The 121,896-nt window shown below is 39.7% G+C and overlaps 6 protein-coding genes across 13 annotated transcripts in view; 4 read left to right on the top strand and 2 right to left on the bottom strand.

The window, feature by feature from the left end:
* Positions 1–540: 540 nt before the first annotated feature.
* On the bottom strand, positions 541–35,619 carry LOC109624059 (gamma-aminobutyric acid receptor subunit alpha-2). 2 transcript variants are annotated; one of them, XM_020078561.2, is made up of 10 exons: positions 35,201–35,619; positions 34,704–34,788; positions 31,604–31,719; positions 24,771–24,838; positions 21,465–21,685; positions 19,604–19,686; positions 18,574–18,717; positions 6,713–6,865; positions 5,301–5,503; positions 541–3,728 (listed from the first exon to the last, which is right to left on the bottom strand). In XM_020078561.2, the coding sequence occupies exons 2-10, from the start codon at positions 34,772–34,774 to the stop codon at positions 3,420–3,422; spliced, it is 1,368 nt and encodes a 455-aa protein (XP_019934120.1). In that variant the 5' UTR covers positions 34,775–34,788; positions 35,201–35,619; the 3' UTR covers positions 541–3,419. The 2 variants fall into 2 exon arrangements, with proteins under 2 accessions (XP_019934120.1, XP_069387973.1); XM_069531872.1 differs by having other exon boundaries at positions 35,219–35,619.
* Positions 35,620–40,374: 4,755 nt separating this feature from the next.
* Positions 40,375–69,075, bottom strand: gabra4 (gamma-aminobutyric acid type A receptor subunit alpha4). The gene is made up of 9 exons (XM_020078609.2): positions 68,578–69,075; positions 68,313–68,431; positions 67,034–67,101; positions 66,324–66,544; positions 65,608–65,690; positions 61,666–61,809; positions 60,612–60,764; positions 54,791–55,047; positions 40,375–52,414 (listed from the first exon to the last, which is right to left on the bottom strand). The coding sequence occupies exons 1-9, from the start codon at positions 68,667–68,669 to the stop codon at positions 51,878–51,880; spliced, it is 1,674 nt and encodes a 557-aa protein (XP_019934168.2). The 5' UTR covers positions 68,670–69,075; the 3' UTR covers positions 40,375–51,877.
* A 16,260-nt stretch (positions 69,076–85,335) lies between these two features.
* LOC109624748 (cilia- and flagella-associated protein 100) lies at positions 85,336–90,454 on the top strand. Of its 2 annotated transcripts, XM_020079634.2 has the most exons (16): positions 85,336–85,414; positions 86,223–86,283; positions 86,406–86,474; positions 86,570–86,670; positions 86,806–87,022; positions 87,146–87,210; positions 87,576–87,739; positions 87,842–87,922; positions 88,040–88,218; positions 88,424–88,508; positions 88,797–88,839; positions 88,939–89,093; positions 89,418–89,547; positions 89,717–89,919; positions 90,012–90,105; positions 90,275–90,454. In XM_020079634.2, the coding sequence occupies exons 2-16, from the start codon at positions 86,265–86,267 to the stop codon at positions 90,392–90,394; spliced, it is 1,725 nt and encodes a 574-aa protein (XP_019935193.2). In that variant the 5' UTR covers positions 85,336–85,414; positions 86,223–86,264; the 3' UTR covers positions 90,395–90,454. The 2 variants fall into 2 exon arrangements, with proteins under 2 accessions (XP_019935193.2, XP_069388060.1); XM_069531959.1 differs by lacking the exon at positions 86,223–86,283 and having other exon boundaries at positions 85,364–85,414.
* Positions 90,455–93,563: 3,109 nt separating this feature from the next.
* On the top strand, positions 93,564–102,582 carry ap1ar (adaptor related protein complex 1 associated regulatory protein). 2 transcript variants are annotated; one of them, XM_020085331.2, is made up of 10 exons: positions 93,565–93,767; positions 96,068–96,116; positions 96,205–96,231; positions 96,636–96,667; positions 96,758–96,854; positions 97,038–97,136; positions 97,854–97,912; positions 98,492–98,565; positions 98,676–98,798; positions 99,914–102,582. In XM_020085331.2, exons 1-10 carry the CDS (start codon positions 93,697–93,699, stop codon positions 100,165–100,167), a joined length of 885 nt encoding a protein of 294 aa, XP_019940890.1. In that variant the 5' UTR covers positions 93,565–93,696; the 3' UTR covers positions 100,168–102,582. The 2 variants fall into 2 exon arrangements, with proteins under 2 accessions (XP_019940897.1, XP_019940890.1); XM_020085338.2 differs by lacking the exon at positions 97,038–97,136 and having other exon boundaries at positions 93,564–93,767.
* A 1,864-nt stretch (positions 102,583–104,446) lies between these two features.
* smad5 (SMAD family member 5) lies at positions 104,447–116,900 on the top strand. 5 transcript variants are annotated; one of them, XM_069531985.1, is made up of 8 exons: positions 104,529–105,115; positions 105,284–105,437; positions 108,347–109,268; positions 110,943–111,233; positions 112,336–112,443; positions 114,050–114,271; positions 115,030–115,286; positions 115,826–116,900. In XM_069531985.1, exons 3-8 carry the CDS (start codon positions 108,866–108,868, stop codon positions 115,967–115,969), a joined length of 1,425 nt encoding a protein of 474 aa, XP_069388086.1. In that variant the 5' UTR covers positions 104,529–105,115; positions 105,284–105,437; positions 108,347–108,865; the 3' UTR covers positions 115,970–116,900. The 5 variants fall into 5 exon arrangements, with proteins under 5 accessions (XP_019938203.1, XP_019938210.1, XP_069388086.1 ...); XM_020082644.2 differs by lacking the exon at positions 105,284–105,437 and having other exon boundaries at positions 104,447–105,115; XM_020082651.2 differs by lacking the exon at positions 105,284–105,437 and having other exon boundaries at positions 104,505–104,917.
* Positions 116,901–118,693: 1,793 nt separating this feature from the next.
* Positions 118,694–121,896, top strand: part of syvn1 (synovial apoptosis inhibitor 1, synoviolin) — a 10,083-nt gene continuing 6,880 nt past the window's right edge. The window contains exons 1-6 of the mRNA XM_020080598.2: positions 118,694–118,920; positions 120,114–120,265; positions 120,421–120,513; positions 120,636–120,788; positions 121,272–121,320; positions 121,661–121,764. Of these exons, the coding sequence (XP_019936157.2) occupies positions 120,134–120,265; positions 120,421–120,513; positions 120,636–120,788; positions 121,272–121,320; positions 121,661–121,764 (531 nt within the window). The 5' untranslated portion in view covers positions 118,694–118,920; positions 120,114–120,133. The remainder of the gene's footprint in view (positions 118,921–120,113; positions 120,266–120,420; positions 120,514–120,635; positions 120,789–121,271; positions 121,321–121,660; positions 121,765–121,896) is intronic.

Here is a 121,896-nt window from a genome sequence, read left to right as displayed (position 1 = left end):
AGAGATCAGGCTGCAAATGAAAACTTCAGCAAGCTTTACATTACAGCTCAGTGCCACGGGGCGTTTTGTGGGTCTTACCAACACACTTGTAATGATAGTCTCTGGCAGCATTAGAGCATCGGCTGACAGCCTCCTCTCCTGCTGAGGAAGGGCTGCCTCACTCATGGTCTCATGATCTGACTGGGCTGTACATTATGAAGATGTCTTTTAACATGCAGGTCTTGCAGCCAAAGTGGTTGGTGAAGAAATATTGCCAGTGCAGTAGATCGCATACCTTCACCAAGGCCCTGCAGTCACCTGAAATTTAATAAAGCTGCACCAGCTTGTACACACTTATTATCATACATGACAACTGATAAGCAATAAAAAACTTTACAGAAATGCCAGCAATTCTCTGTTCTCCAGAAAGGTTCATTCATGTAATAGCTGTAAATTGTCCCACTCAGTACATATCCTGGTCACAATTCTTTAAAATCTTTGAGAAAACCATATCATTTGTTTGTGATATACACCCACAGAGACCGACACAGGCTAGATATAAAGAATTGAAATGATGTGTTTTATTAGAAACTGTGCACTGAATCAAGCATCCACCTCGTGAACAATCATTTAATCTGGAATGTTTAATATTCTATCAGGATGTTGGAATAAAAACTGAGCTATAAATAATTCTATCTGACAACAAAATCAGTAAAAAATAAATAAAACTCTGATTTCATCTTCATGCAAAGTTTGACTCAACAATCAAATTAAGCTAAACTGAGTGAAAATATTGAAGCAAAAATCATATCGCTTTATGTAAAAACCTCTTGAATATGGCTACTGATATGGGGCAGAATATGATTTGTCTCATCAACATACAGTGAACATGGCAGAGATTGTGAAGGAGCAACTGTATCTTCTAGAAAACAATAACAAGAACTTTTTTACTTTATCTAACATGATTTAACGGATATCCAACCACAACCAAACCAACCTGTCCCTAACCTCAACTAAGAGCTTCGATGATTTTTGTGTCTCATGCTCAAAAAAGTACAATCATTGAGTGTCCCTGTTATTTTGTTGCTGATGAGGAATGTTTATGGCTTTTGAGTTAGTCCAGTTTAGTGTAAACAGCAATTAATCTGTGATCTATGATCATTTTACTATGAAAAAAAAAGCTCCCAAATTCTGCCTGCATGCTTTCACTTGGGCCAGCTCCTCAAAGTACTTGCAGGCAGAGTAATGTGACTATTAAAAGTATTTCTACACATGATTCACTGAAGTTGACACGGGCACAAAGCAGGTTTATGTTTACAATCCTATGCTTTAGTACCTGCAACTATTTCAAAAATATGTGGTGGGATGCTGAAATGTGCCTGAAATAAACACTGGATATGGATAGTGAGCATAAACATGTAACGGCAGTTGGCCACACCGCTCTACTTAACACCAACAAATCCACACTGTACTCCAGAGTTATTCCCACTGTGGGAAAGCCAATACAAATCTGTGATTCACACATTTTAAATGAGTTTTCACACACTGCTTGTATAAGACTGACTATGTACATATAAACCTAGCATATGCTGTATAAAACTATTTGGACTTGAACTTTGCAAAATTAAATAAGTAAAATAAAGATGTACAAATAAATACAAATATATACACAAGAATAAATCGTGATTTTTAATAATATTTGTTAGTGTGCTTGTGAAGTAGCAAAGCTTTTTATTTGTCATGTTAACAACACTTTTACTATTTTTATTGATAATCTTTAAAGCCAATTGATACATGTGTTAGGGTGAGAGGGGGAACCCATTATGACGGATCTACAGAAAATTATCCCAAAAATCTGCAGCTTTATGTTGCTTTTCAGCCCCTTGTAGCTCATTGTTGTGTTTTGTCATATTTACTGTTCGTATGTGGAGATTCCACCACTCTCCTCAACCTCGTTTCAAGCTGTTCTCATTTAATTCAAGTAAAAACTGGCAAAAAAATTTAAGAAACAAAAAGTTAGCTTCCAAGGTGAAGAGTTAAAGTGCCAGATATCATTGTCAGTAGTTGATGGAGACCAGAACTGAGATAAAAGAGACTGCTGAACCTGACAAAAAATAAAAACTCAATGGAATAATAATGTTATCCTGTGTCTATTAGATGCATAAATAGTCATGTTGTTGCTAACATTAGCTAAAAATATAACACAACACTTCATCAGTGTTGCCCCTAAGTGGTCAAAAAATTTGAAATGCATTTTCAAGTAGTGAAATTTTAGATTTTTAAAAATTGTAGAATTGTTCTTTACTGATAAAATTCTGATACATTACAAATTGAGTTCCTTGACTTCCACTGTAAATATAATTCAAATATTTATAATTATATTCAATTATTAGTGTTATATTATAAATTACAGTTATAACAGTTACAACCTGGAGTTACATTCCTGTAGAAAAACAAACTGACTGTACAACTCCTTCCGACTTGCTTTCTCAATATTAAGTATCGGATGTGTTTTTCTAACAAAACTTAGCAGCACATATGTGTAAACAAACCAATCAAACTTTTGTCTTTTCCATATGTCACAAACAAAGCTTAAATATATCAAGCATTCATAATTGATCTTAAACTTGGCTTTAGTTTCTCTGAACACCCCAACACACAACCGTGCATCTTTTAGAACCTTCTCCTGCCTTTTCTTCTCAGTATGATATTTTCTCTTTGCTATTTCAGATACTTATTCTCCTATGATCCCAAATGACATCACTGTTGTGATGCTGGCAGCACTACACATTATCACAAGCACACTAATCCAATTTTTTTACAGCCAATTGGCTGTGTGTTTCAATAATTCTGGAGGCCAGTGTGTGATTCCAGTCCCATACCTGTAGTCATAGATAATAAAACAACTTTTACACTGTAACAATATTATACATGTGTGTTTTTGCATCGGCTTGGACAGAAAAAAGCCACTCTTAGATGGCACAGACAGAAAGAAACATGATATAAGCAGTCCTTTCACTCAAAAGAAAAAAATATATATAGTGTAATATCAAGAGAGTGGCCATTACCAGGAAACTCAACACATGTAGAAGTAATCTTAAATAAAATGTATGTGTTAATGTTTATGCAATTACTCTTCTTTTTTATCTGTATGTACAGTGGCCACATACTGTAACTGGAAACATACTTTCAAGGAAATATGCACTCTAACCAAAGTAATCACACGATATGTCACCATGAAACCATAAATATAAATTTACGTACACATTTACAAAAGCCAGGCTTCTCAAAAGTGCGGCAGACGGTGTAGAAAACAGGCGGAGATAGAGGATCACACTGTAATCCAGGACTTTACTCTGCAAAGGTATGTGTACACAGTTGCTGGAGGTATTTGGTTCGTCTCTTAATCCCCAGAAACAGAACCTGTCAGAAGTTGGTCTTTAATTAGAGGGGACCATGTCCTTAATAACAGGTTCTCTGTTTAAGTAGGTGGCCCAGTAGACGAGATTGAAGCTGCCAAACAGAACCGGAAACAAAATCCTTGACATCCTGTCAATTTTGCTGACGCTGTTGAACGTCTTCTTCGCGTCTGGCACTTTCCCGTCTGCTTTGATTTTGTTGGCATCCATAGCTCCACCTTTGGCGATGGTTGGAAGTGTGCCTGAGTCCTTAGTAATGTTAGGTGCGTAATTGGCCACCGCTACAGCATAGGCATTATTCTTCTTGGCGACAGACGCTCTCTCTTTTTTCTGTTGAAACAGGACAAGGATTAGTTGAACCGTAAAAATCACTTGTCACCAACTAGCTATTAGAACACATGTAAATGAAAAGGTGCTGTGGCAATGAGCAGGTCCGTAATGGATGAGATACATTTTGCAGAGTCTGAATGAAGGACAGCCAAGTTTAATATGTCAACAGTTTGTTAAGGACGCTCTGTAACTTTCTTATTGATTTTTTAAATACATTTTTCCAGTTACATAACTAGGATTAAAACTAGGCAACAACTGTGCATGAACATTATCAACATTGACATTAATGATGTTCTTCTGTATGAGCCTATATTGGTATCATTATATAATGCAAACTTAAGTCAAACTTGTACATGAACTGGTTTGCAACACATTATAACACCTGGACATTCTTTATTTGTCTCCTAACATCTAAACATGTTTTCATGTTTAAAAATGAAAGGTTATGACTGAATTTTAATTTAAATGAAAATGTAAAATTATGGCCAATTCCTCTGACTTATGGTACTTTCCCCTGATGAGCATAATGCTACATTAATAACTCCGCTGTCTGACTCAATGGATGTTCACTGTGGGTGTAAGCCTGCCATTCAGTACTTATTTCAGGAGAGATTCTCCTCCCCTTCGCTTCCTGCTTGTTCTTCAAGACAGGAAACATGATCAACCTCTGAGCTAAGAATCTACATGCTGAAAATAGCAAGTTTGGGGGAACCTCTGCCAAATATTGTTTTTTGTGGTCTTTTGAGGTATTAAAGATTTTAATGACTGTGTTCACCTACTCTGTGAAAACTATATTTCAAGAGCGCTGTCCTGGTGCAAATTCAAAGGTGGATCCAGGAGCAGGGCTGGGGGGAGGGCACTGGGCCCATTTGAAGTCTGATTGGCCATCGAAGTGCCCCCTGTCCTCTCAGTAGCCTTTTTTCAATAAACTTGTCACTTGCAAACCATACAAACAATAAATATGACAATATGTTAAGAATGATTATTTTCTAAACTTTTGAGGACACAATGTTCTTGAACAAGGAACAGATTTTAAAATACACTCAGTGATGTGTGTCATTGACACTTTCTTCTTGGTTTCTACTTGACAAATGACAAATACATTATCACCGTCGTATACACTAGACTGGGATCCACTCCCCTGAAGCAGTTTGGGCATTAAGTGCTTTGCCGTGGGGCACATCACAGTTAAATGAGAAGAGTTCACTGGTGGCACTTTAAGGCCTGAAACAATTCCTCAGAAATGCTAAAGCTGGAGCACTAATTACTGCTCTTGTTCTTTCATGCTTGCAGTCTAATGTATTGAGTTGACACATCACACATTAACCAATGTTCTTATGTTGTAGACTACAGAAGCAATGTTGGACAGATTGGAGCTGAACACTTCTCTGTGTGTGGTGGTGGTGGTGGTGGGGGGTAGCAACAGCCATCATCACGGTTCTCCTTTGCACCCAGGAAATGTTTTTAAACCTCCGTTCTTAAGTGTGCATGTACTGCCTTCTTCAGTATGATACTAATGAATTATTTTTGAAAATGGAGCCTGTCAGAAAGACATGTTTTTCTCCTCATTACCTTGTCAGTCACAACACTCTTTCCATCCCAGGCCCAGCCGCGCTTTGTGAAGTAATTGACTGTGGCAAACTCAATCAAAGCGGAGAAGACAAAGGCATAGCACACGGCAATGAACCAGTCCATGGCGGTGGCGTAAGCGACCTTGGGGAGGGAGTTCCTTGCACTTATGCTCAGCGTTGTCATCGTGAGGACAGTAGTTACACCTGGAAATACAAAATTAAAACAACATTTCATTTGATCACTTCACGATGAGGAAAACATTATTTTGTACAATACAGATACAGTGTATACAAAACCAATGAAATCATGTCAACGCATTAAAACTTTCACCTACTCTACTTACTGGTTCCACTCTTTTCCTCTCAAAGAATTGGATCTACTAATTTATTCTTTAATGTCCCTCTGTCCTGACAATGTAGGGTTATAGCCTGCCCTCCCCTAATAACCACTGACCTTCAGTGATACTTCAACTGTTTGGTACATTTGATAGTGATGTGTTGTTCACAAACAATATTTTTCATTCGTCCACCCAGTTGTCATATTTCCATCGCTGCCGATCAGAGCTGATAAAAACCTGTGTCTGCTGTAAAGTCATCTGACCTGGAAGTTAACACTGATTGTATCCATATGCATTGCAGACAAAAGACAGGTGTTATGTGACCAGTGGAAAAATGGACTTCATCGTGACTTCTCTCCCCTCATTCTTTGTATTGATATAGCATTACATTGTGTAATTTCTATAATGCAGATAATTGACATTAAGCAAGTAATATGCGGCTGTTATACCTAGTCCACATGTGCAAAGAAAATGGGATTTCTAAGTGTGATTCTGATGCTAATCTTATTCTTTCATGTCATTATCATTATGATAACTTCACACATAAACAAACATAACCCCTGTCCCCTAAAACATTTTTTTAAAAACAATGAGCCATCTCTTGCAAAGGAACAAGGCCATAAAATCCGACTCCCTTCAAAAAGCTGAATTCCCCTCATTAATGTTTGGGTTTGTTTGCCCATTTTTTTAATGTTTGTGCCTTTGAGCTAACTGGTCTGAGGTCATTGTTATTAGTTCCACTTGGCTCACACAGAAGTCCAACAGCAGCTTGTCCAACTGGATTGAAAAACCAGGCCTCCAGAAATGTCTCTTCTTTATTCTTTATCCTCTTTTTTCCTGCCCACAGTTTGTCATCAAATTCCAACCATTTGCCACATTCATCCCCCACGCTGACAAAGGCTGGAATGAATTCCATGTGCAATCGTGCGTGTTGAGATCACACATTCATAACACACTGGGCTTAAATTACATTAGTGCCACTGGGAATCAGGGTCTTTCAATAAGATACAGGTTCATTGCCCCAAAATGAATAAATAAACGAAAAGAAAAGAAGAATATGGTCATTGATACTTACCAAACACAGTCCTGGCTGGCACTGATTCTCTATTCAACCAGAAAGACACTTGGGAAAGAATGACGGTCATGATGCATGGGAGGTAAGTCTGGATGACAAAGTAGCCAATCTTCCTCTTCAGATGGAAATGAGCTGTCATCACTGTGTATTCACCTGTGGACACAAGACACGACGTCTGCTTAAAGCACCACCACTGCTTCTACCAATTATAATGTGGAATTTTAATCAGCTAATGCAGTTAATGATGAACTGATTTATACAGTAATATATGCATCTGACTCTGATAATATACACAATGTGTGTCTCAGATGATTTAAAAGATAGTTCACCGAAAAATGAAAATTCACTCATTATCTCCCTCACCTTTATGCTGATGGAGGGGTGGGGAGTCTCAGGGGAAAATAGTGTGGCAAAGTGACCCCTTCTTCAGATGTAATAAAACAACAGAAAAAAAACAGAAAATACTACTGGTGTGGTGTCATCCAAGTGTCTACAAGCCCCCACATTCATGATCGAACTCTAAACAAGGTCATTTACACAATGTTTTTATTTCCAGTCACTGAAGCAACAAGGCTAGCTGACGTAGCGATGCAAACGTGCACTCCTCACTTGCCCTGGGCGAGAGTGAATGCGGTTTTCCGGTGTGTCCGTGAGAACGTGAATACGCCTCTGAGGAGGATGTCAGAGAACATTTAGGCTAAAAACATGTAAATGACACAGTTTCCAGTTGAATTTGAATGTGGGGGCTTACAGACTCTTGGATGACACCACAGGAGCAGTACGGAGGCATCTTATGTTTTTTCTGTTCTTTTTTTAAGCTCTGAAAGAGTAACCACTTCCTTCAATTGGATTGGATTTGGCTGCAACACTGTTCACCCCTGAATCTCCAAACATGGACTCAAACACCCACCCCTCCATCAGCATAGTGAGTGGATAATGAGTGAAATTCATTTTTCATTGAACTATCCCTTTAAAAGAGTATATAGTCCACTGATTCAACTGTAGAACATTGTCTCACATTGAACAGGTAAAAATGCAGACATAATGCAGATCTGTCTGGAGGCACAAAAGTTTACACATATAAAGTAATATTCTCCCCATGACCCATCAACAGTGATTGTGATTTTTTTCCCCTTAAAAGTTTTGGGAATCCTGGACTTCAATTTTGGAATCTTCTCATTAGCACACATTGTCTATATGACCAACAATTACATTTTTCACTTTGCTATAGTATATCAACATATAGGACCCAAAGCATCACAAGACACATCACAAGACTTGATAACATCAGCGTGATTGCAGGCTCCAGAGGGTTTACCTCACTGCAAAAATACTCAATTATATTATTTTAATTATAATTATTATTAGTAATCTGTTTTGAATTTCATTAATTTTATTCACCCCAGTTTTCCCTGCCAATTTTCTTGTATTATGTATTGATACAAAACCACATTTTCTTAGTGATAGCCCCCATATATATTTATTGCTCCTGAGTTTATTTCAAGAGCACTGAAAATGAGCATCCTTGGTCTAGTTTCATGAAGTCAATGAGATGTTGTAAATCTCTTTTGAATCTTACTGCTTCAACATTGGCCTCAGCCCCACTGTTTGGTTAATCAAAGGAAATATTGTTATTCTAATAAATGAGAATGTAATCCTTCCACTCTTTGCCATACTAAAACATTGCAACCTAATGAAAGCAGTGTTCTTCTGGATTTCTTGTGGCATTATGAACATCCCTTAACCTGTATTTCATCAAGCAAAACTATCAAAGAGGTTTTTTCTCTAAGAGGCAAATTACTGCACACACCACCACCTGACTTAAGCCGTTTTCAGTCATACAGTTTGTCAGGCAGGCAGAGACAGGAATTGACATATTAACCAGAGATCACATGATTTTGTTAACAACACGCTCTTATCATCTTTTCATCACAATCTCTCGAGACATCTTCGTTGGTGTCTTCTGTGTGTGTCTTACTGCCTTTTCACCAGGAGATATTTGTTTGTTTTTTCATTTTTGGGTCTGTCGTGTGTTAGAAGTGTGATCCACCCCCACTCGCTGTGGGGATCCCCTTCTGTGTTCTCACATCGACTTCTCCTGGATTTCTATAGATTTAATACAAGGAGGCCATCTAACTCGGACTTGGATTTGCATTTGCACCTCCTCTGGAGAAGCTACGGAGGGACTGCGGAGTTCAGTGTATGTCTGAAAGCAGCTTTTGTGTCCGTGTTATTCAGTGGAAAATTACATTTTGACGTGATAATCTTAAAGAATGCAGCTTTAATAAACCAGAGCAGTCTTAGACATTGATTAGGCTGCGCACTTCAACATATTTGATAATCCATTCGTACATGAAAAAGTAGGCAGAATGATTTCCTAGCCGTCGACCAAAGCCTAATAGCTGACAAGGCCGTGAAACAGTGCCAATGCTGCAGTAGCAGGCAGGCCAAATGGAAGATATCTCAAAGAGAAGCCAAGATTAGACATGAGAAGAAAAAGATGTGTTACCCATGGCAACAGAACAGAGAAACATAGCTCATTTGCTGCGATTCTGAAATGAAGGCCTTGATACACACTGCCACTTGGCAAGAGGAAAGTCCTTTTCAGCAGTGGGAAGAGGGGGGTTGTCAATTCCAAGGACTAATCCCAAAAGAATTTTTATTTCTTATAGCTGTAGTTGTATTGCCTGCATTTCTAGCAGTTACATGAGGACTAAAACTCTCTGTGCCACCACACACACATGATCTCAGACACTAGAATTTAGAGGAACTGAGTACACCCTCAGCACCCTATGGAGCTCTATATCTTCTGTAATTTAATTTGCATGCCAGCCCTGTTGCCTGTGTTGTGGATAGGGGAGGACAAAGCCAGGAATCCACTGGATGTGGCCGCATTTTCTCCAGATGAGCTTGTGATTGCTTCACTCTGAGGGAAGACAGTAATTACAGCATGAAGATGGTAATCGTGTAGTGTTTTCTACAGATGTAGGAAACAACCCCTATTAGGAAAACCTCTCAGGACACATGGTTTGATTTAAACTGTCCGACAGAGGGACACAAACTCACACCACACAAGCTTTGAAAATGAAGACATAATGGGAATTTATAAGACAGAGATAATGTGTTAATTGCTGTTAATTTTGTTTTGAGAGGCTTTTTATGTCAGTTATCTTCCGTATATAGGTAAACTGAATTAATTGGTGATAGTGGATTTACTTACAAATGCAAGCATTGTTTGAAAGAATACATTAAGGGACACCTACAGCCGTTAAGCACTGCACTTCTATAAAGGTGGGAGGCTTACAAGAGACACACAACAACATTATAATCAGTGCAGCGGGGGATAACATATCCTAACTCAAGGGGTAAATCCAGGGTCCCAGTTAAAATCTTATTGGCCCGTGAAGTGCCCCTGCCCTGACAGTCTTTTTGAATAAAATAATTACTTCCCTCTAACCTTTACAGAGTGCTTGAACAAGGAACAATTAAAAAAATATATATTCACCGTGACTCAAAAACTAAAGAGCAAACTACAAAAGCAAATAAAGAATGATTGAAATGTGCACCTTACTGAATCAGAAATTGTGCATGGATGTTGGTCATATAATTGTGTAAACTTTATGGCCCCTGATTAAGAAAAATATTTGGTTCGCTTAGTCCCAACCCTCTTATGTGACCAAGCATTTTTTGAATAAGCGTCCCTACAGCAGCAGGAGATATGCCACAGAATGATTAAATGACTAACCCTAGGCATTGTGCATAGTTTCCCTTTATCTGCTTACTTGTTGGCTCAGTCAGACATTACACAGACATAAAAGGGAATCCATTTAATGTCCGGTTCAGCTGCTTCAAATATTTGTGTTTACACATACAGATCCTCGGGGTAATGTCTAGAAAAGCTCTTGGTTGCAGTGCATGTCTAAAACAGCTTTTGTCTGTCACACAGTGCACAGTCTCCGTCTGGGTAACAAGCTCCAGCTCTGCATCTGTTTTCTATGTTTGTCCAAAAACTTGTTATATTTGCTGCTAGGTGCTTTCTTGAAAAAAATCTAATACTAAAGAGGTCACATAACAGAAACTATTTGTACATCCTGAAAGGGCAACCACTCACTCACTCACTGAGAAAAACCTATACAGTTCTTTTATAATCTAAACCTTTTAAAGCCAAAAAGCTTAATGTTTGGCCACTAGAAGGCAGACAAAAATCTAAATAATCTGACACATATTTATCCACTCCTCAAAAACTGCCTACTTACACATGTCTATGGTACACAGACAGAGCAATATCAATTCAAACATCAGCAGAGCTGTCATTGTGATATACGAAATGTTTTTATGAATAATTGTCTGAACTTAATGGTAAATCCAAACCTCCTCACAAAACCATTTTTTAAAGCAGCTATAATCAATGCTTTATACTAACAATCGATCACTACTTGTATATTTGTTAATGCTTATACAGTATGTAGAAGGAGTTGCTTATGCCCCTTTCAACTGGTCAAAAAAACCACTAACACCCCTAACATCTGGCTTTTGACTGGAATGGGAATGGATACAATCAGCCATCACTCCTGGGTCAAATGACTTTGCAGTAGACAGGTTTTTATCAGCTCTGGCTTTGGTCGGCAGTGATGGAAACATGACAGCCCGGTGAACGCGGGGATTTCCTCTTCTCCTTCAATCTAGATGCTGACGCTGCATTTTTTCTGGGCAATGATATGAAGAGCAATGAATCATGGCTTGTAAATAGCCATGACCTTTATTGTTTTTTACATTTTTGAAACAATGTGCAACAGCTATTTTTTCTTCAAATCATACAAAATGCAACTCTGGGAAAACAGCACTATGAGAGAGCTTCCCAGTTTTCAGTACATTTGTGACATTACATTACTCACCAGGGAAAAAACCAGAAAGGCTAACTCTTCTACTGGCGACGAGAAAGGAGTTCATTGTCTATTTTTACAGGTTATCTAGCAAAAAATGGCGTACACCTGCTAATTTTGGTGTAAAAGAGGTATTAGTGACAAATCTACATAAAGCATCTAGCATCTCTAAGCAGCTGTTTTGACTTATTCTCACCAGTTGGTACACAAAGATGTTTCAGTTAAGGAAATACTGGACACTATTTTCTCAGCATCAAATGACAAATATGCAAAATTTGCAAAGACCTGGTAGAACAGGAGTTGATGCAGAGCAAAAACAGAGCTGAAAAGAGAATGGATATATTTATATTCACCAGGAGGCCGGAGACATGACTTCAAATGAATGCTAATGTTATTGTCTATCTGCTGGACATGTAAATAGGAAACTGTTTGCTCACATCTTCACCATATTGATTTAAAAGATGTTAATACAGTATGCGCTGTACTTACAGTGTTGTCACAAGGACAAAATAGGACAGATTATTTATCTAAAGTCCTCAGTTCAATCTGTGATAAAAAGCGAATAACAATAATCCTGCTGCTGGGACGTCATCTATTATACATGTGTACGAGGCAAAACATTACTGCATTCGTTTGTGTTCAGTCATGGATTTTTCTGTGCGATGCGTGCAGTTACACAAAAGTACAAAAAAGTAACACGTCGAACATGACTGTGTGACAAATAAATGTATGGCTGAATAGTGGGATTTTATGTAACAGTGTTTTGATGCGTTCGTAGGCTTATGCAAGATGTCCGTCCCTGTGAAGCCTGAGAGCACATTCATTCGTGCCAAATGACCTAGTTTGCAAGTACGCTACACCAAACACTGACACACTAGTAATGAATGATTAATTTAAAGTCAGCCAATCAGATAATGTGGAGTGACTAGTTAAACAAGAGGAGCAGTCACTGGCAGACATGCTGCCTTCCACTGAAGCATCATACAGCACTTAACCTAGATAGGGGCATTTAGTGCATGAAAGGATATTCTTACTCAATGAAATTGAAGCAGGGATTCCCTTGATAGTGAAATGCAGTCACTCGGGAAATAGTGTATACTGGAAATTGATACCTAAAGGGAGTGGTGATGGAGCTCAGGGACTCAGCACTTAAGTCTGTTTTCTGATACATGCACTTTTTTTCTGGATGCAGTTTAAAAATGTAAAAACTAAAATTGTTAGAGTTTTATTTATGATTTCTAACTTTGTATTACATGCATTCATTATTTTTCAAATTGAAAAAAATTCAATTAGGACAAAAATCTCTTATAAAATATAGAGAACAGGTCTAGATTTTGTGCTTTTTTGATGCTTTTGCCCAACATATACTGAAATATCAATTTTCAGCATAAAAATAAAAGTTCCAGGAATGAAAACTGGGGCAGCTTTTAAAAAAGAAGGACTCACTGTGCGTACTGGTGAACATAAAGAAAAACTCCAACTCAACAGAAGTGCTTTGCAAAGAGCAAACCACCTACTAGACAATTATTGTCTGGAGGTGATGATCCTTTATGGTAAATATCTTCCACCAGGAATTTTGATGATCATCAAATGTGATTTCTTTAAACCATCACACTCAAAATTCACGTACCCACTTTGATCTGACTTTACCCTCTTTAACAAAAGCTTGCTAAGTTGTGTCTGAAACAAGTTTAATCTTACTCTTCATGTCCTATAGCCATCAACAAATCAAGTTGTTTGAAAAAGAAGAAAAGGTCTGCCCTCCCAAGACTCGAATAAACACTAATGGTGGGAGACATACACCGCTTAGGCAGAGATGATAGTCAATAGTCAGAAGTTAGCGAGCGGGTCACAGAAAAGTTTGCCTGTTGTATAGTTTATCTGCCAGAATGTGAGAGCTGATTGGAGGGGGTGTATGGGTTGCATATTTTCAAAGTGTAGCTTGCTCTTGCTAGGTTTTCCAGGATTACCAACCCTATCTTTAAAGGTCCATACCTGTAGCTTAGCATTTTTTAATAAAAACATTTATCAAACTAAAAGCATGATATAGATATAAAAGGTATTTATCTCTGCCAAGAAAGTTATGTTTTTTATCAGTTTTTGTTTGATCGTTAGCAGAATTACACAAAACCACTGGACAGATTACCAAAAAACTTGACAGGAGGCATTACATTTTGATGTGGATCCACATTCATTGTCTTGAATATTGCTAGATTTACAGTTTTCAACATTTTTCTTGTATTCTCAGACAATCATTTATGTTTAGGCGAGTGATATTTTTGAGTGTGTATTTGGTGCAGATTGCAATAAAAACCTGGATCTAGTGAATTCAAATATCGTAAGAGGAATTTTGAGTGAGGTATGTGCTCCACTGAGTGCCATTCTAATTCAGTAATGTTATGAATACTTTTTGGACAAAATGGACAAAATGTTTTAAAATAACGATGCTCTCCCTATAATTATAGCATGCTTACACATTGATCACTGCTATCATCATCATTATCCTGTAAGAACTGTTTTCTAAAACCCTTCTTCCATCAGATTTTCACCAACTAAGTAGTATAACTAAAATTAGATCAGTGCTGTTTCTCAGTGACACAGAGGATCGTAAATGCTTTCAGATCTACTGCCACATCTTTTTTTTACCTGACTTCAACAGCAAACCATGGTATTTTGGCTGTGTGGCTGTGTGAAATACTGTCAAATATTTTTACCATAATATTCATTACTTATTACTTGTTAACCAGACATTCTCAACCTGGCTGTTATTCCATTTAAAACATTCCTTTTTATTATCTTATTATTATTCCTACTGACTGTCTTGCCTCTTCCTAGAACCAAATGACTGCTATATTAATAGGACTCACTTTATGTTTCCCTATGAAATAGCCTGAATTTTGCAACCATCATCTCTATTAGTACCAGAGCAGATAAACCTAAGACACGATAGCATGAGGCACTACTAGAAGAAAAGTCTTCTCTTTCTTACAGTACTTCGATAACTTGAAAAATATAATGGTTGTGTAACTATCATAGCATAATGTGTACTACATGATTTATTAATTATTTGTTTGATTGTCTTAAGATTGACATTATTTATTTATGAGTCCATTTGCTTTCTTTCTCTTGTTTCTATGTAACTAATGATGGTAGGGGTGATATGTTGTGCTGGTAAATACCAATTAAAATAATGCAAAAAAAGAAGAAGCATTTTTAAATAGATATTAGTCCATGAAAATGAGGCAGGTTGTAATCTTTATGTGTATGAGTTTAGAGGCGATGGCCGCTGGGACTTTCTTCTCCAAACCTCTCAGACTGTTTCATATGAATAACTGTTGGAAGAATTTAACTAATAGAGGTCGAGATTTGAGCAACACAGCACTATTTTTACTTTCCTGTACCTTTAACCATCGTGTGACCCCTCAGATTTAGCCTGTGACCCCTTGAGGGCTCTTTGAAGCACTTCTGAAGCCCCTTGCTAAGCCCTTTGTGACTTCTGTTTGGAAAAATGCAATATAAGTACTTTATGATTAGTTTATGCCTATGTTACTATGGCGACATGCACTGTTACCATGGCAACGTGCACTGTGTATTTTTAGGTTCTTTAGGGCTTCAGTCAGTCGTTATTATCGTCATATGTAATAAAAATCTTTGTCTTTAGTCTTGTATCCACCACGTATAACAGCATCTTCACTCTCTGCTGCATTTGTTATCCAACCTTCTCAGCCATCAAATCTCACTGCACTGATCTGGCGGCCTATTCAAAGACCATCTTGTTGGTTCACTCAGTGCTGACGTGTGCCTGCTGCTGTAACTGCTGCTCCACTCCACCCATCCTCCACCTGCCTCAGTTCTGCTCCGTTTGTATGCACCCTGGAGGGCATTTATTTCTTAGTTAATAACCACTGGGGGGGTTATTTTCAATGGTACCTGCATGTTATTTATCACTCCGCTACATATTTCATTCTGCTGCACTGTGTTGCCACAGCAGGGAGCCTTTTCTGAGAGGAGAACCACATTTGCTATGTGACACGGCAGCTGCCGATAGGATTACACTAAACATGAACAGAAAACAACACCAGGTAAATAACAAAAATGCTTCTCCTGAGCAGATCTCACATGTTAGACATCTGTCGTACTTCAAGTGTTGTAGCTGAAAGGACCCTTTCAACTGTTCTTTGGGCCACACTTGTTTTCCAATTGCTTCAGCCATTAACTTCAAGTTTTCCTCTTCTACTCAGAAAACCAGACGGTAACAGCACATCATTCCGCTGTCTGCTCTCATTCTCTCTCCACTGGCTGTCTGTTGATTTATGCACTGATTACAAAGTCTTATTTCTGACTTAGAACATATTACATGGCCGTCACCATTGATTTGATTACTGCCATCATATAATCTCCTGTCACTGTGTGTCAGATTCTTTGTCACTCCCAGCGTGTGGAAGAAAACAGCTGCCAAGTGTCTCTCATCTCTGTGTAAAAAAGCTTGCTGGTCTCAAAGTGTCTCCGTTTGATCTACTTCCTGGAGAATAATGGTGTCGTTCTCATTATCACACACAGAAACACTTAGTCTCATATATACACACTCGAAATCTGGCCCCATTTCTTGGCATCTATAGTGTTTGCATAAAATGTGTTGCTTCTATTTTTAGGCCTCATTATCTCTTTCTATTATATTACAGCCTATTTTCCTTTGTATTTGTTTTCTGTATTCACTTTGTGGCCAATATGCTTGTTAAAAAGTGATTTATAAATGAGTGTAACTTGACAGCTGATTGCCTTGGATAGAGCATGAGGAACAGATAGTGTGCTAAGCTCCAGTCCCCTTGGTTACTGTTGCTATACGCCTGTCGAGCTTTCTGTCAGAATGGCACACGTGCGGTTTGTCACAAAAGTGACAGATTTAGCCTTTCTTAGCATTGTCTTCTTCAAACGAAGACCCTCAATTCCAAAAGCAGGCCTTTTGTTTTAAGTGGGTGACCACGTCACCTCTCCCATCATTCCACCAAGTTTTATGGAAATCCATCCAGTTGTCTTAGTTTAATCCTGCTAACAAACATACAAACCAGTCAAAATACAAACGACAGGGGTGAAAACACAAACTCTTTGGCGGAGGTAACAAAGAGTAGTACAGAGCTGCTAAAGTCACTCTTAACTCTGACACATTATCTTTGAATGACTAGGAATGCAATTTATAAAGTTTTAACTTGCTTGAAAATTTGCCAGATGTCACAAAAACACCTGGAATAATACCTCACTCTTATGAACAGTTTATCTCCATAAGCTGCAGCTTCCATTTGAGTTGAAAAAATTGCTTTAGTTTTTATGGAAAGGCTTAAATGTATCGCTCTTACTAGACCCTGCAAACGTGGAGAATGGTGGAGAAATCCAATGCCTGAAACACCTGAGGCCTTGTTACTGCTGCTAAGCTATGATTGGATAATCGCTAATCAATCCCTCAAAAAGGTAAAATAATTTCTAAAAAGAAGCACTTTCCAAACAGTTTTTGATGTTCATTTACCATATATGTTTGAGAACATTTTCTCTCCCACCTTCCAGTCCATGTTTAGACATAACCAAAGTTAATTATCCTGTCCACTAATGAGCTTGTCACTGTTGGATTCACTTGCTAATGTGAAATGCCCCATTTTCCCTGCACACACAGTCATTCCCTCTCTGGGCTCAGCACATAGATTTTCTTTGTCATTTCTTGCATCGCTGCACTTTTGTGAGACATTCCTGTGTCTTTGGGCACCAGCAGAAGACTCTTAAATCACAGAGGAACACAGACACCTTTCTTTTCTCCTGGAGATCCTCTGTTTGTGTCTCTGCCACAACACACAGATGTGTTCCCTTATGTTTAGTTATGCATCAGCATCTGTCGCCTGTCTTTATTGACATCCATTTAAAACCCATCCGGAGAAACAGCCCTGCATTTGAACACAGCAGCAGCTCACCTGCCATGTTGCTTTTGGGTCTGCAGGCCATGCTAAATGCAGATTAACAACATACAGAACAAAGTAGAGAATTTATGATGGGTGAATCTAGAATCCCTGTTTTGTTGAATCTCTGTCAAGCAGTGGAGGCAAGAACAATCGTTTCTCTGCATTGTTTCCAGCCAAATGAGTAACATAAAGACAAAACTTAACAAGCGTGTCACGGCTGCTCCTGTAACATGTGGGAGGTGGACAAGTCCGACATCCACCCAAACAGGCACAAAATACTTAGTGTTTGGAAGTGAGACAACAGAAATATTTCAGATCCTTATTCAACAAAACAAAGCAAGTCATTTTCTCATTACTGGTGTGTTTGCACAGGTTATGTTGCAACAGGGTGTATGAAGTCATTTTTCAGACATGAACTAATATGATCAACACAGTGGCATATTCTCCAGTTAGAGGCGTTCACAAACACACAGAAATCACCAGAACATTCAATTGAGGAGTGGTACCTGGGTAGAGCCTGCAGAAGGCAGGACATGACAAATAAGTCAAATGTTTTTATTTTGTTAAAAGCGAAAAGCTGTCAAATCACTTTTTTTTCCAAGTTGACATTTCTTCAGCATCTTCTACATGTATACCACCTCTTTTTCATCCTGAGATATTTATATTACCATAGTTTTTTTCATTTTTCTTAGAAACATCGCTAGTGCGCCCGCTCGCTCACTGTGAATCCTCTGGAGGATCTCCTGCTGTATTTTAACATGAGCTCACTCAGACATTATCCAGACATTTTAGAAGGGGGCTGGCAGGAGAAACTCTTGAGAATGTCAGAGCATCTGCCTCTGACATTTGCATTCTCACAAAATGCCCCTTTGGATGATTTCGAGCGATTATCTGGAGTTCAATGAAGAACTAAAACCAGTTTAAAAACACACAAATACGCACTTGTGCTCTTTGTTCCAGCTAGCAAATACTATATCTATAAACTCAGACTATTTTGGTCATAGTTTTGAAATTAATTTAACATAAATCTTACCTGTACTCGACTTGATAGTTTCTTGTCCGACTGTTTGCCCAAGCAGGTCGTATTGGTTTAGACGGGAGCTCTCTCCTTCCACCACCACAGAGTCAGAGGCATTACGAGTCCAAGCGTATGTCACCTCTGAGATTGTGTAGGCATCTTGAAAAAAAAGAGGGAAGAGGATAAACCCATAGGGGATAAATCTGGGGCAGCCGCGGCTGTTGATGATTTTTCGAGAAATTATTTCACTGAGCCAAATGAAAAGCCCCTGCTACATTGTGTTTGATATTGGGTTTCTAGAGAAAAGAAGATACTGTAGAAAGAGAGAAAGAAAAAAACACTCAGTGGCTGAAGATGTATAATGTCAACAGGCGATCGATGCATTGTGACATTTGCCCTTTTCAATCAGTCAGAGCAAGCACTGAACGTGAAATTCGAAAGCTTGTAACGGAAACAATTGATCATTTCTTTTAATACAATATATTCAGTTATTGACATATGCTGCCAATCATGTCGTGTTTTATGTTTGCAACATGGTTTTAAGAGATCAATGTAGATACTGTAGGTCACCACCAAAATATATTAATGAATGTGATAAGTCAAGGCATTTCAGACATGACCCACCATATACTGATGCTCTAATTATAATTTACTTGTTTTAAAATCAATATCTTAAAAGCAGCTTAAAGCAAACAATTCTTCATCCAAATGTAAAGAAGCCATAGCAATGAAAGTGTGATTAAAGTCGATTTCAATTCACAAAATAAAAATATTTGGATGAGTTTTTCATATTTCCTGGTGACATTTCTGCTCAGTCTATAATCTCTCAGTCATTCTGAATCTGTATCTGTTTAATTGCTAATGTGTGTTTTGTTAAAACTTGTCAGGCCACTGCCAGAAAACTGAGCCATGCATTCCAGGTTCACTCGGTTTTTAGGCTGCTGCTCTCATGCCAACCCGGTGAGGAGAAAAAGGAAAGAAAAAATAGAAAATAACATTTTACTTAAAAGTTCCCTCAGGCACTACCATCATCAGAGTTACTCACAGCTGCCAAATTTTAGTGGACAGGAATGAAAGTCCATGGGGAAATCCTCCAGATGCATTGGGCACTCTGCATGCACAGTTAACCTGCATCCAATTCACAGAAAATTAAGGAGACTTTGCAAATGCATGAAAAGTAAACAGCACAGATTAGGCACGGTCTCAAAAAAAAGAAGAAAAAAAAACCTCACAAGCCCCATGCACTATTCAAGACGCTTCCCATCTGTAATGCCTTGAGAAAAAAATAATTCATCTTAACTGTAATCAGCAGAGCAAAGTAAATAAGGTACTGAAGAGTCCAGCATGAATCTGTATGACTGTGGTGTGAGACTGCAGGTTTGCTACGTGATAAGAAACTACATTGTGTGTATTGTTCAGACCACAAGCACAAAATAGCTTTCAATATTTTATCTTGAAATGAATGTTGACAAAATGATGCAAAAAAAAAACACAAGTTAGATTACATTAGAATACATCAGAATAAACAGGATTTTCTGTCTTCACTGGAAGTATTTCTCTAAGGCTCTCATAAACGATAGAACGTTTTTAAATAACCATAACCCAATGACCCTGTTGGGAAATAGGGTTATTAGGTTTATTGTCAGCTGAGAAGACTGATACGACTCTCATGTCTATGCACAAAATAGCTGTATCCCAATTCAATTCAGGGGCTGCTTCCTTTGGAGGACGTGGTCTACATGGCCCTCAAAGGAAGCGACCTTCATGGGCTGTGTAAACCGCAAAGGCCGAATCAAAATGAGACAGTGTTGTCTATGGAGAATTTCCGTGATTTGCATCACCAGCTTCTCCCACCTCCTCTCTGTTGTCTCCTAGCAACAGAGCTGCAGTTAGAAAAGACAAGAAAGTTTTATTGCCCCTTGGTTTTTTAACGTGTATACCATTAGCTGTTAAGTTGAGTTAAAGTGTGATATTTATATTTAAATGTGTAGGCATCGGAGGTTTTGGTCCCATCGCTTGTTGCCGCCATCATCTCTTTAAGATAAAAGAGAAGTGCTATAAATCCTGAGATAGGGCCTGAAAAGGATCAGCCTGTTGGAGCCTATACTGCTCAGAGAAAAGAGGTCACATTCGTCGCTCTCAAATTCACTCATTCAAAATGGGACATCCTAGTCGCGCTGCTGGGACGCAATCGGTCTTCAAATGCAAACGCCAAAGGAGGTCGTCCCTGAATTGGGACACAGCTAATGTGTAGCTACAGCCAGTAGCTGGCTAGCTTAGCTTAGCACAAAGGCAGGAAACTGCAGGAAACAGTTCCCCAGCACCAGCTAATTTGTGTAGTCCATGGAAAACATTTTATATGAAAAAGCAATGTTGCAAATTCTCCCTCAAAATGTACTTTCACAGAATGGCTTTTTACTGTTTTCGCCATTACTTAAGTTTCTTTTATCCTTTTCTTGTGCCATTACTTTTAAATGATGCTGTATTGTTTTAGATTTTAGATTTTGTATTGTATCATTTGCTGTCTTTGATTTAAAATGACAATGTACTAGTTTGTAGTTTTCTGGTTTATATTTGTCCTCTTCGCGAAGCACTTTGAGATAGCTGCTTTGAAAGATGCTATATAAATACAGTTAATATGATAAATACAGGTTTTATAATGTGGTTTGTGTATTGGATTTTAGGTGTGCTCATCTTCTCTTTTTAAACTTAAACTGATATTTTGTTCATCCCAAAAAATTTCACTAGGTGTGCATGCTTTTCCCTACTTCAGTTGGCTATTCAGCCACAGTCTGTCGGTGGTAGAATCATATTTAGCATACAGACATGAGGGTGGTGTCAATCAATTAAAATGCATGTTTTTCCCACACAAAAATCAACTCAGGACATGTCTCTGCGTGAATTACCTCATGGTGTACAGCAGCGTTCCATCATCTTTGATCCTCAACAGTTTATTAGGCATGGTCATGTTATGAGCCACAGACTTCTTCCCATTATGGAAGAAGGTGTCTGGAGTCCAGATCTTACTCGCCATCAGGTTGTTGAGAGGCAAAATATTCATCGGTCCATTGAATTTCAACCTCTCATCCTTCCAGCTTTGCCGGAAAAAAACATCTATGGTGTACTCCTATGGGCAGAGAAGACAAATGTGTTAAACTCTACATCTTAAAGGTTTTTGCTTTTATTTCTTATAAATCAGCATTCACATGTATTAAAATGATTCTCTTCCTTCTTAACAATGGGAAGGAAAACATCTCTCTCCAGCGCTGTGCTTCATGGGAGTCTACAAGCAGCAGCTCTTCACGACTGACTTCACCTGCCACTTTAAAACCGGGGCTCTGCACGACTTTCTCTATTTGTTAAAGCTCCATCAAGGTGAGCCCTGTGCTCTCTGTGTACCATGCTGCTCTTTGAGCCGCTGTTTTCCGTAGCTGGCTCTGAGGCCAAGACAGCCCCTTGACCTACAATTCTGTGTTGTTAAAAAGAAACCACCCGAGAAAGGATTTAGGGCAGAAAGCACTGCAGTGTGACGTGTGTGTACGTGAGCAAGTGTGTGTGTGTGTTTGTGTTATTCACACACAAATATGAGTGAGAGGGAGAGATGCATTCTCCAGAGTTTTTTTTGGAAAACCTTCGACATTTTGATCTTGGGATGTTGAAACAACTGAAACCAAGACTATAGCAGCTCTTACACTAACAAACTAACTCACACTAGCTGCTTTATTACTATTTGGGTCTTGTTTCCTAGTTTTCTCCATCTTTACTTCTGGTTATAAGATATTGTTAAATCCACTATAGTAATATGTGAGATATGGTTGAACATGTGACATATGACAAATATGAGCAATCAGATGATCATACAAAATGTTGGTCAGTGGTGGAATGTGACAAAGTACAATTTTCATTTATCTTTACTTTACTTAAGTACATTTATTTACTTTTCACTTTTACCCCACTACATATTTAAGCAAATATCTATAATTTCTACTTCACTATGAAGCACTGCATTACATGTTCACTATTTTGTTCACTATTAAGTAAAAACGTTAATATGGTACTTTTACCTGAGGACATTTTGTCTGATTATTCATACTTTAACTTCAGTAAAATGCTTGAGTTATTTCTCCACCACTGCTGTAGGCAAATAGACAAACCAACTTTATAATGAATATAAACCAGTTTATTTGAAGTTCAAATGAATGGTCAGTAATAATCCCTTATTGTTCAATTAGGCAGAAGCTTAAATGAAGCTTAAAAAGTTAAAGCTGGAAGTGGGTCTGTAAACTATGATTGAAACAGATGGTCACATGGTAACTGTAGTTTATTTTGATTTATCCCACACACACCGTCCTGCTGCCAGAAATACTCAAACTACAGTGCCCAGTTGTTTCAGGAAATCCCATTCAGAGAAAGAAAAAAAGAAAGATACTTGTACAAGGTATAAATTGGCAAATGAGTCTTGTGTATTAACTCTGAGATATATTATGAAATGGACTAATACATTTCAATTTAACAATACATTTTTGTATTTTAATATTCAAAACTAGGAACTTTTTAATCACTTGTGTGATTTATGCAATTTTTTTTAATTTGTATTTTCTTATTTGCTACATGTGATACCCTTAACCCTAACCCTAACCCATTTTTGATCATTTTTATAATTACGTTATTAATAGTACTACCATATTATAATAAATTGATGATGATTAAAATGATTGTATATTAATTTTGGTTTATATGGTTGTTATTCATATGTGTTCACCCAGGGCACAATACAAGCTAGAGCTGGCACTGCTGATCGTTTCATCAACATCTGATTCTTACAACATCTGAATTATTTTTACTGAGATCTTCAGTTGGTGATTTTTGTTTATCCAAAATCATTGCATGGTCACTACACACACCGCACCTTGTGTGTGCTTATTTCTAAAACTACAGCCGATAGGTAAAAGCTTTTGGGGCAATTTGTTTAAATATACCTCCAGCCTCTTTGCTTGGCTAATGCTTGTGAAGCTAAATTCAATATGTTTTCTTCCTTTTCTTCCTCTTCTCTAATTATTTTTTCCTTAATTTTCCAGCTCTGGCTGTCAGTGGTCCGACTATAAATCTCATAAATCCTATTACGCATCCACCTCAGCAATCAGTTGAATTGCTCTATAGTGTCTGAATAAATCAATCCGGTCACAGGAGAATATTTCATGCTGTTGCTCATTTTTATGAGACATCTATCTGGGCAAGAGCAGACTCTCAAATAAATCATATATATTTTGCCTTGTGCAGTATTCTGCTAAACAATATGTTCATTTTAGTGATGAATAGATAGTAATATTAGAAATTTGAAACCTGACTGAGATTATACCCCACTGATCTCACGATATGAGCTTCAATGACTGTGGCTAACTCGGTAATGACCTCTTTATGAGACGATGTTTTCCTCTCAGCTGTTTGCCGTCCATCCATCTGTTTATTTTTTAAGATATTTTAAGACATCAGAGATGATTTCAGAGAAATGTAGTGGACAGGTCAATCTTAGGAAAATGTGTCAATCAAATGTAGGCGGTGACCTAAATGTGCTATTTAAATAAGATCCTTTTTATTTTCTGGTTTAAAGGATTCACTAGTCCATCTCCAGATGTGTTCCGCATTTATGTCCAATCGTGTGTCTTCTAGTTTACATATCTGTCAGAGACCACTGCATCATAACTGTTAAATCAATAGATCAATCACTTGGAAAATGGGTCTTCAGGAGAGGACGTTGATAATATGATGTGAAGGTGGGGGCTCGTTGCAGAATGATAAACAGGAAGGCACAGGATAAACAAAGGAGGGACTTGAATAACAAGAGGACTTTCAATAATTTATAAGATGAAAATTGTCAGATGAATAGACATCGTGCTGTAGTGGGGAATACTGGTCCCACTTCAGCATTGTGTGTGTGTGTGTGTGTGTGTGTGTGTGTGTGTGTGTGTGTGTGTGTGTGTGTGTGTGTGTGTGTGTGTGTGTGTGTGGCCTGATAGAAAGAAAGAGAGATAAATACATTATGAAAGGAGGGGGGGAAAGCTGTGATGAAACTGAAAATAAATCTAAACAAGTGTCTTTTCTTCCATTGAGTATGAACAGGCCGAGGTGTTGTCCTCTGAATGTTTACACAACCACACAGATATGGGTGAATAATTAAACACAATGAATGAATGTCCGGTATCTGCTCTCACCATGTCTGTGTCTGAAACTGGTCCAAAGCTGGTGACATAGATGTTTGTCTTCACCTCAGTCACCCTGTCTAGATAAGAGACAACATTTAGAAAAATATTAGTCAAAATGCTGCTAAAAGAAGAAAAAAGAGAGTACTCTGTGCTATGAGCTTGGTTTTCTTATCATCTTAAAAACAGTAACTTAATACATGGTATTGTCATTATATACTCTTGTTTTTTTACACTAACCTGCAGACAGTACATTACACAAAAATTACTGGACAGATTACAATGGAACTTAGTGTAAAGATGTGTCAGGGTCAGGGAAGAACTCAACTCAAGTTTAGCGCAGATCCTGATCAGAACGCAGATCCAGGAATTTGTTTTTCTTTAACATTGCAAAGGGTGCTTTTTAAAAATATCTTCATTGATTCCTCAGAGAATTATGTGTGAATCTTGATAAAAAATTCAGTGTGCCAGATTTAGTTGAAAGGGATTTATTGGCAGAAACTGAATATAAAATAATCCTATTGATGTTTTCATTAGTGTGTTTCATCTAAATTGTATGAATTCTTTACCCTACAATGGGCCCTTTTTATTGAAATACTTAATTTTTATCAGGAGCAGCTCATCTTTAAGTTGGCCACCATGTTTTTTACAGTCGTCCAAACTAAACAAACTAAACACATTTTGAGTTTTAATGACAACTGAAGCTGCCACAGGTTCTCTTTCATGTTTGGAAGGGGAGGGTGAGGTGAGGGGTGTTCAGCTGCAACATGCAACTTCACCACTAGATATCACTAAATTCTACACACTGAAGCTTTAACTATTTAATTTATTTTCAAAGTAAATGTACCAATCAGATGGACACTATGCTGTGTACAAACTCACTTTACCTATACATCACTGTGTAAACCAGTTCATGGGCAGCCCTTGTACGACTAAAGTAAGTGAGCCACAGTGACATGTGAGCTGGGATTTTAAGCGTATAAAATTGTCCTAAATGTTCAAACCGATCTGACAGATAGGAAGAGCAAAACCTCATATGCTTCCTATTCAAGTGATAATGTTAGACTCCATCAGGCCTGCTGCTGCATCAGGTCCATTTGCTTTTGCTACACTCTGTCTCTTTCAATAATTACTGAAGCTGGATCTCTCATGCTCGGCCAATTCAAAAAGCTTTCACGTTTTACTCTACACTCTGTACTACAGTGTCAAACAGTGTCTTACATATGATCTGAAGAGATCATTACTCCTAAATAAAGTGCTCTCATGCATGGCGAGGCGTTGAGCCATCCACGTCCCTGTAACAAGACATATTACGGAAATGCTTTCTTATTCATAAGGTAATGTAAATCAAGAAGAAGTGACAGCTTGTTGGGGGATTGGTGCAATTCATTTAGCATGATATATGGTGGGGAGCTTTTATTTATGCTAACCAGGCCTTTGTATGGGATTCAATGATCAGGCTTTTACATTAGTTTCACTTATTAAAAGAGAGAGCTTCTTCATGTAGCCACACATGAAGCAGCAACCCAGTAAACCCTTGGTTAACATCTTCTTCTGAAAAGACATGGTGCATTTTACCATGGTAGGCTTAATGTAACTTTCAACACTGAATTTATCCAAATCAAATGATTCCACAATGTAGTGTACAATCGGTGGTCAGTAGCCTAGAGCTAAATACCATCATGCATCATGAAGAGAGAGAATTATATGTGTAGACAGGAAAAGCAAATTATTTTGGTATCTTACATACCAAACATTTCCTCCTCCAAACAAGTCCATGTGGTTCTTTCTTTGGAGTAGAGTTTTTTGCACACTCTTTTTAAAATCCTGATACTCATGATAATGTGGTGTTTATGAGCTGAAAGAATTGTGCTGTTTTTGTGAGACCTAAACTAAAGCATTACTTAACAAGATGCTCCAAATTCCTAATTTTAACACAGGTCAGAGAATGATTTCACAATTTATTTTGTTCAACAAGTACTAAGTTTTATGCTATATTATATCACCACAAAAAGACAACATTCATTAAAATGAATATTCATCTTGTGGGTAATATGCCAATATTTTGTGTCATGTTGGTATATATTGTGTGGAATTCTTTTGAACGGCCTTAAAAAGAAATCTCCTCCCCTGCCTCTGTCTTGGTTCTACAAAATGGTTAGCATGCTTGTTTTCATTTGTAATATGAAATGCCCAACAAAGGTGAACTGACCAACACATATCTATTCAATCAATTTGACAGAATATAATTTTTGTTATTGCACACACACAATAAATCACATATCTGTATCAGACCCTTCACTTGAAAAAAAAAACTATTAATAAAAGTAATCCACCACCACATGACAGCTACAGTCCAGTTTGCTTTGCATGAGTGGAGCAAATTTACAAGCAAAACTAACCACATTTGTGCTAATGATGCATCCTAGCAATAGCAAACCTGGGAAAGCACATGCCTCTGGGAAAATATAAGTTTACTATTAACAAACCTCCGGAGTGCATTTGGCGCCAGGGCATGTTAGGGCACTTATTTATAGGATCAAGGACAATACTTAAAGTTCATTTGTTCAGCAAGAACAGTCATACACATGTGCTTTTCATGTTATCTCAGTCATTTGGTACAGATGGGACTGCTGAAGCACATGTGCATCCCACTGTGCAACCATCCAAATATCAGCTTCTCTGCTGCCAGTTTGGACAAAGACAAAGAGCATCAGCAGAAACACATTGGTGGAGAAGTGGATAAGTCAGGGAGGGTGAGTGACATCAGCTCAGAGACATGAAATCTTTATAAGCCGAGCCTGATCTGACTGTGTTGATCAAACTATCGTATGTTTAATGACAGCCTCTGTAGAATGTATAGTACCTACTGCTGATTACACCAACACAGCAGTGATTAAAGAAAGTTTATTACTGTCTTTTTGATTATCTTTATAACCTGCTGTCTGGTACTGTCAGTGAAGAGGCTAGCTAAGTTAAAATGTTTGTTCCTCTAGTTACCATGGTATGCTGAATAGAGATTGTGGTTATCATCGAAAATATTTAACAATGTTCTCAACGTAGGGGGTTCGGTTATGCTGTAGTCACATGGGTACTGAGATCATCACTTACAGAATCAAACCAGAGGACCTTACAGCGTCACCCACACAGCAAGCAGCACGCATTTCAAACAATATCTATTTATATAAAATAGTCTCTTTAACCAGGAAAAATATGTCAGACCACCACAGCCAACAACACTAACTTCACACAATTCCAAAAAGCAGTGTCGTAAAACAACAGTGTTGTGATTTTGCTTTTAACTCTCCCAGGAAAACAGTGTCTATGGCTGAATTCATCTGTTGTCAGTGTTAGCTCTGTAAGCAGTGTTAGTGATATTAGCAATCTATTGCCACTTTTACACATTTAGGCAACATGAGGCAATATTAGCATTAATTTGGTCTTGTGTTTCTGGTCACTTCACAAATGTAAAACTCCAACATCCATTCTACTTACAGCTTTTTTTACAGTAAAATATATAATATATCAATATAAAAACATTGATTATTGTACCATTAAAGATATCTTGTTACATGTATGCATGCAAGAAACTTTCTTGTGTTTGTTTTTTGCTGTTGTCACTTTCAGTTGGAGCTGTGACCATGATGAACAACAACAACAATTCTCGATGCCAAAGACAAATTCAAAGAAGTGATTTCCAATAAAAAGCAGATGGTTTGGGCTCTGTGCAGCTTTAAAGCTGGCCTGAAGTCATAGATACAGTACATGACAATTGTTTTGGGTGGAAAACAAATTAATAGAAGCAAGTGTGAATATGAACAGAAAGGAGCTGCCTCACAGTCACACTAATGACGATGTGGGAGCAACTGTTCTTTCTGCATTCACTCTGCAGCCTGGCTGGATTTCAGGGATAGCGACAGACACCAATTGGTTAATTCTAAGAGAGCTTGGTATGGCCTCAGACACCCAAACACATGACAAGTACTGAAAATAAATGCAGGATTAAAGCAGTTAGCATTACAATTAAATCCATGGTAGTTACGTTACAGGCTCCACAAAATGCTGTCTCTGCTTCTGAAAGAAATAGACATATTTAGCCATCAAATAGCTGCTTGGTTATATTGTATTATGCTATAAATAAATTCAAGAGAAATCTGCAGCCTAAACCCAAACAGTAATTCATTCATTGTTGAAATGATTACAGTTGTTTTTTCTCTCCCCTGAAACCCTCTAGCAGCCCCAAGGGGACATGTGGGTTCATCTTGAAAACCTCTGCCCTACTTTCATCTCTTCCATCTCCCTCATTTGATTTTCAGTGGCTGTAAAACTCACATCTCTTGTTTAAGGCAATAAAATGTTCAAAAAATAACTTAATGTTCAGCAGGGATATCAGATGTGTCCATTCAACTGTATGTGGTGTCTAATAAGGTAATGACAGACATGCTATTGATTGTGCCATCTTTAAGCATTTACTGGTCCATGTTAACTGAGTTTGTGTCTGATATTTTGGGGTTATTATTTAGGCTGCAGTTTGCTGTTATGATGTATTAATTGCATTCTATTGCACACAAGTCCATGTTATTTTGTCCACACCCTGATTTAAGGAATTAATATTCAAACTTTTTTAAGTGTAAAGATAAGCGACTGCAAAAAGACCACATTATGTAATCTGAAGGTAATTGTAATTATGCCATAAATAAATAGTTGTGTTATTATTCACACACAGAGTGCACATACAGTACATATCCTGCTTTACTTCATTGAGACTCAGCCTCCTTTTTTGTGCCATTTTACTTGAACAATGAAAACTATCCCTGAATATCTATATAGTATGTATGAGTGAACACACTCGTGCAGCTGTGATGATGCTCTTTTCTCAGCCATTATAAATGTGTTCGAACCGAAGTCCGCGGAAGCGTTAACATGTTTTTCCACAGATGAGACATACAGATCTAATGTGTCTACAATGTGGAAAATTCCATCTGATGTCATTTCATTATCCCCTCTCTGACTGAATTCTGCTCTGTGTGCAGCAGCCCCATGTACATTAATGGGTACAGTGTGTTACTACCACTATGCAGAGAGTGATGGTCTGGCTCCCACTGGGGCCCAGTCTGATAAAAATGTATGTGCTCTCTGTACTTTAAGACACTTTGGAGAAAAGCGTCTAATTTATGTTTGAATGTTTTATTTAAATGTTTTATTTCAGAAGCCAGATCTCCATTATGTCTTCATATCTGTCTATTGCTGAACAATGGTTAGGTCATTATGTCATTTCACTTTAAAAAATCAAGTTTGTTGATCCAACCTTATACAACAAGTCAGGACCTAATTCAAAATACCAAGAATCATACAAAGTGTTTGTATTTTCTGAAGATTCAATGAGTAAAAATGTAGGTGTATTTAAGAATGCTTGATGGAAAAAGGACTTGAAATGTGATTATTAATGTTCTGAAGATATATACTGATACTAGACTCTAGTAATGGGCTATAGATTTCAGCTTTTCCTCCACAGAAAATGAGCTAGCAGCACCATTACTGTTGGTCCAGTTGTACAGGCTGAGCATTGCCAAGCTAAAGGAGGTCTGTTCCCCATATGGCAGCTCCTGGGCTGGGCTGATGGCCCCAGGAATTTGAATTTCAAATGGCACCACATCCTGAGGGAGGAGCTCAGCTTTGGGATGAGGGGCCAGCTGGAAATGAGATGCCAAACATGGCTGATGATGGCAGAGGTGAGGATGGAGCGAGCGGCACACAAGAGGCCACATGAGAAGACACGATTCTCCACAACTAACGAAGGGCTGTCCGCTGATGAGAGTTGGGATCGAGATCTTTCAAAACCTATTATGCTTATGCAGCATATAATGTATGAAAGTGCTCAGAGGCTCAGAATTTCACCTTTTACTGGCTATAAATAAAACTTCTAAATATAAGAATCTACATTATGTAACCAGAGTAGAATATATGTATGTACTGCAGTAGGACATAAATCACAACATACAACATCAAGGTTCAAGTTATTATACCCTTTGAATTGATACTCATTATATATAATTTATATAAAAATAAAAATATGTGTAACACAGAAAAGGGGTGTTTTGATAAATTTTGTTCAAACTAGGTGGTGAAATACTCTCTGACATAAAGCTGCAATTACATTGGAATATCTTTCAACCAAACAGACTGTAGAAGTGACTTGGAGAATTTCCACTGAATCTAACACTTACAATCGTGCCAGTGATGACAAAAAGGCAAAAAATTTTAATTCCACTTCTCCAAGAGCTACTCGAAATATTGTAATTTCAGAGTCTGGTTCTATCTCCTAATTACAGCTATTATAAAATATGAGAGAAATATCTGGCAGACCAGAATATTATCTATAATATTATGAATCTTTCTTACAGCTAAACTAGCTTTACAACCATCGAGCACTACTAGAGATCACAAAACATTATACAAATTTGCTGCCGTTGCACATAAACATAGTTTTTTCGTTAGATATACAAATTCAGTGGGCAGTTTCTGCAAAAAGTCTAGTAAGAATAAAACCCATGTGCAGGGTTAAATGTGACCACTTTGGTTGCTGTTACTTTCCAGGAAGTGGAGTCAGGGTTATATAACCTAAATGTTTTTTTGCACAGAGTGTGTTTGTCAGTTTATTCTCGAGGGGATTGCTGCCAAAGGTTATCGAGACAACAAAAGCTGATGTTAAATGAAATGTTCTCACTCCAAATCAGCCTTTCAGAGACTGGATGTTTCATAACCAAAAATTAGACTGTATGAACTGAACAGATTTTGAATAATAATAATTCTGCACATCCAGTTATAGCAGATCAGTTCCTTACCCCCAAGACCAGGCCGTAGACGGTTGTCGTATCCATCCAGCAGGCTGTCCAGGATGCGTGTGAACAGGGTGATGTTGGTTTTGAAGGCATCAGATGCGGCGTCGGCATTCACTGATCTAGTCGGCACAAAGACACACAACAACATGACCAGCTGAGGGACACTTCAACAAACAGACCTATGATTACATTGAAAATGTATTTAGATGCATAGCTGTTTTCCTCAGAGGCTTGATTTACAGAGAGAAAAAGAGGTTATCTTCTGACAGAGACTCCATACATGCCCACACAGACACACACATACATGCACATTGTTTTCATACACACGGATGACCCAGTTCAAGGCAGAACATTTGTGTGCCATCTGATCTCAGAGCCAAAACACAACTGAATATGCAAATTTAATCAGAGTTAGAGATTCATGGTAAATAAATTCAGATAAGGTACTACATTAAAGATAAACATTATCAAAGAGAAAATCACCTCCGTCGACAGGCCTGCTGTAACAGCCTCAGGTTATGGGCATATTTTACTTTAAGCAGGAAAAGAGAATATTATATATTAATCATTTTACAAATCAGAGTATTTTCTGTTTGGACCACATTTCTCTAATTACCATTACTGAATGTGTTGGATCAATCTACTGTTGCTCGGCTAAGAATATTTGATCTCATATTTTTAAATGTGTACACACACATATATATGTTTAGGCTGTTTTATTATCATCCATAAACCTATTCATTGACGCTTCTGGTTGTTTTTATGTTGACTTTAGCCTGCTAACAGCTATATATATTATATAACATATATTATATATTTTATTTTAGTGTAGCAAACGTTACAGAAGCTCCCACTTGAAAAGACTGAACTGACAACAAACAGTGGCAAAACAGCTGCAAAGCCTGAATTGCTGACTTTTAAAGACTTAGAAAATCTAAGTCATAACATATGCAGTAACATGTGGTGTTTGTATGTTTGTATCTTCAATGGTGTTAGCCTGCTTGTTAGCAGGACCCAGACTCCATGGTGAGTCCAGACTTAAATTACTGCAGGAGAAATCCCAGAGGGAGGCTTTGCTGTTTTTTCCCCCCATTCTTTAGATGCAGTGCAAAACTTCAAAAAGGTCCATCTCCACAGCAAATATTAAAATTTTTAGAAGCTCATACTTTGTTCCAGATGAAAAAGATGTAATAATAAATATCCTACAGCTCTGTGGCTCTGTGGCGTCGTTTTGATAAACAAGGTTTGGTTTGGTGGGGCTGAGCATTAGCTGGCCAGTGAGCCCAGTCCACGTGCAACAAGGATTCATGCACACCCTGAACGACGGCCACACACAGAGAGGCTCGATGAAGAAAATGACAGGAGCGGTAAAAACTTAAGGGAATTTTTGACCATCAACTGATCCACTAATGTGTTAGGATTTGGTTGGCCTGTCTGAGTATGACAGGCGAGTGTGCTGTCTGTGTGTATGAGAAAGAGAGAGAGAGAGCAAGAGCGGAAGCAAGAGAAGAAAGAGAGAGAGAGGCTGAGTGTGCTGCACATGGCTCTATATGAGATAAACTTTTACTTATTGGAAGTTAAATAATAGAAAATCAATATGTGGTAATGTTTATACTGAAGTGGACCACCATAAATAAATCAAGTCAAAGCACAGGTTTTAAGAAATGAAATGGATGGTGTCTGTGTTCATCTTAGGTTTTTCAGTTTGTGACAGTGAGCCAGCATTTGGACTTATAATATCAGCACTAGACCCTGTAACCGAATGGACTGAACACAAATCAGCCAAAACCTATTTTGTAATTTACACTTGGACTTGATTTCTGCTGTGAAAAGATCTATAGAGCTACAGACAGTAGACATTTGGCAGTCCCACAGAAATTCTGTAGGCATTGTGTACCTCACTTGATCTTTAGGCCTCAACAGTGATTAAATTACATCTTTAAAATTATCCCAAATGATTATTACATCGGTCATCTTTGTTTATAGCTCCACCGAGGAGGTTACTGGACGGATTACAATGAAAGGATGGCAAATAAATCAAGGAAGAAAAGAACAAGAAAAACTAGTTAAAAGAAGAAACTCATAAAAATCTTTTTGCAGATCTGGATCATGGGGTGGATCCAGTCACTTTCTTGAACATCGTGAGATAAGTTTTAAGGGAATAATTCATGGATCTTGATGAAAGAATCTGGCATGTTTAGGAGACTGATATGTGTGTGTATGTAAAGTGGTGTAGATCCAAATAAAAATCCAGATCTCGTGAATTTAAATGTGGTTTCATAAGGGGACTGTTGGAGGGGTGCACTCTCCTGAGTGGCATTCACAAAAGCATCCAGACTTCTCACTTAACATATTGGCTTCACATAAATTTTAGTATTGATTTTAAGATTTTATTGCTGACTTTTAAAGCTGTTCTGGACTGAGACCCAAGTAAATATCAAATCTTTTGACACCATATGTGCCTGGTGGTAACCTGAGGTCCTCAGTGAAGGGCCCTACTCACCATTCCACATTCTAGGCTGAGGACAAGCGGGCTACCTCTGTCAGGGCTCCTGAACAATCTCCCTGAAGAGATCTGCCTGCAAACCCCTAATCCATTTTTAAAACTCTCTTGAAGGAACATTTTTACATCATTTTACAGTGTTTTATTGCAATTTTTTCTGGCTACTCCTTTCTCATCGGTTACATTTTTGTATTTTTTTTGTATTTGTGCTCTTAATTTAATTGTTTGCCTTAAATTTTTCATTCTTAACTTGTAAAGCACCTTGTAACTTGTAAATAGAGTCTATTTTTATAAGGTTATCATTATTATTATTATTATTATTAGGCCTATTGTAATTATTTTACTGTATTCCAGTGTGAGGCGTTAACTCTGATGAATTCAAAAGACGCATTAAAAAAAACATTAATGAATACCTTGCCCTAGTCCAAAAAATATTTTACAAAACAGGTAAGACCAAATTCTAATAATGCTTTAGACATTTTCACAAAATGATTGGTTGTTGGAAAAGGCCACATTTCTTATCAGTATTAGGTGTATGACCTGGGGTCTCCCCCCAGGAGACAGAGTGTGATGCTCGGCCTGTGAAGCCCCCAGACTCACCTGGTCGTCCACAGAGCAGTGAGCACCAGCAGGCTGAAGACAAGTAGAGACGCGCTCCCTCTGCTCCACATGGCTGCTCACACACCTACACACAACAGGACAGCCGAGCATCAGTGAAACCGGCTTCAGATGTGACCTGTGCGATCCTTACACCCATCACTTATTTCTGGGGGATTCCCTTTAGCGCACATGATGAGGGGGTGAGAAGAACCAGCAGCAGCAGCAGCAGCAGCAGCGGTGACAGCCACTGACAGTAATTAGTATTCACTGACACGTCCCACGCCTCCACTCGCTCAACATTAATATTGGATCAAGTCAGTGCATCCGTTTCAAGCCGCGATTTACACGATAAAATGCAGAAAACAGCCGAAAATATCAGAAATAAGAATGTGCCAGGATCTCCTCTCCCACGCTCCCCCCTGCATCTCCTCACCTAATAAACCAGAATACAGGGTTTCATCCTTTGTGTCTGTGGCAGTGGGGGAGAGCAGACTCACCTCAGGTGCACAAAGTACCTGCTGCAGCCGGGGTCGTCGAAGATGCAGGAAAGTTAAGGAGAATTCAGCGCTCGCTCCCGGTGTGATAGTGAGAGTGAACGAGCGCAGGTCTGTCATGAGAACAAAGCTGCTGATAAATCATAGTCCCAGCCAGCAGCAGGAATGCACCCGGAATGCATTGGCTTTCATTGTGTCCTCAAATTTCATATGAAGAGTATATAACAAAAAATGGAATGAAATATCAACTAAAATAAAAATAAAAAAACAAAAAATAAAAAAAAACAAGCAGTATATTGGGAGAAGATCCTGGCTTCAGATTGCCCTGCTCAGCATCCTCCTCAGCTTAGTGTAGAAGCTCGATGTGAATCGTGATAAGCAAGGAGCACATCTCAGTCTCCCTCATCTCCACACAAAAACTACAAAGGCTGAGGAGGAGGAGAAAAACTGGGTCCTAGAGGTAGTTTGGTTTCCAGTGAGCCTCCTCCTCCTCCTCCTCCTCCTCCTCCTCCAGCTCAGATCTTGGAATGCGAGGATGCTCATGGGTGCTGTGTCCAGTCTTAGTCAATAACACAGTGGCACATTGATTATGCAAAAACAGACAAAATGTCATTGAATTGTCCGGATGGAAAAGGCATGTTTGGAAATATTGAGTTAAATCCGTTTGGGTGTCTTTTACACATGGGGACATGTCAAACCTACCGCCAAATTTTAAATGCTGAGGAAAAGCTTGCACCAAGAAATGCACACTGTCCAAAACAACTGAAAACAACTTTGCGCTTCACCCTTTCTCTGCACGGACATAGACCACAGACCCGCATTTGACAAGAGTTTTGGTTTTAGAGGTTTTATTTCAGGAAGTGTATGGAATTCAGGATGTCTCAGTGTGTTACTTGAATTACATTTCATTTCATTTAGCTGACACTTTGGTGCATCAACCACGAGGGAACAAACCCAAAACAACAAGAATCAAGTAATTTATGAAATGAAACTAAAAAGGGGCCCCTTCAAGGACCCCTGAGAACATGTCCCTGCACATGTGAAACTGGCATTGCTCTATAGTGACATGATGTTGCAGCAGTGGATGGAATGCATATGGATGAGTGCTTCTTTTCTTTACATTTTATGCTCCTTCCTTTTTGTGGCTAGTAGCCTGGAAACCAAATCAGCCGGTTCATTCACTCTCGCAAGTGTGAATTTGTGTTGCGATGCATGCAAGCTAATAGGCTACACCCTTTAATGCAGTGTTACAGAGCATCCCACCAAAAGTTATTTACTTTGATACCAATCCAATCTTTACCTTAACAGACTAAAAACTGTTTCATGAATGCACCACTTTTCAACACAGTGAGATGTTGTGAGTGATGTACTTCGGTATATGTACTGATACTCACATGAACCAAGATATTTTTTCCCTTTATATTGACTGAGATTGAAAATCCTTAAACACTCCAATAACAATAGTAGGAGCTCCACAAAATAAATGTAAAACTGACTGATTTGTATTTTATTGAATGTTTACTGTTCAGCTGCTGTAAAGCAAATTTGAGGAAAAGTCTTAATATCAACTTGATGGACAGAATCCCAAAATCAACACGCAGGTCCAACCATCAACTGGATTAAAGAATAGGCGTCTGTCTTTGTTGCATGTGTGTGTTTGTGTGAGAGTGGGGGGGAGACAGAGAAAACGAATGGCCCTCTTGATACTTTGTTGTTGCTAGGACTACAGTATGAACTGTGGCAGAAATAGTCAGCCTATTGTAGATTTAGTATCGACACCGTGCAGGATCATCTTGTCAAATCACCTCAAACCAGAAACTCACTGATGAAATAAACTAAATAAACTAAATAAACTAAATAACTGTTTCCATACTGTTCTTGAATTGCGCCACATGTTCTGCATGGACTTCTTCAGGAGCTGTTCTTTCAGCACCACATCTTCACTGGATAAATGAATGTAGCTTCATCCATAACTACAGTTCCCCTGTCACTCTCTCCTCTCAACTATTGTTTCACATGTAATATTACTGACAGCACATACATGTGCTTTAAATAGTGTAAGTATTTTTGTTTAGTCTTTACATTAAAGGCTCAGTGTGTAGGATATAGGTGAAATTGATCTACTGACATAATTTGAATTTAGTGGTTTTCACTAGTGTGTAATCAGATATTATATTAAAATACTTTATATTTAGGAGGCCCTCTCTACAGAGGCTGCCATGTTTTTTTATGACAACTGAAGGCTACCACAGGTTCAATTTCATGTTTGGAAGGGGAGGGTGAGGTGAGGGGTGTTCAGCTGAGGTGTCACTAAATCCTACACTCCTTTAATGCCTAAATTCCACAATACATTAATTTAATGACATAGGTCAGTCTCTGGTGTTTTATTTCCATTAATTCCTGTCTTGAATATTAATTTTTTTGGATTAAGGATTAAAGAAAAATACAAGAGGGAAGAGGAACAAATCTATTCTATAAATACAGTACCAATAACAGAAGTCTCATATTATAATAAGCAACATAGAGAAATTTAAAGTCAATGTATCTGTTAACATGTGGCAGATACAGTGAGGTTGAAAAGAGGATAAAAGAGCACACCACACACAAAGAGAGAGAAAGAGAGAGAGGGAGAGGGAGAGAGAGCATTCTGTCTCTATGAGGCTTTTATTCATTTCCTGGAGACTTCCTCTAACCTTAACCCAAACCACTGACCCAGCCATCTCCAATTAACTATACTCTTTAGTGTGAACCACCAACCCCCCCCACACGCCCTCCAACACACACACAGATCAAAACAGGCCTTACTGGACCCCAGGGGTCAGACCATTATTAAGCAGTCACTGCCTTCCTCTGCTATGCTTCTGATTAGAGGGTTGTCCCATTAATCTCGTCTCTAATCCATAGCTGTGACAGGTGATCGATGACACAGGTCATCTCAATATGGTGACCCTCGGGCCCATCATCAGGTCAAGCAAAGCAGGCAGGCAGGAAATACACAACCAAGGAAAGGCAAGAGCATCAAGATAAAAGGGGGAAAAAAAACAATCTCTCATTTTGTTAAAGTGTGTTGTCATGTGTTTGCATGTGTTTCTTTTTTCCTCTGAGCTTAGATTGTACTCGTGCTGCTAGCCTCTGGATAACATAGTCTTCAAGCACATTGTTTATTGCACGATGTTGCATCATACTCAGCCTACTTCCAGGCCTGCGTGTGTCCCGGTTGGACACTTTCAGTGACAATGCAAATTGATCAAGTTCATGCAAAGGACGGTGAGCAAATAACTTCAGGGTGAAAGGTGGCTGTGAATATTTTATTAAAAAAGATAATTATTTCACCTCTACATGGTCAGCATGGCTTTAAGGAAATACCTAAAATATGATGTGACGAAGGGAGATATCACAGATTAATATAATAGATAGTTTTAAAACACACATTTGTCTTGATGACACACAATACAAATAGTGCCGTCCAAATATGCAGTGTAATTTGTTGTAAGTATGATTAATGGAGGGCTGATAACTCCAATCTGTCCTTTTGCTGGTAACCCAGACGTGTCCATTAACCCCTTTTTTTTACAGCCGCTAGTTTTCAACAGACAAATTACCTATAAACAGTGAAACTACCAAGGGAGCAATACAAATGCAGATTCAGAGAGGCAGCAGCTGACTGATGTGCTCTCAGTAAGTGGGGGAGCAGCTAAATCAAAAAAACAGGTAAAGGAAAAGCGAGCTGCTGCATCTAAACGTAAAAGGTGCATCTAAATAGAGTCAATACGTCATGAGGGCTGTCTGTGTATTTGTTGTAGAATGGAATAAACTGCTTAATAGCTATGTGGGGTAGTATGACTCACATGCACGCACACGCTCACACAAATTTACACATGCACTCACATTCCGTCCTCTGCTGGAGAGACACGGTAATGTTCCAGACATCACTCATCCCCACAGACCTGGAAAGTGACTGTAGCAGCTACACAAACGTTTCCATCGCCAGGTGTGACGCTCTGTAGTGAAGTTAAATCTCCACACACACACACACACACACACACACACACACACACACACACACACACACACACACAGACACACACACACAGAGACACAGAGACACACACACAGACACAGACACACACAGAGACACACAGACACACACAAAGACACACACACAATATCCTTGAGTGTTTGATTTGATTCTTATATTATATTTTATAGGCACCAGGTGGTCTGCAACTGTGCTGACATTTTGGGGAGGCTATACCTGAGCCAGTCGTACAACGTGCTGTTGTCAGTTGTGTGTCAGCATGAGTTGATTCCCCAGGCAGAGCTGGAAATACTAAAACCATTCTCGGGCCTGTTACCTCGGCAACAAGTCATGCATGGCAGAAGAAAGATGTTGTGAGAGAAAAAAGATGAGGAGCCCATTGAGGGGCTCTAACACTCTTAAAGAGATAGGTCACCCTCAGAAACTGTTTGTCAAACTGCAGCCGCTCACACACACTCTTGACAGCTGACACATCATTACGCCGGAACGACTAAATGGGATGCAGCCATCGCTAATGTTATTAGTTACACCTGCAGCTGACAAAATGCCAAGATGTCCGCTCTGAGAAAGGCATGTAAATCAATATGTAAGAGGTGACAAATGGACATGTTTCTGTTCATGTGTGACAGGAGGGAAATGCAGTGGACGAAAATATCATACTTAACCAGGGACAAAAATAGAACGTGGTATTTACTTTGCAAAATCTATTATACATTGAGGAATCTTTAAGAACAATGTTGATGTGTATGGTGTAGCTACAGAGAATCCTCTGTGTAAGCACCAAGTGTGTTTTCCTTTCCTCATTTCAAATCCACAACAATATTGCTGAAATGAAATACTGTCCCCTCAGGAAGAGAGCATGAATCCTGACATATGAAAAGACTTATCACAGATTTTCTTAACTGTAAATGACCCAATTAATAGTTAATTGTCGACTGACAAAACTGCTAAGCAGTTCAGTACAAAGACACATATTGAAGCACTGAGTACACTTTGTTAAAGAAAATGAAATACAAATAAATATAATATAATATAATAAGAAAAAAAGACATAAATAAAATATGATATATATGTATAAATGTATATAAATTAATAAAAAATAGATAATTATGCCTTTAATTGAAAATACATTTGTCTGCAGGACTTATTCTGATGTCAGTTGTGAAACTGGCAGAATTTAAACACATGTTAGAATTAAATATAATGATTATATATATTTCTGCTGATGCTTACAGATGGTTTCAAGGACCAGGGTGTGTTTCAGTGCAGAACACCTCAGCCCTGAGCCCAGAGCACCACAGATGGAGACAAATAAAAGTTCACACAGAGTTCATGTTATCGGCTGCCAGATGATCTCACTGTTACAAAACACTACAGCCAAATCTCTGCATCCTACTTTCTGGAGTTTATATAATGCAGTAGATGAATCACAGGCACACATAGGTTATACAAATTAAAAGGTCACTCTCGTGACCTTGCCAATGCTTTTTATGTTGCAGGGGTTTTCTGCAGTCACCGTGGCTAATTTTCCCTCAGGTTACCAAGGAAACTAAAGCCAGCGTTTTGCCGGTCATATTGCATCTGCCATCTTCAGCTGCAGAGTGTCTACAATAATTCCCTTTTTATCCACGGCTAAATTTAACTGCTGAGCCTGTGTGTACAAACAGCAGCGAGCTAAACCGTGGGCTCTCACACCTGGTTTCCATAGCACGCTGTCACATGCTGAAAACATCTCTGTCTCACGGAGCAGCAGAGAAACTCAGCAGAGATGTTAAGATTTGTATGTGGGGTTTTTATTTTGATGCCCTTCAATGCTACAAAGCTGATAAAGAAATATTGTTTGGCATAAATACCTTTTTACAAGTATATGTGGGTATTCAGTATACCTCCTATAGGGTCCTATCCTATATTGTATGAAAACATGAGTGGCCATTATATCTCTCATTGGTCAATCATGGTTATGCACATAAACCTTTTGACATCCTGTAGGTAGAAAAACTGCAGTTCAATGTATTGTTCATTTTAGAAACAAAAATAGTTGTATGGTACAAACTACAATTTACACAGGCCTGAAATTGTAAGATGACATTTCCAGTGATTCCTCTAATCTCACTTCTTCTTCTGATTTCAAATAGAAGTGTTTAAAAGTGGTGACAAATTTCTATTTAATCCAACAGTATGAACAGGACCATAGTTAAACTGAAGTTAAATGTATCTTATTTAGCTTATTCCAGTATATTGAGACATGCTCTAAAGATGTTAATTGGACTACAGGCAGATCAATATAAGGAAATTAGAATCTTTGTCTTTGAAATGTTACTTTAAAACATACCTTTTGTACAAATGAACATTTTCTAGCCCTTTCTCTTTTAATTTAACAAAAAAATAAAACTGTTCAATGAATTGAATGAAGATAATTTGCCCAAATAAATATAATCTAAGTTGTATTTTGTTTCCTGATTGTGAGAAATGACATCTATTGGCAGTTTAATGTGTCTAAGGTTGGATACGCAGCCCAGGAAACGTCTCCACCAGGATTAGTAAAGTCAGTGTGGGGAAAGGTTTGAAACAACAGTCTCAGACATTCGTGTTGACAAATGTAAATATGTAAAGCTACAGACGTATAACCTTCAGTGTCTGTATAGCATTTTGATATAGACATATAGGCTGCTTTAAAGATTATTGGTACATTACAGTAGAGTATCTGTTGCTGCTTTAGTTCAAACAGCCACTAGATGGTGCAGACTTAGACACTTTATTTGTTCACTGCTCAAGTATCAGTGAGTTCAACTTCTTGGTGTAAATGTTCTGCATTTTTTGAAAAAGTGAAATGTGTTCAAATGTGTCTTTTACCCTGTGGTCTCATCATCCATCACTGATTTAAATCAGGTCATTGTTGAAAAAGAATATCACCAATGTAAAACATGACTTTAATGATTTCCCTGTAAAAGAACAGTGATGAAACCTCTGACATGACGTGATGTTGAAGTCCTGTAAATGTTCGTGTTTCTCACTTTACTTGATCTTTACACTGATATTGACACTGTGCGAACTAATTATCTACTTCTATCGTACAGTTATTTCTCAATTTTTGAAATAAACAACCTAATCCCTCTCAACTGTGACACACATTTGTATCTGCATAAATATTTTCTGTTGTTATATATTTAACAGTATAAAAGTAAATCGGTGAGACAGTTTAGTTTCCTGTGCTTTAGTTTTCACCTGTGCAGGAAGAGACACCAGCTGCATGTACATGTCATTATGTCAGCTCCTATAAACTCATTTAACTTTGTTCTCTATATTAATACAAATTCAAAAAGCTGAAAATACAGGTTTAAATGTTCAGTTTGATATTGTCATATCCAGAAAGTCTAAAGCTGTAACAAACTAAAACTGGACTATAAACAGGTCACTTCAACGTCCAGTATCTAAGATTTAGTGGGGATCTGTTGGCATATATGGAATATAATATCCATAATTATGTTGTCATTGTTTTATAATCAGCTGAAACTACAAACAGAAGTAACTGCCTTCACATTAAATGAAGTCCCTTGTTGATATAAAACATTGATCAGTTATCCTGTAATGACCTGTGTCAAAGAGTGGAGGGAATGATGGGCCTGGTCTTTTGAGTCCATTAAAAGTGTTATACTGAGCGCTCCTTGGCGTTTGATACTACCACTCGTCAAAAGAAACATAAAAGTTATTTTTATTTTTTATTTCTTATTGGCAGGACACCAACAGTGGTCACCAGCTTTGCATGTGATGAGCTGTGACAGAAACCTGGCAGGCTGTGGGACCAGCTGCTGTTTTCTGAGCATGAACAGAGGGAAGGAAAGGGGTGAGGGAGAGGAGGGAGGAGGGACGTTTATAGCGTTGTCTTTGTCTACTCTCTGGTTTTACACTATTCCAGTGACATTTTTGTCACTGTAAGAGGCAGAAGACTTCTAATGCAGCCATGTTGACCATGTCTACATACAGTGAAGAAGTATTCCAGATATGTTGCCCCTTGAATTTAACCTCCAGATTATATGTCTTGCTCTTGAGGTGGTGTCTTTCATGCTAACAATACATTTACAGTATGTCCGGTCAACATCCGCACTTGTTCTCATATGCAAGCTCATCACATTAGCCCTCTATCATGGCTGCAAGCTTTTAGCTGAGAGCAGCAAGCAGCTTATCTGCCACTTGTAAATGTAGTCATATCACATCAGTGGCACATTTACAGTTGTGGATAGTCTTCCTGTGAGAGATGGAGATTTATGTAGTGGAAGTCTTTAATGATGATTTGATATTACGCTTTCTCTCGTGTCAACTGTACAGATGCACCAAAAAGGATTTGTTTGAACAAGAACAGGAGAGCAGATATCTCCAAATACTCATAGATATCACTTCAATAAATGTACCAGATTTTCTCATCAAGCTCCGTGAGAATGTTGAAAATCTCACAATGCTAAATGAAGTGAAAAAACATTCCTGGATCCTCCCCCTGATCTGGATCAAAAATGTAATTTTTTCTTTGACCCATATCACATCCTTCCACCAAGTTTCGTTGAAATCTGTTTCGTAGATTTTGTGGAATCCTGATTACAACCAAACAGACAAACAAACGGACAAATGCAGGGGTGAAAACATGACCTCCTTGGTGGAGGTAACAATACGTCTAATTACTATGTGTCATGTGAAATGGGTTGTTTGATGTAACAATAAACAGCACTTCTCTCAACAATGTTAGACAGTGCTTTAAAAGGATAATTATCATCCACCACCCGCCTCAGTCTTTCCTACACTGTTGTGCTTGTTATTGTCAACAGCTTACATTTACTTAAAGGGATAGTTCAGCGAAAAATTAAAATACACTTATTATCTACTCATGGAGGGGTGGGTGGAATGTTGGAGTCCACAAAACACTTTGAGTTTCAGGGGTGCACAAAGCTGCAGCCAAATCCAATATTCTTCAAATGGAAAAAAAATGGAAAATGTGTTCATACTGCTGCTTTGGTGTCATCCAAGTGTCCGGAAGCCCTGACGTTCAAATTCAACTTGAAATGGCGTCATTTCAACCGTGTTTATACTTGAAAACAAACACACCCCTCCCTTCACTGCTCCTTCAGAAGCTCCACCCCCCATATTCATGCACAATCTCTAAAAGTTGGAATTGACCTCAAACATCGGCCTGTAACTCTGTATTCCTACAAACTACATGTTCAATGACCAGAATCAGCCACGACAGTGAGTGTTAGTCTGCCCTTGAAGAATCAAACAGTCAGACACTCATATACTGTTAACTCAGCCTCCCCATGTCCACATAGGTCTTCACCGTGTCGTTATTCCGTTATCTTCTCTGGATTAGCTAAAGTCTGTGGTGCTTCAGCACTCAGCATTTGGAGCACATCTATGATTGTGGGTGTAACATCCTGTGAAATAGTGTTTCCAGTGGCTGACAGAAGTTGAATTAATATCACTTACCTATACGTCTCCTTGTTGCCAGTTTATGCAAATGTAATAAGTTACAACAATGAAACGAAGGCTTTTGTCTAACAGGTTTAATTGTGTTTCTTCAAAACATTGCAATAGATAAGGACTAATAAATAAAACATAAGTTCAAAAAAATATCTTTATCAGCATATTGACTGTAACATCTTGAGCAGATGACGATGAAGAGTCCAAATTGGAATAATGTTCAGTTACAACCAAAGTATTTGAGGCAAATACAACCTGCATGAACATTTTAGTCAGTTTCTATCGGCCTATGTTGCAGAAAATCATCTGCAAACCAGAGCATTCAAAGATCAGCACTTTTATAAAAATATTAGTACAACTCCAGGGTCTGTTAGTGTTTGATTATGTGTTGAAATATTCAATTAAGTGTGTCTTTAACTCTAACATAGTGGAGAAGCGTTTGAATGGGTCTTTCGATGCAGCATTAGTTTATTAAAGGAAGCCATTTGAGGTTGTGTTCATATGTTCTATATGCGTTTGTTACAGTTATTGCTGTCTGTGTGTGGCTTATCTAATTGTCTAAATATTGCTAAGTGTTGCTAAGTGGTGATCCTACTGAGTATTATCATCAGGAGTATAATCAGGATCATGACTCCACAGATCATTGTTCCACATCACTGAAACCCACCAGTGCAAAGATGCACCAGCAGATAAGACGAGGGTTTTATGGCTCTTCACATTCTGTGCGTCAGTGTTGTGACACACACTGAAGAAAAAAAAAATCAGTGACATGCTTTCCTTCTTCAATTACTTCTTCATCTAACTTGGTTTATATTGAAAGTAGGCTATATTGCAAACTGCATTATCCTATCAGCCACTGAGAGTGTGCACATAGATGGTTTTGCCCTGCGGAGTTCCAAAACTGGGTTATGTGAGGTCGTGGTACACATTCAACCACTAGGATGCACAGGCTGCACGAGGAGTGAGCCCAGAGGACTGTAAGAACAGATAATGGTGTCACATGTGACGATTTCAGCATCAGACAAAAACTGATGAAAGAGTGGAATTAATCTGCCATTACACGATTCAGAAATTAAAAGGATGATTAGGATTTTTTAACCCCTGCTACTCCATTCAAATTATGAGTCCTAACACAGATCTATAGCTCTTCCAATTTACACATTAAATCAAATTTAAATCAGCTAGTTTGTTGAGGCTGTACTGAACCATCTGATGGTATTTAGCTCCCCCTAGTGGTCATTATCAAGAAGTCCTTGCTTCATGTGCAGTTTCATGGTGTGATGCAAAGAATATTCAGTTTTGAAAAGATTCATCATCTCCACAGTGTATAATCCATGAGTAATCACATCATACTGACTGAGTAAGATCAAATTCACATATCAATGTTATTTCAAACAAATGTACAGAAACAATCTACTCAGGGATTTGATCAGATTTTAACACCCTACTCTTTATGGGTTGAGTCTGTAAATAGTCCTAAAAGTTGTTAAAAAAGACAGAACTTGCATTCATTTGGACATTTATAGTTAATGATGGAGATTCAAAATGAAAAACAGTAAAACTGGTCATGTTTGATTTATATTATTTGTAGTGAATCAAATCCATATTTTCTCATGTTATTAGATAACTACTGAATAAACAGAAAGCAAAGTGTGTAATTTAAAGCATTAATAGAGTAATTGATTCCAGGATTTTTCAAATACTCTTTTACCACAGAACATAAACACACACAATTTTAAGTCACTGAAATATAAGTGTAAGGAATTTCTGTTTATTTTCTGAAAATAAGGCTAGTTAGATCATCTTACATTCATTACCTTTTAACATCTAACATTGAAATGTATTAAAATAATATCCATATAGTAAAATCAGTAAGAAACAAAGAATTATTTTAAGGCAAAACAAGCTTTTGAACAATTAATAAAAAACCTGAAATGCTCTTTCAAATGACTGAATTAAAATTTCAACCACATTTTGGTCAGTATAGATTATATTTAGATTATTATTAGATTATTATTATTTAGTTTTCATTCTTTGCTTGATTTTCATTCCACTGGTATAGTTTGGTTGGTTTTTAATAAGATCAATATGCAAAAGTGTCAATAGAGTACTGACATGTTTGAGTCTCCTGTATTGTGTACACTATGACTCTAACAGTTCTGGTAGTCAGCAGCAGAATTATTATACAAGTAGCACTTGTACTCTTTGATTAGTGATGAAGTGAAGAGCACATCCTCTCACAACATTGTGTTCAGAATAAATGGGGAGGGTTGAGCCACTAGAGGGAGTGTTGTGCTGTGGTTTCCTTCACTGCTCTAAAACTACACTGAATGTCCCATTTCACACCATCTGCACCGTCTAGTTTTTGAAAAAGCTTCTGAACCATTTCGACAGCTGAGATGACGATGATTAATTGAGAGCTCGATCTCAGGATGCGTTTGAACTTTCCACAAACCTGCCCTGTGTCAGCTGTCAGAACTGCAGCGAGCATGTGCAGGGTCTTTAACTATTTGTCTGTCTGTCTGTCATCCAGACCAGCATGTTGGACAAAAAATAAAAAAGTAAGAAACAGAAAAACCCACAACCTGCTGTTGGCAGCTCCATCAAACACGTTTAGAGCAGCATGAACACTGAACATCAATCTGTTGTTGACAGAATCCTCATTAGTACATGGATGTTCTGTGTTTCTATGATGAGATGTCTTTTGTACACTGTTGTGAGAGGCAGAGAGGTAGAGTGAGTGACCAACAGGGAGGTAACTGCAAAATCAATTTCACACATGACTGCGTTTAGGAGAGGCGAGCAGCGGCAGGCATCTTGATCTGTCCATCAGCACGAGTGTTTCTCACCACAGTGGCAGCATCATAACTCCTGTTAGACTAAACGAACGGCGAGGCCAGCAACCTGTCTCCATGGATAATATGGGTATTAGAGCGCGATACTGGGCGCCCACTACATCATGAGTCCCCAAACCCACCGTAGACACATAACATCTCAGTCCGGTGTACAGTGGAGCTGAGCTGATCCACAGACTGTTTAACCTGTAGCTCCTAAAAACGCTCTCCGATGAATAATGGAGAACAAAATGAGGCCATAAGATAATGTATGCTATCACTCGAGCATTGTTTTTGTGATTCCTGTGTCAAAATTACAATCACAGATTAATGAGAAATACAATAGACAGTAAATAAAGATCTGCAAATTAAGCTAAAATATCTTGGATATGAACGCCACCATCTTAATTATTTGGAGCCAGAGTCTGCACAGTAGTGATCAGGGGATGAAGCCACAATATTAAGGTCCCGCCGATACACATGCTTGACCAGTCATGAGTCAACCCTAACCCATCCACTCAAGACTCATTATGGAAACGGATGGAACCTTCTGCCTGCATGACTTCTGAAAACTTATAGATGTGGACGAAACAGACAAGTCGGAGCAGTACCACAGGAGGAGGAGTAGCCAATAGTTCAAGTGAGACAACCATGAGACACGAGGAAGACATTTCAACAATGAGATGAGACTTAAAGAGGTTATGGCTCCAACAGGCAACTAGACACATGCTTAAGTATCACGCTTCAACTCAGTTGAACAATACAAATGTTAAAAAACTGCAGAAAGATCACATTGTTTGAAACAGACATATCTCTTTTCATAAGTAAAGGCAACATGAGTCTTAAAGGGATAGTTCACTGAAAAATGAAAATTCACTCATCATCTACTCACCACTATGCTGATGGAGGAGTAGGTGAAAGTGGTTGAGTCCACAAAACAGTGTTGCAGCCGAATCCAATACAGTTGAAGTTGTGACCTCTTCTTCAGATGTAGTTAACCACAAACAAAACATAACATGCCTCCATACTGCTCTTTGGCTGCAGTGCTGTTTACCCCTGAGACTCCAGAAGTGTTTTGCGGACTCAAACACTTCACCTGCCCCTCCATCGGCATAGTGGTGAACATGTAATGATTTAATTTTTCGGTGAACTATCCCTTTAACATGGAGGAGGATTTATGACCAATACTGCAGCCAGCCACCAGGAGGGATCAAAACACTTTGACTTGACTTTTAGGTAGCTGTCATGTCATCCATCTTCAAAATCAGTGTATGGGAAGTACAGATAACATGTGATGGGATTCTGACCCTCAAAAAGATTCCTGAACAAAACACTACAGAAGATTTACAGGTATTATATATTTGTTGAGTCATACAAAGTCCCGCTATTTACCAAAACTGTCACTGTGTCATTCATGTATTTATAGCAAGTTCAAAAGTGTCACTATGATCAGAGAAAGGACTCAATGACAATAAGTCCCCCACTTCACCTCCATCAGTTACACAACAGAGCCATAAGAGGAGACAGCAGAGAGGACAATTTAGTGACGACATGTTGTGTCCTATCTGGGTAATGACGACCTTCACATATTCAAAGATTGGATTATCAGGGGTATCTTTCAGTCAGAGGTTTGGAGGGGGAGGATGGGGGGTGGATGGTCCACACAGACCAATACTTTTAGTTATTTTTTATTCATCTCCACTAGGTCAGGTTTTCTGGACTAGTTTTGTATTGGAATCAAAACTGCACTAAAATGACATGGTGGAAAAAAACTGTTCACTCAAACAGGAATGTGACGGATGTATGTGATGCCACTTTTTGTTGCTATGGAGATTTAGCCAGATACATTTGAATTGAATTGATTTTATAGCAAGTTACATAAGTAAGTGTATTTTCTAGTTTTTCGAACACTTACTTACTTTGTTACTTTCGAGACGATTGATACCACTTTCATGTCTTTGGACAACAGAAACCTTATTAAATTAGCTTAGTTTAGCACACAGAATGGAAACATAGGAAAGTTGCATTAGTTGTGTCACAATTTCTAGTCCACATCCTTTGAGGAAGGCATTTGAAGAACAAATACATCATTGTGGTGCGACCAGGCTGTCTCATTTCAAAATGTCTTCAAATGTAAATGAAAAAAAGCATCCCTCCATCAACAAAGGCCCTAATGGGTGGATCCTTCTCAGACCAACCAGCTGGTGATGAATTTTTTTTAATAAATTTGATAATGGTGGCAAAAAATGAGACTAAAATGTCCAGTATTAAGCTTCAACCCCTCCTAAATCCAAACTGTTTCATTTGGGGTAGGCCCTCACATTGTCTGCACGCTCCTAATCATGCTTTCACTCAGCAGGCTGTAGACATTAGGCTAGACGTGCTGGCAGGTGAATTGTGTTAACTTTGGACAGAGCCAGGCTAGCTGTTTTCACCTGTTCTGGTTATAATACTAAGCTAAGCTAACAGACAGCTGACTGCAGACAAGAGAGTGGCTGTCGATCTTCTCATCTAAGTCTCAGCAGGAAAGGAAGTGAGGATGTTGAACTGTTTCTAAAACCTGATCTCTACAGAAAGAACAGGGCCATAGAGGCAGCTGCACTGAGACTTTTATTAGGATGCAAGATCAGCGAGGACAAGGGATAGCTGCAGTTACTACAGCAGTAAGGAGGAAGATGATAACAGAGGATATTAAGGCTGAAAACATGGTGTAAATGATGCTGTATGTCGGGACTTACGGACACTTGACTTTTTTACATTTGAAGAATCAGTCACCAGTTACATGAATTGGATTGGATTTGGCTGCAACACTGTTCACAACCTGAAACTCCAAAAGTGCTTTGTGGACTCAAACACTTCACCCACCCCTCCATCAGAATAGTGGAAAGTAGATAATGAGTGAATTTTCATTTTTGGGTGAACTACCCCTTTCATAAATTCCATTATTTTAACTCTAGCTGAAGAAAAAAAATCAACAGCGGCTAAATGACTGATAACTCTATGAAAGATAAAACTCAGCAGGCTTCCCTGCTTAAGACTCTTAACATGGTGATGCTCTTTCCTATGCTCAACCTTCAAAATGTGTCTGGTGTGATCAGACAGCTTTAATAATGACTGTATCATTGACCATATGGAGGAATAGATAAGAATTTTCCAGAACATGAAATGAAATGCAGTGAAATAATGTAAGATTTGTTTAAAGAGTATAGAAACAACTAAAGCAGATTCATTCTGACATCTGATGGACTCATTTTAAGAAGGTGGATCACAGCAGGCATCTCCTGCAGAGCTTCCGTGGAACAGTTCAGTCCAAGTCTTTTATTTTACAAGCCAGAATGTCCCAAAACAAACATTCACCTCACAGTTTATCTGCTGACTGATGGTTTTATTCTCTGTTCCCTCTATTTGTTCAGGCTATGGCTGTATTTAACCACTCACACAATCTCTGTCTACTATTTGGCTTTTCCATTATGGCAGGAAAGAAGCTTAAATCCTACTGTTACATGAATTAATAACTTGTCGTCACTACTTTCTGCCAGACCAATTCTAAAAAACTCATCATCAGTATTTCCAGATTAGTTAATCCATTTTATATAGAAAGATGTTTTGCAAGTTGGTACTGTACAAGAGAGGCTTTTCATGGCTGATCAGGTCCAAAGCTCCACTCAGCCTAGACGACTTGTCTGTTTCATTTGACTTTGACCGTCATCTGGCCACCATTCAGGAATTAAGAGTTTTCTAGTCTAAACAGAGGGTCCCTGGAAACCTTGAGTCCCTGTGTACTCTTTATATCTAAAATGTTGCATCATCTAGCCTGCTGGCAAAAAGCAACAAGTTATAATAGTGACACTGCAGCACTCTGTAATCATTAAATATAAATCCATGTATCCTAATAAATGTGTATATTTACACAGCGTTGTTGCAGTTCACTACAGGTTAGTGGCTAACACACATCTTGCCAGGTGCAGGGTACAAAAATAGGAAAATGAAAAAAATCCATCCGATGCTTTATCTTGACTGCAGGCCAAAAGGGATCATGAGGCAGTTGAGTCCGATGATAACCTTAGAGTCACACGTGGCATGGTGTAATAGCATATTCCGGTGTCTAGGTGCTTTCTCTTGTGTTGAGTCAGATATTTCTAATTTGGTTTGCTTGCTCCCATGCTCGCGGACCTTCAGAAGAAAAATATAAATATATTCCGAGTTCGTTGTCTAGGATATGGAAGAGCCTGGTGAGCACATTATCTGTATGGCGAGAACAACAGTTTCCTCTAATGTAGTCCTTATTCGCTTTCCATCTGGTAAAAGAAACGACCTTCACTCTTGTTTCCATAGCAAAGTCTAACCACCTTTATCCACCACTGTGTCCTTTGATAAGTAAACCACCCAGTAGACCATGTTAAAGGCCCCAAACGACACCGGGAACAAGATCCGTGCGTACTTGTCTATTTTGCTGGTTCCACCCATACCAGCAGTGGTGGGCTGGGAGCACGGTGTCTGCTTCAGCTCCAGCTTGTTCCCCATCATCTGGATGCGCTCCAGCTTGGGGACCAGCAGATGCTGCAGTGACGTGGAGCTGGTGTTCTGTTTGCATGGGGTCCCCGCCATCACGTCTGGCGTGGAAGCAGCAGCCTGGGGCGTAGTCTTCACCAGCTGGGCCGAGGAGGACGCCACGCTTAGCAGGCTCTCAGACTTGGGGCTGGAGCGGGAAAGGGTGGAGGAGCTGCCATTGGCGCCGCTGGCTAAAGGTCGCTGTGGTCTGGCTCTTCCCACTCCCGAAATGCTGGTGGTGGACTGGGCTCTCTGGTGACTGCTCGCCTCAAGGTGGGAAATGTAATGCATCCGCTTCCTCAGGTTGCCGTTGGTGTCAGGGTTTTGCTGCAACAAAGAAAGAAAAAAAAATAACACACCTGGAGGAGAAAGAAACCTTAACCATATAAATAAAAGTGTAAGGAGTGGATTTAACTGTGCATTCAACTGCAATTTTAATCTTTATAATCGTGAACTGTGATCACAAGTCCAGCTAACCATCTTACGACCTACAGCAGAAACCTAACCCTGCTTTATCTTCGAAGCTAAGGGATGGCATATTGACTAATACAATTTGGTGGTTGAAAAAAGTTTAGGGAGATAGCGGCTCTCTGCTGCTCTTCAGTAAAAGGTCTCATTATCTGAGTTGTGAAGTCGTTTTTTGGTGTGTTCATGTACTTTGAAATCAGAAGGTGGAAAAAACATGAACTGGGGATTCATAATGAGGTTTAAGGGACTTTTCTACCCTTTTAAAGTGAAGGAAGATAAGGAGACCAAATCAATTAAACTCTAATACATTTTGGATTGTAGGTTTATGCACGTCAAGTTCAAATGTTGAAGTCATAAAAAACTATATATAATAAAATTTTGGTTAAAATGTGGGTCTCAACTTTTTACAATTAAGAGAAAACAAAAGAGGATATTTGGTGTGAGCAAAGTTCTCATTCCTGCTGGAAGCAAACAGGAGGCGTTCTCAGGCAAGGTAATGCGTTGTGAACAGCAGGTCAGGCAACATAAACCTTGTCATATTGATCTGATTACAGTTCCCCTGACACAGATGGCCTTCATCTGGAAGCAGACGATAGAGTGTGTGCAATACAGATGTCACTTACCGAGGATTTCACTCATTTCACACAAGCTTAAGACAGAAAGTAGGTAGCGTTGCATCGAGGCGGTAATGCAGTGTAGCGTTAAAGGAGCTTATCCTTTGAGAGTTGATGTTTTCAAGCAGTGAGAGTGTGATGCTGGTACTAAGGCATTTGCAGGAATAATCCACCCCCCTGAAACTGAAAGGATCCAGTGTTATTGTGTCCCGTGTGTGTGTGTGTGTGTGTGTGTGTGTGTGTGTGTGCGTGCGAGGATTGCAGGGCTTCCTTTTCATCATGGGAGAATTTACAGGCTGAGGAGCAGGTACCATCAACTCTCCGTGGCCTTCATGTCAAGCCCTTTGGTGCAGCAAACAGGACCTGCTCTCGAAGAAAAGAGTTTTCATTTTCCCCCCAGTGCCAGAGCCTTTCTGAAACCTATACAGATGTACCAGAGCTGGGTTGCCGTGGCAACCTCCTAATCCACTGAAGCGCTGTTGTCACTATACTGCATTCAGACATGATTACGCCACACTGGGATTTGGACTGGAGGGAGCAACTCAAAGTAGTTAGTGAAAAACTGACATATGCATTGCTGGGCTGTGTCAGCTTCAATGATCAGTATAGACCAAGTGTATGTATGTGTAAGTTTACCCTGTTAGAAGAACTGAACATATAAGAAACATATAAGATCTCTCTCTTCACATTGATCCTGTCTGTATATTACAGTGTTAATACACCACCATACAGTCCAACAGTGACATAATGTCATTTCTCACTACAAGCTCTGAAATAGCTTCATGGCATAGTCATCAATTCTGATAGACTCTGTGAGACAGCTTCCATGGTGACCATGGTCATCTTTTGTCAACTGGTGATACAAAAATAGATTTATTCCAGTAGAATTTCAAAAGAAAAGTTTTTGCAGCAAACACCATCGCTGAGACACCCACCTTGTGATTGGCCTCAAACATCTGTGAAGCTGTTTTTAGATCCTGTTTGTTTTTTTCACACGTTAACATTATTTCAGTCGTCTCTACACCACAGTCATCAAATTAGCTGCTACATTTACAAAAGCTACATTTGTCAAGGCTGATTTGGGAAAACATGTAGGTAATATTTTAGGAGTCAAAGGGCAACTTTCTACGTAATTAAGGAAAAGAAATAGCTGCAGCCCTTTTATTGAACTGAGACGGAGACAGTCTCAACTGTGAAACAATAAATGAATTAAACTAATAGTGGAAAAGCTGAGAAAAACCCCAATGATCATATAATAGTGATTGCATGAATCACCACTGGTTTTGAAGAACACACGTTTTTATGTGTGGAACCAGACTAGCCAGCTTTTCAGTCTTTTGACATATGTTGAGGATATATATCAGGAAAAGTTTGAAGAATTCATAATAACAGACAGAATTTAGTTCTATTGCTATTTGTATGTCTACATTTTATCATCTCAGCTTTTATAAGCAGCAGCACAGCTGACAGTCCTCAGACAGCCCCACTCCTGGCTATAAAGGTTTAGGCTAAAGGCCAGATACAGTAAGCACATAATAAGGGACATGCTGTGTAAGTGCTCCTTGAAGTAAAGTGCTATCAGGTTATTTGCCACAGCCACTTTGAGGGAAACAAAAATCACCTGCAGCACTTCCTCTGTGTCCTTGACCTTGACTGGCGTGGTTTGCGGAACCGGGGGACATTTGGCCGGCTTCTTTTTGGCCCGCTCGATCTGCGTTTGGGTGAAGTAGTTTACAGCAGCAAACTCAATTAGGGCAGAGAAGACGAAGGCGAAGCAGACTGCGATGAACCAGTCCATCGCAGTGGCGTATGAGACCTTGGGGAGGGAGTGGCGAGCGCTGATGCTGAGTGTCGTCATGGTCAGGACAGTGGTAATGCCTTCAATTACAAAGACAAAAAGAACAATGTCAGCCATATTAACCTGTACCTATGAAGTGTTTCATATTATGCCCTACGCTTAAAGTCTAATATCTCTAATAAAGTTATTTAAAAGTTAGTCATTTTTCTAATAGAAGCAGCTAAAAATAAACTCAGAATAACATTTTCTTCATGTCATTGCTAAATAAATGGTGTTGCTGATCATTTGCACAGTGTTTAATAACCCATGGACATTACGTTGTTCCCATCAGCATATTTCATTAACTGCAGAGAGATAATGATGAGCCAAATGTATTTGACACTTTGAAATGGCAGATGAAGATAAAGACTCATTGTATTTCCACCTGCATTAACTGATTTGTTATTTTTTTTGTATCTTTATTTACACAGCGGATGTAGAGCAACATTAGTATTTGTTTTGAGTTGTGTTCCTGGCTACCTAGTGGCTGTAGGTTCACATCCATAATACTACATTGTCTTTTAAAACTTAAGTTTTGGCTTTCAAAGTACATCAGTCTTTGTCCACACAAGTGTTTTATTGTATATGCTCAGCTACACTGGGCATTTGCATGTCGGTGTGAACAGGAATAGCTTGAATAATAATATAGTAACAGTAATAGTAATAATAAAAATAGCGACTCAAGTATGTATGAAGCCTGAGTCCAATGCTTTTTAGTTTTTTGTGCTTTGTTTTGGTCTCCTCCAACTCATTGTCAGAGGCAAGGTTAATAACAGCAACTAGAGTGAATCAAAAACAGTAATAACTTATTAAAAATCAAAGACAATGAGATGAAAAACAACTCAGTGAAATCATCACTAGGAGCAGCATCTTCTTCAGCATCCATGGTTAATGGTGCAGTTTTAAATAAGCCTAAAGGGGCACGGACTGACTGAAAAAGGGCATCTGGAGGGTAAGCTAAGGCTAATCAGGCTTACAAGCGAAGCTGCCTCTTTCACTGGGATTCAGGCCAACATACTGCAAAGTGTCCCCCAATCAGGTTTAATTCATTCAATAGGATGATTTTGGAGCAAAGAATTAGAGTCTATACAACATAGATCTAAAGATTGTAGAGAAATGTGAACATGGTCCATCTTTGGACTGAATGTCATGTTTTGCATTCGCTTGTAAGCGGACTACCACGATGAGGACCACAAAAAAAAAAACATGACACAGATTTGAACAGCACACAAGGTCATATTCCCACAATAACAAAAGGTTAAAGTATAAGCCTGTAGCTCCTCATTCGTCCTTGCTGTTATTAACCAATAGCAATAATGTAAATTGGAGAAAATCCCCTTTACGTTGGAGATCTGGAACCATCTGTGCTGCAGAGTCCTCACCCAACATAGATTCATCCCCTGTGCCCGGACGTGACCGCCATATAATTACCTGTCAATCAAAACCGGTTGGATGACATTGATAGGTGAACTGTGGCTCGAGGCCACAGACTGACGATATCAACCTCTAATACAAAGCTGTTAGCAGAAAGTCCCATGAAGAGTGTGATGGAACTCTACATATTCAAAAGCTTTGTTATGTCGTCTCCTCTTGTTCCCAACTGTATGGATAATGGTATTTATGGGTAAATACTGCAGGCCTGTGTCTATTGGTTAATTCAGAAAAAAGTCTGTATCTACCTAAAAACTTGATTTGATATTTTTGTACAATAAATCTTTTTATTTTCATACAGGTAACTTTTTGACAGAAATACAGGTGAACTACCCTTCACTCAATCATTGTAACACTGCTTGATCATTTTCACCTCAACACAATATCAAGTTTACATCTTGCAGAGAATACCAAGATTTTAAGAAACACATGTATTCAATCTCCTTTCAACTTTCAGACAGGAAATGGGTTTAGATTTTACGTCTGTCTGTTAAGCACAGAGCTGCATCCAGGAGGCTGCAGCTTTAGATTAGCATATAAGCTAAATGTGTCTTCACATTCACAGTTTTTTTTTTGAAAGATTTAGCAATCTATGAAATTTTCTCTTTTTTAACATAGTTTAAGATTTTAGAAAATACAAACATTCAGTCTTTTCAAGTTTTAGACAGTAAGATGCATAAAAATTTCACGTCTCTATGGAAAGTGCAGAGCTGCAGCTATGTTCCGCTTCGCTTAGCAAATAAGATTATTATCTAGATAAATGTTGTTAATTCAATATCGCTGTTTGTAGCAGCTGTAAACAAAACACAATTTTCCATAAGCCCTGCATGTTCATAACAACTTTTAGAAAATTGGAAAATTGACATTTGACAGTTTTATGTATTGCAAATACATTTTCATTGGGATTTGTAGTTGATTCAGTGCTCACAAAGTAAGTATTGTGTATTTTCAAATCTTCTTACTGCTGCAGTGATTTGTGGAATATGAAAATTAAACCACAGGAAAACGCTTCTTCTTTTTTAATGAAATATAAATCCTGAATAAGATATTACATAGAGTTACATAAGCTGGCGGAGCAGAGGCTAGTCCAGACGTAACGTCATGACTTCACCTCTTTTTGATGCAATTTTTTTGGAAAAGTCTGTGACAACATGACACTGTTGAAATAAATGTGCAAATGTTTGCTAAATTATGAAACCTAACTGTCATGTATACATACACTGTGTGTGTGTGTGTGTGTGTGTGTGTGTGTGTGTGTGAATTTCACAACTATCAACTATTCCATAAACTCATGCATATCCATCATGGGTGACTAAGTAGACATTATACTTTGGGACCAGCTCTACCTCTGCACACTCATTCTATGCAAATGCTGCAGTGAACCACAATCACAACACGTATCAAAGTCATTTAAACCAATGACTTGATGATTTGAATTCCTTTCAAAAATGTGCCTCCATTTTAAACCAAGAGGGTCCAACTGTAATCCTTCCTCCTGTTTGTCCTCCTGATAAACTCTAAACATGACGCTATGGCATAATCTCTGAGGCAAGAAGTCAAAACAGTAAGGTCGGCTGCAGAAAAGAAATGGACAAATCCAAACATGGCTCGCCCTCCTCCCTTCCCACCCCTAACCTCACCCAGCGCAGCCACACACACACACACACACACACACACACACACACACACACACACACTTCCAAATGCAGCAGATTGGAGCAGAATGAAGCCGCCTCAGAGGCTCCACTGAGACAACAGTAGTTGTGCTGCTGTGACGTCTCTGTCACGCTGGGCACTGATGGCAGGGGCAGTGCAGCTGGACTGTCAGCTACACTGGACACTGCAGGAGAGCAGCGTTCATCCTCTACTGCCTTATTATACTCTAATGCACAGGTTCACAGTTTGAACCCACACACCTGGTCACACAGGGGATTTCTGCACACACTCAATACACGAACTGTGCAGTCGACAGAAAAGACACACACCATGTCAGATGCACGCTGAAAGGTAACAGCTGACATCACGGTGGAAACCATTTGGAACATTGGTTGTTTCCTCACGATTAGGGAATCAGTACGTTGCCACAGTTTGAATAAATGCCAGCAACATGTCCATTACATTACATGAGATTTTACACAACACAGACAAACCCAAAAATCTATTACCAGCTTATAATTGATCTATGAAGCTTGAGTGTCTTTTCACAAAGAGATAACATAGGACACATAAAAAACAACACTACTGAGTAAAGAAATGATGCGAATATTCTTATAGAACAGCACACGTGTCTGTGGCATCACATACAGCTGACATGTCTGTTCTGGGAATCATCTCTGACTCAGTTTTGTTTTCTCTCTGTCTCATTGCTCTTGATGACGTTAAATTGCCTCCCGAAAAAACCAGGCTCCACAAAACCATTTATTAGAACTGCTCTCAAGACCAAGCATCAGCGTCATTATCTGTGAATGACTCTCCATCAACAAATGTGGAAGAACATGGTCAACAAACTGCTGAAAGGAGACGTCCCCAAATAATCAAACAATAAAGCAGAGCAACACTGGGTAAAGTGTTTTCTTTCTCCTTCATATATAGACACTTAATAATACATAAACAATTTAAGGACAGAGCCCCAGTAGAACTAGAGGAGAGATCCAGTAAGTCACAACTGATAATGTGATGATAAATTATAAAAAACATGTATGTTGATGGAACAAAATGTAATAGTGTTCAAACGCAATGTAACAGCTGTAACTTCCTTTGATGGTAACATATTATTCTAATAGTACTCTAATAGAATCCAGTAACTGGGAAAATATAATACTAACATTATGTGCAATGTTACTCTTCCCTTTTTCATCATATTACCTTCAATATCTTTTGCAATATTCCATATCACTTACTCCTATTATCATATACTTACTGCCACTGTGTCAGTTTACTGTCAGATGTAACTGATTTTAGTTATATTTCTAAAGTCATTTTAATCAGGCACTGATTCAGCATTTACTCTGTTTACACCTTTTATTAAACTTTTAACTTATACTACACTTTATATCTCTAATAATTTTCACTTAGATTTTTAGACTTAATAGTCTATTGTTTTATTATACTGTAATATATATAATAATATATAATAATATAATTATTGTGCCATCTTGTTCAAAGATCTATCATTTTCTACAGGATTAATAAATCCTATCTTATCTTATCTTAATACATCGCATTGTTAATTATGAAGCTGAAAAACTGTAATGACCCGGACGAGTCTATCAACTGAACTCAGAGACACCAAAGTGCTTTTAACCAATCATGAAACTCCTGCGAGCAGCTAACAGGCCTAGCCATGTGTCAAAGTAATGGAGCGTCACTGTAATTAGTAACTATTCCCTGCACCACTCATAATGGAAAAAAGTCATCAGTGTTGCATTACTGTGATGGGTGTTATTTACTGCCCAACAATGTAGCTAACTAGAGTTGGTATTTCAATATGAAATGGATAATAATAATCATTATTATAATTATTACTATTACTACTGTTATAAATTCCCTGAGTTATTGAATAACTACTATTATTTACTTACTAAATTGTGGGTTTTTCATCTGCTTATTATTATTTATACATCATTATATCAATCATGATTTTTACTATGTTCAAGTCAGTTGTGCATGTAGCACCTTAAAACCAAACCAGCCTTGTAGCTCTGTTATGTGTATATATATAGTATACACATACAGGATCTGTAAATACCTAACATGATTCTCCAGGTTTTTTGTCTATAAGAACAACCCCTTAATTCTCTGTCATGAAATATTTCCCCATCTTACCCTGAATTTATTTTTAAAAGCTTTTATTACATTAAAACCAATTTCAGATGTATAATCCACCATTTAAAACTATTTTTGTAGATTTAAATTTCTGTTCTTTATCTTAGGCATATTTGCCTGGGAGATGTTCAAAATGATTTTCCACACACCAAAACTAATAAAAATTCATTTGCATTTCATGTTTCTTGAAATAAAAAACAGCTATAATATTTGACATAATCATCACACACTGTGACATTGCTTAGTTGTGCAGAGTGGACACACACTCCAGCTCTGATCTGTTTGCACAGAGGCATCCTATAAGTAAACAGAGAGGAGGAGCGGGGCTGTGCAGGATCAGGATACATACCGAAGACTGTGCGTGCCGGGACTGATTCTTTATTTATCCAGAAGGACACTTGGGAGAGGATTACTGTCATTATGCAGGGGATATACGTCTGAATCATGAAGTAGCCCATTTTACGTTTCAAGTGGAAGTAGACTGTCATCACCACATATTCACCTGGAGAATGAGGAGAAATGAATTAGTTTGATCATTAACAAAGAGTTTAAAGTTGCAGGCTGACAGATTTCCATGAATACAGCTTCAGACAGATGTCACTTTTGATTTTATTTCTTTTTTTTCATACTCCTCTACTTTTAGACCCCCCCCCCCCCCATCCATTTTCACCCAAAATGGACAGATGCCACCTGTTCCCACTCTCTGCTGCTAAAATCTTTTTTCATATCGTCCAGTATTTATGTGAACCAGGAGGCCATCTGGAATTCGGCGACATGTGATGTTTACAGAGTTTGATGTCATGAGGCCGGTGCACTCTCATGTCTGCAAGAGTCAAAGCTCCAAACCTCTCCAATATCTAGTACCTGAGCTGCATTTGTGCAACTCCTGCAGTGCCTGTTCTAAATCTGCCTGTTTGGGCTGTTTGCTTGACCTGTGGTACGGCTGGCTGCAGCTTTCGCTCTGAAACTATAAAAGTGACCTGCAGCAATTGAGCCACATCCAGTAAAGACCGGCTGTGGATCCACTGAACTCTGAAGCTGCACCACCGCTGAGATGTTCACCTGTTTGTTCAAAGTTCGGTGACGCGTATCACATATTAAAGCTCAAAACAACTTTAGAATGGCTCTTCCTTTGGTCCTTAACAATACATATGACATGTTCGAAGCCAACAGCCACATACAACAGACAGACAAACGTGGAGTTAGGAGACTGATACTTGTCCTGTTGTCCAGTCAGAACTCAAAATGTAGAGTTGGTAAATCTAACAGGTTTGACAGGATTTCATATTTTCTGGTAGTGGGACGTAAACAATTAAGTTCATCACATCATTTCTGCAGCCATTTCACTTGGAAGCGTTTTTCAACTGATAACTCAAAATGGTGACAGGACGAGCAAGTCTCACCGGTGATGGATTTGATGGTTTCACTGGAGACCGTATGTCCGGTGAGATCATACTGAACGAGGCTGGAGGACTCGGGGGGCACCTCCACCGAATGCTGAGGCCCTTTGGTCCAAGTATAGATCATCTCCGTTTTGGGATAGGCATCTGTGGGCAGACAGCAAAGACACACCAGTGTGAGTCATTTACAGGCATAATGTGAACCTGCGTATGTTGTTGCATAAGTGTGGGCATGCACTGTATGTATGGTGTCTGTCCATTCACATAGGTTTATATGCTTTATAGGGCTTCGTGGAAAAGTCCTTCTGCCTCTTACTACTGTTCACAGAGTAACATGTTGTCCACCTGTATCAGGGACGTATTGTCCATTACTGTCCTTAGTTATTTAACACTGTGCAATCAGTTTACATGATAATTTGTGGAGGAGTGAAGCATAACCCAAAGAAGAACCCATTCAATTTGGGTGTTGATCTGGATCAAGGAGCAGATCCTGGATTTGTTTTCTCCCTCTGACGTTGTGAGACATTTTCTACTTTTCACTGACTTCTCAGAAGAATTCATGGATCTTGATGAAAACAATCAGGCATTTTTAGAAGATTGATATTAATGTGTGTATGTAGTTTGGTGCAGATCTAAATAGAAATCTGGATCTGGTGAATTTAGAAGTGGTTTCATGAAGGGACTGTGGAGCCTTGACGGTATGAACGGTATGAAATGTGATGTCAATGGTTGTATCACTGAAACATTTACCATTAAAACTTTTTGCACTTTATTCAAATGAAATATAGATCTGATTCTGCAAAAAGGATATATATATAATAAATATACAATGCTGTTAGTTTATAAGAAATACCTATTTTCATTTAAGTCAACTCATGTCGAGTAAACTTGGCAAATTTCCCCTGCTGTGGGACAAATAGAGCCAAGGATGAACTTATCTTATCTTATCTAATAGACTGGAATGCAAACATGCAATAAGCAGCTACAATCACAATTCAAATTTAACAATGTGTCACACGACTACTTGTATCTAAAAGGTGTGAGTCAGGTGTAACAAGCTGTTGGAAAGTTAGCACCTGACAGCTCAATGTTTTGGTTTCACATTAACTATCAGGTTATAGACAGTGACAGGATCTTCGGTAAAAACAGCCGCCTGCTGCTGCAGTAACTGGTTAATGGGAGCAGTGAGAATGTTAAAGTTAAACACTGCAAAACCCAAACAATGAGGTGGAACAGCAGAGTCAGACAATTATTCTTTGTGGGGTTTCTACAATGAGTGGCACTTATTAAAATATGGATATTGATTGTTGCAGCTTTAAGTTTGATCGAATAAAGTTATGAACCAAAATGCTGACTGTGAACTTATTGCTGCTCATTGTTTCTCAGAGAATTGTGTTCCTGGCAGTGGAAAGATCCTCGGACGCAACATCGCAGGATAATAAAACTCTCTAATTAATTTTTAAGGCTATCAGCTCTTAAAGGCAGTTTGACCCATCACCTCCATTCAAACGCAAGGAAACGAAAAAGATTACAGTGCAGGTTTCTCCAGACTTTATTGTAGTTGACTGCCAAGGAGGATTTTTCATCATATAACGCTGAACTGGCACTGACGGGTTAATATTATATTTGCTGTTTTTAAAAAAGACAACTTCCAATCCACTCTTTCTAATCCCACTCTTGTTTGGCTCCAAACCAGTGCATCATGGTGGAGCTGAAGTTCAACACATGCATTATGTCTGAGAGGATAGCTATGGTGCACATAATGTTCTGGGATTATTTTTGATTAAATTTTATATTTCAGTAAGAATAATTGCACAGCCTTTGTGTGCATATGCTAAATTAAGTATATTTCTAACTACATCATTGTGTAATTGTCATTCAGAATGAATTAATGTTTCATTTATATATTTTCATGTGCACGATTCCTACCTGCCATTTTTTATGTAGAACAGGGTTTAACATGGTGGAGTAGCCTCATTCTAGAGAAGCAGAGAGGTCTGTTGTGAATTCCGAGAAGTTTTTTTAAAGAGAAGTTGATGCCCGCTTATTACCCACAGCCCAGAAGGATTGGAGCACTCTACCAAGAAGGTCCTAGTACTTTGCTGCTCTGGTTGGGCTGACCAGTCTGTGGGCGCACAACAAAATGCCGGTCGTTTTAGCCTATGACTCCCTATGGGACTCTACTTCGACTGGATACCAACTGTGCAGCCAAAAAGAAATGACTGTGGTGTGTCATGGAGTGGAAAGCAATGCCTGCACAGTCTAGAGTCCAGATGGAGAAACAAAGAAGAAGACGGAGAGAGCGAGAGAGAAGAAGAAGAGTGAGGGAGTAAGGAAAAATGAAGGCAGGGCAGATAGAGAGAAAATTAGCATGCACACACACATGTGCACACACACACACACACACCAGCTATGGAAAATAGCTGCATAGGTCTGTGCTATCCTGAGGCAGAGGAAGGGATTCTGACCTTTCCTTCGCTTCAGGCCACATAAGATCCATGTTGGCTTCCTCATGACTGGAGGCTAAAGCTGCAGCAGAGCCGAATAGTGAAAGGAGGAGTGTGAGGAGGGGGAGAAGGATGACAATTACTGAGGGATGTGAATTTGTCCTCTGCAATGTCACTGACGGCAGATTGGGCGGGTGTAAAGGCAAACTCGTTGTCTTTTCCCTTCCTCTCTCCTGCAGATGTAATCTTTAAATCGCTGCTCGACTCTGATAAGACAGAGACACATTATGTGAGAAAGTCCTTTATTTGAGATAAGTGATTTCTGCTGACCAGTAGGCCCACTCTAAACACTGATGCTGAGTAAGGGCTTCATTGTTCACAATGAAGAATGAAATACTTATTAGCATTCAGTTGATTTGTGTCTGATGAAGTGTTCAGTTCCTCAGCTGATCCTGTTATACCGAATGCAGTCCAGCTCCAAGCATGTGACTGAGCCGTGATAGTTTTATTTTTACTTTTAGGATGTTAGGACAGATATTTGATTTGTGAGAGACTGAGGTTTTCTCCCCTCTTTGTTTAAGAGTGTGGTCTTTAAGTTTGAGAGCAGGACTCAAATGCTCTCAGGGCAGGACAATTCCATTCGTCAATACCACACCTGGAATTGTATTGGTTGGGAAATTTTGTTGCGCGGAAGGAAAAATCCAAGAGCAGAGAAGAAAACCAAGAACAAACTTTTCACACAGAAGCAGCATGAGCACGAGGAGAAGAGCTAAAGCTGGAGGGCAGAAAATCTAAGCACAAGCACGGTATATTAAAGTGCGAACGCAGAGTTTTAGGAAAGAAAAGTATTTGTAAATGTGAATATATTTTAACATAAATCAAGAAACCTATATATACACACTAAATGGATAACAGCTTAAAACTTTCTTACAAAATCAAAAACAAAACCATACGAATCCCTTTGAATTTACACAAAGTGGAGACTCATGAAACATGGTAACTTGTTGTGGATTACTGGCTTTTTGTTTTTTTCGAAAAAACAAAAAGCCAGTAATCCACAACGAGTTGGCAGGTGAAACTACTCAGGGGGGCTCATAGACTTATGAGAAGTTAAGTGGGGGGGACTCGAGGCTGTTAGTTAGTTTATGTCTATTTAGTAGTGACTCAAATACAAAGGAAACACTGAAAATTAAACACTGTGTGTAGCTCCTTTGAAATGCACACACACACACACACACACACACACACACACACACACACAAACACACACACACACACAAACACTCACTACCCTACCCCACCTAAACCAAACCTATACCTAACCTTAAAACACGTCTTCATCTTGAACTTTAATGATTTACATTATAATGACTTGCTTTCTGTCCCCATAAGAAAAACAAGTCCCCATAATGTGACTGTGTAAACAGATTCAGGCTTCCACAATAGGAATAATACCCGGACCACTTACACACACACACACACACACACACAAACTTACAACTTCCAAACTTGAGCGGGCATGCGTGTCCATCCATGGGGAAGTCCACGAGCTTCATGGGACACTCTGCACTGATCGTCAATCTGTTTCAGAAACAACATCACACACACACACACACACACACACATCCATCAAGGGTTTCTGTGAGACAGGTAGTTACCGTCCAACTGTTTCATGTGATTTTCACTTCATACCACTTCTGATGAAAATGAAGCTTGTGATGACATTTCATAGAGAACTAAACCGTCAAACAGATATCAGATAAAACCATAGTTTATTCATACTTGAAAGGTTAGTGATTTACTTTTACCAGATCATTTTCACAAAAGAGGCAAAGGAACAGTTAATTGAGTGCTTTAATAGGATTTAAGGTTTGGTTTGACTGCCTCTGCACTGCACTGCCTCTACACTGTTTACACAGCGAGCCTGGCTCGGATTTCACAGGAAATCTGCCTGGCTGCTTTAAATTAAACAAAATCTGTCGTCTCTCCTCTCGTATTCGTATTAATGAGCACAAACACTAAAATGTTGAACACAAGATTGTTAAGAGTCCATTCTATCAGGAATTAGCATATTATGTTCCAATAGAAGAAAATAGACATATTTTCGGACCCAAACTATATGATCGTGGTCAGGCTGAGGATTGGGCTTTGAATATCACCTATCAATTGATTGATTGATGAAATAATGTGGTGGTGTTTGATATTCTTTAGTACCTCATGGTGTAGAGGATGGTGCCATTCTTCATGATGCGGAAGAGCTTGTTGGGAGCCGTCATGTTGTGAGCCACTGACTTCTTGCCATTCCTGAAGAACGTGTCTGGTGTCCACACCTTGGTCACCATCAGGTTGTTGAGCCTTAAAATCTCGATCGGGCCCTCGTACATCAACCTCCGGTCGACCCACGTCTGACGGAAGAATACGTCCATTGTGTACTCCTAAACGAGGAACATTGGCAAAACCAAGAAAAAAGCATTTACGGTTAGTAGGTTGGTGTAGTGATACTGGTTCATGAGTATTGGCATTCTTCTTGAAGGTCTACTTAGAAGAACAAATACTTTTTCACTGAAATAGATAATTGAAAAGGTTTACTTCCCCAGCAACAGCATGAAAATCCCTATCATTAAGGTTTGGCTGATTTCTATCTTCTCCAATAAACACATACAGGTGCATGTAAGTATAATGACAACTTAAAAAAGGAAACATAGGACATAGAGGTAGGTTGCCAACCACAAACAGATATGAGGGACCACCAGTGGTGGTTCAGCTTTTTAATCATAAGACACCTTCTGCTAAGGCAGGCCCACCCCAGGCTGATCAGACCTGGGTGTGTGTCCCTAACATCTTGGAGCCCAGTTGTGGTCTTTCCTCCTGATACCAACAGATAATATGTAATAATAATTCCATTAGGAGTGTGATATACATACCATTTCAACATCTGAAACAGGCCCAAAACTTGTCACATAAATATCTGTCTTGACTTCAGTCACAGGACCTAGTGAAACAGAAAGTAAAAACGAAAACAAGTGCTCCATTTAATGGCTGTTTCCTGTTATAAAGCCTTTCGTGCCACAGTCCATCCATAGAAAGAAACCATTTTATTTACACTTAGGTATAAACAGTTTAAAGGCCTCAGGGTCAAACCCGAAAGACATGCAATAGCTTATCTCATCCACAGACGTATATACTGCCTCTGCAAAATGGAAGTGGAAAAAATGCTTAAAAGATGTAAATACATAATCCTGTTTGATTTTCTTTTTTCCTCCCTCTCATTTAATGAATGTCGAGGCAGACATGTGGGGATAAGCAAGGCTACTGTCAGTGCGCCTGGATATATGTGTGCATTTCTGTTCACAGGCTGCTTTGCCCAGTCAAAGCTGCGACTGTTAGAATAATGCTGCTGCTGCTGCTGCTGTTGCTTAACGTGTCGTGGCTGCAGACATGATGTAAGAAAGCCAAATCCGCACTTTTAGCACTTGAACTGTGCATTAAATGTTTGTCCTGCAACATAACATATACTCATGGTTATATAACTGCATTCACTTAAAACGTGCGAGCTTAAAGGCCCCCCCTCTCTCCAAAAGGCAAAAACAGCTGGGCTTATAGCCTGCAGGATCAAATCTCAAACATCATCTTTCACTTGACCACAAGGCAACATGTTACATGGTGCATGATGCAAGTCAGTCATACACGGAGAGGTGAAGATATATAATTAATATCTTATTTGATATAGGGCCAGATCACAGCACCTGTTATCTCAAGGCACCTTACATAGAAACCATATTATACAGAAACCCAAATGTTCAAACATGTTGGCGACTGTGGAGAGAAGAAGACAGAACCAGGCTCAATGTGGGCGGTCATCTGCCTCGACCGGTTGGTGTGAGTGGAGGGAGAAATGAGGGATAGAGGAGAGGGGGGGAGATGGAGACTTGTACTTAAATTGCATGTTCCTACATATTTTATGATTATTTTTACTGTCAATTATTTGGGGAGTTTTTGTTGATCACAGCTGGAGGTCTAAAGAGAGTAAAGCCATCAATACAAATAAAACTCAATTATGTGTATTATTCCGGTTATTTTCTAACATCATATGGCGTAAAAGAGTTAATCAATAACTTCCCTTATGCTTTATGTAAGCGGAATGTTCTGGGTGTTTCCAATGACTCTACTTTTTTTTTCAACAATACTTTTACTTTTTCATACCTCCAAAGCCAGGTCGAAGCCTGTTGTCATATCCGTCCAGAAGTCGATCTAAAATGCGCGTAAAATTCTCTGGATAGATCCTCTCATCCTTCTTGGTCTGCCCAGAGCTTTTCTTTACACTAGAAAAAAACAAAAAGAAAAAACTATTCAGGATACCACAACAACAAAAAGACGCTAAAAAGGAAAAAGAGAAAAGCTAATGAATCGATCGGAGCTGGAGGTTCCAGCACCACGGACAGAGACACTGCGCACGGGGGCCACTCACCAAGTCGCCAAACAGAAAAAGTAGAAGAGGGTCCGAATCAAAGCGGGACGCGTCGCTGCTGTCACCATCTCCTTCTTCTTGGCAGACACCATGTTTCCATGCCATACTTCAAGCCTCTTCACATCTCACCGCGCCAGCTGCCTGCATGTGTCCCGGGGAGAAGAGGGAGCCAGGCGGCGACACCACCGAGGGCAGAGCGGCGCAGAGCGGAGGGAAGTTGTGAGGCTCGCTCCTGCTCCCGCAGTCCCTCCGCCAGACGCACGACGCACGCACAAACACACTCATGCACGCGCGCACACACACACATTCACCTTCCCCCAGCCCCGGTCACCTCTCGTCCAGATCCGAGCTGCTGCTGCTGGTGGTGGTGGAGGAGGAGATGGAGGTGGTGGAGGTGGTATCCAGAGAAAGAAACATTTCTCCCTCTGTCCTCTTCACTCTAACTCTATCTGTTTGTGTCTGTCTGTTTCTCTCCCTCCCTCTACTGCTCACTCTCTCTCTCTCTGTTCTGTCTCTTCTCTCTCTCTCTCTCTCTCTCTCTCACACACACACCTGCTGTGGTCAGGACACAGATTAAACGTGCGCTGCTTTTAAAATGACTTCATTAGAGTCACATCTCTGACTTCACCCTCTGTCCCAACTGTTAAAGGAGGATGCAGAATCTATGCGTTCATCTCCTCATCTGGTGTTGCATGACAGCATGACCTCCCCTGTTTTTCAAAGTCTGACATCAGTCTGCACTTTTTTCCATTCAGTGTTTTCTTTTTACACTTATTGTCAAGTCTCAAAAGCACCCTACAAAATTTAGAGGCCTTCCTGTTCGTGCCCTTTGACCCCAGCATCAATTAGTGTCCATCTCTGCTTTGTTACAATGCTGTACACAGCTTAGAATCCTGCATGCTGAACTAGTTTCAGCTGGGATGCATTGGTGAGCGCCTGTATAAAGATTCAAATGGGTCAGTCTTGTCGCAATACGCAATCACACACACACACACACACACACATACAAAGACACACAGGTACTGTAGAGGAACTGGGACAAGCCACATGCTGCTTCACAGATTTCTCTGCACCTGGGACAAGCACAAGACCTTGACTTTGTGTGTGTGTGTGTGTGTGTGTGTGTGCTTGCATATGTGCATGCATGCGCGTGTGTGTGGCTCTGAAGGTGAAGTGCAGGTAAATCTCGTAGGATAAACAAGATGTCTGGGTTCCACCAGACTGGCTTTCCTGATTAGTTTTGAAGTACACACACTGACACACGCACACAAACACACACACTGAAGCCACTTAGTGTGAAGGAAAGGTGAGGAAACATTATGTTGATACGTTACATGCGAGCTGAAGTCATGTAGTCTTATAAGGCAGCTCCCAATCCCTTGCACAGCCGCCCACCCCAGTCCTCCCACAATACACTAGAGCAAGGCGGCTCTGAGGGGGATGAGTAATACGCGTGCTCTTTGTGGGGGCAGGCTTTTGTCCAAGTGATTTTTTTAAACTCTTTTCTTTTTTTTTTCTATACATTTGATTACAATTTGCTCTTTAATGGAAACACTTTAGGCATACTGTAAAAATGTATTTAACAGCAGTAACGTGGCTGAGAATGTCAGAAGTACAGTTTTCGTAAAAGTCATGTTGGGCTCATTATGCCACGTTGACCTTTCCCTGTAAGTCTGTCCCATGTTTAAATTACAGTACGTGATGTGTTAGTGTGTTAGCCTTTGTGGCCTAAAGACACTGAATGGATTCACTAAAGAATTGTTAGAGCTCTCGGACTTCTTTATTTTACTGTGCTCTTCTGTGGCTTTAGTGTGTGTGTTTCTACAACACAGTTTGTCCTGAGGTTCCTTGAAACAGGATCTTCTTGCCTTGTAAGCTGTATGCCCTGCAGCAGAAATAACTGCTATGATAACCTAGTTTTTTTATCAGTGTGAATGCATGTGTGTGTGTGTGTGTGAAAGTACGTGAGCGTGCATGAAAGAAGAAGGTAAGAGAGGTGAAGCACAGCTCTGTGATGGCTGGCGTGTGTGGTGTAAAGGGTTGAGGGGCGTGACAGGATAGGGTCATTACATTACCTCCTGTAGGACCCACATGGGGCCTGATGAGAGCCTTTCAGAGAGTCCCAGCCTGAACACACACACACACACACACACACACCTACAGCCGCTGCAGCAGAGCTTGTTAGTTGGAGCTCGGCACACATGAAAGACTGCTGTCCTTACTGTGTAGCAGTTACAGCCAGATCTCATTTACTTTGCAGATAGTGATTTTTCGACAAGCAGTCAAATAGGCCTCATTATCAGGCTTTTGTTCAACAGTAAACAGAAATGGAAATTAAGATTCACTCAAGTAAAAACTAAAACTAAACTAAACTACTTTTGCGAAGTAACACATCATATGTGTCTTAGGACTGCAATTACTCAATATGTGCACGTTAAATGTATGATGACGTAATCTGTTTTGCTGGTTTTAACTAATCAGTGCATAGTTTTGCATGCACCAGCTACGGGATAAGAATACAATTGAGAGACACAGAGAAACTGCCTGAAAATGAGACACTAGAAATAAATGTTTGTAATTTTTTAAATTATACATAACCATTAGATTTCTTGGTTAAATAAAAATATTGATTCAGGTAGGTTTAGATTAATTAAAGTGGTATTCTTAAAGATTTTCACTTCACAACAGGGTGGCACAGTGGTGCAGTGCAGTGGCCTTATCCCAAGATGTTTCCTGGTTCAAATCCCAGCTAGAGTCTTTCTGTGTGGAGTTTCTATAGATTCCTCACATAGTCCAAAGACACACCATTGGTGCAATGTGAGAGAGAATGGTTGTCTGTGTATGTTGGTCCTGTGATACACTGGGGACTGTTCCAGGATTTTAACCACCTCTCGCCCAATGGGATTGTCTTCAACTCCTCCCCTCCACACTAAGAAATGTGTGTGTGTACTCTGTTTGGTCACTATCTATCATTGAGGGAGTTAAGACAGTGGTTAATGAGCCTATGACCTACAGGTAAAAGTATTGTAATATTTATGTATTTGCAGGGTGCTCATAATAATGGAATAATGGAACAAGATGGAGCAGCTACAGTGAGCTGTTAGATGAAGAGCTGCAGGCGACTGGCTGCACCTCCACCTTCTAAACTAGGTAACCGGCTCTTTTCATTGTAACCTTATGTGTGAAGACTGAAACCGTGTGCAGTATGAAACCAAATCCTGGTTGTTTTCAGAAATATTATTGGATTCTTCATTAGAATGTCAACAGTTTGTTTTACTGCCCTCAGAACTTAGTTAAGTTAAGACTTTCAGAGGTTTAGATATTTCAGCCAGTTAAATTGATGTATTATTGGAACAGAAAAGTTCTAGGTCACATTTCCTTCTCCTCTTGTATCAAAATCAAACCCTATGGCCACTGATTCACAGGTCACTGTCATTTCTTTCCACTGTGTGTTTAGTTTTTGTTAAAACCACATCTACAGCCCCCACACATACAAATGTGTTTGCATGAGCTACCAGTTAGTTTGCCATCCTGATAAAATGACATAAATCAGGGAACCACTCTCAAAAACACTTTTAAAATCTCTTCCTGCGTTTTTTATTATTTTCCTACACAGAGGGAAGCCACGCTGTTTCTAGGTTGTGTTACAGAGCAAATAGAGTGATAACAGCCAGGTAGGGAGAGAGCAGATTTTTTGTGCTGCGTGTTACGATTGATGAGGCTCATTCTGGCAGCGCAGGAAGCTAATGAGTCAGAACCATGAGTCAAGCTGTCGGGAAATCACACCATCCAAAAAAAAAGCTCAACGTGACATCTTCTATCCACACCAAACAAATGCAGAGTGAGAGCCACACAGACTGGCTGAAGATGAGCCACAACCCAGAAGAGCTTATGTCACTGCTTCACTTCAGCAGTAATTAATTTTTTCAACATATATTTCAGCTTAACCGTGCACAAAATTACAGTTTGAAAGTAAGTGTCAGCACATATAGCTCCGCCGTCATGACGTCTCCACAAAGACAACGGAAATATGAAGTTTTAAAATAGAACAGTTGCACCAGAAAAAGAAACTGATGACAAGATCCAAACGAAAGCATGCAAGAGAGAAATGTTTCTCTTGATTTATTCCAGCAATTAACACAGAGAGAAATCATGTTCTTTTTGTTTCACTTTGATATGTCAGGGACCAGAATAATGGACCTCCCTCTTCACACCACACTGGACCATTGGAACAGGAAGTTGCTGTAATTGTGTAACATGTCGTATAAAATATTTAAGATTTGCATCATGGCAAATGGTCAGAAATACAACATAATATTTCCACTTACCTCTAAACAATAAAGGTGCAAACAATAAAGTACTGATCTGCACTGAAGGTTCACTTTGTTACACCTGGTAGATAATACCATCGGGGGTAAATGTTCAGCAACAGCTAATCTCTACACAGGTTTGTGTGTTTCAGTGTAGCGATGCACTTACATCAGAACTAGGCAATGTTTTTTTATTTTTCAAACAGCTGGTGCAACCATTGCTATGATCTCCAGAGCAGAGTCCGTCCTCGTTATTCCACCATTTTTTAAACCCCAACCTGGATTAGTTTAATAGTTTTTGGTATAGTGCTGTGAACAATACAATTTTAAATTGTAATGCGATTAAGAGTTATACATGTCTACATTATGTAACTAAGGTTAGTATACTTCACACCCATTATTGCTTCTATTGAGAGTGACCTTATTTATTTATTATTCAGGCCCTTGTGTTAACCGGTATAGTGTCTTCCATGTGAACATAGTTGGTGTCAGTCTGACCGGTGGTTTCAGACTAATGTGCAGGTTTAAGACATAGACACATGAAGAAGTAAATGAGAATAATATCACAATGAACAGTGTTTATACGAGTGACGTGACTATAAGTAACAAACCCAAAGCTTAAAAAACCCAAACCAATGGGGGAAGATGGCAACAAAGGAAGAAGAGGGAATCAAGAGTCCAGTGAGAGGGGCAAAGATTCTGGTGTGGAGGAATCCAAGGGTGGAGGTCAGAGTGCATGTGAATGAAGGAGCACAGGGAGCAGTGTGGGAGAGGGAGCTGACTGAGAGTGACGGAGCAGAGCAGCTTCGCAGGTGATCCTGAGGCAACAAGGTCCTAGACTGGCAGGTTTAAGCCAAACCACAATACCTGGAGGTATGGCAGCGCTCTGGTGAGGAGGTAGTGAACAGACCAGAGGTTGTATACTGCAGCAGATAGTAGTTGATTGTCAGGTGAAGCAGGAGCCACTGGTCACAGCCAGCCAGCAGCACAAACAACCATTCAGTCCAAGCTGAGAAACAGAGCCAGACAGCCCAACCATTACAGTCATGGCAGTATCTAACTCACAATGTACATCCAGTCTTTTACGTCATTTCTTTGAAACATTTCTCTCCCTGGTGCAGTTTACCTCCACCGTTTAGATCATTACTGCCTACGGAGTCAAAACAAACCTCCAAATTGTTAATTAATCCAATAGCCTCATGTTAAACTTTGGGTCACGCTCATCAAGAGTGCATTTATCCACTGAGGCTGCTCTCATGCTGCACTCACCACTTGGAAAACCCAGTGTGATAAGTGCTGTGGCGAACATGAACAGGGAGAACATCCTTCAGCTGGAAGACAGGGATGCTGTTTTGTAGTTGACCATGACCTTTGACCTCCCTGTAGAGGCGGAGGTGGAGCCAAAAGTAGTATCTTCCCTCAGGGTTCAAAAGGCATGAAAAAAAACGCCTTCACTGACACACGAGTCTGTAAAAATAACATCGAATTCCACACATCAATGTTCAGAAGAAAAAATAATATTGACATAAATCCTCTCCTTCAGGGTTGTGGTTACCACCTCACAGCCCACATCGCTGCTGGCCAGTTCCTGCCTTTATCAAGGCTTTGTGAAAACAAATGGAAAGATGGGACAGCAGCCTTGACACAGAAGCTATAAACAGTGTATGTGTAACCTGTGTGTGGAGAGTCTTCCTCTGGAACTCATTCCAACTCAATACCAAAATCTGCCACTATCTGAAAGCCTCTCCATCTGTGATCTTGAGCCACTGTGAAGTCATCCACAAACACGATTTCTCAAAAGAAGCATTCAGATTGAGAAAATAGTGGCTACGTATCTTATGTCTTATTAAGTGCTCTTTCCTCGTCACCATTGCCATCCACAGACGTAAAAAAAACAATGTCTCTCCATCCAAATGCAAAGGAAGCATCATTCTGAACCATTATCTACTTGTGAAGCTAAGTGATTGGGAGCCATTTATCCTGGGCTGTGTCCCAGTCCCCTCTCATCTACTTCAGTGAGCCTGAACACCCATTACATGACAGCACTTGAGTGCCCTGTGATGTACAGATGGCAGATTTCCTACTCTTGGGACAAGTCCAGCTCTCTCACACTTACGTGAAGTTTCAGTTTTGGGATACTGAGCAAGTCAAAGTCAAAGTTGAGCAATGAGGCCATTTCCATTTGAAGTGCAATGCAGCAATCACCTCCAGTGCTACAGGGAAAGTCAAAGTTTTTTAATTTCCAACTTTGCAAAGGACGCTTTGTTTTCACCAGTCTGGTGGCTCAGCAGACAGCGGAAGGACTCAAAGTAGAAATTACACTGCGGAGATCACTAGTTTTTGTTTACAGCACACGGACACCAGGGTTTGTCAATAACACCAAAAGCCCTCTTGACTGGTATTTTCATGTATGTCACTGATATTTTGTCCTGAGATATATGTATTCCTTTTGTTTTATTAATTTTTGAGTCTGTCGTGTGTTATCAACATCATCAACACACCCACCAGCTTATTAAATGAATCCCACAGAGGATCTCCTGCTGTGTTTACACATCGGCACATTTCAAGTTTTTGCAAGGGGGCTGGCTGAAGAATCTCCGGATAAAGTCCAGAGCCTTTCACTTTGACATTTGGGTTTTTATATAGAGCCCCTCCAGAGATTAGTTCAGTGCAGGTCTGACAGCAATTAAAGTTTGTTCGGCAAGATTGCAACAAAAATGACTTCAGATCAGGGAGCGGATTCAAGAATTTTTCTTTCACATTTTTTTTATTGATCATGGATGAAAAAAGGCTGCTTTAGATGACTGAGGAATTTTTCTTTCTATATTGACTCAAATCAATAATGTGACCATAATAGCCTTGAGGGTGTCCACTTGATTAGACTAATGTCCCCAACCCCTGTTTTGTCTGATGTCCTGGCTTCTAAGTTTAGACACTCGCCCTAGTTTAAAGAATAGTACAGTAACCTGAACAGTCAGATCAGCTCTATTACTGGATGAGTGAGAAAACACCCTGTAATGTAGAAAGGTTTAATGCTCTCTTCTCTCTATGCTGAGTAACACTCACCGTTGTTCTTAAGTAAACAGACACCCCAGAGAGCTTGTGAGTTTCAGAGGGAGGGAAATCGTAAGCAAACTCTTTGAAACAATTAAGACTTAATTTAACCCAGTTTAATGTGGAGTAATTCTACAACTTTATTGTCTTATCGACACTCAAAGGGATTTATATTCATTCACTCTCCCCACAGTCGTCAGAAGCTACATGAGGTTCAGTATCCTGTCCAAAGGCACTTATAATAATACAGGCAGGTAGCGACTGCACCACCAACCCTTTAAATATTGATAAGTCCTGAGACACAGCCGCAAGTATGTGTTATAGATATACAAAATGAAAGAGACTGAAGAGAAAGAAATAAAAAAGACTTGGATTCACATTGAGTTCTGAGGTCTGAGGCTGAGCTGAACACACCCATACACATACAGAGACACACACCCATACACAGACATACAGAGACACACACCCATACACACAGCAGACATATATATATATAAGTACAGTACAGTGGGAACATGGCTGTTCGGGACAAATGCAGATCTAAATTTGAATGAAAAGGACTGTTTGATGTTTCATGAGGTGTTTTCAGGGAGCTGCTGTTGTTTCATGCTGTAACTTAATTATTCCATGACAAGTCATTCTGGCTAGTGTTTTTTGAATCCAACTGTCGGGGACGTGACCGGTGGGAGATACAAGAAGAGGCGTAAATGTTAATGTACATTAATGCAAAAGAAAAAGACTTTGCATTAAGTTTTAAACACGAAATTAAAAAGTTAAGAAACAATGGTGGCAGCAAGATTTGAGGAGTAAAATATATGAATATGGAAAGATAATATTGTGAAACAATTCAACCTTATTATCATTTTGACATCAATTTAAAAAGGCAAGTTTTGTACTGTTGTAATATTTTGCTGAAAACTAAACATTTAATTACTGCTTTAAATCTCTAATGACATTTAAATTACCCTTCGCCCAAAAATGAACAAATCCCAGTTTGATGGGATGGTGCACACAGTGTTTCCTGGTGGAAGACATGACAGAAACATGTTCCCAGTTTGCTCCTGCTCCGCTTCCTTGGTCTTCTCCACAGCAGCCCGTGGCCCCCCACCAGCAGCAGCAGATGTAGCCACAACAGTTTGCTGAGCCGTTTTGCTGAGCCATGAGAATTGTGGCAGAAACAGGGTGACACCAGATAACCTTGGTTATCACTGACACACAACAAGCACACACAAGGACAAGCTTGGCCTGTCACTCTGGCAACAATGTCATCATTTTAATGGGGATGGAGCTTGGATGCCAGTGTTGGGGTTTCATGCCAGGTTGGTATGACAGTGACAATGAAATACTGTAACAGTCAAAATACAAGCAAATATTACAAGTTAATAATACTAGAGAGAAGTGATATCGATAGTATCATTAAGTCTCACAAAGATATTAGATCTTTACGTGATTTGTTGTTGTCCTTGCAGAGTCCCTTTGGAAATACATTCATCCCATACAGGATCCTGTGATTAGAGACACAAAGCAGACTGTCCCTGCACCCTCCAGGCATTTTAGCAGCAGTAGCCCGGAGCATATAATATTCAGCCGTTAGGGACCTCAGCAGGAGGGAAAAAAGCAGAACTCCCAACCCTGAAGATGAGGCTAATGAATTCAGTTTGCTGTGAAAGGATCATTCCTCCAATGTGCAAGTTTTCAAGCTAGCACCTGTTTTCTATTAAGTTTTCCTTCTTAAGGAGATGAGACACCCTAATTGCAGAAGTCAAATTTGTTTTGCGCACAACAGATTTCTCTTTGATAGGAAGTCCTTCGAAATAAATAAGCATGGATTCTTAATTTGCATGGAGAGAGATGAAGTGTCCACTGTTTAAAGAATACATCTGTTCCAAAGCAAAAATCATATTCGAAAATCCATTTGTAATAGTCTAGCTCTACATTACAACCTGATTCAACAGACATGAATGGTATTTTTTAACTATCATCATCATCATCATGTTTCTCATTCATTTTATATTTACAATGGTTATTTCAGTGGGATTTGGTAGAGGACAAAAGAGAGGTATCACCATCAAGTCAATGCTAATGTTGCTACATAATGCTGAATGTGTAAATTAGTAACTGACAATATCTCAGTGTTGATCAAAATAAAAATAACCCCTTATTGAAAGATTGTGTTTAGTCACTGAAGTCAGTGAAACAGCCACTAACCTGCAGTTCTTCAATTGGACATTGCTATGTGTTAATGTTCCTCTTATAATTCACAGGAGGGACACCAAGTACTGAGACCTGATGACGCAAATGTCACTTTTTTAATTCTCGTTAAGCATTTACTTGGGACAAAAACCAGTCGTATCCCTTTGTAATTTAAAACAACCGGAATATTCTTAAGATCACATGTAGCTGGAAACTTTATCCTCATCATCGAAACTTTATCATGACAAATTATCATATTATTCGAGTTAAAAGCCCGGTTAAGACTCCCGGTTATTGATATGGTGCACATGTACACAAGCAAAGTCACAGTTACAAGCATCATTTACAATAATACTTCTTGCAGCTTGGTGACAAGCCTGGGTTTTTAATAGTTTTTCCTCCACTGCACTCTTCCATACAAAGTGTGTAATGTTGTATTGATTATATTGATTTGGGGAAGCGTTGCAGTGTTAGGATAAGTGCACATGCCTCACAGTAAAAATGAGATTTTGATCTATCGAAGCCTTTAGTTTCCTGGCCTGATTGCTGAGAAGATCTTGCTTCATTTCACCTCTCTACTGAGGCAGGCACTGTATAAATAGGCACTCTGGAAATAGACCTTCACTCTCAGTGGAGCCTCTCCGGAGAGGGCCCGGACCAATGGCCAGATTTCCAACACTGAGATATAGGCCAGAACATCACAGACATCTGGACTGAATGATGTTTTGTGGAATCCCTCCACATTTTGAGAAGGAGTTGTCAGAAACAGTTGTGTAGAATCTTTTTCAGCACGTCTGCCTGATTTTACATAAAAGTCTTATACAGGAAACTGTGATGCACTGAAGTTGTTCCTCCTGCAGCCAAAACATTTATTCATTTATTACCCATTTACTCGTCCATGCCTCATTTACCGTGTGCCACTACATCCACACCAGTTACACACATCATTGTGTGTAGGTCTATTTACTTGTTGTTCTCCATCCCTTTTCTCAATAATGTTGTCACAATTTTGTTGTACATGAACGGACATGTTTTCCCCAAAGACCTCTATGTTCTTTACAAGAAGCTAATGAGTGAGGATCTCACAGTATCCTCACATTTCAGCACACAGTACACAGAACACAGTACATAGCACAAAGTACACAGTGCACAGTGCACAGTATACAGTATCTGACGATGGCTTTAACAAACAGCTTCTCAGGATGGGATTTCTAAGAAGAAACTTAAGTATAATCTGAGATTTAAAGAAGTACTTGTACATTTCTTATTACCACTTTTTCACATTGCAATTAGTTCCTGATTTGGTTCAGTAAATACATGTTCAATAGATTTACCAGGGGCTTTTTCTTTTACTGTATTACAGCGTCCTGCTGCTGCTATTTAATATGGTTAAGAGTGAACGAAAATGGTAAAGATGCAGGCTGTCAAACCAAAACAATTTACAGAAATATCTCAAAACACTTTCAAGAGCTGAGGGAAACTGCTAAGTTGTGTAATAATTGTGCTTTTAATGACTTTAGTCTTGCAATTAGTCATAAAGCTAAGAGCAAACAGATTGTCCAGATTAGATCCCCAGTAGTCACACATTTACAAGATGTTTCCTTTACAGCCAGGTTGGAAATACACTATATATATACATGATAAGTCATACTTTGCCCTGAGTGTGTGAATATTTTGAAAATTAAAATGTATTTGCAGATGAGTGAAAATCGCTAAATATGGTCAAGACCAAATAGGTGACATTTTGGTTTTATTTTTTAATGATACCTTTATTCTGCATTTGCAAATTAAGAAAATGTCTTTAAAAACAGCATGAGTCCATTTGTATCTGTGAATAGAGCAGCAATGGTGTCATGCTGGCAGATAGAGAGTGAGGGAGAGATGCAGAAAAAAAACAGGGAAATCTCAAAGGAGTAAAATGGCTGCCGAAAGGAATCTAACCTAAATATCCCTCCTTTTTTTCTCCCTTGAGTGGCACACCACTTCAAGGGAAACTGATTTTCATGCAATTGTCTTCTGATTAGATCTTAATCTATTTTTACACCTCTGTGATGAGACGGTCTTTGTTATGAGTCCTCTTTTAAACAGTGGTCCCATAACGAGGAGCAGCACCAGACAATGTAGCTGTGGGGTGACGGCCAATAGCACCTGATGCAACCGAAGACACCTCTGAACAGTCCAGACGTTACAAACTGCAGGTTAAAACACAACTTATCTGATTCTGAATTACACAGTATAGATTTAAATCAGATTACAGTTTGGATTTCTTGTTAATTACAGGTTTAGTGGTTTGATTCCAATTGCATGTCAAATTGTTCTTGAGAAAGACGCTGAGCAAAATACAGTACCGTTGCTTTTCATTGGCAACCAAACGTAACTCAGGACAGTTGAGTCAGTTGTTGGTAAATTATGTTAAATGTCTAAATGACTACTATAACGCTGCATTGTCAAAATCAAAATCTTTTTAATCCCCCTGGATACAAAATAAATTAGGGTCAATTACAATTCAATATGTATATTTGTGGGCCAAGGTGAAAGTGCTCATTATCCTTCATCATTAGTGGTTTAGTCCAAGAGGTGGATCCCATAATTCTCAGCAGTCTCAGTGGCAATTAACTTTCCCGAGGTACAATTCACATGCGCATGTTTGTAGTTAAAGTATTTTCTACTGTGATAAACTCAAGACGCCATTCGACAGCCGGCAGAATATATGTATATACCTCAAGTATAGAACCAACGCTAACACCAGATGCTAATCAGAAACTTGTACGTCTTATTCATTAAGCCAGTTAAAGCTTATCTCTTTGTCTTTTGGCTGCCAGATTGTCACCTGAGAATCCAAATGCAAACAGCATCTTCTCCAGACAAGACCAGCCGTCTGTCTGCTAACGACTTTTTAATTATATGAGGATTCATTCTGCTGGGATCAAAGCCAACATGGCAAGAACGCCCCCACCCCCAACATTCAATAAAGGCTACACCATACTTGTATTTTTCAAATGGAAATGTCAACAAGAAATTATTAATTCTTCAACTTCTGTCAACTACTTGTATATCAGGTCTCTTGAGCAGTTAAGAGATAATGTTGAGTAATATATCTCATGAGTGATTTAACATGTAACCAGTTTGCTACATTTTAACTTCCCTACACATGTGCTGGAAAGTTTCAGTTTTGTTTTTTAAAGTTTCATTTGTTTCTTCAGTTAACTATTAGGGGGCAGACAGAATTAGCTTTTTACAACAAATAAAGATGAACGACATGAAGCTTCTGAAAGTGAAAAGTGAAGCAAAAGCGTCTTGATCACCCCCGGTTGGCTGGCTACAAATGGAATATGGACAAAAGGACAAAACTAGAAAAAGGTTTTCTCAAGGTTTTCTCAAAAATGGTTCCTGGCCTTTCAGATAGTTCTTATCACATGTGTATAACATGTGTATAAGTGCTTCTGGTTAACTTGGTTTTAATTTGTTATTTGTTGATATAAAACAGTGGGAAACAGCTGAGACTGACTTATGATCGGTTGAGTGATTTTATCAACAAGACCTCAATACTGTGCTTCCATTTCCTGATCACTCCTGCACAGACTGCGGCTCTGTGCTGCTCTGCTCGTATTCACATTTGTACGACAGGTCGGGCTGATGCAAGTGCAATGCATGATGGTACATATTGGTCGGTTAGTGACAGTGTACACATTTTTCTCGGTGCATTGTGGGAATCAATGAGTGCACCAGATTGGGTGTAAAAAATTGTATTTAACATTCAGAGACCAAAAACGGGAACTCACTGTATGGAGGACTATATAATGATTAGTGAGTGATTTCGGACACAGCCCATCTGACTAGCTTTAACAAGGCAGGTAAGAAAACTTTATGTAAACAAGACTCGTCATTACCAGGAAGTGTATTTCTCTTTGGGTGAAGGCTAACACACCCTCTGCGCCAACCTAACTCATCCTGGATCTGTCCGTCCAACGCAGGGATGTTTTCTTACTTCAGTAGATGTTCCACTCTGTCATTTGTTGTTGGGAAGGTGGTGCACAGTTGGTATTTCATAGTTTTGTGTTGGGTTGTTTCTTCCTGCAGCTGGCAGAGCTGGAAATAAGGGTGATGAGAGTGGTGATACCAACCCACACAGTAAATGTGCAAACGTGAAACCAAAATGATGAGCTAAAAGAGGAAAAGATGTGACTCTGAGCTGCAGATTTAGGTGATGATTATCTGTCCCTCTGAGAAACCTTTTGACATTACACATTTTTAATTAATTCATTTGGAAAAAATAGATATGGTTGATAAACACAAAAGGTGAATAATGGAGACCATAAGTAGATCTGTAGATCAATCTGTCTCGTCTGTCCTGCAGTTGTCAGATGTGTCACTATTATAACGTTAGTTGATAACGGTTGCTCATATAATAATGTTAGTTGATATTGTTTGTCCCTTTAATAACATTGGTTGGCTGCTGATGATTCAGTGAGTTGTGTCCCAATAGGGAAGATTTTCTAGCCCTCCCCTATGTGACTCCATTTGGAGGGGGACACTCGAGCATTCAGGGGTAGGGCCTAGGGAGAGCATATTTTCTCCGGAGGAGGTGCATTAGTGAATGCAAATGTCTGAGTGAGACAGTTTCTGTGGACTTTCTCCACCTGGCCTCCTACTTTAATGTCCGCAGAAATCCAGAAGAATCCAATGTGAGAACACAGCAGGATTCACCCTGAGTGAGTGGGTTGATGGCGCTTCTATCATGCGGGAGTCGCAAAAATAAAAATAAAACAGATATCTATCTGTGAAAAAGCGGTGTCACACACATGGAAGACACTGAAGTAGATGTCAAGAGAGTTTGTGGTAATAAGAGCCAACACTGGTGTCTGTGAGTTGTCAGGAAAATCATGTGATGTCTGCAGAGAAGTTACAACATAACTTCCTGTCTCTTCCTGCTGCAACTGGGTGTTCCACCTTTCGCCTGAATAATGGAAAGGATTTGATGCTGTTGTGAATGTGTGAGAGGCAAACTCGTGGGTAAACTTTAAACTGTTGTCCTGGCAGGATTTCAACTTAAATACCCATCCAGGTTTTAGTGCATTGTACAAATAAATGTTGTCCTCTTTACACAAACCTCACGAGAACAAGAAAATTCAAATGTTAATTCTGTTAATACTGTCACAAGACCTTTTTGCAAGAGAAAAAAACACGTGGCTGGCTCTGCAGATAGACAGGCCTTTGGGATATATGAATAATGTTTCAATTATTCTGTGCTTTTTTTGTCAAGCAGAAGATTCACTCTTTCCCAGTAAATAATTATTCAGTGTAAACTGGCATTAGACATGCTTCTGAGTGTCCTATATTTAGAAAAATGTCTTTCTAAAGTCCCAGTTCACGGCACCATAATTCATATAATTAAACTGATTGTTAGAGGGAACGGTGAAGGATAACCACAACACTAAAACGAATCAATTAAGCATTTTCAATTCAATTTTGAGGCTTTTGTGTCCCTTCAATATTTCTGAGCTAAATATGAATAACCCACATGATTATTATTTGACAAAATGCATGACAGGGTGAAAAATAGAAAGACAAAGACTTCTCCTTGGACTTCGTTTGACATGTGTTGGAGCTGCAGGTCTTTGGTAATGGATCAAAGTTAGTGACAACACAGTTCCCAGTCCAACAGGGAAGGTCCTGAGGATGTTAGATAATGCTATCAGAGTTGTTATTTTGCTAATAATATCAAATAGCACAAATCTGCAAGTTTGCTGAAGAAGAAATTAGAAAACCATTGAAAGATCAAGAAAAGAATTCAGAAAAATAGATTGATCGGTCAGTCGGTCATTCGGTATATGGAGAGATACTTTATTTATCCCAAAGGAAATTTAAACATCAATAAATTATCTGTAATTTATATGAAAATACTAAACTTACGTGAGGAAAATATAACTTTGAACCAAAACCAAACATATTGTGCATAGTTTCTAATATGGCCAATAACAAAATATCTCCCTTTCTAACTTCTTTCTCTCTGTCATGTATATGGAGGAGCATCTTTCTCCTTATTTAAAATATTTTTCATTATAGCCAGCAGCGATAATTACATTGAAATAAAAGCTGTCGTTCTCATTATGCATAGAAGGCTGAATGTTCACCTCTTATATAATATCAGACATCCACCATCGTTGGGCTACATGAGCGGAGGAGGTGAAGGCAATCTGTAACGCTCGAACAACTCAACGCTGCAAGAAAACAGCTGCTCTTGCAGCATCCTTATACAAAAGCAACCAGTGTTATCTCATTACAACTCAGGGATTCTGTGTGCAGGGCAACTTTCTTGACAACTTGCCCTTCAAGACAGCAGGCAGACACATTGTTTTATTTAAATGTAAGAAAAGGAGCATTTTCTTAAATAAAAAAAAAGGTATAAAGCAAATCTTTGAGCTGCTTCTTGCTTCAGCTTCCCTACGGAGTCCTGAGCATGAAGCTGTCCCTTGAAATCCGAGCACAAACACCAACCTTCCTTCCTCACAACGTGCCCTTTTCTCTTGTTGCGAGAGCCAACACTCGTCCATGTGTTGCTTTGCTTTCACCTGACAATCTGACACTGGGATTTCCTACAAGCAAGTGTAGTGTGTGGGCGGCTTTGTTGAGCTGAGATGTGCAGGGTCATGTGCGGATGCGTGGGCGGGAATGTACAGTATTAGATTCTAAGTATATTCACTTGGACACAGTGAAGGAAAAGAGGTGCAGGCAAGTTATCAAGTCTATCAACAGCATCCCTCATCATCCTGAACTCTGGAGTTGTCAACTGTCAAACCCCAACACAGTGAGGAAACCCCAGCTCAGCCTGGGACAGACTGCACGTGAGCTGTCTACGCCACCTAGTGGAGATTGAACATGAATGGCCACCCCAGTTTATTTGTGCAAACTTGACTTCCCCTTCCTGTTTCTAATTTCTTTCCAAATGTTCATCGACTGACCTTCAGCCAACAGTGATTGAATGAGTCTTCTGTTGCTTTTGTTTGATGTATTTTCAATTATTTTTCTGATCACCAAAAATTATAAAAATGTGTCAAACGGCAAATAAAAAAGTTGAAAAGTTATTAATGCTTTGAGGACAGGATTGAAAACAGTGTCAGAGACTTATCAGCAGCGTTTTATGGAATGTGAAATGTATGTGTGTTGTGTATTGTTCAGTAAAATTCTTGATTTTTACAAGGGGACCTTGAAGGCACCTGTTACCATGACAACAGTACACACAAAAAGCAGCCGATGTGTTCATTGATCTTTATCAGGGGGTAAGTTCATTTCTTTATAAGCATCAGTTTAAACACGAGTGTAACAATGTTTTATTAATGTGAACGTGCAGCTAGAGCCAGTGATTCTTCATCATGATTATTATAAACACTGGGTCTGTCTGGTAGCAGCTGAGAGCAAAAAAACATGTTTTTAAATGTGTATTAAAACAGGGTCTCATAGTATAAGACAGTGTTGAATATCAAACAGAATTATTACATTTACTGTTATTACATGATGATTAAAAGTAATCTGAGAAATGTAAAGTCCTTTACATTAATGGTCCAGGCCTGAAAGTAGTTCTCACTTTGCCCTGATTAGTCCTGATTTGTATAATCATAAATGTGTGAACACTCCCAAAGGCTAAGCTGGTGGAGTCATAGCTTTTACCTACTTGATCACAAGGGTTGGCGGGGTACCTCTCATATGCAGCTACTCTATAGGCTATGTTTTGTTTTCAATATATGCAGTAGACAAATTAAAAAAATTCAGTATAATAATCATTATAATACGCCTGAGCCTTTAAAAGTAAAACAAACATATACAAGAAAAATAATCAGATGATCTGCAGCAGATTGAGGTTGATGACAATATGAATTGTTGCCTGTGGACGTGTGTTTTAAAAAAGGACTTGAAAGTTGAAGCTGAAGTAAAAAAGCAGGCAGGAGTACACAAATCTGAGGAGCCTCCAGTCAGTGGCATGAAGGGGATAAAAATTCAGTTTTGAGCTAGACTCATTTCTACCTGATATGAAATGCATTATTTTGTCAATGCAGATATATACTTTGGTTTTCTTTCTGTAATCTGCAGCAAAATTAAACAGTGAGCCAGTTGCCAGAAGAAACCTCAGAGATGTCGTCACCACAAGCCAGTGGGTTTCTGTTATAATGATATGCTTCAAATGCAAGAAAGAGTTTGACTGGTGCTGGTGATTGATTGATTGATTGATCAGTGATTAATTTGTACCATCACTATCTCTACTTTTTTAAACAGAGAGGCCAGAGGTTTCTCTGTGTGATGCTTTTTCAGAAAGTGAAAGTGCTGCCAAACCACACAAACAAGGTACAGTGGACAAAGTGACAACTCTGGTAAACAGAGGGACACAACTAAAGACAAACATGTTCATTTGTTTTGTTGTTTGCCTTCATTGTGTGTAGACATGAGGAGGAGGAGGGAGACACGACCAAGCCCATTCAAAGTGCCAGATGACAACAGCATTTTTCTACTGAGTGCAAATGAAAAAGAGGACCAGAAAGAGGTTGGAGCTATTGTGAATACAGAAACAACTTTTACATGCAGCACATGATACACACGTGACCCAGTGTTTTTTAAAGAGTGTAAAAATCTGTCTCCGCTGTGTTTAAGTCATGCTGCTGTTCTCCACCATGCTCAGGAGATACGTAAATTCCTGGCTCTGCCAATTGATAAGAAGACGACCCACGCTGCGCGAATGATGGCCAAGATAAAGAAAGAGCTGGTGGGAGAACTGGAGGAGGAGGAGGAGGAGGAAAGGCAGAAGATGAAGAATCTAAAACAAATAAAGGCTAAACCAACTTTCCCAAAGCAAACACCAGGCAGACAGGAGCTGAAGATCGCCATGATGAAACGAGGTGAAAGAGTCTAAATGTGTTACATTTTATAAAGATGCTACATTTACTTTTTTAAATGGAATTCCACTGCCATGGCACGGATATCTATAAATTTTAGCTATTCTTTTTGTCCTCTGACCCCAGAAAACATTTCAAAAGACAGCAAACATGACCTGATCTTCATGGAACGACAGAAGGCAGTGTTGGAGGTAAATCATTTTAGAGGTTGCCAAGATCTAGGTGAAGCCATGAAGACAACTATAATCAGGTTCTCAGTCTGACACGTCTCTGAGCGTCAGTTGTTTTGTTCAGTCAGTGTCTGCTCTTCTCCAGGGGCTTTGCAACAGGCCAGGCAAAGCAAGCAATTGCCCCAAGCTGAGAGAGGCCCCCAAGAATAATTATGTTATTCAAGAGCAAATAAAGTTTAGTGAGAACCCTGTTCAACTCTATCAGCAGCCAGGTCCCCTGTGCCCGGGGGCGCCATAGTCCCCTGAAACACTCCTGCTCCTCCGCCTGCAACTGCATCTCTGTTTGTCTCCCTCTTCAATTGTCTCCCTCATCTTTCCATATTCAGTTATCTCTGATGACAAAGAGGAATGAGATTTTGAAGATGGACAAGGCCATAGCGAAGGAGAACAGGCAGCTGAAACAGCTTGAAAAGATCATTGAGAGAGACAACCTCAGCTTTGAAGACTTCCTCAGGGAGAACGAGAAGAAGTCTGTGGAGGCCAGAACCTTGTGAGAATATCAACATATGGAATCAGCAAAATTGTGGTTCTTGAAATTCTTTTGGACTTTAGAGATCCCACTGCAGATGGTTGTGTTTGTCTCTGTTGTCAGTTTTGAACGAGAGGCCAAGTCCAAACAGGAGAAGAACTCTGAGATCAAGAAACTGACTGCTGAAATAGGGACCATAAAAAGGTGGCGCTCTGATGATGTTGATGTGCATGTGAATACTGAAAATGGTGCACAGAGGTGAACTCGGAAGGACACAGTGTCATGTCATGTGTTTCTCAATAAACTCTCTCCTCTTCACAGTGAACTCATCAAGTTTGAAGAAATCCTGGTGGACTACAAGAGGTACAAGGAGCTGCTGTTCAAACTGTCTCCTCCAGAGTGGCAGGAGGCCCAGAGAGTGAAGGCTGTGAAAACTAAAGTCCTGTCTGACAAAGACACACGGGACAAACAGGAGCTGAAGGACTCTGCAACTAGGAACGGTAAGTACTTTACTTTGGTGCAAGCACAATTGTCTTGTATGTTCACGTAAAGCACTTTGAATTGCCGTTGTGTCTGAAATATAGATATGTATAAATAAACTTGCCTTGCCAAGTAAAACAACATTAACAACATTATTATTATTGTTTTGTTGCAGTGAGTATGGATGGTGCTAATAGTTTGATATGTATGATAATGTGTGCACAGGTTTGGAGGGTGACGTGTCAAGTTCAGGTAGAGAGCTGCCATCCGTCAGAGCGATGAAGTTGTCGTCAGCCCACAGCGACACACTGTGAGGAAACAACACACTTAACTCAGCACTGATTACTGTGTGTCTGCACCTCCAGTATTTCTCTTGTAGATAATGATGGATAATCTCATCAGGCAAAAGAAACGTGAAAAAATGATTTCCTGTAAACATAAGTTAAAAACTTGTGTGCCTTATATCACATGGTATAGTCACTGTTTTAACACACACATGATTGTACAATTTGTGGAATGCAGAAAATCTATTTAGAATCCTGTTTACATGCTGCTGCAATAGTTTCTCCTGACCCAAACTCTTTCTCTTTTTTCTCAGGATCGCAAATCCCGATCAGGATGGTGATAGCTCAGAGTATGAGGTCAGATTTCTAGAAAAATAGTCCTTTATTCTTGAGTTTACATCACTGGTGCTCACAGTTAGCCTGGCTTTGCCTCCTTGTTATGTCTCCTCTCTGCAGGATGAGCCAGAGCTGTACTTCTCTGATCCCCAACAGCTCTTAGATCTGGTGACTGAGCTGACGGAGCAGAACTTGTCCCTGATCCAGAACTCGACAAGGGTGGAGGAGATGGTGGAGGAGCTCCGACAGTCTATGGTCACAGCCAGGGAGAAGATGTAAGCATCGCCAAACAAGGCTCTGTGAATGTATCTCTACCTGTTTCCTGTAAAATCTTCCCTCTGACATTACTGTATGGACACAGGAATTAGTTGTATATTGTTATATTTGTGTTTTGTTGTATTAATTATGTCAGTATGGATGTGCGCCAAACAATTACATCAGAAAGTGAAAAATAAAAGCTCCCACATCTTCATCAGGTCCAGATCCTCACACGCTGAATCTCTTTTTTTTTTTGCTTTACTTTTAAACCTGTGCAGTTTGACAGTAAAATATTATTTAATTAATTTCCTCCGCTTGGTCACAACCTTTCCTTTCTGTAGTGAAAAGGATGAAGAGCAGCTAACACTGCAGATCAATTACATCCACCAGAGAATCAACAAAGAGAAGGAGAGAGGCAACAGGCTCAAACATAAGGTTCAGCTTCATGTGTCATTGAACACTGAGGACCAGGTAAGCAAGCACAAGACATGTTCGACATGTATTTTCCAATCACTTTTCCAATCTCAAAGCTGCATGTGGCAGCATTAAATGGATCTCCGATGTTATCACATGTTAGTTGGCACCAACAGACCGGAGGCAGCACGTTATTGTTGACTGTCTGAGTGTGTTTCTCTGACAGGATGTGATGCTGAATGCTCTTGGCGAGAAGGTAGCAGAGGTGCATCGCAGCTGTGTGGACGACAGGATGACCAACCTTAGCACCTTGGAAAAGCTGGCCACTATTGAGAACCATCTGTCTGTACTGCTGCAGAGCATCGAGAGCATCCCTGAAGAAAGCTTGGCCATGATGAAGAAGATAAAGGACAGCGAGAGGAGGACCAGGTACTGTGAATTAACTGGAAAAGAAGATGAATAAAGACTATAGTGGCAGCATGTTATTTATCAGTCCCCTCTCCTCATACATCATTGTGCAGGGAGCGTGAAGAAAAACTGATAGAGCAGAGAGAGAAGCAGAAAGAAAGGATGAGGAGGTATATGGAGCGATCCCTCGCTGACTCCAAGAAAATAGTAAGTCATTTACTTAAAACGCCTTCATGCAGCTTGTTATGCAACAATTTGGTTTTACCGGTTGAAATTTAAAAGATTTATGTAAAGTGTGAACCTGATTTTGCTGTAAAAACAAAAAAAAAGTAAAGAATTATGAGTGATTCATAATTTCTACCTCATTTTCTTTCAGAGTGGGAGAAAGCTCATGCCTAGATGTATGCCTGTTACCCAGAAAGTCAAAGTCAGCAACGTGGACAACATCCCCGCTGAGGACGAGCTCCATGCCTACCTCTTCACTGCTGAGGAGTGAGGAGTCAAATGTGATGAAGACATAGAATGACTACATCCACAGAATTGTATTAGTAGAACAGCAAATAAAACCTTTTGATTGCAGTGAATAACTGAGTTGGCCTGGTTGTAGTGGTGAAATCTCACTGTGGTAATTTATTCCAATTCTGTACTTAGGTAGAATTGTAAGGTGCTTGTGGAATGTTATGTAGAAATGCCAAACTACATCGAACACTCAATTGTGTTTTGTGAGACGAGTTGTCACTCTGGAGCTCTTGATGAATCTTAAGATTTTATTATGAGAGTTGGTAGTGTAGCTACTCCACACTCTAATCACTTATTCTCTAAATGCCCAGCAGCACAGGCTTTAGTTTCCTTGTAAATCTTACAAAACCCTATTTTCACGTCCTTCTAGTTTAACAATCCTTAATTACGTATGTGTCCCCTTTTCTCAAGAACACCAGATTATTTTCCGTTTTCTGCCCTCAATCCAAAATGTCATGGGTTCTCTTGAAGTCTGTTCAAATCCTCTTGTCATCGTTATTGATCACAGTCAAGAGGACTGGATATGAAGTTGCCAGAGCTGTAAAGGACCAGTTCAAACAACCACTTTATTTGTTTCATGGGTATTTGGCCTGTTAGTTAATAGACTGCCTTTCCACACATGGATGTCTGTTTTTGTTTAGAAATCAAATTTGATCCAGGAACAGTGGAAAACCCCAAGCAGATGAAATCAGTGGATGCTGCCTCACTGTGTGATTGGACTCCTCGTCGTAGTCTTAAAACTTTTTACCTGAAGCCTTTTTTAATCTCTTGACTCTGAAAATCAACCCCTGACGAGGCTGCACTCAGATGAATCACAGAATCTATCACGTTTAGTTTTTCTTTTGCCAACTCTTTAATTTTCTGTCTGCCATATTCTGCCTAAGCTCATGTTTACCACATCTCTTGAATGACAGCTGCAAGAGACTTAATGGTGATGTTTGACACTTTCTACATCCATTGCAATTTGGCTTAAATGACACCGTTTCCATTTTCTTTTCAGCAAGAAGATGTCTTAGTGCCACAAAAGAGATGAAGTCCATGTACTGGATTCAGGCAGTGGAAATATCCGTCTGTCTGATTGCAATGTAACATGTGACAACCAGTTATTTCTGTGCAGGCGAAGGATGACTGAAAATGGAAAACAGGGAAGCCAGGAAGTGCAGTCTATCCACAGAAAGTGTTTTAAAAAGACAGATTTGAAATAAAATCTGAAATAACTTGAAAAAATACTGATTTTGAGATCTGCTCCCGATGTAAATATATAAAAGTTATATAAGTGTTTAAACGTTAAGGGTCCATTTAAGGGTGAAGAAAACAACAATTCATACAATTTAAATGAAACATACAAGTGAAAACATCACTAGGAATATTTTAAATTCAAGTCTTGCACCAAAGATTAAGGAAAGTGTTCCAGACAGTAACACTTTTTTTCCTTCCTGGGTGAAGTGCACTCCATCAGGTAGATAGAGTTTCTTCTTGTACAGCCTGAGTGGACGTTGAACCACTTCACCCCCAAACTAGTGAACAGCCTTCATCACGAGTTCATTGACTGTCCTCCTGTCACTGTTGATGACCTTCTGTTCACCGTGGCGCCACGCTTGCTGCTCGTTGATGCAGGACAATAGAATCTTCAGGGAGGGGAACTCTTTGTGGAGCTGCATCAAGCCCCTCATCATCTCAACGGCAAGTTTCTTGGCTGGCGTGAGTCCCAGATCGTTGCCACCGGCGTGAACAACCAAAATGTCTGGGGCACTCTGTGTGGACAGTTCGCTGTAAAAGCGAGGAAGGACTCCACTCCACCACAGGCCTCCTTTGCCAAACCACTCCACTTTGGCATTGAGTCCAATGTTCTGGCCAAAATAGCCAAAGGCAGCTTTCTCCCCACGGTGGATGTAACTGGAACCAATACAAGAATACAAGAAGATGTTGTTCGCTAAGTAACAATCAATGTTTTTTTCTGTAACAAGAAAATGAATTGCTGTAGTTAATATACAACAAAAACCTTATGATTCTTTATACTTAATTTTTCTTAGACGAATAGTAAATTTTAAATAGTAAAGTATAGTGAATAAAGTAAAGTAGATAATAAAAAGTTACCTTTGAATAGGGGAGGTCCCAGGTAATCCTGTTGATCCTGACCCTAGGCGCAGCATCCACTGCTGGTGTAGGACCCACTGCTGAGGTGTGAGGAGCCTCAGTGTCTTCAGGGATCTCACGGTCACATTGGATGAAGCGGGATCCAGTGATCCACGTCTTTTTGAGACAGACTTTCTCAACCTTTGTCAGAAATTATGGATCAAAGGGATTTTACAGTAGAGTAAATGTTGTGCATAATGCCTTTTTCAATTCAAAATAAATGAACTTTGAGGCTGAATTTCTCAAAACTGATAGAGTAAATATGTTTGATACTGAGTGAGTAAACAGTCAAGATGGTCCTGAGATCCAGTGTACAAACCTTTGTCAGAAATTATGGATCAAAGGGATTTTACAGTAGAGTAAATAAAGAGCATAATGCCTTTTTCAATGCAAAAGAAGGAACTTTTTACATTAGCATAAAAGATTGGCTCGCTCCGTATCATGGACTACCTGCATTTGCCATACATTATGTAATACGGGTGCACTTGAAATCAGGGAAAGACGAACGTCTGCTCACTTGAGACAATGGGATCTCTGGAACGCTGGAAAAATAATTTCATATCATCAAATACTCAGCGATTGAGTGGAGTGGAGAGGAGCGCACTCTGTCTCGGCCTCTGGAGCTTATTTTTCACACAAAAAGTGTGCGTCCTATTTACCGGCAAACCAGTTTAGATAGACATATGTCATTTATTATAATATATCACTTACTATGTACTTTTATGTTTAATATTCTAAGTAACATTTTGATTACAATACTTTCATCCATCCCAGATGACATTGGGTCAGAGGTGGGTTAAACCCTATATCTGTTATAACTTAATGTGACAACTTGAAATGGCTGGCTGGTGCTTTTTGCTCCGTGTGAACACCATGAGGAATGTGATCCAGTTTCATTGACAGGTTTTAAGATGCTGTCTCACCGTGTTACAAACCCCACTAGCACTGACAGTACAGTAACACGACGGTAGGGGGCGGTGTCTGTCATTGCTGTCTGGCACGTCATCAGTCGGAGAGGAAGGAGGATGCGGAAGTGTCCGAGGAGGAGGAGGACAGGAGTTGGAGCTGCTGGACATGTATTTATCAGCCGTGAGGATCCAGCAGCTGTCCGGCAGCTAGGTACCGGTGTTATCCGACAATGCGATGGGTAACTGCTGGGCTTACTGTGCGGGTCTCTTCAGGAGAGAGGCCAACAGGATCCAGAGAGGAGGCGGGTAGGTGGAACATCACGGCTGTTGCTGCCTGAGCTAACTTAACTAGCATCATCTGAGCTGCTAACGTTAGCTAACAGTGGGTTAGCTCCCAGCTGATAGCACAGCATGTGAGTGTGTGTGTGTGTGTGTCAGTGTGGGCAGACTTCTAGTTCAGCTCCTGGTGGTGATGTGTTGCTGCTGGGAGATGGAGACCGGTCAGTCAGACACAGGCTGGGCTGTGTGAGGTCTCTGCGGGGTCCCAGCTGCAGTCACACGGTGTCAGCAGGACTCCAGACCCCACCCCTGTTCTCACCAGGGTGGACATGGAGGTGGTCAGGTCTAATTAATGGAGAGCAGCAGCATTAAAGACACATAAAGACAGAGCTGCTGATGAAGTAGACTAATACCTGGACACTGTCCCCCCCCTCCCAATACATACACTCACCTGATTGTTCATAGCGTTACTTACAGGCAGACATGTCACCCAATGTGTCATTAATCATTTATGATTTCATCCTGAGCTTTGTCACGATTAGAGCTTGCTTGTTGTCCTTGTGCAATTACTTTCACACATTTCTATAATGATAATAATACTAAACTTCATTTCTTTAGTACCTGTCAAAACCAGACTTATAAGGTTCTTAACAAAATACAGTATAAGTGAACAAACCATAGAAAAGCCAGATCATGCTCAACAGTGCAATGAACAAAACAGACACAAAACAAAGAAAACATGAAATAAAACATCAAAAACTGTAAGAATGCCTATATTTCTATACAGGTGAGTTTGTAACCACTTATTAAACTGAGGTACTGATTCTGCTGAGCTGATGTTGAGGTGAGGTTTGTTCCACAGTGTTGCAGCTGAAACCTTAAAAGCCTGATCTGTTTGGTTTTAAACCTCGATCATGGGACTTGTATCATCAAGAAAAGAGAGCCATATATTTGACTCAATTCTGTCAAGGACATTGTGCTTGACAGATAAAGCAGTTGTAAGTTTTTTAGTACGAGACCGGTGGTTTGGAAACTTCATACATTTGTATGTAACCACTTTGCTTGCTCCCATCAGGCCATGCTTTAACTAAGTAAAATGACAGCCATCTTGACTGGAGTAATACAAATTTAGGTTTTGCTCCATATTCAGTGAAATCAAATAATGTATTATTATTGTTGAACATGAGCTGAATAATTATTCATAAATTAGTTAAAGATATGAAAGGGTTAGTATGTAAGTTACGTCATCGATACAACCAATATCACCAGCTGTGATATCACTTGTTTTGGGTGTGGCCAAAGTGCAACGTGCTTTAAGGCTGAGCCAAACAAGAGCAACAGACATGTGTCATTTCAGAGAAATCACAGACCTAATCAATAATTCATTTAGATGAGCCTGATGTGAGGTCCTGGTATTGTGCACTGACTGCTTAATGAGCTGCACGTCATCCCTCCAGTGTTGATTAAACTTATTAAAGAACCAACCATGTTTTTGATGAATGGTACATAAGTCTATTGATGATTTCAGCGTATGATCTGTTGTATTAATGTAGACTAGTCATATGTCTGTGCCAATAATGAGATTTAAACAGTCACAGTGGACAGACGACCAGAACAAGACAAATCTTTAGAGCCATTTGATTAGTGCCTATTGATGAACGCTTTACTACTTGTCAAGACTTTTTTATCCAGTATCAGCTAATTTAACAAACATATGTCTTATCAGAGTGATGAAATATCTGGCTCCATTTAATTATCCAACAGTTTCTGATAAAAGCTGCTGCAGAATTTAAATTGCTAACAACAAAACATGCGTAATGAAGCTGCAGTCAGTTGCTAGTCTTATTTATAGTTAAGATTCTTTAAAAAAAAAAGTATGGTTATATATAATATACAGTAAATGTTGTAACTGTGAAAAATGAGCAACATATTCATTCACTGTGTAGTGATTAGAATCTGTATTTACTATTTGCTTTGTCCATATCACATCCAGTAGTTTAGTAGCCTCGCGAAATGTCCAAATGAGCTCTACGAGAATTCTCCTCCACACCTTCAACATTGTTGCCTTTAAACCTACCTGTCTCATACTGGGAGTTTCCTTCAACTGCAGCTGCTCAATTAACTCGCTCTCCCAGATTTCATGCTCTTGTCATGAGTTAATCTCAATGTCAGAGGTCTTAAATGTAATCATCATGCAACTACTGCGTTTTAAGTATCAGCAATTGAGTTTATATGTTTCCAGTCATCTGACTTTATAGCTAAGTATATGCCAGACATTAGAAGTGTTTCCCATCAGTGTTCATATGTTCTCTGAATCGTTCTTACAGATCCAAATATTTCCGAAGCAGCACCACAGGGGAACATTATACAATCGAGGTATGTCTCATATGTTTACTGCTGTTGTTTCTTTCTTTTTTTTTTTAATGTGTGATTTTATGTCTTATTGTGACTTTTTATTTTGCAGTTTGAAAATCTGGTCGAAAGTGATGAGGTAAGTCTGATCATCTCTCTGATTATATTTATATTTAAAGCTTTCCGTGCCTAAATAAGTTCACTTAAGATATTGTTAGTGACTTTTCTCTCAACTCTATTATTCAAGCAACTTGGGACCCAATTATATTGTATAAGACTGAGTAAGTGTTTTCGTGTAGTCTAATTAAATGCTGCATTAAGCCGGTACTCCCAGGACACTTTTTACTTTCAGACACCCATCTGACTTCCTCCAGTGATGGATAGAAACCGATGCGCACCCAACACACCCCCATCACTATAATAATGGCAGACTTCTGTTATTCCTTTCAAGGAGTAACTCGATTACTGTCTGCACAGTCCCAGACTAGTGGCACTCGAGTCAAACAGAGTGGTTAAAGGTCCCATGTTTATTTTGCATTTCAGGGGGAGGTAGAGAGTCCACAGCCATGCCCGAGGTAAGAAGTCTCATGACCCAAAAAATCACCATGATTATTCTCTGCCAAAAAAATAAATACATTAGCTCTATTCATTTGTCCTTTTATCAGGCCGATCAGTGAAGATGAGATCAAGCACCTCAAAGAACACCGCTATGCTGCCATCTCAGACAGGCAGATTAAGATAGACCAGAAGATCCAAGCAGAGGTAAGACAATTTATAAAAGCATCCTTTGACAGATCTATCTTTGTTAGATTAACAGCCCCCATTGTTTCACTTTATGTTTTAAGACCTATTTTTGCTTACTTATAATTTGCTGCATTGCTTTTTCTGTTTTGTAATTTTTTCTGTTCTGTCTCATTTGTTTTCATTTTGTTTATTTCTGCTCAGTTAGAGGCACAAGAGGAGAAGTTAAGACTAGAAGAGGAGGCTAGAAATGCCGCCCAGCGTGAGGCCGCCAGGTTGGCGCGTGAGCGAAAAATGAAGGAGGTGAGGCGGCACTGAACGCTCCCTTCTGCCAGCTTGATTACTGCTCGGCTTTACAACTTCTCCTCTAACCTGCTGGCCCTGTGCAGAGGCTGCCCAGCATTTCAAGCCATTCGCCCTCTGTGCACTTAGAGGACGCAATGATATTGTCTTTTTTTCATTCAAAGTTTTGTGCTCATTAACCTGTCTTTGTTATCCAGTCAAGTTTCAGTGTGTGTAGCATCATTAGCATTCTTGATCGTCATTTAGACAAACAAATCAAGAGGTTCATCCTAGGTGCACTGGAACAAATTGTCAGTTCAAGTCACTTCATAGTAGCAAGGCTTAATGTGTCACATTCATTTAACAATACAGGCAGTAAAATCAGAAAAAATTGAATTCTTTAAATTTTTTTGTCCCCACAACATATCAGGCATCAGGAGTAGAAAACAACAGATATTGGAATATATTAGAGTATCATAATTCTTCTCTTTCATCTTCATCTTATTATTGTTGTTGTATGAAATCATGATATAATAATAATGGAACTGCTATGAAGATTTCTCAATTGCTTTTCTTGCCACATTCCACTTTCTTTGTTGTTGCTTTGTTAAAGTTATTTACTCATGTGTTTTCCTGGTAGCACCATAACTGTTAAATTTCATTTCTCAGATTTATAAAGTGCGTCTGTAGTTTAATCATGAGAAGATATGACTTTTTTTCTGATGTTTTCATTGGCAGCTGTCTGCCCAGAGGACACGAGGGAAAGCAGATGGCCCTGGCAGTGAAACTCAAAGAAAGTGAGTCACTTGAGTTCGTTCATAAGACAACAGAATAGTTGTTGAGCTGAGGACAGGATGCAGTCATGAACTTCTGCTTTGGTTTCAGTTGACATATTAAAGAATATATTCACCTTAGTTTGTGCCAGATTTTGCCTCTCAGTCCTTCAGATGTGTGATGTTGCCATTTGGCAAAAACAATAGTTTGTTTTTTTTAAGCTCTCCACAGAAACATTGATTTAATGATGTGAGAGCTCGGTGTGCTGCTGCAGTCACAGTGTGTGGGCTGCAGAGCAGATATAACAGCACTACAAGGTATCCAGTCTCAGAGTTCAGTGCTTAATTCGTTTTTCATTGTAGCAGCAAGGAGCTGACAAATCCTCATACTCTCAGTGGTAATGAAAGGAGGCTGCAGAGCACAGCTGAGCACAGTATCAGCTTCCATCTCAGGTTTAAGTTAAAGTCTCCGCAGGAAGGTTTATTCAGGCCCACTGAGTTACGGGACTGATGATTTTTGTGCATGAATTGTTCTCAATTTTTTTGAGTGATTAGAATTAAACCTGTGTTATTCTCATATTGATTCATTACTGCCTGTTTCAGACAAGCCGGTGGGGAGGAATTCGATGTCTACCTCCAGAATGTAAAAGCCCAGTCTGAGGCTTTCAGGAGCAACAGTGAGTGAGATAATATACTTGATATTATTTTTTTTTCTTTGTCATTCAAGACCATCCTGCATTTACATGATTACATGGTCTGTGTTATGATAACTACTTCTTTTTTGCAGGACTTCCCTCTGACACCAATGTGGTGACTCCCAACACAGAGTACAGCTGGGATTTCACCACCAAGACTCGCTCCACTAACGATGACGGGACCTCACTGGATCTAGAGTGGGAGGATGAGGAAGGTAAGACTTAATGTTTGCTCATATTGAAAGGTTTTCTTTAGATAAGCTCTTTATTGTACTGTCGAGTGTTGCCTTTGATACCTCAGCTACAAAGTTTAAAGAAAAAAAGCATTTTAATTGGTGAAATGGTTGATCCATCGAACATTTATGTGATATTCAGGGTTTCAATCTCACTGAGAGACCAGAGTCAAGACTTTTCCCTCCCTTCAAAGCAGAGCTCCATTTTACAGCCAAGATTGATTATGTTTTCCAGTGACACTGCAGCAAAGAGGAGGAGGGAGGAGCTGATCAGGCCATTTCTTAACATAAAGCACTCTGTGTATGTTTTAATAAGGGATACCACAGCATGGAGATGCTAGACCCTCAAAATATCCAACGTTTTTAAGTCTTTTAACACCAAATCCTCATCATCCTGGTCGTCCCTCTCTCTTCTCCGACCTCATTTCTCTGCGGTGTGAGTGCTGCTCCACAGAGTAGACACTTTCGTTTTATAGATGCACTGTGAGACTAACAGCCAGGCCGCACTGGATGTGTGAGCACTGCATGTGCTTCCAAGAGCCTCTTAAGTATTTATAATTAGTGACGTCAGTTTTATATTCATAAAAACATTTTGTTGATTTCTCAGAGAATAATTCATGGATATTGATGAAAAGCAATCACACATGTGTAGGAGACTGATATTTATTAGTGTGCACAATTAGGAGCAGATCCAAATAAAAATCCAGATCCAGTGAATTTAAATGTGGTTTAATAAGGGGACTGTTGGGCCTTGGCTGAGGTATGAACTCTACGGAGTGTCATCCATGTTATTTGTATTAGTATGCGTTGTTCTAGGGCAGGGCACTTTGGGACTGCATGGGTTTATTGATTTTTATTCCCCACTACAAAACCTATTCAGCTCAGTCATGTGTACATATCACTGGGATATGTCCTCGCAGGTTGGGTTCCATGGAATGAAGGTGCAGTATGTTAAGATTAGAATGTGCATTAGATAGTCTCATGTAGGAACAGGCCATATGGGTTGTGGCCCCTCTGAGTCAGTTGACTGCCTGCAGCAGTTTTTGTCTTCAGTAACTTCTGCTGAGAGAACGAATGCCTGTGTCCTAATGTTGTAGGAATCAATCGGGCACTTCCAGCCTGGGAGAGGTCTCGGACGGAGGAGGACATCCTGCGTGCAGCCCTGAGGCCCGGCGGCAAGCAGATGACCAGCGGCCCGACCTCGACCTCTGAGGACTCCAACGCATTGGAGTGGGAGAATGATTTTGTGAGTACTCACCCAGAGGACAGTGCAAACACTGAATTTGAAGGGTTTGTCAATCCCGTCCTAGACACTCCCTCTGAGGATGCCTCGGACAACCAGGACAGATAGTGACGTCACCAAAGGAGAAGACGTTTGCCCTCTTCGTGTCAAAGCCCACCAGCTTTTTCGCCTCATGAAATGGAAATGTACTCCCTCGCTCTTCATATTCTGTAACATGAGACTGATGCTGCGTTAATATGTTGCAGAGCTCTCCACTATTGTGACATTTTTATCAACTACTCATTTTTCAGTGCCTTCATTTGCTAAATTAGCCGACCATTTTATGCATTGTAACTGATCGATTACATCCATTACTGTCTGACACGTTGTTCAGTAAGTGCTGATTTTCAAGCCACAGTGGCTGCTGCAGGACCTGTGTACTATTCTCACTGATATAAATGGGGACATGTCAATGGTTGTGGGATGGGATGTCCCACAGAATCATTTATTATGGTACTTTTTAAACCTCACAGGGGAAATTTGTTCTCTGCATTTAACCCTTTCAAACTATTTAGCAGTGGTGCCTGGAGAGCAACTGCAGTTCAGAGGTCAGCACCTTGCTCAGTGATAATGTCAATAGTATTCCTGCACATATTTAGAAGTGAGAAGAAACCTGACTAAGCACAAAAGAAACATCCCAACTACAGACAAAATCCTCCCCGCTTCCTTTTATTGTTTCTTTGTGGTCCACCAGGTATATTAAGTTATTGCATGATGGCTAGAAAAGCAACCGGGTTTTATTTTTAAGTTACTGATCAAAAACATGAAGCATTAGATTAAATTAATTTAATGACTCAGTTTAATAACAAAGCCACAGTTTCCACATTTGAGCCTGGACCCATGTTTGTCTCTTCATCAGTTGCTTGTTTAATGTTTTTTTGAGTCATGGGTCGATTGCTCCATGTCCCTGAACAAACTGTGCATTTTGGGAAATTATGTCAGTGCATGCACTCTGACAATAAGGCTGTGTTCATTGCACTGACATCACCCACAGTGACTTTTTTTTTTAAATGATGAACCAATCTGCTACAGAATCATTTTTGCCAAATGGAATCCATCAAATGAAAAACATTATAATTCCATAACTGTAACTGATGTATTTTCTGGGTTCTAACAGATCAACCAAACAGGTACCTAATGAGAAATGTATGGAACCAGGCTCAAAAGCAACTTCTGTATTTGAGTGTCATGTTCAGAAAAATAAATGTAAAGACACCCAAGCATGAAAACACATTCACCGTCCTTTAACAATAATATGATCAGTAGTAGTATGTTTCTCAGTTTACACATTTACATTAGTGACCATTTGACTTTTTATAAAACTGCATATGGAAGAACTTGCAATGACTTGTTCATGGGCTCTTTGTAGAACATCTGGGTTTTTAACTGGTCTTTTTCAAATCTGTATTTTCCAGTCATTTTCTTCATCTGGTTCAGTTTTCAACTGTGAGACCCATGGTCCCCATAACAGCACATAAAAACAACATTGAGAAGCTACAATTACTAATATTTCTAATTACTAATACTAATTTCCCCAGATATTCTAAATGTATTAAGTATGTGTCATTTGTCACACACAGAAAGCTCAAATATTCAGCCATCTGACTTATAATAATAGCTTTACTTGTATAGCACTTTTCAATACAGGTAACATAGTGCTTTACCACAAACAATATGAAAATCACAAACAGAGTACAATAATAATTATAAAGACACAGATAACAAAAGTCATAGACCTCATGCGATATAAAGGGGGTTTTCTGTTAAAATGTGTTTTAGGAGGTGAGATAAAACAGATAACTGATTCTGCTAGTCTAATCTCCTCTGGCAGATTGTTCCAAAGTGTAGGGGCCCTCACGACAAAGGCTTTATCTGATATATCCAAACCTGTTCCTCTAAACTAAAAACAACATTCCCAAATCCTAATAATGAAAGCAATATATTGTGTAAATTTAGATCTAAGATCGAATGCAAAGACTGACGCTATCGAACATTAACATGACTGTGGACCTGAACTGTGTCGTGTTCTGGACTTAAAGTGATCCAGTGCTGCTCTGCCAACTGATCTGCTGTATACATTATTGTGCATTACATTTTTATACCCTGACATTTTGATTCATCACATTAGTTGTTTGAGCACGAGAGGATTGTGTTTCACATTGATTATTTAATCCATTTGAATCAGTAGTTGACAGATTGCACTGTAATGTACGAAGGTTTGATTCGGTTTTAATAGACAGTCACTGATATGATGTGTGAAGAAGAAACTGCACTTCTGTTGTAAGTGTGTAGACGAGACACAGGTTCATTTTAATTCCTAATAAAAGAGTGTGTCTTTTAAAAATAGTATTGTTTTTAAACACATTTCAATATTCGCTTTTGCTGTGATTATGTGATCAGATTCATCACTGTTATTTTCTGTAAATCAAAACTGTACATTCCTTTCACACTGAGCCTAAGAAAAATAAAATATTTCAAAAAATATCATGGCCATCACATGAATTCACTGTAATGATCTGGTGCATATGAGCTGCCAAGCACATGGGAGTTGGTACATTATTGAACAGACGCAGCATCAAGTTAAACTGGCCTTGTTAGATGTTGATAAGTGCATAGTTATGTGCATTTAGTCACTTTAAACAAAGTATGTCACTCAGTCATAATGTTTGATTTTCTCTAATGAATATACAGAAAGACTCATACTAAAAACCATATCAGGAAATATGAGAATGTACCCGATGGTACCTCAGTCAATTCCAAGTCACATTTGCATCTAAGTGTAAATTACAAATGTACACCTCAAATAAAAAGTGAAACCAGTAAATCTAAACTTCTGAGAACTTGAAAGTCCACAATATATTCAATTTTCAATTATAACGATGCTCGTTATAGTCACTAACTACATGTACAATATATTTGGTTCATATAAAGCCCATTAAACAGTGAGGACCATCCAAAATGTGTATTTTGTGAATCACTTTCCAGTGAGACATATGGCAGCTGTAACACCAACTGTTGCTATAAACTGGGAACAACAATTACTCATTTAGCACTGGAGGATCTCAGCAGAAGGGAGTTAGTCATAAAACAGAGGCCTGCACAAGAGGGTGGATTTTTTTTGTCTTTTCTTTCCAAGGTTTCATTAATTAAAACTGTACAGTTTTTCTTTTTACATATGTCTGTAAATTAAAGTTGTCTTTGCATGTTTCCATTGATATGTTTCTTTGTTAGAGATTGTGGGATCAGTAGATTTTTATACATACAGTATATATTTGATTACCTAAAACCATGGCTGGTGGAGTTCTATATAGCAAACATTGCATTAGGAAACATGAAGACATACAGTATGAGAGCAGTTTCCTGAAAGGATCCACAGCCCCTATATGTTACTGTTCATTGTGAATATATAATTAGAGCAATGTAAACTCAACTCTGCACTGCGGCAACATCGTGGCATTGGAGTTGACACAACCTCACTATAAAAATAGCATCTAATCAATTCCCCTGCTGGTCATTTTTGAACAAATCATTACAGTCAACACTGAAAGGTTTTTCCTAATGGAGGAAGACATTGAAATAAAGAGTCAGATTATTTAAAAGAAAATGAAGCAGAACACTCCTGCAGGTCTTAAAAATATAAAAGTTGTGGGGGAAAAAATCACAAAGGGGTTTTCAGTGTTAAGTATGTATACATAGGTTTATGGACACTTGTAATTCCACAGACTACATTATTTGGGAAGATGGGGAGATCGTCTCATCTACTTTACAAAGCAACAGATTATGAACAGAAAATGTTACCTCTGCAAAGAGGATTATGTTTTCCTTTGCCTCTGTTTGTCTATTACTTAACAGGATTATACTAAAACTACTCAGTGGATTTACATGACACTTAGTGGAAGGATGTGGTATAGATCAGGAAAGAACCTCTTAAATTTTGGTTTGGACACTGATCAGGGAATGGATCCAGGGATTTGTATCACTTTCTTTGACATTGTGAGAAATTGCGTTTGGTGCAATTTTAACAGAAACTAATGGGACTGTTGGGCCTTGGTGGAAGTATGTATCCCTTCTAGTTCTTTTCACATTTTCCTTTTGTTTCCCTTCCATCTTAAGTTAATTTGAAAAGTGACCTTAATATCTCAGAGGGTGTCCACTTGATTACCTCAGTGTCCCCAAACCCCTGTTATGTCTCATATTTAATTTCTGCCAATAGATCCCTTTCACCTAAATCTTACCTTTAATGGTGCAGATAAAAAATGGATCTGGATCTAGTTCATGTACATGTGGTTTCATAAAGAGTGTGTCGGGCCTTGGTTGAGGTATGTGCTCTGCTGAGTGCACGTCCTGGTTTCAAATTCGAAACCTTCAGAGACAGGAGGTGTTCTTTTTTTCTCTCGACCACACTTGCCAGATCTGAGTCCGCACGGCGCGGGAGAAGCGACCAGGAAGCAGCAGATTGTAGTTTCTCTGAACTGTGGCAGTAAACGAGGATGTGGTGATTATTCCACAGCTGCTCACAACTGAACCGAGGTCGCCCACCAGCGGTTGGACGTGAACATCGTGTTTCACTTCGGACTCTGACGACGGGACGGAGACTCGGGACCGTTTCCCCCTGCGGAGCTCGGTTCCTCCGGTGGAAACAGACGTGGCGGACTTCGTTATTACTTCGACTAATGAAGAGTTGGACGCGTTAAGAGCGCGGGAACAGTGGGAGTCTCGAGGACGCGACTACAAAGGACAACAATACACAAACCGCAGAGCTCCAGACTCAGTGGAGCCAGCAACTTGTGAGACGTCCCAGAGCCGCAGCACGACCCCCGTAAGACTCCCAACTTCTCCGTCCGACAGTCGGCAGCCCCGCAGAGCAGACATCGTGTTGTGTGATACACGTTCCGCTGTTTTTTAATTTCACTTTTTATCACCGCGATCATTTTTGCTGCAGCTGTCAAAGGTGGACAAAGTTTGTTCATTCGGAACATTCTCGGATCAATGCGCCAGAAAAGCGAATGAATGAGAGGTTAGACATGGACTGTATTGCTTTTTAAAATGTCATAAAACAGCGTTTATATTCCTGGTGTTATGTTCGTATTTTATAATAAATTAGTAATTTAAATATAACATAAGATCACTAAAGAGAGCACTAGTTTGTGAGTACGGCGGAGTGATCTGCACTCTGCCTCTGCAGTCTACTAGTCTCCAGGAGCTGGAGGACATGGCACGGGGGAGACAGAGGGAAGAAGCCGAGGAAAACCAGAGGAACTCCCTTAAGAGAGTAGGAGCCGCAGCTTAGACGTTCACGGGAACACACGTAGCCTCGGGTCGCGTGTATCGCCGGACAGGTATGTGATTAAATAGCTGCTGGGTTGCAAAGCGCGGAGGTGAACTTGAGGGAGCTACATCAGTAGTTGCTGCGCAGAGGCTCGCCGCTCTCCTTTCCCAGGGCTGGGCTAACGGCTAGCATAGCTTAGCTTCAGTTGCGAGAAGTTCAAAAAAGTTTCTGGAATGGAGGAAGAGGAGGGCGGCTGAAGCAACCGAGGCCAGCCGCTCGGAGGTGTGGAGGTTTGGCGCCCAACGTAAGAGTTTCAAGAGGAAACCGTGTCTTTTAATGTTCGCCTCTGTTAGTTTCAGTTTTTTAAAAGCGACTGTAACTTAAAGCTAAGTTGTTAACGTTAGCTAAGGTAGTTAGCAAATCCTCGAGGTTGCTTACGTTAGCTTGCTGCTGTCATCTAATGCCGCTCAATTCATGTTTTACACAGTAACTCTGCGTTTTCTGTGCCGCAGCTAAATAATAGCATCACTTAACGTTATTTTTAATGCGTGTGTGATGTGCGATGCGTCTCCCGGAGTCCCTCTCCTCATTCCCTGGGTGGGGAGGGGGCTGCTTTCTCCTTACCAGTCGTTCTTCCATATTTTCTGTTCCCTGTACTTCATGCTTGTCAAGTTTTTCAGACAGATCTCACACAGTAGAGCGAAGTGCTATTCTTGAGGTTATGAATTTAGAGCGTTTTTGCGGGTCCTATCAACACGAGGATGATGGCAGTGTTCATTCGTGTAAGTCATGGGAGTCCAACCTGTGATGAACATGTACTCTATGCGGGCCAGTGGAGCAGAGATTTCGGGATGGATTTCATTGTTTACCACCTCTAGGTGTCTTCTTTTCCAGTTCGTAAGGAGTGGGTAGGTCTTTGGAAAGAGCTTCAGAACAGAATTGATCTCGGTATCTGTTCTGTAGTCGAAATTATGACGTGACTCTTTAAATATTTGAAATCCATGGAAATTAGTTACACGTATGTTGTTTGGATTGTAGTCTAAAAAATTGCAAGGCTGTTCAATATGGGAAATTCTCGGGACATAATTTCTCATTAAACATAGTGAATCCTCTTCTTTATTTCAAATTTGTATAATTTATATGATCAGGCTTTTAGTGGAAACCACCGATAGTTGTTGTAAGTGTGGTCGGAGAGCGTCTCTAATCATGGCTATAGTTAATTTAAGCACTAGCCAGTCAATCATGGGCTTCATTCTCCCCACCAGCCCTGCTCCACAATGTGACTTTTGTAAGTGTGGTCAAGGTTGATTTCATTTTCAGCCTTTGATGGGGGAAAACACAAAGAACTATCAGTGTGAAGTCTTGTTTGTAGAGAGGGATCCACTTTATCTGGAGGATTAGTCATTGAGATTCAAATCAGCTTTTGCTTTAGTCGTCAGCTCAGGCGAGTTATATCTACCACGTGTTGATTAAACAATATCTTCCTGCATGTTTCACAACAGAACAGATCGGACCTGTCTTCAAGTTGAAATCTGTTACTCGGCATTGCTCACCCAGCAGTGAACTGATGAATCACTGCTGATCCAGTCTAAAAGAGGGCTAGTCACAGCGAGGTCTCTGACTGGGCAGGCTGTGTGGAAATAACGACTGAAACTGGTGAATGTAAGAAAAGAGAAACTCGGATCATAGAAAAGCTAATAATTGCTGTCTGTGCCTACATGTCCTACTTTAGGTTTCCCTCTTCTTTCATGTGCACGTAGAACAATAAGCAGTGGAAGTGGGTGCAGTGCTGTTGGACAGCTGTGTTCTGGAAGGGAGGGATGGGATGAGGGAGGAAGGAGCTCTTTGTGGTCACATCCTTTTCGACAGGGGCCGGTTTCACAAGCCCCCCAAACAGCTGCTGCTGTGGGCTACATGTGTTTGTCCGCTTGCTGCGGCCGCATGATATAGATTGAAGTGTCATATATCACAGCATGATTGGTTTCATACATGTAGTTGGGTTATTGTTTCGGTTCGAAATCCGCAGCACAATGCAGTAGCATGTGGAAATAGTTTAAAGGGGCAGTCATTGGAGACCTCCTGATGTAATGTAATTTTTTAAGATGGTGATTCTATAATTTATTGTTTTATGAGTCATAGTTGAGCAATACAGAAGTGGCTGATGAAACACTAGAGAACCTAGAACAAGAAGAGTTTCTCCATTAATCTTTTTCTTACAAATCTGACTTTTATCAGATTAATATTATTTGTCTGTCTGTTGGCCCAAAAACCAGACAGTAGGCTGCCTCCTTTACACTTAACGTGACCATATCTACAAACAACTCTTAACTATTTAATTGATACAACTATACTTTTATATTGTAATGAAGCCCATTTCTGCTGGCATCCTCACATCTTTAACTTTCTGTGCATGTGTTTCAGTCTATACATTGAACATAGTTTAAATGACATAATATATTATAATATAATAATATAACCTATGAGTACTACCAGTGTAATTCAATTTAATTTGTGTATTGATCAGTATGTTTACTTTGGACCTAAATGTATATGTTCCATGTATTGGCACTACAGCATTTTATATTGGTTAATACATAATATTATCATTCTACCTATTGTCTGTTAGAGCAGCTTGCTAGCTTTACATGCCATTTAGGGTATTTGACACAAAGAGTTTTGTCTTTTCATATGCATTATCTGCAAGTTCTCTATATAACACCTATCAGATAATTGACTCATCTTAGTTTCAGGAAGACTGAGGCTCTTTTTAGAAATGATGTGACTGATATAAAGAGGACAAAGGGCTTTTTGATCAGCCTGATGATTAAGAATAGTGTCAGTCACATGCTGTGTCATGCTTTTTAAAATTTATTTGAATTGTAATTATCATTCAACTCTTACAATTGCTTAGTTCTTGGCCCCTTAATGTAAAGCCTGACAAATCAGTTTCACATATTGTCGCTCTTTTCTGTTTTGTAGGTGGCCGATGGAGTAAAACTCTGACTGTACTTGGTTTGAGAAGTCAGCCCGGAGAGGAGTTGGGAGTTGTTGATGAGAACTGGTCAGTACCTTATTTCTAAGCCTGTGGACTTGCACCAGTGAGACCTGCTGCAACGTGTCACTTCGACAGAGGTCCCGATCTCAGCTCCTGCAGCCTGCACCCCCTCCCTCCATCAGTGGTGGTGACCCAGCTCCGGACAGCTTGCTGCAGGGCCCTTCCTGAGCAGCAGCAGCTGCGTCCTGCTTGCTGACTCCCCTCCCTCCCCTGCTTCCTGTCCTTGGTCAGACAAGGCTAAAGCCTCCTCTCCCCTACCCCACCCATCATCTCTGTACCCTCTAACACACATTCAAGTGCTTTATTTTGTTGACTACACTCTCACACACCAGTTTAGGCTACTAACACTATTGGGAGATCGGCAGCAGGGGACTCATAGACCTCTCGGTCCCTTTTGAAGTGACCATCCTACAGAGTTCCTGCCTGTTACCCGCACTACAGCCATGACCTCCATGTCCAGTCTTTTTTCCTTCACAAGCCCAGCAGTCAAACGGCTGCTTGGCTGGAAGCAGGGAGACGAGGAGGAGAAATGGGCAGAAAAGGCTGTGGATGCGCTTGTGAAGAAGTTGAAGAAAAAGAAAGGTGCCATGGAGGACCTGGAAAAAGCCCTGAGCTGCCCGGGACAGCCCAGCAAGTGTGTTACCATTCCAAGATCATTGGACGGCCGGCTACAGGTTTCCCACAGAAAAGGCCTGCCTCACGTCATCTACTGCCGAGTGTGGCGCTGGCCCGACCTCCAGTCCCACCACGAGCTCAAACCCCTGGAGGTGTGCGAGTACCCGTTTGGTTCCAAACAGAAGGAGGTCTGCATCAACCCATATCACTACAAGCGAGTGGAGAGCCCTGGTAGGTACCTGTGTTGTCAGGGTATATGGTATTTGTTATTTTTTACTAGTCGATTATTGTTAGACACCTACTGAAGTGTGTTATTCATCTTGTATTTGAAGTTATACTTAGATATTTACATTTAATGGCATAAATGTTTCTGTTCACACAACTGAAAAACAGCAACACTGTTTTTTAACGACTGGATTGAACAGAAAAGATTAAACCAGTGTAGAGCTTTGCACATCCCTTAGCTAGAGCTCTGAGTAAACTGTGGAGCTGGTAAACAAATCCACTGAGGTCAGGAGGCTGTCATCACACGGGCTTGTTCCACCAACCCCCTCCATTTCACAGAAAATCAATATCACTAGCTCTTTTGGAGTCTTATTAGATTATATGCCTCAGGCACTCCAGATGGGGTGTGGCATCAGAGTGGCTTACTAAATGCATAAACCACTCAGACGAAACTCCCAGCACTTTCTCATTTCTACCCCTCCCTCCTTCTCCCGGTCACTTACACACTGCATCACATACATTTATGGATGACCCCGGGGGCAAACTCTCTGACATTAGACTGGTCTGCAATTGCCAGCTCTGTATTGACTGGTTCAAGGATACGGATCACATGTTGGTCAAGAGAGACAGCATGTCATATCATTTGAACCAATGCTGGTAATTGTGGAGGGGCAGCATTGGAACTTTAATACTGAGGGTCAGTCAGTAGATGAAATGCAAGGCTGGCGAAAACTCACACCATGATTTTGACAAAGTTGAAAATTAAAATAAACAGAGGTTATTTTATGTAAATATCTTGCAAGACATACTTTAGGTTGTATGTTTTCTTATGGTTAACAGTTGAAGTTCTTAGTTTTGTTTAAGTTATTGGTTGTAAAGAATTACCCTCATTGAATGACAGTAAAGTTGAATCATAATTTTGCTGTCTGTCTTATGTCACCAGCACATCAGCCACAAGAATAAGTACTGGGAGATAAGAAATATAGTGACGTCTGCTGGCCCAACAGTGATTTAATTATTGTAAAGATTAGAGCTGAAACAATCAATTGGTGCAACTGTCAATTAATTAGTTTTAATTGAAGTTTTGTTATTTTTAAGGATTTGGAAAAACACCAATATCATCTTCTTCATTTTGAGAAAATGTTGTTTTATGTTATTGTCAGTTTACCAGCTTTACCTCAGCCTACATGTAAATAAAATCACCCTTTTAAAGCCATCACTTTTGGCCACACATGTGACTGAGTTGCATGAACTGCATTAACTGAGTGGGGAATAGAAGCTTATGTGTCAAGGTATCTAGCTTGCATATGAGGTGTTATGGAAACATTGGTAAATTGTAGCATTAACCTGTGAGAAACCTATGAATCTCAAGTGGTAGTTCATTGTGAAGTGCTTTTGTTTCTTCTTCCGATTCATTAAACAAGAAAAAATGTGCTGCTCCACTAATGAACATCTTCTGTGAGCACTGTGGCTTCATTTCAAAGAGCATGTCCATGGAGGGTCTGTTGGTATTAGTTGAATTTCTCAATTTTCATCAATAGAAAGGATACATATATACACTCCAGGTTTACTGGTTATGATGCATTGCCACCTTAAATTAATTGTCAAGATTGTTTCTAAGTTTTGATGTTTTGATTAATTTTCAACAAACCCACTTTCCTCCTTTATTCTATCATCCAGTGCTTCCTCCTGTCCTGGTACCGCGGCACAGCGAGTTCAACCCGCAGCATAGCTTGCTGGTACAGTTCCGTAACCTCACCCACAATGAGCCACACATGCCCCTGAATGCCACCTTTCCAGAGTCCTTCCAGCAGCCTCACAGTGGGGGCGGCAGCAGCAGCGGTGGTGGAGGTGGAGGAGGCTCTTTCCCCATCTCTCCCAACTCGCCGTATCCTCCTTCTCCAGCCAGCAGTGGTACTTATCCAAATTCTCCGGCCAGCTCGGGGCCCTCCAGTCCATTCCAGCTCCCAGGTACAAGATATACACTAATTTACCTGACTCAGGGAAAGTTGCCAGACTATTGTTTTTCTGGATTGTTGCTGTCTTGTAGCTGATTTCTATGTTTAAAGTAAAGAATGTATGTATTGATTATAAGTTAGTGCCAAAAGTTCTTCAGATTACTCACTTTTTCAATGTGTATCATTTAAAAAAAGCTGCAATAAAGCATCCTGGCATTAACTTAGTAAATGGTGAACTTGAATAGCAAATAATTCAGTCTTTTTCCTTACTAATTAGTTTAAACATGTACATGCTAATGTTCATCTCTTGGCAATTTGTATCCAAGCTCTAACCAGGCCAGGTTATTATATCTGTCCAAATATAAAAAGCTACAGCTCTTAATGAGAACAAAAGAAATGCCACCTAAGCAGTGTCCACCAGAGCCAACCCTGCTGGCTGCTGGCGAGGCCCTAACTCAGTGGAGCAGGCAGCTTTACTGTCTCATTGTTATTGAATGGAGACAGAACAGATATATTCACATAAAGCAGCATCCTTCTGTCTTGTTCAATAGACGTGGTTTATCGGAAAATTCATCCTTTACTGTTCTTGTTATACTCGTGTGTGTGTGTGTGTGTGTGTGTGTGTGTGTGTGTGTGTGTGTGTGTGTGTGTGTGTGTGTGTGTGTGTGTGTGTGTGTGTGTGTGTGTGTGTGTGGTGACTAGTGCTCTGTTCTGCTCCAGTCCAGATCTGCTGACACATCTGGTGGCTGCAGGCAGTAGAAAATGTTTTTAATGCCCGTTTAGCATTCAAGCTTATTTGTGTTGAACAGCCCTGATCATCATTTTCAGAGTGCGATCTTAGTGGAGCTTTTCTTCATTGTTTTTTCCTGTGTATCTCATTGTGGACCTGAAAGCTCATATTGCCTCACTGTTGGGAATGAGTTAGCATGTGGCTTAGTAAGTGAGGGATATGTGTAATCAGACACCATTTCCGGGGTACGGATCCTGTGATGATTGTTGGAGTCTAGGGAGATGGTTTGTGTGTGTGTGTGGGTGTTTGTATGTGTGTCTCACAGACCATTTGCCAGCAACAACAACTGGTCTCATCGTCACTAACTGCTCTCTTAATGTCTCAGCTGACACCCCACCCCCAGCCTACATGCCCCCTGATGAGCAGCTGGGCCAGGAGAATCAGTCCATGGAAACAAGCAGCAGTGTGGTGCCGCAGAACATGCCCAGAGGAGGTAAGGAGTACCCACATTTAGACTGACAGTCATAAAGATGACAAGTAAATGATCAACAGTGAAAGGATTACATACCTGGCAGACAGTCATTTGTGAAGGCTTATAAAGATCCATGGTGATGGCTAGTATATCAGGAATGCCTTGGAGGAATTTCTTAATGTTTAGTACATTAAAATGATAAGAATTTGTTTGTCAAGAGATCATTGTGACCTCGCAAAATACCTCTCTGGCCATAAACCACTCAAGTATTCATTACATTTCAAAAAAATGTCCTACATGATGAATTGGTGGCATTTTAGATCCGAAACATCAGATGTCAACTTCACGTATCATCATTTTCTGCAAACCACTCCATTTATGATGGAGGAAAAGATTATGACCCTATTTTTCTGCAAAAGACTGGTTGATCAAGGCAATGACCCCTAATTCTATTTTTCTTTTCTCAACGCAGTGGTCTCATTGAAATGAATTGAGTAGCTCTGTGTCTGTACCATTTGTACATTTTTGTCCTCAATCCTAGGCCTTCTAAGCTAAGTCTTATCTGTGTTTGTTGTTTCCCAGTCCTCCCCAGTTATTAATTTTTAGTCCTGCTGGGTTGTTTACTGATTTATCAATGGGATCATTTGAACAGTTTCTGGTGTTCGCTTTGCTTTAAAAAAAATCAACAATAAAGTGATGTGATTTTTATCAAAATGCTCCTTATTTGTAGTCATGTGTTTTTAAGAAAATAGAATCCAGGCTGTTGTGTCTGCTGCCACAATGATCATAGATTTGATATGTAAAAGTCTGGGAAATGTATTGTTAATGTGAACCTCCTGCTGTAGTTTCCACTATATGAAATAGTTTCCATAACAACGAGAGCAGTTAATGAGCAGCACGTTAACTGCTCTCATCCAGTTTCACCTCGTTAGTAAATGAATCCAGTCCCAGTGGCTTTATAAGTGTATATAATATACCTGCATACTGAACGATTTTATGTCACGTTTGGGAAGAATTTCAATCCTCGTGTTCATGGGAAACGCACTGTATAACTGTATAAGCCAGTTACAGATTCTTATTGAGAGTTTTATATAGAGCGTTGGAAGACCTGACTGTCCCACGCTGCAGAAAGATGGAGATTTACTTGCTTTTAACCTCGTTTGCTCTTGCATGATTGCTGCCTTATATAGAGTTGGTTGTGGCCATCCTCACAAATTGATGCCATGCGTTTGGAAGATGCAGCAAACACATGGGGCAGTGACAACAATGTTTTGAAGACGAGCCAAATAACCAAGAGAAAAACATACTCGCCACTGTCATGTGCATGATTTCAGAACTAACACCAGAATGGCACTCAGTAGAACACACAAAGCCCAATGACTGGTAGTTTTTTGAAATGCTGTTGAGAGACAAACCAAGAAATGTAGATGCAAAAATGGTGACCCTCTTTGAGTTTCGCCATGTTTGTTTCAATCCATGGTCTGAGCCTGAAGTAGCACACGCAGAGCACAGTCAACCAACTGTACCTTAAACATATTTCTTTGTCAGATGTGTCTTAATCAAAGTCTAATTCCCTCTGTCAGAGAGTTTATGCCTCACCTCTGTTTGTGACCTGTTGTTTTCCCAGATGTGCAACCAGTTGAGTACGAGGAGCCGAGCCACTGGTGCTCTATTGTCTACTATGAGCTCAACAATCGTGTAGGTGAGGCTTATCATGCCTCTTCAACCAGCGTTCTTGTGGATGGCTTCACTGACCCTTCAAACAACAAGAACCGCTTCTGCCTCGGACTGCTGTCCAACGTCAACCGGAACTCCACAATCGAAAACACCCGTCGACACATTGGCAAAGGTATAACTAACGCTCACACACGGAATGAGAGGCAGATTGATTAGATACTTATTTGTAGTTTGTGTTAGGGCTGGGCGATAAAAAATAATTCTCTCAATATGACTTTTCCTTGATAGAAATATAAGACATGGTCAGTAGAACTAAGGATCAGGACAGACGCACATTAAAGGTCCGGTTGTCATGTGTGGGAGTCTGCTTCCTTCTTACTCCTCTGCTGACCGACGCTCATTTTACCAATATACACATTCACTGATCAGAAGTTATTAGGACACGTACAGGAATGATGTTTGTTTGATTTTGAGACACATTTATGAGACACGTTTAAATTGTTTACACAATAGACGAAATGTGACGTACACAGACAGGACATCGGGGTTAAATTGACCAGAACGATCCTGTTTCATGATCCAACACCATCAGTTAATAACTAAATACATTCATTATCAGTTTGTGTGTGAAGGACAGAGACAAGCAGACACACACACACACACACACACTTATGAAACAACGCAGTCTTATAACTTCAGAGTTGCAGAAGAAGCGATGACCTGTTTTTCCAGGAGCATAAGTATGAATTCAGCAGGTTTTCATAAAGATCAGTTGTGTGTGAGTGATTAGAAAAAACCAGAGGAGCAGAGTCACTTGTTGACCTGGGCAGAGTAATGTACCTCAGTGGAGTGGTGCTGATTTGATTTATATATTGATATCGACTGATATGAAAATGTCCTGAACATCATTTGTCTGTTTCTGTTTTCCAGGTGTGCACCTGTACTATGTGGGAGGGGAGGTTTATGCAGAGTGCCTCAGTGACACCAGCATTTTTGTCCAGAGCCGTAACTGTAACTATCACCACGGTTTCCACCCCACCACTGTCTGCAAGATCCCCAGTGGATGTAGCCTCAAGATTTTCAACAACCAGGAGTTTGCTCAGCTTCTGGCCCAGTCGGTCAACCACGGCTTTGAGGCCGTCTATGAGCTTACCAAGATGTGCACCATTAGGATGAGCTTTGTCAAGGTAAGAGCTCCAAGTCGAGGACAGACTGGGACAGTTAAATATGTCTCATAGACAGAGAATGTCCACACAAATGGGTCTGGACTTTCTCCTGGGTTTGCATTTCACTAATGAACAACACAGCATGAAATTCCCCACTCAGACAAATCTACATCAGAACAGAAATCTCCAAAGCGTTCAGTTGAGGGGTGTTACATTAGGCAGAGGCAGGACGAAGCGTATAAATTCAGCTCAGATATCACATTTTTTTGTTTAGAGCACATTCACACCTGCATCTGCTCTCATCATCTGAAGCTCTTGACCTCTTCATCAGTGTCTTCAATGTGTTTGATAATTCCTTTTCTTTCTAAGATAGTTGTTTTTATTTTGTTTCTGTCATTTTTGCACATGCATGTTAGAACCGTCAGCAACACGCCCACTTGGTCGCAGTGAATCTGAAAAATGTCCAGAGATTATCTGGAGTTCAGTGCATGTCTTTTTTGAACTAGAGGCAAACTTCATCATTGTTACTCATTGTTGTATGATTTGCTCTGCCTCCTCAGGGCTGGGGAGCTGAGTACCACCGACAGGATGTCACCAGCACCCCCTGCTGGATCGAAGTGCACCTGCATGGGCCCCTCCAGTGGCTGGACAAGGTGCTAACACAAATGGGTTCGCCTCTCAACCCCATCTCCTCTGTGTCCTAATGATGGACCTGAGAGCCCCTTTTTTTACCTTTTTTTCCCCCTCAGTGATTTATAATTTAAGGTGGTCTTAACGGCTGAACTGTTTACACTTACTTTGGGAAGGGATGATGAAATCTGGCTGAAAATTCAACAGCAGCCAAAATCCAGTTGTTGAAACTGAGTAACATTATAAGCCGATACCTGGAGAAAGAGAGGAATAAGGAAATCCCAAGTAGCAGTAACGAAATGGACACACTACTGCTTGACAATGTTACAACACCTGCAAGAATTGAGGGCTCCGTTGTCAAGCTTGAATCTGACAAATGTTAATTTTTGCATCAAGTTTTATTGTTTTTCCTCAAATGATTTATTCTCTGTATGTGTAGTTTTTAGTGAAGCAGAACTGTTTCACTAGTCTGCCTTGTGTCTGACAGATGAATTGGATTTTTACCGAACTCCTTTCTTACATTGTCGTCTCGGTGTCAGATATTTACGATTTAAGATGTAGACACAATTATGTTTACCATTAGGCTCAGATATAACAAATGCTTTCTTTTTTATAGTCTCTACTGTTAGAAATGAACACTGAGCTACTGCCTTTTAAGAAAGTTACATATGCCAACCTGATAGTTTTTATTGTTGGGAGATCAATCACTGAACAAGTATAACATGCCATAAGCTAACAACAGTGTGAATGTTGCATCTATTGCAGTATAAGTAGTCATTAATGGTATAATCAGACCGTGGACGACATCATTATTACTGATTCTTGTTTGTACTCTCAAGTTCAAGTAAGAGTGACTGTATTTTCCATACTCACTGTATTAACAATATTGTGCACTCGTGGATTTTTTTGGAGGCATATTAAATTTTGGCGTGGGTACCAAGGCATTATGTTGATAGATAATTGACTTCATTAGCTCAATGAAATAAACAGGTTATTTGGTAACAATGATTGTTTATTTTTCTGTTCCTCTGTCCTTTCACATTTCAGCTGAAACCTTGGCCTCTGATATGAATGAAGTGTTGAAATGTGATGAATCAACATAGATATACACAGTCACAATCACACTAGGCAAAGTACAGATCTAAGCAGTGAGTTACTGTGTTCATGAAAGACTGAGGATGGATTTCCAACACATCACCATTCACCACTGAACACTGGTCTACTTGTGATTATACATGTCTGAATAGTTGCTTAAGATTTAATCAAACACAAATCATAGCTCTAGAATAATTAATGCCCCATCGTAAACTCGTAAAAACATCACATGAAACAAATGATGCATTTTTCAATCTGGTAATGTTAAATATCTGTTTGATGCATTTCATGACATTAACAAATCACAGTAAGGTTCCATCAATTTATTCAAACAATGAAAAACTCATGTTAGGCAAGACATTGCATTTGCTGCTAGTTAGGAATGAGATTTAAAATAGGTAATGCTTCCCTGTGTTCTAATGCAAATGTCCTGCTATGTGGAGGACTGTAATAATTCCCTCTGCCAAAGGTGTAATGTTTTTACCCCTGTCCGTCAGTTGGTGTGCATGTTAGTTTGTAAACAAGATAACACAAACACTTCTTGAGGGATTACCACAGAACTAGGTGGAAGGATGCAGTGTGGGTCAGTAAAGAACTCATTAAATTGAGTTGCAGATCTGGATCAGGGGACAGATCCAATGCTTTGTCACTTTATCACGAATTTTGTTTTTTTACATTTTCACAGATTTCCTAGGGAATAGTTCATGGATATTGATGAAAATAAACAGGAGTGTAAACTTCCGTGCAGCTTGAATGATTCTAACCATAAAGCAAACTATTGAGCCCCGGTCGAGGTATGTGCCCTGCTGAGTGCCACTCTAGTGGAGATTGTCTTCAAAAGAACAGGTAAACTTTAATCTATCAGCACAGTAAAGTAAGTATATCATTAGTCTAACCACATGATGCCATAATTGTATGTATTCTTCGAGACATGTACCAAACCACAGCCTGACAGACTTTCCATGAAGTTCATTTTTCATATTCACTTAAATATTTTGAATGTTTTATTTTTGCAATCATTTGAATTATCGAGCAAGTAGAAATGGATTTATTTGAACCACCAAGCTTGATTATTAATGATTATAAATCTCTTATTAATAAATTAGCCATTTCAGGCTCAATAATGAATTTAATTAAATGAAACTCTGGCCTCTCATTTCTATATCATTAATATATAATTTAATAAAAAGACTAGATCTATAAATGTTGAATAATAAATTCACTGCAATACCTAACAACATCAGAAACATAAAATATGCTTCAGTCATTTTTTAAATCACGTTTTAGGTCAACAGGTGCAAGTTTCACACGTTTTTTGGGTAAACAGGGGTATTAGAAATTATTTTTTTTAACATATTTTTGCTTCTGACATTTAACTAAACATATGTTTGTCAATCTCAGTCTATAGCATTATAACACATCCCAGTTTGTGCTTGGCATCACTGGGTGTGTGAGTGTGATTCCCACAGTACAGTGTCATGTCATCGCTGCAACCAGCAAGACAACTTCCTATTGGTCCACGTTGTTATTTACCGTAAACCTCCTAAAAATGAGGATCGCCTCAATTCAAAAACACAATGCAACGAGTAACATTCACGCACACTGCGCAGAAAACACACACTCAACATAAACACTGAGTCCTGGATCAACATGAAACACGAATGATCTCTCTGAACATCCTTTTACGGCAACGCGTCACATTTCTCTTGCGCCGTTTCCACTTCAGCAGCCGGATGTGAGGTGGCTCCCAATGAACAAGCCAAAGATAAACACGTAGCCAGACGAGCGGCGGCCACGATATTACATATACACAGAGAGGCCGCGGAGAACCCGTGCAAATGGAGTAGCTGGGGAGAATATAGCGACCGCAGCAGGAGAGCAGACCCCGTCACACGAACACAGAAGCGAGTCGTCTGCAGACATCGAGTCGGTGAGTCCTGCTGGGAAGCTACCAGCTAGCATGCTAACGTTAGCTAACCCCAGCTAACTAACCTGATTACCTGTCTGTGGTAGTAAGGTGGTCTCTGGAGCGCAGCAGGGTTGCTAACACAAACACACAGCTACACGCCGAGCTTAGTGAGACGTGTGCTGGTGTGAGTTTCACTTTCTTTGGAAGCTGTCACGAGGTTAGTTGGATTTCTGAGACTTGCTTTGACTTGAGGAGCTGTAATGGTAGCAAACCTGAGGGAGCTGACAAAGCTACATGTTCCCCAGGAAGAAGGTGAAGCCAGTGTTTGTTCTTCAACAAAGACTGGAGTTATTGCTCCACCAGCAGATGCAGTATGTTACACAGGAGACAGTGATGCACCAGCTGCACCAGCGCGACTGCACACGATGCTAACCTGCTGTGTTGAAATACATATTGTACATAAGCACGTTTAATCCCTGAAGCCCTGTCATACACTCATCTCTACTGGTTACTTGTGGAAGCTATTGAAACGTGCATCTGCTCTCTGTAGTTCACCTGACACTTTCTTTTATGGGTTCTGACTAGATCATAGTATCTTTTTCAAAATACATTGACAATAACAAAGCACAGTCATATACAAATTAAAGCATGACCACCCATTCCAATAGTAAGAAGTTGAGTTTGAGTTTCTGCCAGTTAACCAGCTGCAGTTAACTTGAAAACAAGTCTGGTTAATGCAAACCTGCGGAAGGAAATCTTCACAGTCACGAAACAAGCTGAAGCACCTTAAGGGATAGTTCACTCAAAAATGTAAATCCACTCATTATCTACTCACCGCTATGCTGATGGAGGGGTGTGTCAAGTGTTAAGAGTATCGGGGGTAAACAGCTTTGCAGCCAAATCCAAAACAATTTAAATTGCATCAACTTCTTCAAACAAACTAAAAACATAAAAATGCTTGTGTAGTGTCACCCAAGTGTCTGAGCCCGAACATTCAAATTCAACATGAAACGGCGTCTCCACCAGGTTTGCTAAATAAGTGATTTTTAATTGAAGACTGACTGTTAAGATTTCAAAGCTTTCTGTCCATATAGTTAATACATAAAAAAATGGAACAGCTGTCTGTATTTGCATGCTGCTCCTCTACATAGGTCAGCTTTCACAAACAACATCCTCCTCCTTCATGTCTCACTTCATGTGTTTCCCCCACACAGTATCTGTAGCTGAGTCCAAAATGGTACGAGCAGCGTTGGTGACTGCCACCAGTCTGGCACTGACTGGGGCTGTGGTGGCACACGCTTACCTCCTCAAGCACCAGTTCTACCCGACTGTGGTCTACCTCACCAAAAGCAGCCCCAGCATGGCGGTAAGATCATGGCTAAAGTCGAATCTTGATCTTTGTTTAAGTTATTTGGATATTTTACCCAAAATAATATCTTTAAAATGTGACAATGTTTAAAGAGGCATATCAGTGACATTGGGAGGAATCAACTTGACGTGTGTGTTTGTTTCTGGTATCAGGTGTTGTACATTCAGGCCTTTGTGCTGGTGTTTCTACTTGGAAAGTTCATGAGGAAGGTGTTCTTCGGTCAGCTACGAGCTGCAGAAATGGAGGTAGAGTTCTGTTTTTATTTATTACTCACTTTAATCACTGTATCACACATTTGTATTTAATGCACAATATGTGTTGTAAATGACAGCAATGAATCAATCAGACCTTAAACCTTTTCCTCCAGCACCTCATCGAGCGCTCCTGGTACGCTGTCACTGAGACCTGTCTGGCCTTCACTGTATTCAGGGATGACTTCTCCCCTCGCTTCGTCGCCCTCTTCACCCTCCTGCTCTTCCTTAAGTGCTTCCACTGGCTGGCCGAGGATCGGGTGGACTTTGTGAGTGATGACAGAGAAACAACTTCCTCGTCGCACACAGTGCCCTGTATACTTTCTCCACTGTTTCTGTATGCAGTCAATGGTGTAAATGTGGAAAGGAAATGTGGGACACAGGATGAGGCAGATGGTGTGTGGCTAAGGCTGAATACCAGTGTTGAACAAACATTGTGTGACATTTTGCTGTTGATTTTCGGTCACAGATAAAGTGCAAACGCTCGTGACTGTGCTGTAAGTTGGGGGAGTTCCATATAATACTGTTTGAGCAAGTGAAAGTATTAGTTGCCTGGTGAGGACCTTTTAAGTGAAGGAAGCTTTATCAACTTCTAATAGACAGCAGTCATTAGCTGAATCAAACTGACACAAATCACATGTTTCTTTGCTCCTGTATGAATGTATGAATCATTGATAGGAGTATTATTCAGACTCACTGATGGAATATTTCACGTATCATTTGAATAATTTTGATGTTTTATTTACTGCTAGATGGAACGAAGTCCAAACATCTCCTGTGTTTTTCACTTGAGGGTCTTGTGTAAGTACATTTTATCTTTTATCTTCCCTGTCTGCATTTCTTCCTTTTTAACTTTCACTTCCTTATCTCTTTCTCTTTCTTTTCCATTGATTGCACTTATAAGACAAGTTTTCAAGCTGAATGAAACTGCATGCAAATCATTCTGTGTGCCCATGAGGCCAGGTGCATCAGAATGAAAGTAACAGACGGTTAAGGTTGATGGCAGTAATGATAGAACAGGCCATTTGATTACATACCTACTGTATTTGAATTCAGTGCAGATGATTATATTGAGTTTATACATGGGGAGTGTCTACAGCCCCTCACCAAAGTGTTACTCGATGTTCTTTACTTTCTGCAGCTCTCATTGGACTGCTGGGTGTCCTGGACTTCCTGTTTGTCAACCATGCCTGTCACAGCATCATTACCAGAGGAGCCTCAGTCCAGCTTGTTTTTGGATTTGAGGTTTGTTTTACTTTGTTTGAATTGAATTGAATATCTGCTTTGAGCTGTAAAACTAATGCACCAGTGGCCATTTCACAAGCTTAATAATTCACATATTTGGGATAGTTTCATTTTTACCATGGGTTTCACTCA

This window comes from Paralichthys olivaceus, chromosome 9 (assembly GCF_024713975.1).
Source record: "Paralichthys olivaceus isolate ysfri-2021 chromosome 9, ASM2471397v2, whole genome shotgun sequence".
Lineage (NCBI taxonomy): Eukaryota > Metazoa > Chordata > Actinopteri > Pleuronectiformes > Paralichthyidae > Paralichthys > Paralichthys olivaceus.
The sequence above is the reverse complement of the archived record's forward strand: the minus strand, read 5'-3'. Positions and strand labels throughout refer to the sequence as shown.

Coding starts and splice junctions, on each gene's coding strand:
- smad5 (XM_020082644.2), top strand. CDS start 108,866: ATGACCTCCATGTCCAGTCTTTTTTCCTTCACAAGCCCAGCAGTCAAA. Junction 109,269..110,942: donor CAAGCGAGTGGAGAGCCCTG/GTAGGTACCTGT, acceptor TCTATCATCCAG/TGCTTCCTCCTGTCCTGGTA. Junction 115,287..115,825: donor TTAGGATGAGCTTTGTCAAG/GTAAGAGCTCCA, acceptor CTGCCTCCTCAG/GGCTGGGGAGCTGAGTACCA.
- LOC109624059 (XM_020078561.2), bottom strand. CDS start 34,774: ATGTGGAGCAGAGGGAGCGCGTCTCTACTTGTCTTCAGCCTGCTGGTG. Junction 24,839..31,603: donor TCTACGGCCTGGTCTTGGGG/GTAAGGAACTGA, acceptor TCTCTTATCTAG/ACAGGGTGACTGAGGTGAAG. Junction 18,718..19,603: donor TCCACTAAAATTTGGCAGCT/GTGAGTAACTCT, acceptor TTTTTTTTCAAG/ATGCCTACACAATCTCAGAG.
- ap1ar (XM_020085331.2), top strand. CDS start 93,697: ATGGGTAACTGCTGGGCTTACTGTGCGGGTCTCTTCAGGAGAGAGGCC. Junction 96,855..97,037: donor ACCAGAAGATCCAAGCAGAG/GTAAGACAATTT, acceptor ATTTCTGCTCAG/TTAGAGGCACAAGAGGAGAA. Junction 97,137..97,853: donor GTGAGCGAAAAATGAAGGAG/GTGAGGCGGCAC, acceptor TTTCATTGGCAG/CTGTCTGCCCAGAGGACACG.
- LOC109624748 (XM_020079634.2), top strand. Junction 86,671..86,805: donor AAAAAGAGGACCAGAAAGAG/GTTGGAGCTATT, acceptor CACCATGCTCAG/GAGATACGTAAATTCCTGGC. Junction 87,211..87,575: donor GACAGAAGGCAGTGTTGGAG/GTAAATCATTTT, acceptor TTCCATATTCAG/TTATCTCTGATGACAAAGAG.
- gabra4 (XM_020078609.2), bottom strand. CDS start 68,669: ATGGTGTCTGCCAAGAAGAAGGAGATGGTGACAGCAGCGACGCGTCCC. Junction 67,102..68,312: donor GCTTCGACCTGGCTTTGGAG/GTATGAAAAAGT, acceptor CTGTTTCACTAG/GTCCTGTGACTGAAGTCAAG. Junction 52,415..54,790: donor ACACAGAGGAAGTGCTGCAG/GTGATTTTTGTT, acceptor TCTTTGTTGCAG/CAAAACCCTGACACCAACGG.